The sequence below is a fragment of the Dendropsophus ebraccatus genome, chromosome 1 (assembly GCF_027789765.1).
Source record: "Dendropsophus ebraccatus isolate aDenEbr1 chromosome 1, aDenEbr1.pat, whole genome shotgun sequence".
In the NCBI taxonomy this organism is placed as follows: Eukaryota; Metazoa; Chordata; class Amphibia; order Anura; family Hylidae; genus Dendropsophus; species Dendropsophus ebraccatus.
Genome location: NC_091454.1, coordinates 162,135,772 through 162,257,667, shown reverse-complemented (window position 1 = coordinate 162,257,667; position 121,896 = coordinate 162,135,772). Strand labels below are relative to the sequence as shown.

At 41.9% G+C, this 121,896-nt stretch overlaps 1 protein-coding gene across 2 annotated transcripts; it reads right to left on the bottom strand.

Annotated features, from left to right (window-relative positions):
- Positions 1-1,296: 1,296 nt before the first annotated feature.
- Positions 1,297-112,595, bottom strand: SLC12A1 (solute carrier family 12 member 1). 2 transcript variants are annotated; one of them, XM_069983067.1, is made up of 27 exons: positions 112,494-112,595; positions 108,838-109,390; positions 87,259-87,381; positions 85,935-86,010; positions 73,806-73,901; positions 68,781-68,920; positions 67,531-67,641; positions 61,383-61,494; positions 60,748-60,875; positions 58,745-58,829; positions 54,429-54,580; positions 53,249-53,356; positions 50,071-50,194; positions 47,651-47,752; positions 39,718-39,873; positions 39,275-39,374; positions 38,541-38,652; positions 37,735-37,875; positions 30,008-30,114; positions 28,954-29,036; positions 19,577-19,720; positions 8,875-9,000; positions 7,622-7,733; positions 7,235-7,321; positions 3,430-3,565; positions 2,630-2,697; positions 1,297-1,906 (listed from the first exon to the last, which is right to left on the bottom strand). In XM_069983067.1, exons 2-27 carry the CDS (start codon positions 109,240-109,242, stop codon positions 1,771-1,773), a joined length of 3,270 nt encoding a protein of 1,089 aa, XP_069839168.1. In that variant the 5' UTR covers positions 109,243-109,390; positions 112,494-112,595; the 3' UTR covers positions 1,297-1,770. The 2 variants fall into 2 exon arrangements, with proteins under 2 accessions (XP_069839168.1, XP_069839178.1); XM_069983077.1 differs by lacking the exon at positions 73,806-73,901 and adding an exon at positions 72,461-72,556.
- Positions 112,596-121,896: the final 9,301 nt, after the last annotated feature.

Genomic DNA, 121,896 nt, shown 5'->3' with positions numbered 1-121,896 from the left:
AGGGTCGTCTGGGCACAGACTTCCAGGGTGTACCGGTACGTCCTAGGTCGTCTAGGAGTTAAGCAAGAGGCTCCACAGAAGCTATGTAGAGGAGCAGGGACTTAATTTTGACAGGATTCCATGTTCCTCTAGAGGCAGCAGTATGCCTCCTGTTCACTATGTACTTTCTATGGCACTCTGACATAGTCCTGTTCAAACTTTCTCTACTGAAGCCTCCCTTAACAGAGCAAAGTGATGCCTGGGCCTCACCAGACTAACCAAGTTGATACTGGTGCCTCACCATCTGTAGACAAAGTCCATGTAAAAATAAAAAGTATTGCTTAGTCTAACCTTCATTTATCGCTTAACTCTGTATAACATTAAAATAAGTACAAAATGAGTAAATAATAAACTAGAGATTGTTGCAGCGAGGGGGCAACTAGGGGACAACTCACAGTTCGAGAAGCACTGCTCTAACCTACTGCAGCACAGAACTGCATAGAGGAGCAGGGACTCCTGTCATTTTATCAGGAGTCCCTGCACCTCTACAGTAAGCAGTAATGCTCCATGCATTGCTGTTTTATTCATACTGTGCATAACCATTTATGCTCTCCACACGCTTCTGCAATCATCTTAGTGAGTATTGATTGAGTAGGAGGCATAGCGTAAATGCCTCCTGTTCAGTACATGTTTCCAAAAAATTACAAAGAGGAGCAGGGACTCCTGTCATTTTGACAAGAGTTCCTGTTCCTTTTAAGCAGGTGGGGGGAATTATTTGTGGAATATAGCCCTGTTATATGCCAACCACTGAAAATTTTGATGGGAGACACTGAAGGTCATTACCACAGTTCCACCAATGGCTGAGAAGAGCCAGTAGGAGCAGATCATGTGACCACCGATTACACAATCAGGAATGCAGAGGAAGTGGCACATGTGTCTGTGTGTCCATAATATTAACCTGTGGCTACTTAATGTAAGTATTCATATTTATTCTAAAATGTCATTGTAGTCAGTGTGAATGATAAGTAAAAATGTCATGTTCAAACGTCAGCCTCACAGACAGTATAATATCGATTTTATTACTAGAATAAACACGCTGATTGTACTTTTTTCTTTATGTTCTGGTAAAAAAGAGCCTGCTATATTTTATATAAATATATGACAGATATCCAATTACATATTTTATTACATTTATTGATTTGTTCAAAAGAAATCTAACTCAGACCATTATGAAGCATTTTATCAAAATATAGTAAACCAAAGCAGTGTGAACAAAGAAAACTTGAGAGAACATAGAAGATTACATAAACTTTAAAATAAGTTATTTGTATAGATTTATTCATCTTTACATACATTCAGATGTCTCGAGTTTAATCATTTTGACTGATAAAATAATAGAGAACATTTCTATCTTTGCATAAAAATATATAATATGTAGTTCATACTGTAGGTGGTCAAAACCCAGTAATACAGTTGCCAAAAATGACTTCCATTGCTGCAATTGGTCTGGGATACTCTATTGAGTTCAATAAAATAGAACAAAAAACTGATTATACAGATGTTAGGCTATAATATACAATTATATATTGTTTGTGACAAATAACACCCTTATGTTATCTAAGTCTTATCAATCAGTATCTCGCATTTGAATTGCATTAGTCTTTTATATAAGATACAGATCTTCAATTTTCACCCATTTTTTTCCCGTTTTTGTTTTTTCCCCCCTTAGCATATCACTTTTGATGTTTTAGGCAAGTAAATACAGGTGCAAGGGAATAGAAGCTTTTAGCGTTAAGAGTAGAAAGTCAGAACATTTTTGTGATTTCCTCTAACCAGCAGCACGGGTGGAAGGTTTTTGGAGAGGATTTCCACCCATGCCATGTACAGGTGATCAGAAACTGTTCCTTTTCTTGCAACAGGGAGGCTCCTATCAATCAGATAAGAGAGAGAATATCAAATTAAGCAACATATTTAAATAACTTGTACCCTCATACATGCAGTATAGGTTCTGTGCACTTTTGAAATTTTAGTTTTTCTAGTATATCTAAACGTTAAGCGGGACATTTATTTAAATAATAAAGTCTTAAATAAAGCCCTGCCCCTACTTTTATGACCAAAACGTGTCTCGGGAAATCCATCAGGAACTGTGCCTTGCTGTACAGTGAATGCACAAATCTACACCTGTTTGGGAGCAGGTGGAGGAGGAGGCCACACTTCATCCCTGCTTTGCCACCCACCCACTGTCCAAGCCCTGGTTCCCACTCCTCTGCTCTGCAGGTGCTGATGTACTATGATATTTTCTGCTTATGCTGATGAAAGATTTTTATGCAGTATTTTCTGTATCATCCACCTTGTGTCAATAAGTCCAAGTACTATGGACGCACATCTCAATATGGTAAGAATATGCACTTGATACCCATATTTGAAGCTCCAGGAATGGTGCAAACACATTGCAACATCTCATTGTAATGCGCTGACTTGCATTGCATAAAGTGCAACCCTGTACGTTACTTAATTGTAATCTTGTTTAAATATTAATAATCTTTACATTTGGAGCAGCTGCATCATGTTGTCTTTATCAACAACAATATCCAAACAGCTATATTAAACTAAAACTTTTTATTTCACCTAAAATATATATCATACTTACAGAACAATGAGGTTAGCAGAACGAGAATTTTCTTGTAGAAGTTCATTTAGACGGACTTGGCGATAGCTCTGTGAATATATACATACATGTTTTAAGTATACTGACTGTACAAAAGTATAATACATCTAGAGTAATCCTTAGAGGAGAATATGTACAAATACACAGTATACCTAACATTAATATATATTGGCACAGACTGCATTAGAGAGCTATTGATTTACATTAAGCATGTTAAAGTGTACCTATTAGAAGGCTAGCTGCCATGATTAGTGGTAAAATCCACAGAAGTTTGAGTTTCTATGGAAACGGAACACGCCGAGGTGGTAATGCATCAGACCCTGATTGGATTACAATGGGGGTCGCGCATATTAACAACTCAGCGTGTTCTGTCTTCATAGAATTATATTACTGATTGCAGGGGCTGGCTTCCTGACAGGTACACTTTAAGTGTAATAGTGATTTGACTCAAAAAGGACCTGCGGCTCTATTCATTCCTATGGAGTCGCCAGAGAAAGCAGAGTACAGAACTCAGCTGTTTTCGGCAGGGGGCCGATCTAGAGATCAGCGGAGGGTACTGGAGGTTGGACCCCCCGCCATCTCTTACTTGTCCCCTATCCTGTGGATAGTTTTAGATCCTAAGTCCTTCTAATCTGCAAAGCAGCAGAACAGCAGCCGGCTCATTGAGACACAGACTTTTCTTAAGGTGTTATGTACCAAGCCGTTTAGTGCAGACTGAACAGTACTGTACATTGCACTTATGTAAGGTTTCAATTATGTTATCACAATCAGGAGCCATATACCTTTTCTCTGAACATCTCAAGTTCTGAATCGGTTATTTTCCAGGGGTTTTCTCTCCTTATTTTCTCTGCAGTGGGTACATCACTGGCACTTTCATGGAGCCTATAGGGTTCGATCATCTCTTCGAAAAACTTCCAGCTATTAAAACAAGAATAATATTGTCAGTGAGTTTTACTGTGAGGAAGCTAGAAGGTGTGAACATAGCCTTGTGTTCTGTGGGATCCTGGCCGGAGCGTATACACAACTGGGCCACAAAGAACTAACATGCCAGTTTTCTTCGGCTGCAATTCAGCGAATTGTGGCCACAGAAAGACTTGTCAGTTCACACAATGAAGCGAGTGGCTCCGGCTGCTTGCTTCATTGTGTGCTGTGGGAGGTTCTGATGCGGGCGCGCTCTGATGCACCCGCATCAGAAGTCTGCGGCCAAAAGATCATCTGTCCGGTCCGGCCGGGATGATCCATGCAGAGACCGGCAGTTCCGTGACCCGGCCAGTCTCTTCACGTTGTGTGAACATAGCCTAAGGCTGTGTTCGCATCAGAACTTCCCACAGCACCTTATGGAGCATGCCACCGGAGCCGCTCGCTCCATAGTGTGCAGTGACAGGGTTTTCTGCGGCCGTTATTCACTGAATAGTGGTCGCAGAAAAGTGACAGGATCCCGGCCAGAGTGTATACTATGTGAATACACTCCGGCCGAGATCCCTTCAGCTTGCAGCACTACGTAAGTTCTGAGGAAATCATGGCCGTTGAAACAACGGCCGTGATTTCCACCAAACTTAGGTAGTGTGAAAATAGCCTGACACTGAATCCAACAATCAAAATAAATCTCTAGATCATTGACTCTAGGACACCAAGTCTGTCACAATACAGTACACGTATGTGTATGTACTCTGAGATGTAGAAAGAACATGGTGCTTGTGTTGTGTAAATGTGTCAGGTTTATGGACAGTAAAGATGATCCACTACTACCGAAGTCTTAAAGATTAATTATTCTATCCTCAGTGAGATCATATGAAATAAATAATACTAGAAAAAACTGTCTACTTTTTTTTTTACAAATAAGTTCATTCATGTGTGGCAGCACCACTGTTGTCCACAGGTTGGGTGTGGCTTTGCAATTAAGCTCCATTCATTTCTACGGAACTGAGTTGCAAAACCACACCCAAACTAGAGACAAGAGTGGTGCTGTTTCTCGAAAAAAGCAGGGCATGTTTTTTAAAGGCCCTATTACACAGACTGATTATCACTTAAAAATTTGCTATAGTGATAGAGAATTAGGACTTCTCTGGCTGAGTAATAACACCCAATGATCAAACAACAAATGAAAAGTCGTTAGTCATTGTCTTTCAACATGTCAAAAAAATCATTGTTGGTAGTTTGCCGATTGTTCGCATATCTGTTTGTCTAATAAGTTGCTCGCAGATAAAACATGCTGTGTAAGTTGTCTTGAGGAACGATTAGCAACCATATATTGACGCAAAAATGATCGTTCATAACAGCAATTGGTGAATATAATAACCTCAGAATCGTTTGCTACTAAATCGCTAGTTATCATTACAGATCAATTGTTCTAGCCAATCTCCTCACATTAATCACTACTTGTAATAAGGCCTTAAGCCTGTACATCCCCTTTAAGGGTGCGTTCACACGTACAGGATCTGAGACACCAGCCGTTCTGTGACCTGGCCGGTGTTAGTGAAGTTCATCCCTGGACATATCCCTGTGGATGAACTTCATTTGTGCTGAATTAGGATGCGGGTGCATCTGGTGTGCCCACATCCCAATTCACCATAGCACACAATGGAGGGTGTGGACGGAGCCCCACTTTCCATTGGGTGAGCTGTCAGTGTTGTGTGGCCGCTATTAAATAAATAGCGGCCACACTAAGCTGACATGTCAGTTTTCGCTGCGGCCGGTGTATATACTTTGGGGGAGATTTATGAAAGGGTGTAAATATACACCTGGTGTAAACTGCCCACAGCAGCCAATCACAGCTCAGCTTTCAGCTCTGGTAAATTATAAAAGCTAAGCTGTGATTGGTTGCTGTGGGCAGTTTACACCAGGTGTATATTTACATCCTCTTACAACATAACTTTTCTATTAATCACGGCCCTTGTTGCAAATCTTCAACAACGGCCACGATTAATAAAAAATTTGTTATGTGAACGTAGCCTAAGGCTGGGTTCACACTACGTATATTTCAGTCAGTATTGTGGGCCTCATATTGCAACCAAAACCAGGAGTGGATTGAAAACACAGAAAGGCTATGATCACACAATGTTGAAATTGAGTGGATGGCCGCCATATAATGGCAAATATTTGCTGTTATTTTAAAACAACGGCTGTTATATTGAAATAATGGCAGTTATTTACTGTTATATGGCGGCCATCCACTCAATTTCATCATTGTGTGGACAGATCCTTTCTGTGTTTTTAATCCACTCCTGGTTTTGGTTGCTATATGAGGACCACAATACTGACTGAAATATACGTAGTGTGAACCCAGCCTAAGACAATTGGTTCCACACCCCAAAAATAATTTTTTATTCTGAATAAGAGGTAAAACAAATGAAACAAACATTTAGAAAGCTGGATATGTCATATTATAAATTACTGTACAGTATAGCAGTCAGTATGTGGAGTATAATGTATAGTAAGTGCATAAACCTGAAAAAACTGCCGCAGTCTGTAGTTACAGGATGGAACTGCAGATCCCCATAATACAGTAGCATATTACAAAAGGTTAGAATACAGCCGAAGGGCTGCTGTCTGAGGTCTGTGTGGTCACATGACAGCAATGAGAAAGGGGTGTGTGTTCAGCATGGACCAATCAGGAAGTGAGAATCACAGAGCTGTGCAGGAGGACAGTGGCAGAGACTTTTCTATACAGCAGTGTGTATAGCTGAGTGTGAGTGCAGGCACATTATAGCAGCAGTGTGTACAGCTGAGTGTAAGTGCAGGCACATTATAGCAGGAATGGAGAGGATGGGAAACACAAGGACTGACAGAGACTGCAGGAAGAAATGAGCAGGTTATAGGGTGAGCACAGTATAGCAACACTCTCTGTCCAGGGAGTGAGGGGTTACAGCTATGAAGAGATTACCTCCACAGTCCTGTCCCCTGATGCAAGCCCCAGCCTGAAGTGGATCTGCTATGATTTTAAAGGTGAGGGAGACTTCCTGGGTCAGAGTACAGGGCTGTAGACCACGCTTTGCAGACCATACCCCTCCTCCACTCCCCCTCCCACCCAGTACAGGGAGCTCTTAAACCAAAGCAATGCTCTTAAACCAAGTCACATTTTTTAAAAACTGTGAGCTCTTCTTGCAAAACGCTCTCAATCCAATTTAGTCTTAAACCGAGGCACCACTGTATATATCTTTAATCCCTACTCAACTATTTTAAGTAAAACTTCATCTGTTTTTTATTATGTGGCAGAAAGCACAATAAGGATTTATGTGCTATAAAGTGAATTCATTTAACAAATTGGGGGGGGGGATGCTAAATTCTGTGGACTTTTACACAGATGTATTGAATATATTGTAAAACAATGTTAAAAATAATACAGTGTGGTAATAATGGTGATAGTATAAAACTAATGACTACATAGTTAATAAACACTACAGTTTTACAGTAAATGTGCTGTTATACTATTCTAAATGTACTGGATCCATGGGGTTCCTGTAGTGCTGCATTGGTAGATGAGTTTTATGTTACCCTTGCTTACTGAGATTTCTCTATCCATAAAACAGGTAATAAAAGTTTTGGAGTTTGATGCAGAAAATCTGACAATATGCCACTGTTACATACCTTTCTTTGCTCGGCTTATTGTTAATGTCTGTAACAATATATACATCGGCAAATTTAATGCGGAACTTACTGAGAAGGGAGGCCATCCTGTGAAGATAAAGAATAAAATATGAATGTATTGTGCCTGTGGTTCCTAACTAATTTCCATCCAAATGAAAAGCTACAGAAATAAATTCTACTTCAGGTAGGATATATCTCCCTTCTACTCTGAGATGTTTACTGGAAGGAAAGTATGCCTGGGCCCTGGGGAAATAAATATATATATTTGATGAACATTTAATTAGAGTCTTTAAAGAGAATAATGAGGATGTGTTGCCTTTCCATGAGATTACTTCCAGGCTTTGAAGTTTATAAAATAAAGCTGGACAAAATGATATTCATAATTACACCAATTTTTCATCCTCAATACGGTTCACTTTTCCGCCTATAAAGATTCGCAGTTTACAATCCTTCCATTTCTTTTTCAGGGTGAGAATATGTGGGATAAGTAACGTCAAACCTGAAAAAAAATAAAATAAATAAGACAATGGATTCAAGATAAGTACAACCAGCCTGCAAATTCATGAGTTCAGTTCCCCTGAATAATAAACTATGCTCTACTTCCCTAGTTATACTGCCCTCCTCCCTAGTTATACTTCCCAGCATGGTATCATGGTAAGTGACATTAGAAGCCATGGCCCACTACCTGTAGTTTATTCACTTTATATGTTATGTTACAATATGGTAAGATCATGTTTTACCTGTTATACCTAGATATTTCCTCAATATATTTTCAACATCATAATACAGTTATGGAGAACAGAATTGAGCTAACGTCATGCACGCTCAGGTTCGAAAAAAACAGCCTAAGGCTGTACCCATGTGTCGCGGGACTCCCTCGGGCTGCATTCAACATGTTCAGGTTTGGATGAACCCGAACGTGTTTGAAGTTTGTTCAACTCTACTTGTAATGCTACCATCATGCACAAAACTACTTCTGCAAAATACTAGCCCTTGAACCATACTAGCAGAGCCACTCTAGTAGGTACAATATCTTTGTGATCTTCACCATATCCACCATCTTAGAGTTCCATCATCTTGGGCTATGTCGAGTGGGCTATGTCTAGGAGGAACAGGATAACTGCTCTAATGAATAATGGGGTCCCAGCATCGGTTCCTCTATTGATCAGATGCTCATCACTCATCATTGGATAAATCCCTCTTTGTAAAGATTGAGGGTTCTGAGTTTAATCTTGACTTCCTGGTCCCATCTCTACATATACAGGAAATGGCACACTCACCAATCACTGGCCACAGCAGGGATCTTCTTTAGCTAGTGCCTGGCAGAGCGGGCATTATCTTGTGTCATGAAAGGCACCAGGAAGTACAGATCATTGGGGATCTGGAGACCAATGGAATGGCAGTAGTGGGGGACTGGTGAGTACTGTTTGTTTAATTTTTTAAACCATTCTGACCCTTTTAATTGGATCCCATCAGACAGCACCTAAGTTAGTTGCAACAGTATTGATATTTTGGGCCTTTAATGTATTAAATGATGAATATTGTACAGATTTTTTAGAACTGATCATCCACCCTATTTTCTTTTAGTCGTATTGTAATTCAGTGAATAATTTCTTACAGTTCCTTGTACTATATCTTACCTCCATCATCAAACAGCCACCAAACATCAATAGTGCCCTTCCCTTGCTTCTTCTTAAATTGTTCACTAGCTTCTACAATTCTCTGGTTATACTCTCCCATGTGCATTGGTGGAGCTGTACTGACGTCTGAAATGTGAAGAAAAATATCGTCAGTACCAGACACCAGCGATTTCACAGTAGATGTCAGCATAGAGCCATTAAAAATGTATCTTTATATCCTGAGTTAGGGACAGAATTTGATTATAAAATCTCATATATTTAATGTCATGGTAAAAAAAATGGAAATTTCAGCTGCCTAGAACAAAGGAAATGGATTTGTCAAATTAAGCAGAAGGCTGAAATGAGAACAATGCAAACAGTTTAGGAAATGTCAGCTTAAATTATTTAGTAGATGTAAGATCATAGTCCACATTATTTAAAAGTATCAATCTTGACTTTCCTAATGTTTTTTTCCTTGCAGATGCTTAGTCCGTCTGTCACATTCCATCCTTCACTGGAAGGTTGTTTAACATATTTTGCTAACAAAATTACAACAAAATGTACAAAATGTTCATTTTTTCTGACTCACTATGATATAAGATGAATTATTAATGAGGAATAACTTTAAAGGGGCTTCATAATTTAAAGGATAACTCTGGCGCTGATAGAAAAAAACTGAACTGAAGCTCCAGTTGGTGTATTCATTTTTTGTCTTCACTTCCTGTTTTGGATTTTCCCATGATGCACTTTGTCTCCTGTGATGTCTAACTGACTCTGTAGAACTGTTAGATGGCTTACAGCTTGGTCAGGCAATCAGAGCTGAGCAACCTGAGTCATCTGACAAAGGGAGGCTGGCCTATAAGGGCTTAGACCAGTTTCCCTCTAGATGATGTCATTGTCACAAAATGACTGCCACAGAGCAGCCTGGGGTCAGCAGTCATTAGGTAACAATGAGTTTACTTCACTTCCTGGAGGGGGATTGAGGAGAAAAAAGAGAGGGAAGGGGGCAGATAGGTGATTGAAGCATATTATGGTGGGTTTACACGAAACGATAATTGGCCCGATCGTACGATAAACGATGTCGGAGTAACGATTTTTTTTTTCATAACCATCAGCGTTTAGACAGTACGATATATCGTACGGAAAAATTGTTTTGCGATCGCGCGCCCGCAGCCTGCCCCCCCTGCTCGCAGCCCGGCCCCACGGTCAACCGCAGCCCCCTGCGCCTCCCGGATCGCCACCCCCGCCCCCCCGATCGGCACCCCCGCCGCCTCCGCCGCTCTGATCGCCCCCCACCCCCGCCGTTCTGATTGCCACCCCCCTGCCGCCGCCGCTCCAATCGCCCCGGCCGCGAGCATACGTTACCTGCTCCACGTAGCAGGTCTTCGAAATCCCCGACTCCCCTCTTCAGTGAATTGATTGGCTGAAGGGGTGAGCCGGGAATTTCAAACGGCTCCTCTTCAGCCAATCAGTGCTCCTCTTCAGCACTGAGTGGCTGAAGAGGAGCCGTTTAAAATTGCCGGCTCCTCTCTTCAGCCAATCAATGCAAGGCAGCACTGATTGGCTGAAGAGGGGAACCGGGAATTTCAAACGGCTCCTCTTCGGCCAATCGGTGCTGCCGTGCTTTGATTGGCTGAAGAGGGTCACTGATTGGCTGAAGAGGAGCCGTTTTAAATTGCCGGCTCCCCTCTTCAGCCAATCAATGCAAGGCAGCACTGATTGGCTGAAGAGGGGAGCCGGGAATTTCAAACGGCTCCTCTTCAGCCAATCAGTGCTGCCGCGCTTTGATTGGCTGAAGAGGAGCACTGATTGCCTGAAGAGGAGCCGTTTAAAATTCCCGGCTCCCCTCTTCAGCCAATCAATGCACTGAAGAGGGGAGCCGGGGATTTCGAAGACCTGCTACGCGGAGCAGGCAACGTATGCTCGCAGCCAGGGCGGCGGGGGTGATCAAAGCGGCGGCGGGGGGGTGATCGGAGCGGCGGCGGGGGTGGCGATCGGGGCGGTGGGGGTGGCGATCAGATTGGCGGTGGGGGTGGCGATCGAGCCGGCGCAGGGGGCTGCGGATGAGCGGGGGGGTGGGCTGCGGATGAGCGGGGGGCCGGGCGGCGGGCGGGGCTGCGAGCGGGGGGCCGGGCGGGGCTGCGGGAGGCAGGCGGCCGGACTTTTGTGCGACGACTGTTTAGACAGAACGATCAGCGATTTTTTTGCGAACGACGATTTGATAACATGTTTAAAGATCAAAATGAACGATTTCTCGTTCGTCGTTTGATCGTTCGTTGCGTTTACACATACGATTATTGTTAGAATTCGATCGTTATCGCGCAAATTCGCACGATAATCGTTACGTGTAAACGCACCTTAACAAAGTTAGATAATTTTGCAATGTGTTTCAATTACTGGGAAAAAGCTTTTTACTGGAGTTGGCCTTTAAAGGGATTCTGTTGGATGCTCCCTAAGTTTATATGTAAAGAATTAAGTTCCATTGAAAAGAGTATGTAAGACATATGTAAAAGTATACCACATGTATTGACAAGTGACTATGGACAAGTGAAGTAGAAGTCTATGGAGTAAGCGACTTCTGCTTGTGAGCAGAGCAATTTGTGTTTTTTCATATATGCAAATGAACAGCAAATGCTGAAGGGACACTATGTGAAACCATCCAACAGAATTCTTCTAGTAAAGATGGTCCCACTTACATTTCTGTAGTATAAGCACTATTAACCCCTTAAGGACTGGGCCAATTTTGTTTTTTGCGTTTTCATTTTTTCCTCCTTGTGTTTAAAAGGCCATAGCACTTGCAATTTTCCACCTAGAAACCCACATGAGCCCTTATTTTTTGCGTCCCTAATTGTACTTCGCATTGACAGGCTGATTTTTTTCATAAAGTACACTTGAAAAGCAGGAAAAAATTAAAAGTGTGGTGAAATTGAAAAAAAAAAAAAACCATTTTGTTTATTTGGGGGGTATTTGTTTTTTACACAATTCACCCTGGGGTAAAACTGACTTGTTATATATGTTCCTCAAGTCGTTATGATAACACTATATAACCTGTATAACTTTACTTGTATGTGATGGCTTGTAAAAAATTCAAACCATTGTTAACAAAAATATGTTCCTTAAAATCACTCCATTCCCAGGTTTATAGCGCTTTTATCCTTTGGTCTATGGGGCTGTGTCAGGTGTCATTTTTTGCGCCATGATGTGATCTTTCTATCGGTACCTTGACTGCGCATATGCAACTTTTTGATCGCTTTTTATTACAATTTTTCTGGATTTAATGCGACCGAAAATGCGCAACTTTGCACTTTGGGATTTTTTTGCGCTTACGCCGTTTACTATGCGAGATCAGGAATGTGATGAACTAATAGTTCAGCCGATTACACACGCGGCGATAGCAAACATGTTTATTTATTTATTTTTATTTATAACATGGGAAAAGAGGGGTGATTCAAACTTTTATTAGGGAAGGAGGCTTTTTATTAATACTTATACTTATACACTCATACTAGAAGCCCCCCTGGGGGACTTCTAGTATAAGCACACTGATCTCTCATTGAGATCTATGATGCATAGATATACAGAATAGATCAATGAGATAGGCACGCGATTGCTTCCGGCTGCTGCAGCTGGAAGCGACCGGGTGCCGAGCCGGGATCAGCGCGCCATTACTGCGCAGACCCCGGCCGGGTGAAGACACAGTGATCACTCCTCCGGGGTGGGGGGGGGCGATCTCCGCCACTAGACACCAGGGAACGAATGCATCAGGTAATCGGATGCAGCTGTCATCTTTGACAGCTGCATTCGATTACCTTATTAGCGGGCATGGCGATCGTACCGTGCCCGCTAATAGCCGCGGTCCCGGGCTACACGCGGCACCTAGGACCGCTGCGGTTCAGAGCGGGGTCGCCTTGCGGCCCCGCTCTGAACTCCCTTAACGACGTTAAGGGGTTAAAATGCAGCCCAGTTGCTTATTCCATTGACTTCAATTTTATTTGTATCACTTCTCCATAGATGTCGTACACCTCAACAGGGATCTCTTACAGTTTTAAAATGGGGCCTCCATGGAAGTGGAGCCCCACAGACACTTGATCAGTGTGAGATTTTACATTGAGATTAAGAAGAATTTAGAGGTTAACATATGGAACTTGTCATGTTGTTCAAATCATTCCTTTACTCCTCTGTGGGATGAGACAAGACAGGCTAGCCTTTGCTCCTTAAAGTATCACTGTCATTTAATTTTTTTTTGCAGAAATCAATAGTACAGATTTTAAGAAACTTTGTAATTTGGTTTATTAGCTGAAAAATGCAATTATAAAAAAGCAGTAGTTTGAAGCTCTCCCCCTGTCTTCATAGTTCTCTTATGTTCTCTTATAGAGAGGGAAGGGGTTGAGGCACCAAAACAGGACAACAAAGAGTTATTTAACAGCTACATCACCGGGCTATCTCCTCCGAAGTCAGCACTGACCTCTCTGACCTCTGAATACAGGCTTTCACACAGGTCCCACTGTGTAATCCTTTGTTCTCTGCTGGCGACTAATCTCTCCCCCCCCCCATAGGTTACACAGGGCTCGACTGATGTAAAAGAGTCGAGATTACCTGATAATGAGCAGTGAATTAGAGAGAGAAGGGGGGGGGACTGGGGGAAGTCTTTTTGAATGCAGATGATGGCATATTTGCCTAATAAACCCAATTACAACGTTTCTTAAAATCACCTGTACTATTGATTTCTGCAAAAAAAAAAAAAAAAAAGACAGTGACAGTAAGCAACTTTAGAAGCCTTGGGCATCCATGTCCCTGTCATCAGTTCACCTGATGTCCTTCCTTGGAATACCTTTGACAGGCGCTAAACACTACATACCGCAAAATCCCAATAAGATCTGTTGCTTTGGAGATGCGGTGACCCAGTCATGTGTTTTTCACAACTTTGTCCTTAGTCCAGATTGTTCAAATCTTTATGCTTGTCCATTCTGACAGACTCCAACATATCACCTTCAGGAAGAGACTGTTCACATGCTGCCTAATATATCCCACCCCCTGACAGGTGCCATTGTCCATTCAATAGCATGCAATTTCACCTGTCAATAGCTTTAATGTTATGATTGAGCAGTGTGTACAAAGTTGTATTGATTCCTTTACTATCAGTCATTTCAGGCTGGGAAAATGCTGACTACAGCATCTTTAATAGGATTACCTGGAAGAAAAACTAACAGCTATGAAATGAGTATTTCACTGTGAACTTACAGTTAATTGAAGAGTTTCCACCTTGATATACTTCTTGCATATTACTTCAAATAAGTGAAAAGTGGAAAAATGCCTTAATATAATATTGGTAGGATATGGAACTTTTCATTTTGCTGCGTCAGTTCTCTGAGAGCTGGTAGCTTGGAGAGCAATTACAGTGATAGATAGCCTGTCATGTGGGCACTAAGAGTGGCGATTAGTAGCTCTTGACATGTTCAGTATTGCACAACATAGCGTAATGGGAGAGGTGATAACACCATCAAGCATCTGAAGTGCATCTTTCCACAAATTGTTATCTTCTCAGAATACTGTCAGAAACAATTTACTGATACTTTTATATTTACAATATTCTGTTAAAACAAAAGCTACAATATGTTTAGGAGCAATTTCCATATTTAATTGAGATATTTTCTTTACTTTTGTGCATAAAATTACTGTTATTCTTTATGTTTCTAAAATTATCTAATTTAGAAACTGGAGAGTTTTTCTATTATTTTTTCATAAAACATGTTTGTCATGATGTAATGCAGGAAAATAAATTGGTGCATTGTAGAAATTATGATATTTAGAGGCCATGGTATCAGAGGACATTACTACCACCAACCCGATGATGTATATTAGAGATGAGCCAAGAGTGAAATATTCAACTGCTCGAAATTCGATTCGAGCAGACCGCAATGTCCGACTATTTGATCAAATATCGAACCCCATTAAAGTCTAGAGGAGAAAAATGCTTGTTTCTTGGTGACCTCCAAGTGGTCAAATTTAGGTTTCCAAGTCAGCAATCAGAAATTGATGCACACACCTCTGGAATGCAACTGGGACAGCAGGGAAAGCATGCCTGGGTGCTACGTTATTCGTAGTATTACACCACTATCACAGGCTTTCAACAAAACACTCCAAACTCAATATATGGCAACAGTTGCCAGGTGTTTTACTGCTTTCAATAAGGTGTAGAGCTCAAATAAGAAACTGTGACACTTTATTATTTTTTTGGTTCAACTATGCCTACAGAGGCGTATATACTATATCTCAACATTTACGTGTGCCAACAGGCGACAGGTGCCAGGTGTTTTACCTTTTTTCAATGGGACGCAGAGGGCAATCAACTACTACAACAATTACTAGCTAGAAAAAAATAGTCCACAAGTCTATGCAAGATATTTAAAAGCTGTGTGACTGCCTGTTTGTGTCACTATCTGATATGCACCTGCAGCTAACATCTAACTGCTGGCATTTTAGGAAATAAAAAAAAAGCCATAGCATTTTTATTGGTGTTTTTTAGGGATGGTCCGAACCCGCCGAGGTTCGGGTTCGGATGAACCCGAACGCTCGGCATCGGATTCCCGCTGTCTGCCCGCTCCGTGCAGCGGGCGGATACAGCGGGAGGACTGCCTGGAAAACTGGGATACAGCCTATGGCATGTGCATGCATCAGATGCATGTGTAACTACGCCAATTGTGCATGTTACTTGATGAATCAGAACTGAGAGCAGGATGATTGCCTATCTAACATTCATTATGTTATGCTTCACAAACAATGGTATGATAGAACTAGGGATGCATTTAGAGACCCCTATCTGGGACACAAGAGAGCTTATCCATCCCACATAGAAACAATCTTGTAAAAGTACTGCACTCATGGACTATTTATATAATAATGAATGATAATGTGGAATGCATTATATCTATCATGATGGAATAATGAAGGAAAATTGGACAAAACAAGTATGGTAAAGTGTAGTGCAGATAAAAAGTTTCTTGAGCATCAGACGTCCATACTTGTGGACACTTTCTCATTTGTGTTTGTCTGGTCTTTTTTATTTTTCAGAGTATAAATAGCTCCTGACAAGTTTATTCTAATGTTGTTATCATACAGACCGTGCAAGCGTATCTATCTCACTGACCCTGTCAACACCCGCAATCACAAATTCAATGCATATATTTGTATATAAAATCATCTTAGCTGGGAATAAAATTACATTAAAATACAATGTGTGATCAGTTTGCAGAGAACATGACATGGTTTTGAATCTGAAAAGTTGATAATATATTTAAATTGACTTGATTTTTGTGAAATATTCTTTTTTTAGTTCAAGTTCATTTCCTCAGGAGGGTAATTCATATTCATAAATATATTGTGGGTTTTGTGTGCTGCCATATTATCTGCCCAACTGTCTTGCCCAATTTGGAAGTTCACGTATCAAGTTTCCACCCTTATAAAAAATGCTTTGAAACATACACAAACCCAAAGTCTTTGCATTACTAAAAGTAACAGGTAACTATAATCCTTCCATGTTAACTTGAGATCCTTCTGTTCTTGCAGTTCGCTTCTCCTATAAAAGTACAGTTGGCTGCTAGCACCTAAAGGCCCTATTCCACGGAATGATTATTGGCTGTATTAGGCTGTATTCGGCCCTTACGGCCAATAATCGTCCCGTGGGATAGTGGGCAACAATCGGACCACATAGTTCATGCCGGCTGTTAGTTGCGTCGCTTGTTTTTCAAACATGTTGAAAAACAAGCCACTGTGATAGCAGCGATCTGCTGCCGTCGCTCTGTGGAACAGGAACGGCGGCAGCAGACCATCACTATCCTCTATCGGCTGCCCAGACGATCTAGCAATCACCCAGGCAGCCTCCCCGCAGCTCCCCATGGCCTCTTCCACACTCACCCGCTCGCTGCTGACACATGGAATAGCGGTGGCAGCGAGCAGGGAACGAGGAGCAAACGAGCACTAACAGCGCTCGTTTGCTCCTCTGCATCGCCCCGTGGAATAGGGGCTTAACTTTGCCATCAATTGCCATTACATTAAAGGGGTTATCTGGCATTAGGAATTTTTAAAATATTATGCTGCCCTGCTGGAAAACATAATAAACATGTTATTCTTACCTCTCCGTGCTCCCCTGGTGTCCTCCTGTGATGTCTCCAGTGTTCCCCGCTGACTGCAGCTGCCGCCACTTCAGAGATGTGCCCATCTTGGAAATGACAGCCCTCTGTCACAGACTAAGACGGGACAGCGCTGTGGTGGTTGTCCGAGGGGGCTGTCATTACTAGTTAGTCTAGTAGACTAGTTAGTCTCAGAAGTGCGACAGCTGCAGTCAGTGTGGGACAGCAGAGACGTCGCAACAGGACATAAGGGCAAAGGTAAGAATAACATGTCTATTATGTTCTCCAGCAGGGAAGCATTATATTTAAAAAATTCCTAACGCTAGATAACCCCCTTTTAACACGCACATTGACACAAAATTGAGCTAATATGTAAGACAAGCTTAAGCTCTATAGTTATCTCCTGAGCTCCCTGAGCTCTGAATATAACATAATACATGAATGGAGGAGAATACATGAATTAACTATAGATATATCAAGGTACAGCAATCATTACTCAAAATATTACATAGCATGGCTGAAAAAAAGTTCAACCAAGGACAGGATGTAGAAATTGATGAGGGGATAGGCATGAGTATCTTTAAAAATTTGTTTCCCCCTACTGGTCATTCTGGTGTTTTTTATTGTATGTTCTTGGGGCTGGGTTAAAATAGAAAAAAAACTATACTTATCTATTTCTGTTCTCATGCAGCTCCCATTTGCCTCAGTTCAGTCCCCTGATCTTCTGCCTTCCTCCTGCTTCTGAGATGAGTGCTCAATGCAGGACCTGCTGGCTCAGCCAATCACTGGCCAAGATGGGACACTGCTGCCGCCAGTGATTGGCCGACCTAGAAGGCCCCACAGCAAGCACTTGTTATGGAAGTAGAAAATAGACAGAAGGTTGGTGGACCAGATGGAGCCTTATAGGAGCTGCAGGAGTTTGGGCTAGATAAGTATAGGACTTTTTTTCAATTTTAACCCGATTCATATACAACATATACATACAACATTTTTTACCCCACTAAGTAAGAAATCCTTAATGCATAAACCAATCTGCCCTAAAAAGTAAACCTTTCCCTTCTTATCCTGAGAGGTGATCAGAACAAGAATTCTATACACTTACATGAGTATTAATGTTAGTTTGTTCTAAGTATCGTCTAAAGTCTCTATTCCACGGTCTATTACACATGGCGGCAGCGAGCGGGTGAGTGTGGGAGGGGCCGCTGGGAGCTGCGGGGGGGCTGCCTGGGTGATCGCTAGATCGCCCGGGCAGCCCATAGGGGTTAGTGGCGGTCTGTTGCTGCCGCTCCTATTCCATGGACTACTATCACAGTCACTTGTTTTTCAGCATGTTTGAAAAACAAACGACTGCAACAATCAGCCGACATGAACGATGTCGACTGATCGTTGCCTTCTATTCCACGGGACGATTATCGGCTGTAACGGCCAATATCGGCCAAATACGTCCGATAATCGTTCCGTGGAATAGGGCCTTAAGCCTCCTTTAAAGACCTAAGCTGTTATAGCAGTGGCCAGACCAGAACCTTACATAGTTTATATTACTGTTTCACGGTTTGTATATTAAAGAATACTTGAGCCTTTTGTTCTTCAGTCACAAGTGTCCCCATTTCTTTTGAGCGTAGTTTACATGAAGCAGATTTCTCTCATAATTTTAGACATATAATTATAAAAGTTAAGTACATGTCCTCCCTTAGGGTATGTTCACACTGATTAATTCAGGCAGAATGTCACTGTCAGGCGGCTGCTGAGAAGTGCGCGATCCCACATAGATGAGCTATGACACACTGAGACAGGCGGGTTTTCCGCCACAAATTTCCGCCTGAATTACTCAGTGTGAATATACCCTTAGACAGCTCTTCTCCAGAATAAATAAAAATATTTTTTACTCTTTCTTCGTGACTAAGATAATCCATAAATTTAGTTGCTCTTGTACATTTTTCATCTTCGGGACATACTTTTCCACAACTAAACTGCATATAACGGAAGAGGCTGCACTAATACTTTATAAAGGGAACATCTGTGTAATGGAACTTCACAAACTTCAAAAAACATAAACAGCTAAGTGACGAACTCAAGTATTGCTGTCAGTAGCGAAAAATGAGTCAATAGCTTCTAATACTGGAGGCCGACGTACAATAGAATTTACTATATCACATCTAATTTATGTATTTTCCTGCAATCATTTTATTTGTGAATACATAAGCAGGAAATCGGGCTGCTTACCATGCAATATGTGTGAACCCCCTTCAAGCTAAATGCAAATGTCGCTATAGCTAAAGTACGCTATTATTTAGTGGAAGCTATTTTGACAGCTGAATATAACATAAATAGTTATAAGTAGAAATACTTGTAATGTATATAAATGACACGACCATTCCTTCAGGCTCTAATTTTAATTTAGATGAAGTCATATATTTTCCTTCCGGGAACCATTTTGCAAATTATTCAGAAAATGGAATAACACACATAACACAATGGAAACTTTTTTTTTAACCTCATAAGGATAAAGTTAGTTATAATACTCTCACACTCACAATTCTACACATATAATATATATCCTAAAGAAAGCTGTGGAAATTCTTCTCTAATGTTACCTTTCTTAGATGCTTTGCTGGAAATATTCAACTTGGTGGATTTAGAGAAGAACCTGCGAATTCTACTGTTTCCATCTTGAAATTCACTGTCTTTAATGGTTGCTTCAAGTGCCTGTCTCTCTAGTTCCAGTCTCTGAATTTCCTCTAGAAAAATATGAAGAAAGAAATCATTATGAGAAGAGTATGTAGAGTTCGGAAACTTAAAGGGGTTGTTTGAGGGGCAGGAAAGGCTAAGTGTTCCTCATCCTTAGCAATGATGACAGCCCATTGGTCAGATACTCAGGCTTACCTTCTTTCTCTTTCTTGGAAGTAAATATGAGATGAGAGATGGGTGGGTGCATGCTGCGAGCATACGATGTCTAATGACTACCTAATGCTGTGACATGCACCCGTTCCCCTCTTATCTCACAATGTATACTGCCAAGATGGACAGAGAGGGGAAGTGATCACTGGGCAGCAGAACAGGTAAGACCTCCTCTGCTCACCAGAAAATCCCTTTAGGGTGCGTTCACACCTACAGGATCTGCAGCAGATTTGATGCTGTGTTCAGTTATTTAAATGAAATCTGCTGCAGAAAATCAGCTGCAGATCCTGTAGGTGTGAACGCACCATTAAAGAGTTTTTTTCATAACAATCCACAACCTTTATTTATTTTTATAACCTGTCATTTTAACAGGTTGTAAAAGTTAAAGATCATGCCTGAAGATATGACCTCTGAGGCTGAGAATGAGAAAAACTTAACTCTTGTTCTCGACTTAAAGAGGACACATAGTCGACCCACAAATAATGAGATGTAACCATCATTAAAGAGCTTAGGGTGCACTGATTATACTTTTTTTTTTCAATTTTTGATACCTTCTTCTGTTTCCAAGATGAGTTTATAGTTTGCCTGACAATTCAGTTAAAGAGGACCTGTCACCCCCCGTGCTGGTGTGACAGGCTCCCGACCCCAGTTAGATCCCCTTATACGTACCTCATCCTGCTGAGTCCCGGGACGCAGATATCCCGGTCAGAAGCCGGCGCGCTCAGGAGATAGGTCCGGCGTCCATAGAGAATGAATAGAGCCGGACTTATCTCTGCAGTGCGCGCACGGCTCCATTCATTCTCTATGGACGCCAGACCTCTCTCCACAGCGCGCATGCCGGCTTCTGACCGGGATATCTCCATCCCGGGACCTGCTCCTGCGGCGGGGTGAGGTAAGTATAAGGTGATCTGGGGAGACTGTCACCCCGGCACGGGGGGTAACAGGTCTCCTTTAAGAGTCAGGTGAGCGTGAAATAGTAAAATCTCATTTTGGGGGAGAGGGTATGATTCATACTATTTAAGAGTGAGATAAGCATGTTTCTCCTTCACCACAGAGTTGAATGGGGTAATTAAAAACTATTTTAGAATGACCCAGTTATTGTTTCGGTGCCCAACACAATGGGCAAGTCTTAGAGAAGATACACAGTCCTGTTGTTGAAGAGGTGGCATAAGTATTCCTTCATAATTCAGTCCATTATTGGTAAACGCACAAATAACATATATTGCCTATTTATAAAAAAAATAACCCTCCAATTACAACAACTCTACCCAATGCTAGCTATGGCATGAAGCGGGCTGTGATTTGCTTCACTGTGTGCATATGTGTGTTTATGTTTGTATACATATGTGTATTACATCTTTGCCCAATGAAGAAAACAAGCCTTACTACAGCTCTTTACATTAAAGGACTTTCTAAGGCAGCCACATTGCCTGCCCTATGTGTAAGTTCTTATAGTCCTAGATTTAGATGTATGCAGGCTTACAGTTCTCTTGTCTTAATATTTTCAGAAATTCAAATGCAAAAATGTACACGGCATCACAAAAAGATTGGATAATGTAATGGCCAATTTATATCCCAAATGGCACATATTTCCATCAGAGGAAGGGGCATCATTCAGGATTAGGCATAAAGAGGTTTGTTATCCATTAATATGATAGGAGCACTAGACTGTGATAAAGGTTCCTCACTGGGAAAGTTACCTTTTATTGTACAAGAATGAAGTACAGAGCTAATCTTCCTTGTCTGGCAAATGGCGTATAAAAATGGTTTCTGCACAGTGCATAGTCAACTGATACCAGCTTCAATTACCCATCCGGCACTTAGGATCGCTAATACTTCTTCTTTAATTAGGCTGCGCTATAATAACATGATGAATGTAGCTAATAGGATCCAACGTTAATCATGCATATGATCCCGTCAGAAAGGTTATCACTTCTTTTTCTTTCCATCAAAAATCTTTTCATGCACGGTTTTCACAAAACAGCTTTCTTACATAACTGCCTCACATGTTTCATAGGGAAGTTAGAGAGGTAGATTTCTATTTAATCTATAAAACCAAGACAAATGCTTGGTACAGGACCTGAGGGCTCAGCCATTCACTGCCTAAGATGGGACCCCCACCACCCAAAAAAAAAAAAAAATTACACAATTTCACCATACAAAATAATTTTAACATAAAAATTTAAAATATACACATATTTGGTATCGCCACATCCAGAATGAACTGAACTATATAATTCGCTCATTATTTATTCCACATGGTGAACGTTATAAAAATTTTAAAGGATACATCAGAATTACCGTAGGTATGTTGGCAAAAAATAAAAAAGACTTAGAGGCACATTTATCAATGTGTGCTTTTTTTAGGCACTGCTAGTTTTAAATTTCCCTGCTTTCTGATGATGGATTTATGAACAGGCGCACACCTCTTGATAAATCCAGGAGAGTGTAGACTGCTGCAAAACAAGCAAAAAATATTTATACCAGTTGGGAGCTGGCTTAGATTTTTAGCCTGTTTTTGGCTAATCAGGGGAGCAAATATTGATACATTTTGCGCACAGGGAGGATACGCCTCTAGACATAAAATGCCATGCCTGTCTCTCCCCCCTCTCTGCCCATATGGCATACAAACTGCAAACTTGAGGAAAAATCACACAGTTTTTGCACAAAAATTTGCACTTTTTAAAGTTTGCACTAGGCGCAGACTTTAATAAATGTGCTCCTTATAGTATTTGGAATACAAAAAAACTAAGAAGATTTATTGGTCATGAAGGGGTTAATTATTTTATATATATATATATATATATATATATATATATATATATATATATATAAAAAATCTGGTTCCATTGACTGAACAAGTTCAAAATGATGGGTCTTGGTGCAAAAAAGGTGATTGATGGATTGTGCTGCCATTTATAGTGGGTTAGCTAAAATATTTATTCCCCCTTGGTGTATAGCACCACCCTGGTATTTCCCTATTTATGTTCCAATACTCGCAACCGAGTGGTGATTTCTGCAAAAAAAAACAAACAATATGACAGTGACACTTTAAAAACCCAGAAATGCTATGTTCACACACTGTTTTTAACAACACATTGTTTTAAAATAATGGAAATTATTTGTCATTAAATGGCGGCCATCCACTCAATTTCAACACTGTGTGAACATAGGCTTTCTGTGTTTTTAATCCACTCCTGGTTTTGGTTAAAAAATGCAGAGGAAAACACTGAGCAAAAATACTGTTTTTGAACAAAGCCTAAAGCTTGGAAGTCCTAAGGCCTTGTTCACATGTTGCAGATTGCAACACCGGCCGCTATCTATTGAAAGGGTGATTTCACATTGGTTTCTATAGAATCCCGTCGGGAGTGTATACACTCCGGCCGGGATTTCATGTGGCCGCACAGAAAACTGACATGTCAATCTTGTGCAGCCGCTATTCATTGAATAGTGGCTGCACAAAATTGTGCAGACAATGTAAAGTCCAGCTTCGGCCACACTCTCCATTGTCTGCTATGGTTAATTGGAACACAGGCTCACCCGAATATGCCCATATTCCAATTCAAAAGAATTGATGTTCACCCGCCAGTACTGGAGTACCGTCCAGGGTTAATTTCACAGACAGCGTCCGTCCTGTGACACGGCCTTGTCACAGAACGGCCGCTGTCTTACAGAGTCTAAACGTGGCCTAAAAGTACACATTCATTTCCAATTAACTAAATAGTTTATCTATTTCAATAGGCATTTTATTTTTGGACTAATGCATCTATCTTAGTAAACATCTGATGCTGTGTAACATTGTACCATTCTCCATGGACTTTTTGTTTCTGTGTGTGCAGGCCCGCTTCTGCCATGAGGCGGAATGAGCCTTCCGCCTCAGGCGGCAGATTTTGCGGTCCGGCAGGGGGCGGCATTATATCCCCCCTGCTGTCATTTTTGTTAAGTATCACTTAACAAAAATGACAGCGGCCGCTCACCTGTCCCGTCGCCTGCGCTCTCCACATCCCGTCAGGTCCCGCGATGTCACCCTGCAGCTGTCACGGACCTCCAGGCTGTGGTGAGTGCCCGGGGCCGGTGGGGGACGTGCTGGGGTGATCGGGTCGCACGGGGCCGCCCTGCGCGACCCGATCACCCCACTCACTCACCACAGCCTGGAGGTCCGTGACAGCTGCAGGGTGACATCGCGGGACCTGACGGGATGTGGAGACAGCGGAGAGCGCGGGCCGGCTGTGGCGTGGGACAGGTGAGCGGCTGGCTGCGGGGGAGGGGGGGGCGGGGTTGCGGGGGGGATGCCGGCCATTACTCGGGGCGGCCGCCTGAGGTTTTGCCTCAGGCGGCAGAAACCCCAGAATCGGCCCTGTGTGTGTGATATTTTCAGTATCATATTGTCATCTGCATGTATTTACCAGAACACTATTATCCACTGATGCTCACAGTCTTTTTATGCGTCTTTCCCTTAGTTACAGTAATCAATATAAAGTAATGAAGAATAAATTGCATTGGGGAAAAGTTTTGTAATTGGAGGGTTATTTTTTATATACAGCCAATATAAAGGCAAATTTATGTTGAGGTCCCTATGTTCAGTAGTGGCTGCTAGGTTGATTTTATATGGCTTTCTTACTCATTGTCCAAGCACAAAAACATCATGACTAGAGATGAGCGAACCTTCAGCATGTTTGGGTGTGTCAGGACCCGAATGCTCTGTATTTGATTACCGGTGGCTGAAGACGTTGGATGCAGCCCTAAGGCTACCTGGAAAACTGCTTTACAATCTCAATAACTATTGAGTCAGAGTATGTACAAATAATACAAGACATACCATACCACATTCATATAGCAAGGCATACCACTTTCATACAGTACAGGAAATTGACATCAGCGACTTTGTTTTTCTCTATGTTATAGATTACATTGTCCAGCAGATGGCAGTAGATACATTCTTGGCAAACCTGTATTAAAATGAAACGTCTGAGGATTTTACAGTCTAACTATCCTGCTGTCTGTGCTATACGACTCACAAAAACCTAGGGTCTGTTACATTGCTGTTAACAGAAAAAAAAGAACATAAATATATCACCACAAACTCAAGGACTGTAAAATTAAACTTTGAAGCAACTTGAATTTTAGGAAGTTTAATTATGAACAATTCCTTACAATATACTAATTATTCTGTAATTGCCTATGGAAGTGATTGGGATCCAGGTATGGGTCTCCATATACGAAAACAAAGATAGATCTGTCAGTCAGGACCAGTACACCTCTCTGATGACGGAGCTGTGTTTCCAACCAAAGTTACGTCTATGATTGTTGTAAGAAACCTCAGCCATTCAGAGTGATAGATCATCGTGATATTATGGGAGTCTGTCAGTATCTCAGGCTGCCTGTGGTTCATGCAGCTTGGGACTAGTAACAGATTCCCTTCTGGTGCTTAAAATTTTTTATATGTTGCTATCCAGTTATAAAACATAACAGACACCTTATGCTTGCCTCTCCACCCTCCCCCGGTATCCTCCTGCGGTGTTGCTGGTGTTCCCTGCTGCCCGCACCCACCGCCACTTCCAAAATCAGCCAATCACTGGCACCTGCACTGTCCTGTCTCAGTCAGTGATTGGCTGAGCGAGCTGTCACTGCCGAGACAAGTTCCTCTCGGAAGTGGTGGCAGCTGTGATCAGCGAGGAACACCGGAGATGCCACAGGAGGAGGCGGGGAGCACAGAGAGGTAAACATAAGATGTTGGTTATGTTTTATAATAGGACAGCAAGATAGAAAAAAAAATTAAGCGCCTGAGTACCCCTTTAAAAATTGGTCTGATCTAAGGTCTGCAATAAGAAAAAAAGGGGGCGGGGGCAGAGTAAATACTTCCTTGAATAACCTCAGGGTGCAATTGCCTGAATGGAAAGCCAAATGTACTTGTTTTTTTGTTTTTTTTTGGTCTTTCATTACAGTAGATAATTCAGTCAACACAACCAATAATGAACATTTATACCAATAGAACAAGTATCTATGACAGCAAAATGATCATTCCTATTGGAAACAAACTAACTTGAGCCAAAATTATATTTGTACAGAATGAAGCAAAACAATAGAATTCCCTATGGCAACCAATAATAGCTAAAACAGAACAATGTTATTTTAGATGCAGGGTTTGCAAAATGACAGCACATGCAGATTGGGAACAATTACTAATGTCAATCAATAAAATTTTCACTAATGTCTAGTGACTTGTTCATTTTCCCAATGTATTTAAATTATACCTATTGTTTCTTTCTTTTTCTTTAATCTAGATAGGTACAACACTCTGTGCTCACTAATAATATACTTGTTCTTTTTCCTTCACACAGGCTAAAAGATATGTGATAATATTCTGTCTGTAGCCAGAGCTTACATTGACTGGATTTATCAGTTTGTCCTCGGTAAGCAGGCAGTCACAATTGCATTATTTAAAGGGGTAGTTCTAAAAAAAAATTATTTCATATCAAATGGTGCCAGAAAGTGCCAGAGATTTGTAACTTCTATTAAAAAATCTCAAGTCTTCTAGTACTTATCAGCTGCTGTATGTCCTGCAGGAAGTGGGGTATTCTTTCCAGTCTGGAGAGCAGGAGAAGACTGGAGATTTTTTTAATAGAAGTAAATTACAAATCTCTGGCACTTTCTGGCACCAGTTAATTAGAAAGAAAAATTTTGGGGGGTGAACAACCCCTTTAAAGGTAATCTGTTAGCTGCAACTTACAGTCTAAACTGCTGATACTGTTAGATAGGTGTTAGGGCCAGGAGACACATTGTACCTTTCACATATCTGTCTTTATTATATAGTACAAAGCATCGAAGAAGCTTTCCCAGGCTCCTTAAGCAAGCTGTAGCACCTCCTTACTCCATCCTCCCATACCCTCCGTTACTTTTTTTGTACAAGAAAACCATTTTTCTACATTCTGGAAGCACAGACAGATATTTTAAAGGTACAGCTGTCTAGCAGTTTCCCTTTAAAGGCCTTTTACACAAGATGTTTATGGGTTGAACAGGCCCAATATTGCCCCAATGTAAAACACCCAGCCATCAGCCAAAAAATGAACAATCTCTCCTTCATCAACAGATGGCTGGGATTGTGTGGCCCTAAACGTCCTTGCTCCCTGTGTAATTAGCCATTTTTAGTGGATAGCCCTATAGGCCCATGTGTCACACCACCTTAACACCAATGACTGGCCATAAATTCTGGCATTTAACAAACCAATTTACAATTAGAAAAAAAATGTCTGATGACTACATTGGTCTTTCCATACCTAGATGTTTTTTTTTTTTTTTACATTGCTTATATTTTGTCTGTAGGAGATGATGGAATGGGAATTACAAGTGACAAAGTATAAATCATGCATGTTATCATCATAACTGAATGTGTCACTGTGTGCTACAAACCATTACTATACTGGTTCAGTCCACCAGTTCCAGGACATTTATTACTATCATAATTGATGTCACTTTCATTGAATGTAACATTTTCCTTTACACCCTGTTCTCCACTATCATAAAATGAGTTATGGCAACGCAAGGTGAACAAGAGAATGCGTATTTCATTGCTTTCCAATAAACAGATTACAGGAAATTCACAGCTCAAATCTGAATTAATTATAGCCTTCCATAAAACCGGTAATTTGTAAGCATCAATCCCTGAAAAGGAATAAAACAAAACTATAATTCAATATTTTTATCCCCTATAATTTCATCTGGTAGTGCCAGAAAGCTGGGATTATGGAGTCGGATGCTGTTATTAGTTCCTAGTCGGTGGCAGAGATTTAATTTATAAAGGTCAATGACCTTGTCAGACTTCGTGATGACCAAGTCAACTAACATGACTATGTAACATTTGTAGCTTTTCATTAAACCTGTATATTTGTTTCATGCAGAATAACCTAATAAACTGGAGCCAAAGGAAAGAAACAGAATAGCAAGTAGGAGCACACTGATGGAGTTAGAGTCATGGTTTATCCCCAGGATCAGCAGTAAATGTTAGATTGGCCAGGGTTGAGCTACCAGCATCTCTGCCGATCAGATGTTTTAAGAGGCTGTGGAAATCATGTGAGCGACATATAGTGCATATCAGCCCTTGTACCTGCAATGCTATACTATTAGTAGTGGCAGATCAAGGTACTTCGTTGTTGTCCCAGTCGAGTGAACATGATCGGCAGGGAAACACTGGGTACACATCAAGTTTTTCCAATCCGTTTTTTTTTTTCCATCCATTTTATGGATGATAAATGGATGAAAAAACAGATGCCTTTGTGTGCATCTGTTTTGATCTGTTTTTCCATTGACTCTTATAAAAAATGCATCAAAACACATCCGCTTTTTTAGCATACACAGAAATGTATTTGTGTATGCTAAGAAAAAAAACGGATGTGTTTTGATCTGTTTTTTTATCTTTTTTTAAATGGAAGCCAATGGTAAAATAGATCAAAACGGATGCACAGAAATGCATGTTTTTTGTCTTTTTTTTTTTTTTTCAAGATTAAACTGATGAAGAAAAAAAAACGGTTTGCAAAAACTCAATGTAAGCCCAGCCTAACTCCTTTAAATGGAGTCAGCTGCAATTCATATTCTAAACTGCTGACACTGTTAGATAGCTGTTATGACAAGGAGACACATGGTACCTTTCATATATCCAACTGTGCTTCCATAATGTAGATTTATTATTATTATAATTTTTATTTTATTTTATTATCTAGTGCAAAGAGTCAAAGATGTATTTTCAGGCCCCTGTAAGTGCTGAGGCCTGGACTATCTCCTGACTTCTCTTCCCATCCCTATGCCTGCTTTATTCACTGTCAGCCGGAAGTCAAGTCCTATTTGTAAATTTTACACCCCTGCACAATTCAGATGCACAGTAACAGCTGATGCTAAACCTATATACCTTGTGTAATAGTCTAATACTGTATCTATAAGGTGGACAAAGAAGAGCTGCATGTGACATTTCCTGATCAAGGGGACATTCCACAACATGAGATGCTTTGGAGTCGGCTGTGTCTTCAGGTCAAACATATATGAAGAAACAACTGAAATATTGGGCATTTCACTTTCTTACCTTGAGCCTGAAGAACTGCAGAGATGTCAAATCCTTGACTATTTCTTACAATTACGACTCCATATTCAAAGTCAAATGCATCACTGTTAAAATATACAAAATATAACAAATATGAAATGTGAAATATATAAATTCAGAATTGATATACTGTAGAAAGTATGTATTGGCTTACGATATCACTTATTGTATTTTTGGAATAAGGAATGTAGCCTGAGGCTTTTTTCTCTGATAAGATATATTACAAAACTTTCTTACATTTTCTTGTATTATTGATTTATGCAAAGTTTGGTGAAACAACAGTGACCATTAAGGTTTTTTGTTTTGTTTCTATAGTCATTCAATTCTTCAATCTCATCCCCGCCATGTTTAAGTAAGAAGCTTGGCAGCAAGGTACATAGTCAGTGTTCAAGTAGTTTGTGGGTTAAAGGTTTAGAAATGTCTCCCTCTGCCACTTCCCCCTCTCTTATTAAATATAACAACTTTATCCTTCTGAGCCTCTAATTACAAACTTCAACAAAATATCTATTATTTGAGCTAAAATACAAAACTGGACTTTTCTGTCAGATGAACTAGAGTTACACAGCATGTGACTTTTTTCCTCCAGACTTGTCATTATCACTGTAACAGTTGGGACACCTTTTCTACAGACAATCAGAGATTTCAACTAGTCCAATCTAGTGATGATTGAGAGCCTAGACCAAAGGAAATGCATTATGCATTGTAAATATAATTATGGTCAGAGTGTTTGGTCTGTCATTTTATGTTGGCACTTTTGTATTTTTGGCAACACTTTATCCCTTTGAGAGCAGGTGTTGGCATCACCTCGACTCAGTGAGCAAGTGGAACAGTTGGCAGCCAGATGCATCCTCATTGTAAATATTGATTTCTTTAAAAAAAAAAAAAGCCTTGGTGTATGAGTGATAGTTAATGTAGATCTGCACTGAATATGAAAATATATGAATGTAACACATATGTCTACACTTGTTTTATAAATGGAAACAAACAACATTAGTGAGGAAAGCTGGCCCCAAAAGGCTGAGATGAGAGAACTTACTGCAGTATGCCCACGTAGTTTGCCAAGTCCACTGTGCTGGCCTGTCTCCAATCTTTCTTGAAGCCCATCACCAGGGTATTTGGCTTCATTCTTCCCAAACCAGCAGCCTGCAGGATAATATATAATTACTGAACAACATTTTAATATGATTATAATGATACCCCTACTAATTCTGCAATAATCTGTTACTAATTCTTGGGAAGAACACTAAAGGGAGATAAATTAATTGGTAAAAGGTTCTAAGCCCAGGCTTAGAACTATGGGCTTAGACATTTGACTACTTTTGCCTTACTATTAAAGGAGTATTCCGCTCAAAAATAACTTTTTATAGGAATACTTGTAGTGTGAACAAATCCGGCTTTATTTGGCAGACAGAGGAGCAGGGAAAAGGGAACAGGTTTCTGTCTCCTCTTCCTCATTCCTCTGTCTGCCAAATAAAGCCGGATTTGTTCACACGGCAAGGGTGAGTGCCGTCCTCCGTTTCTTCTATGACTATTGGATTTAGACTTTGTTTCACGGACTGAGTACCAATTAGGTCATCCCGGACTGGGCTATGTTGGCCCTCTTCATGTGTGTATAGCCAGGCAGTGCCATCTGCTTTATTGGATAACTTTTTTATATGTTGCTGTCCATGGTGAGACTAACAATCCATTCCATACTTGTAATTATCTATTCAGTCTCCTTTCCCTAGTTCTGAGCTGCTGCTTTCTGCTGAAGACACAAAAATCTGTATGTGAGCTTTTCTTTCTGTCTCATTTCTCTCCAAGATGGCTGATGTTAACAAGTTCCTATTTGCAACTTTATAATGCTGGGAGGATTAATCACAGGGAGTTCATCAGCAGCTTGACCTCAGAATAGCCATCCTAGCATTACAAAGAAGCTATAAAGTTGCAGATAAGTTGCAGCGAGTCAGGGACTTGTGTACATCAGTCATCTCAGAAAGAAGGGGGAAAAGGGAAGAGAAACTTATCAGCAGAAAACAAGAGAACTGGGGGAAGGAGAATGAATAGATAATTATGAGTATGTAAATAATTGTTAGTCTCACCATGGGGAGCAACATATGAAAAGTTATGCATGAGTGGAATACCCCTTTAACTGTAAATCCTGATCATTTTAAAAGAATGCATAGTATAAATTAAGCTACATGGTTGGGCAGTATTGTGGCACTGGGTGTAATGCAGAAACGGGTCCCAGGTCTGAATCCAGCCATGAGCAACGTCTACATAGAGATTGTATGTTTTTTCCATGGCTGCATAAGTTTCCTCCCACAATGCAGAAGTCTATGAAATTCACTCCAGTGCATGTCATCTGAGATGGACAGGGACTTATGTATAATGACAGTCTGTACAGTACTGCTAAACATGTTGGCGTCAACATGCAAACTCAAAGACTATATTCTAGTAGCTGGTTACAGCATGAAAAACATCTGTATCTGAGTTACTGATCCCATTTCACACTGTACAAGTGCAGCAGACAGCATTACAAATTGTCCACCACTGTCCTTTTTGTTTGTCTGTGGAAGGGGAAGTTTTGCTTTCATTCGTAAACGACTTTAGATGAACGGAAATGATTTCCTTGCAATTAAAAGGATTTGGATTTCAGCTGTCAAGCTGTCATTTCAATAGATGTGTAACTTACTATCTGCAGAGCACATGTTGTTTTCCAGGGGTTTTATTGTCACAGAAATGACAAGTTTGTTCCTGGATGACTTTATGAGTGTGCAGCTGTGATGTTCACCACAATCATATGTTTAGTTTTATTGATTTTTGTCATTCAGAGATTAAAAAGGCCATAATGATTTTGTGGGAGTCTTCAGGAACAAGTGCAATCTGCTTATTTTACATTCTGCTTTTCAGATGAAAAATTCATCTGCCGGCAGAAGTTTGCACTAGAACGCTTGACTTAAAAGAATCATGTTTCAAAGAGAACATTTAGCACAAACCTGTCATGTATAGACAGTAGAAATAGCCATTGTAGCCATACAATGTATAAAGCGTGAATAGGTAGTAAATGCACTTTAAAGAGAACCAGTCACATTAAAGAGGATTTCCACCCAACCCCTAAAAATGGCTATATCAGTAAATAAGAAGTTAAAGCAGAAGCCAAAGTTTGAACTGCAGCCATATTGAATGTTGTGAGCTATAGCTTTGGAAATATTAACTTTGGGTGGCTTTGTATAAGAGGTGCTCAGTCAGCCTAACGTTTCATTCTTCGTGTGTATATTCACTCTTTATCCTATCTATATGTTATTTTTTGGAACTGTTTAAGTGTCATTGTCGTTTCAAAAAATGTTTGACATGTTAGAGAGACATAAAAAAAGTTTGGATTGGTCCAGGTATGAGCATTCATACCCATGCCGATCATGAGAATGAGCGGGGAGAGGACAGCGCTGCAGTGTGGTCCGTTCACTGTCTGTGTCAGTGAAAGAGTTGGGCTCCATGGATCTAAATTAGTAGCCCAACTCATCACGAGACAGGTGGTAGAGGACCATGCTTAGCACAGTCTTCTTCCGGCTCCTTCTTACAATTGGTATGGTTTTTAGACCTGGACTGATCAAAACTTTTGACATGTCTCTGTGACATGTCAAAGGTTTTTCAAAAACAACAGTGACACTTTAACACTAAATATATGCAAAACTCCCAAAAAAAATTCAGCTCCAATTTGGTACAATTAGAAGTCAGATTAGTTGTGTATGACAGTGTAAGGTCTCCTATATTTTAGGTTTCTTATTTTTATTTGTGTATTTTAGGGTTCCCAGCAGCTGCAGTACAGTATGAAACATGATAGAGAAGGTAGGAACTGTGGGACTGTGTAGGGCTAATAGCATCAGTAGCAGCAGCATAGTATGGAAAATGATGGACAATTCAGGAGATGTGTTTCTGTGTCAGGCTAGTAGTTGTGATTGCCATTTTGAAAAATTACTCCAACAATAATTGTAACGCAAACCTGTCACTGGGTTTTAGGTGGTAAAACTGAGTGCATGGTTGTAAAGAGATTGAACCCTCCAGTGCCAAGATAGCGGTCTTTTTTATTTATATGGAAATGAGCTCCAAAAGCCCAGGGGGTGTTCCCACCGGATGCAAGAGCCCAGCTATGTACATCCCACTGCTTGCTTGCTGTGGTCACTTCTATCATCCTCCATCCTTACCTACTGAGAACTGAGCTTCTCCCAGAAGCCTCAATGACTGGTCTGTGATTGGGCTTTGACAACTCAGGCAGCCAGGAGAAGCCCAGAGAACCATGCATGGTTTGAGCATAGTTTGTAGATCACTCACACAGGATTTCATCTCGGGAGGCGTAGCTGAAAGTAAAGCCTAATTGATGTCGATAATGCAGCTGGAGGTGGAAAGAAGTGAGGACACAGGTGGTGCACTGGGATTTACATAGCTGAATTTTTCCATCCAGAGGGAGCACCCGTTGGATTTTTACGTTTCCATAATCATAAAAAGACTTCTATCTCAGTGCTGGAGGGCTCAATTTGTAAAAGCAAAATATGCATTAAATCAGACAAAGAAGTCCTATACAACCATGGACTTAGTTTTGCCACCTAAAAACCTATGACATGTCTGCTTTTAACATTTTGGATTAGCAGAATCATCATTTTTGGGAAATTCAGAAAAAATGCAATTAGTGCTCAATCGACTTGCGCATCTGAAGCATTACTGTGATTTAAAGGAGAAGTCCCCTTTAAAGTACTGTATTGCCCCCCAAAAGTTATAAAAATCACCAATATACACTTATTACGGGAAATGCTTATAAAGTGCTTTTTTCCCTGCACTTACTACTGCATCAAGGCTTCACTTCCTGGATGAACTGGTGATGTCACAACCCGACTCCCAGAGCTGTGCGGGCTGTGGCTGCTTGAGAGGATGAAGTGTAAGGAAAAAGCACTTTATAAGCATTTCCTATAATAACTGTATATTGGTGATTTGTATAACTTTTGGGCTGCAATACAATACTTAAAAAAAAACTCCTTAAAAAAAACAACCTTTGTGTGTGTCACTTGTGGTTTAAGTACAGACAAAAAAACTGAAGGTGCAACAGCAACCCACAGGTGCAAGGGCTTACCATATATACTCCTCCCAGCGTACACACGGTAAACACCTGCTCTGTAGATATTACAAAGTAAGAATCTTAGCAATCTATGTGACCAAACAGAGTGTACCATGTCGCCACGTTAAGGCGTCCTCGAGACATGGACCCTACTCTAGCATATTCACACTAATTTTTCCTTTTTTTCTGTTGAATGCGGGGGTGGGGGGGGGGTGGCTACCTCCTGTTGGCTTGCACTCCACCCATGTCCCAAGGGTGCTATAAAAAGAGATCATTTGGCTCCTATCTGCCCAGTTATATGCTTATTCAGCCCAGGAGAGGCCATTGCTAGTGTGAATATGCTAGAGTAGGGACCATGTCTCAAGGATGCTTTAACGTGGCGACAAGGTACACTCTGTTTGATTAAATAGTTTTTGTAATGTATACAGAGCAGGTGTTTACTAGAGATGAGCGAACTTGCCGGATTTGTGGTTACTATGAACCAGAAATCTCGCCGTCTGATTCCCGCTGTCTGCTCGCTCCGTGCAGCGGGTGGATACAGTCTAAGGAATGCCTAGAAAACTGGGATACAACCAATGCCAATGGCTGTATCCCAGTTTTCCAGGCGTTCCTTACGCTGTATCCACCCGCTGCACGGAGCGAGCAGACAGCGGGAATCAGATGCCGAGATTTCTGGTTCATACGAACCAGAAATTTGGCAAGTTTGCTCATCTCTAGTGTTTATCGTGTGTACGCTGGGAGGAGTATATATGGTGAGCCCCTGCACCTGTGGGTTGCTGTTGCACCTTCTGTTTTTTTGTGTCACACATACATACAAAAGTTTTTATTGGTCAGGGCCTCAGTGCTTACACTCCCATCAATCTCTAAATATAGCTGGGGGAAGAGCAGGGCAGCACACTGCATTCCCTGACTCGATAGTCAATCAATCTCATTGCAGGAGCTCTATAGATTTATAATGGAGCCCATCTGTTGCAATGAGTTGGAGTAAGCTGTCAGCCATGGAAGTATGTGAAGTGAAGAGTGCTGCTACACGCTTCTCCCAGCTGCATCTTTACATGACATGTAAAAAGGTTTCAGTTTCAGTATCCATGTTTTCCAGACAACCTTAGAGCTTTATCCAAGTTCAGCAGCCCCAGCTAATCAAATGCCGATCGTTCGGGTTTGGATGGACTCTAACTCGAACCTGGTTCGCTCATCTCTAATCAAAAACACACACATTTGTGTCCCTGAACATGATCAAAAACATACTTTTGTATTAGACACTTGTTCCTTAACATGTCAACTTATGTTGTGAAGTCCATACTTTCCAGCCCTGTAAAGTTACAAGTTGCAAAGTTTACAAATAGCTTAACATGCTGGGAAATAACAAAAGGGATAGTACACTGACACTCTAGTGCAGCAGCAATAACTGGCCACAGGGGGGACTTCAGTGGTGTTGACATGTTACTGCTACAACCAGTGACAATTTTTCATCTTTGACCCTGGTAAACAGAGGCCAATGGGGATCGGGGAAGGGAAGAGGCACCAGGGCATTGTTATAAACTGTTTATTTGAAAATATGGGTCTGTAAAAGCTGTAAGCATTCTTTGAATAGTAGGTTATATGACTAAAAAGTAGAATCCCCCCCCCCCAAATGTATTGATTTCTGTTTGTGAAAGGTTTCTCTGTGAAGCAGGAAAAAAACTGCTCCATGAGTTGCTACCTCCATATAAGAGCAGATTCATTAAAAGTGACCCTCAGCTTTTTTATAATCAGGCAAAAAGTTTCTGTCTATAAAAACTCCCAAGTGTATTTGGCCATCATTAAAAATGTAATATAGTATAAAACAGTCAGGAAATATGTCAGCCCTGGAGCTGTCTGGAGTTAGTAGCTAGCACTAGTACACATTGTTAGATTTTTAATGATAGCAGAAAACGTTCTGAAGTTTTTATGTTGCAAGGACTTTTTCTTCATTACTAGAAGCCGTGGATCACTTACCGTGACATGTTTATGTCATATGCAAGGTTTAGAACTCTCAGTATCTTACCTGCTAGAGTTAGTTAGAAGCTACGTTCCTCTAAGCAGGAATTAGATTTTTATTGCTGCCTGCAGATGCTCGAGCAAACAGAAAAGAACTTTTGGGGTCTTGGGAAAAGGATGCAGTTGGTCTTTAATGAACTGTTTGGGACATGGAATGATTTATGTCCAGGTGGTGATGTAAGCAATAAAGCTATAAGCTGTTCATTTGTTATGTCATTGTGGTGTAGCGCTGTATAATATACAGTTGTTTAACGTAGGCTATATTCACATCCTGTTTTTTAACATATGGTATGTGTGCCAGGAATACTCCTGGCCCATATGCCAAATGTATTCATGGGCCCCCATTTGACCAAACGAGGTTAAAAGCGTGTCTTTTTGGCCTCTGTTGAGCTGGTATGCATTAGCAAACATTTGTCTCGGTATAACAATGCCCATTAGATGGTGCTTTTCTATACAGTGGCCATGTGCAAAAAAAGTACTCACCTCCAATAAACAAAGCTTCAAACGTGCCCTCAAAACACATCTGTTCAAACAGGTTTACCAGGTTCCCTAAATTGCCCCCCCCCCCCCCCCCCTCCCCCAAATACATACGCCAGGCATTCAAGCACTTAGACCAGGCACAGACATTGGTTGGTTACCCCCCTTTAATTGCACTGGCTTATTTATAAAGATGGCCGGACCATGCAAAAAAGGAAGGACTTTGCCCCTCTGCCATTTTGTCTCGCACCCCCTCCTAATAGTCTGTAAGCTCATGCATGCGAGCAGGGCCCTCACTCCTCATGTATGGATAACTCTGTATATCTCTGTAATGTCTGATTTTTGTCTATGTATGTAACCCCAGAATTGTAAAGTGCTGCGGAATCTGTTGGCGCTATATAAATAAAAATTATTATTATTATTATTTACTGTAAAAGTAACGTTTTTATAACATTGAGGCCTATGGGCCATGTATAACAATGTATGGCTATACAATGGTTGTGTCAGAGCCTTCTTTTGGTGGTATATGTTGGGGGATGTTTTTGATAAAACAGAGCCTTCAAAACAATGCAAGTACACAGTTAAAAGGTTGGTACCTGATTATTGGAAGAATCAGAATGCAGTCAGACTTGGTATTTCTTTACCTTTTTTAAGACTGGCCATTACTCTAACCCCAAGGTGGAAAGTGGAACCCTCAGTAGTTTGGTAGAACTGCAACATCTTGTCTTATGATAACATTGTTGAAACTGATTAGCAAAAATGACATCTGCCATCTATGCCCTGATGGTAAACAACTATTGAGGAGTAAATATTTAGCAAATAATGTGGACTTTTAGTGCCCAGCCTCTCAGTGAGTTCCTTTGGCTAATCGAAGGACCATGTAAAACTTCTGCGGGCAGAAGATGACTAAAGATTTGCTGCCTCAACCCTATGGATGGGCCAATAGGGTAGACATTACTTTTGGGCATAATGCGATGTCACTCAATCACTAAACCAAGGTGCCCCATGCACTTTGTAGTGCTGTGCACCTTCATCATTGTTCATGTAACCAATGAAAACCCAATAAGTAAGCAAGTATCCATTTGACAATATAGACAGATGCAAATTACTCTCTATTTTAGATACAGCTACTTATGAAAATGCAACATTGCAACAATTTTTTTGTGCCCTAAGCTCACCTGAATGAGAGTTCTTGCACCTTCTCGGAAGTTTTCAGCAGCAACGGCAGCGTAAAAGGCCTTATTCTTGTTTTTATTTAACCAGGTCTGCTTTTTGAGAATTCCAGCATTCATTTCTTTTACAGCCTGTTTGCGTGGCCCCTGTATAACACAATAAAGATTTAGCAGAATGAAACATTATCAAATGAAAATGGACCATTACAGCTCAACCCAATCTCTGGAAAATGTTTTTGAGCTATAACATGAAAATAAAACACTTACATTTTTTTACTACCCACAATGAAGATCACAGATGTATGAGATTGCATATTATTACCCAGTGATGGGTAAATGATAAAACATAAGTGTAACAGAACTAATACATCAGACTGGAAGCCATACTGATCTATTAACTAGCTAACTGCCATCAATATACTTAGCCTCTGTTTGCTAGAAGCTGTCGTCATTGAACTGCGGTGAAACTAATATTGAAGTTTTAGAAGTCTGAAGGTCTTATCTATAAGAAAATCTATTCTCAGTGGAGGTTAAACCAAGACATGTTTTACTATGATTTAATGGCTTGTGCTGAAATCCTTAAAGAAATCTAATTTATTTCTTGTTTGTACAGACATCACTCAATTGTATTATACGCTACACATTCCAGAGTCTGCCTGAATGCTTGTAACAGTGAGAAAAATTGGAAAGAGAGAAGACTGAACAACAATAAGGGCATGTTATAGCCTCTCCCCTGGCAATACATTGCTTATATGATTTTCTTTGTATCTGAGAAATATACATAGCATATGTAATTAGTTTTGTCTACTTACAGCAAACACCTCACAGCAGATACAGAGCCCCAGGTTCTTTGTGAAAGAATGGGTAATATCCAAAAGGGCTGGTCTTGCCATTGGTGCACCAGTTAAAACCAAGCACTGCGGTCTGCAAAATAAAGAGAAAAAGATGTTTTTTTAAAGGTCACGTCCTTTTTGCAACCAACTTTACATAACTTTTATTAAACAAACAAACAAAACAGAATCTTTTGCAAATAGCCTTGCTGAAAAATAGTCTGCTTATGTGTCTCCATGGTCACAGACTACAGACAAGCCATGTATAGTCTGATCCCACAATCATCCTGCTCTCTGTCTGACCCCAACTACTTCTTATTTCTAATTTGTAACCATGTAGACCCATAGGAGCTAGAGAGAAAAATTGGTATGAAGTTTTTTTTTAATGAGACAGCTTTCTAGATGTTTAAAATCCCACGCATTGTTAGATGGGCGCTTCACTCTTTGGTTGCTTGCCTTTTCCATCTCATTGCAGGAGACTATCTCTATTGTAAGTCTACAGAGACCATTTCCTTCAGCAAGATAGAGATTGCATGGGGCCGGGGATTGAAGCACTTAGGTAAGAGCTTCTCCAGCCTCTAACAATTAGTGAGGGTCTCAGCACTCAGACCCCAACCAATACAAAACTTTTGAGAGACATGCATTAAGACATGGATTGAGGGCAATAGAACAGGTTTGAAAGTGGTTCACAGTTTAGAAAATCAGATAGAGAGTACCTGAAGTTTTTCACATGCTCGTCGATAATGTTCAAGTCCAAAGCACTGTTTAGGGCTTTTGTGTACTGAAGAGCCTGGGTTGAAGACCCCCAGTTGACATCTGTTCAGTAAACAATACATTGGTTAGTCATAACAGTATACAAATGTACAAATCTATAGAGGCTCTGATAAATAGAGGAGTCTCCATAATATACTACTCTACACAATTAACTCACACTTCTCTAAATGAGGATTTGGATATCAGGGTATATGGATGAGGGGAGAACCCTAGTTCAAAACCAGAATGGACAGCCATGCAAAAAGTGTGTCCAGCTATTGCAACCATAATTTCAGATCAAAACTAAAGTGATGCTAAAATGAAGCTTGTGACTAAATAAAAGGGGGCAGCATGTCAGGTAAAGAGTTATAGCTGCCATATATACATATATATGCATCTATCATACCTGGCTTCTTGTATGTCACATAGATGTACAGAAAGAGTTCTATCCCATAAGTGATGACAGCAGCCCACCAGTTGATGACGAACATCACACCACAGCACAACATAGCTCCAAACAGAGACACCCACATGTTGTAATACTTGAATGCAGGTCTCCATCCTGTTTATACAAAATTAATGCATCCTGTTACTTGTATCTTTTATTGCAGACTCTATATACAAATAAGTATTTGTAAAAGAAACAGTGATAAAAGTACAGAGTTACTTTACATAAACTATTAGGGAATTGCATAAACAGACACGTCTAAACATATTGTTGGCTTGAGCGGTGGGAGTAATGCAGAAACAGATCATCATCTGACTTTCTTTTTTTTTTTTAATTGTAATTTTTTAAAAATATTTTCTGAATTTTCCAAACAAAGTTTAGAAGCACATTTCACAGTACAGTACAAGTTAAGTATAAGCAAGTTTAATACTGTCCATATAGACCAGAATATCGAGGCACTCACCACAGCTTCTTGACAAATTGGCTTGCTTTATTTACAAAAACACAGATACATGGATGCAGACAGGTGAACGGGCAACGTAGCCCGTTCACCTGTCTGCATCGATGTATCTGTGTTTTTGTAAAAAAAAGCAAGCCAATTTGTCAAGAAGCTGTGGTGAGTGCCTCGATATTCTGGTCGATATGGACAGTACTATGTGAAGATTGTTTGGATCGATTGAGCACCACCAGCTGTATCGGGACCAAGAACGTGTCCACACAGTGAGGTTTTTCCCTCCCTCCAGTAGTGCCGTATGACTATATTGCTTTGATAAGCAAGTTTAAACACAGTATTTCTTGACAATCTAAGAGACCGTGGAACAAAACAGTCAAGTTAGACCTTGACTCAAAGAATATTAAGACTAGACCCAAAAGGAAAAACACATAGAAAAGGGAAGGAAAGAAGGGATGGGGAAGGGAAAGGGTGAAGTCAGGTACCTAACAAGTGAATCCTTGCGATGTAGCATAGGCATCCTAAGGAGCCCACACCTTCCCAAATGACTCTAGTCTATTGTTCAGCGAAGCCATAAGGTACTCCAACATTCATATCTCTTTAAGTCTTACAACTAAGTCTATGATACGATACGACTCTTGTCTCCAGTTCAGGTGCCGTTTACAATTAAGCTCCATTCACTTCAATGGAACTAAGCAGCAAAACCCCACCCAAGCTGGAGACAAGAGTGGTGGTGTCTATGGAAGAAAGTGGCTATGTTTTTGTAGCGCTGGATAACCCCTTTAAGCACACCAGATGATTACATGGGACAGGATTTTGCCGAACCAACAAAAAGACATGACAAAAAGTAGTCCAGTAACTTTTAATGACCAATCATATGAGTTTCTATCACTTGCTTTACATCTGTAGCATTCTACTTATATACCACACATTGCACTAAAAACAGTTCCTAGCCTGCTGCTAGGTTAGCTATACTGTCCATGTTGTGTTTTCAGAGAGAACATTATAGTCAAACGGGTTGTCTGAGATAAGAGAAAAAATAATCATCTGTGGGGGGGTTTCTCCCACAAACAGCGCCATTCCATCTGTAGGCCATGCCATGTTTTGAAGATTAGCAGCACTTACTTAAGAGGGGTTGAGCTTGATACCAAACCCAACTCATGGACCAGATGTCACGGACGAGCAGATGTCATGGACGTACTTTGGGCCGCGGTCACCCCCGCTCTCCCCTCTCTCTGTCTCTTGCGGATGCCACATCCCTTACGCCTCTTACCTTGTCCCGCTCCTGCTTGCTCTCCTCATTGAAATTGAAAGGGGCGGTGCTCCCTTAATTGGCTACGTTGCACCAAGCACTCCCTATAAATGTCTCCCTCTGCCCTGGCCCTGTGTTGTTGCCTCTGCATGCTTCCCATAAATGTGTGGTCCCAGATCTCCCGTGATTCCTGCCCATGATTCCTGCCATACCTGGTTCCAGCTATCTGTGGTTCCTGCCTGTTCCTGCCTGGTTCCAGCCGTGTGTTCAGCTGTGTTTCTGCCTGCCTACTAAGTCTCCAGCTGCACCTTGCCCGCCACAACCAAGCCAAGCCAGGGGTAGCTACCTGAGGGCCACAGCAAATCCACCCCACTTTGCGGTGGGCTCTGGTGGCCCCTTAGATTCCACTCCCTGGTGCAGCTTATGCCATCACTAGCAGCGGTACAGCAGATCCACGACTCCAGTTGTTATACAAGCTTGTCGCTGCTTGAACCCTAGACAATACGTATAACCACGTGTCCCCTATAATACATGTAAGACTAGTTTCCTAAAAACTACGGTAGTAACACAAGAGTGATAGTAAACAAGAGTGATATTTTTGTACAACAATATCTTTTTCCTTAGACTATGAAGTCAAGGCTGTCGAAAGGGTTATTTAACATTGCAGAATAACATCTTTTTTAATTCCCTTTATCCCCAATGTGCCTGTTTCCTGCCAATATTGCCATTAAATATGACATTAGTATTACTGGTTTAGTTAATGTTGTGTCATATTTTTAAATGCATAATCAATATGGCGCTACAGTGATGCAGAAATGTGTGTTTTAAAGATATGGTCTGGAAGAAGGATATTGACATTCCTGTCGCTCCTTATTCTACAAGCTTTCAAGAACAAAGGAATGTGGTGATGTTGGCTCCCCAGATAACGCCCGGCACAGCTCTGATTATTATTTATTGCAGGCAGAGGGGTTGTGACCAGCTGTGTTCATTACTAAAGAATTTGTCATTCACAAGCTTTAATGTAAGATATTGTACAGTTCAGATATAGAATTTGTCACACAACATGCAGTCATTAAATAGAGTTTCATATAATGTAAGATGCAGCAATCTTTACAGACGGCATGCTATGCTATTGGCGCGGTGTAACATTCTAACACTTACAAAGGCTGAATACTTGTATTGAAAATCTAACATTTAAAGTAATAAATGAAGTACTAACTATAAATAAATATCCTTACAGCTTAAGTGGGGTACATGATGGATAAAGGATTGGGCACAGTATAGTCCATTTCAACTTTCCTATGGGAACTTCTACGAACCAAAACCTAGGTTTGTTCTAGGGTGCTCTTTCTTTTATCTCCATGATTTCACGTATACATCAAATTAATATGTTTATTATATTCTATGATTTTACGCAGATGCTATAAGGGAGAGGAAAGTCTCCCATTATCGTTTTATTGTGATCCAAGTAAATGGGTCAATGTAATGTGTAGTTACAATAAATACTCACCTCAACATTGAAATTGCAACACTAAGGCCTCATTCACACGATCCGTGCTGCAGTCGGTGCCGCAATGACCGGAAGAGAATTGCACCACGAATCCCCTAGCAGTGCACCCCCCCTCCCCCCGACGACCATCAGCAGAGATGACAGGAGCGCAGCGCAGCGTAGTCCAGACCACTTCTGGTGACTAAAAAACAGACACTTTGGAAACATGGCCGTACCACTGGTTCAATGACCAATTCAATGTAACCCCGAGCTGTTAATGCTCCCAAAATGACGATTATAGGGTCTGGTTACTGTACACTATGCCACCCCTCACCATAATCACAGGAGTAGGATCTTTGCAACATTCCCTCATAAAGGTCTCTTAATGACATTTCCCACATAGTTCTTCTTATCTTCTAATCTGATGATCCCTTTGCATAGAGGTTTTTTCTCTGTGCACCTGTTACTGTCATTCTAATTTGTCGGACCCACAATGTTGAACAGTGCTAATATCTCGGCCTACATGTTTAGTGATCTAATGAATCTCAGTTTAAGGATTCTTCCCTTCTCAGTTTGCGACAAGTGGCGATAACTGGCATATCAACAAACAGGAAGCACTGCATACTGTACTGACTCAGATTTCTAAGATGTCATATGGATAAAAAAATGTGTCTTCAATCCACGCCTCGATAAGGCTTCATACCTTTGAAGCCTCTTCCTAATACCACAGATTGGAGCTAGGTGCCTGAAAATCTGATAGTTTTTAAATCTTAGCTACTTTCCTGATTCGCATAACTTTATGGATTGTGTGTCTTGGTGTTGCAATTTCAATGTTGTGGAGTGTATTATACAACATATACATTGGACAGGATACTCTAATGACATCTATGGCCATAAAAGGCTCTAGAGTTGGAGGACACATGTGTCACGGCCGCGGCGGCTTCCCGCGTTCCGGGTTGCCGCCGCGACCGCCTCCTGTCCCGTGCAGCCGCCGGGGTCCTTGTGTAGGGACCCGGCGCTGCTGCTGCTTCGGCCCCTGGGGCGCCTCACCTCTCCTCCATGCATGTCGCGGTCTGTGCCGGCCGGCGCGCGCGTCCCCGCCTCCTAGGGCGCGCGCGCGCCGGCTGTCTCAGATTTAAAGGGGCAGTGCGCTCCTAATTGGTTAGTGTCACCAATCACTCCCCTATAAATCCCAGCATGCCCTGTCCTTAGTGTTGGAGCCTCTACATGCTTCCCATAGCGTTTGGCCCAGCTCCCTGTTGTTCCTGTGCCCTGTCCGTTACCTGGTCCCAAGTCCCTGTTCCTGAGTCCTGTCCGTTACCTGGTCCCAAGTCCCCGTTCCTGGTTCCTGTTCCCCTGTCACTCCACCTGTTCCCGTGTCCAGCCTGTCACGTGCTCTCTCATCTGCAGACTATTGCCTGTGCCATCTCCTGCCACGCCTCGCCTGCCGGCACCAGCAACCAAGCCAGGGGTAGCGACCTGGGGGTCGCCTGCCGCAGCAAGTCCATCCCGCCTTGCGGCGGGCTCTGGTGAAAACCAGAGGCCCCTTAGACTCCGCTCCCTGGTGAGGTTTGTGCCATCGCTGGTGCCGGTTCAGTGGATCCACTACTCCGGGCGTTACAGTAGGCTCCAACCATGGATCCCGGCGAGGTGCCAGATCTCCGTGACGTCGCCAGAGTGGTCGCGCAACAGGCTCAACAAATCCAGAAACAGTCACAGCAGATCCAGCAACTCACTGCCGCCTTACAGCAGCAGACTACTGCCCAGCGCACACCATCTCCTGACGCTGCCTCTTCACTCCGACTGGCCCTCCCAAGCAAGTACTCTGGGGACTCTAAGTTGTGCAGAGGATTCCTGACTCAGTGCACCATGCACATTGAACTTTTGAGTAGTCAGTTTTCCACCGAGCGCTCTAAAGTGGCTTTCATCATAAGCCTATTAGAAGGTAGAGCCCTGGCCTGGGCCACGCCACTGTGGGACCGTGATGATCCTGTTGCTGCCAATCTCCGGGCCTTCCTATTCGAGTTTCGCTCCGTCTTTGAGGAACCTGCCCGTGCTTCTTCAGCCGAGACTGCTCTCCTCAACCTCTCTCAAGGCAGCTCCTCTGTTGGTGACTACGCCATCCAGTTCCGCACCCTGGCAGCTGAATTGAACTGGAACGAGGCCGCCCTATTGGCCACCTTCAAGAAGGGCCTGTCTAGTCGAGTGAGAGACGTGCTCGCTGCCCGAGACCTGCCTACCTCCCTGAACGAACTCATTCTACTGGCCACCCGAGTTGATACTCGTTTTTCGGAGAGGGAGGAGGAGGTTCGGCATGAACATTTACTAACCCATTCCCGTCGCCATCCCCAGCTGGCGCCGGTTTTCCAGAATCCTGACCTTTCGATGTCCCAACCCTCTCCTGAGATTCCTATGCAGGTGGAACGGGCTCACCTGACGCCTGATGAAAGAATCCGGCGCCTGGAGCAGAATCTCTGTCTCTATTGCGGTGGTTCCGATCACTTCCGGCTGGGATGTCCCCTACGTCCCCAAACATCCGGAGGATGCTCGCACCTGGGTCCGGTGGGACAGGTGTCCCTAGGTGCGAATGCCACCATTCCAAGTCTGTCTATGCCAGTTTCCATCCGGACTCCCTCAGGACAAAATCATCAGACTACTGCCTTCCTCGATTCTGGCTCAGCAGGCAGTTTTATTGCGGCAACATTGGTCCAAAGATGGCGGCTACCCGTGACCCGACTAGCCAGGCCCCTGACTATCTCCTCGGTCACGGGCGAAATTCTTACCGACCGTGTGTACTACCAGACCGCATCTTTAGTCCTCCAGGTGGGTCCTTTACATCAAGAAGAGATATCCTTCTACGTCCTGCCCCATTCTTCTCCCGCGGTCCTCCTGGGACTCCCGTGGCTACAAGAACATGCCCCTCAGCTGGACTGGAGAACCGGGGAGATTCTCAGTTGGGGTCAGGACTGTTCCCACCAGTGTCTCAAGTCACCTCAGACCAAGTGTATTATGTCATTTCCTGTCCCGGCCAAGCCTCTATCCGGCCTACCGGCAGAAGACCAAGACTCGGCGGATGCCTTCTCTGACGAGGTGTACCCTCTCCCCGTACCCAAGACTAAGGTCGTGTCCTCTCACCACCGGAAGAACTTACAGAAGGTCCTCGTCCACAGACCCACAGTCCCTTGCCACGTTATACCGCCTGATCGCCTAGTACCAGTCGTCACCTCCACTCTTCAGAGAGTACCCCCCGGAAAGACTCATGTTCACCCTGCGCTTCGAAGAGGTATTTTGAAGTGGGGACATTCCTCGTTGGAGGCCGGGCACCCTGGAGTCCGTAAGACCGGCCAACGGATCTCTCGCCACTACTGGTGGCCCAGCCTATCCCAAGATGTCAAAGACTTTGTGGCTTCCTGTGCCATTTGCAGGCAAGAAAGAGGGGGAGGCCAAAGGGGGGGGGTACTGTCACGGCCGCGGCGGCTTCCCGCGTTCCGGGTTGCCGCCGCGACCGCCTCCTGTCCCGTGCAGCCGCCGGGGTCCTTGTGTAGGGACCCGGCGCTGCTGCTGCTTCGGCCCCTGGGGCGCCTCACCTCTCCTCCGAGCATGTCGCGGTCTGTGCCGGCCGGCGCGCGCGTCCCCGCCTCCTAGGGCGCGCGCGCGCCGGCTGTCTCAGATTTAAAGGGGCAGTGCGCTCCTAATTGGTTAGTGTCACCAATCACTCCCCTATAAATCCCAGCATGCCCTGTCCTTAGTGTTGGAGCCTCTACATGCTTCCCATAGCGTTTGGCCCAGCTCCCTGTTGTTCCTGTGCCCTGTCCGTTACCTGGTCCCAAGTCCCTGTTCCTGAGTCCTGTCCGTTACCTGGTCCCAAGTCCCCATTCCTGGTTCCTGTTCCCCTGTCACTCCACCTGTTCCCGTGTCCAGCCTGTCACGTGCTCTCTCATCTGCAGACTATTGCCTGTGCCATCTCCTGCCACGCCTCGCCTGCCGGCACCAGCAACCAAGCCAGGGGTAGCGACCTGGGGGTCGCCTGCCGCAGCAAGTCCATCCCGCCTTGCGGCGGGCTCTGGTGAAAACCAGCGGCCCCTTAGACTCCGCTCCCTGGTGAGGTTTGTGCCATCGCTGGTGCCGGTTCAGTGGATCCACTACTCCGGGCGTTACAACATGTCAGCCAATAGGTACTGCAGAGAAAGACTCCATAGAGCAGTAGCATATATGGTAAAAATCTTTGATATCAAAGGAGAACAGGGGCAGGGGAACATAATAAACAATCAATACTTACCTCTCCCCGTGTCTTTAGAGCATTGGCTTGCTGCTCCTGAACCCACACCGGGCTCTGGGATCTCCTTCATCTGGAACATCATGACCCAGTTGATAGACTGCTGCTCATCCAGTCAGTAAATGGGGCTGCACACCGCTGCAGTCACTGATTGGCTGATGGGATAATCCATCAGCCGGGTCGGGTATTTTCCCCTGAGCTGTGACAACATTAGAACATGGAAGGGGGAAGATGCCTTTCGGCTGAAGTCCCAAAGCCTATGATGTGTTACTTTGCGAGCACAGGGAGAGGTAAGTAGTGTTTGTTTAATATGTTCTTATGGCTGACATATTTTAAAAATCGCTGAGGGGGTATAGATTTGCCCCAGTGCTGCCACAAAATACCAAAACTTACAAACAAGGTAACTGTGTTCATCTTACTTACCTGGTGATTTTGCATATGAAGCATGGAAGCAAGAAAAGTTGATCAGAGCATAAGAAGCCAGAAAGAAGTTGGAGATGATGGGTGCAATGGTATTCAATTCAGCTGTATGAGGAAGAAAAAATGTTATAAAACGGTGGCTAAATGTTCAGCTTCTTTCATTTTACTTTTTACTTTACTTTATATTGAACCAATTTATTAAACTTGTGTATGTTATAATGTATTTTATTTTTACTCATAGATGTTGTAAAAGCTGCACAACTGATTTCCAAAAACACTACTCCTAAAGCTAAACTATGCAAACCCTATAAAGGCATTGCTTCTCTAATATACCGGTCATATTTTAATCATGGAGCACTAGCTCTATGGTGATCCCTACATACTTTTTCAGTTTCCTTGGAGAATGCAGTAAACAAATATGGAACTCTCTAATGAACATAGAGAGGCATTTTCCAAGAGCGTTGTGTCTATTTTTTTTGTCAATATATGGTTTTTGCACCCATTTAAAAAAATAAGTTCTATTTAGATTCCATTTTTTTTAATCTGCCTGTTTTGAGTATTCGCCCAAAAATTTGCATAATCCAGAAATCAGCCATAATATTTGCATAAGTGAATCAGCCAGCTTCAACTCAGGAAACCACTGATATTATTAGATAGCAGTTATGTCAAGGGGACACATGGTACTTAATATTTCTGTTTGTGCCTCTATAACATGGGTCTCCAAACTGCGGCCCTCCAGCTGTTGTGAAACTACAACTCCCATCATGCCTGGACAGCTAAACCTTTGGATTTGGCTGTCCAGGCATGATGGGAAATGTAGTTTTGCAACAGCTGGAGGGCCGCAGTTTGGAGACCCATGCTCTATAACATAGAAAAATGCTTTTAAATCTCTGGTACAAAGTGTGAAAGAGGCTTTCCAAGCACCTGAAGTGCTGAGGACTGTAATGCCTTCTCACTCCACCTCTCATCCCTGTTCCTGCTTGATTCTCAAAAAGCTGGAAGTAAAGCCCTGAGTGTTGCTCAAGCAGAGACAAGGATGAGAGGGGAAGCAAGGAAGTGTTACAGCCCTCAGTACTAAAAGGGTTGTTTAAAATGATAATTTGTTAAAGTGAATCTTTAGGCAACTTCAACCCCACCCCCAAACCACTGGTACCGTTGCATTGCCTCAGTAAATCCATGTCTAGTCTTGAGGTCCAAACATCTCCTGCTGTCCTTTCTATAAAAAAGCTCTTTTAATCCGGCGGGTGGTGGGGGTGGGGCTAAGAGGATCCGTGCCCTGGGTCTGCAGTGTCTCTCTACACCCCCAGGGACATAGCTAATACCAATAAGACAGGGTCTTATATATTTTTTGGAGTATTGCTTATAATTCAAGCCTATTCCAAAAACCCCGCAAAAGCAAGCTAGGGCTTATTTCCGGGGTAGGGCTTTGGGAAAAAAAGGGTTAGAAGAAGGCAGGCAGCAAGAAGAGAGATGCGCTGCAGGCCTATGGCACGGATTAGGGGCACAATTAGAAATGGCTGGGCCCCGTAGCAAACTTTTGAATGGGCCCCCCACCCCTCTGAATGTCGGACTCTTTAGGGAACATTTATCAAAATGCGCCCCAAGAGTATGCCATGGAAAAGGAGCAGATTCACCAACTGCATCCCCCACTCGCCTCATGGGCAGCCAGAGGGGGCGCGGCAAGGTGGGGAGAAGGCATGGTGTAAATAATGGCAGAAAGACTTGTACGCCAGTCTTGATAAATGTCCCCTTTTCTGTCCAGAGTCTAATGAAGTGAATGAGTGGGAATTTATTGACAGCTGGATAAAGAAGCATGCTGCCATGCTTTCCCCCCACCCCCTGGGCTATATTTTGGGATAGCATTGGATCTCAGCTGTGAGACGATTAGAGCAATCGCTACACACTCCTGCCCTGACACACACACCACTGACACAGACTCTGAAACAGACTCCACTGACACAGACACCACTGACACAGACACTCACACCCATAGATAAATACATATACTCACTGACATGCAGCAGTTACAGCTCAGGCTTCCCCTCAGGCCGATCTCCACCCAGTAAGCTTGAGGACCTGCCAATCACATGACCCAGAGGTCTCTCTCTCCTTCTCTCTGTGTGTAGCCCCAGCTCAGTGCTTGATAAAGTTTGGAAAGGCCCATTGAGGATGAATGGATTGATGGCCCGCTCTGTATATTTAAGGGATACCTTGCCCGAGTGGGAATACACCCTTACATTTAACACTGTCAGATGTGTTCAGACTTGGATCCTAAACAGTTTAACCAAAGTACAGTATAACCAAAAACTTTTTTTTACTTGAATCCATTCTTGGACTTACATACAAAAAAATGTGCAAACAGAGGCTTATAGACAAGGCTGAGAAGTCTACTGTGGATTGCATTAAAGGTGATATTCACTTACCAATCAGAATAAAGCCCAGTGCGATGACGAATGTAAGAACGTATCCTCTGATTGGTTCGTTGTTTTTTCCATGTCCTTTAGCGAAAAAGTGAAGTGCTTTGTAAATGTTATCCTTGCAGAGAGCCTGTAGGGAAATCAATACACACGCACTTAACTTATTTCTTTGCAATAAAAATGTTCTAAGCCACTATATGACCCTTCATCACTGAGATGATTCACTGTCTTGAACGGATTACAAAAAAGCTGTCATCATAGGTTGCATTAAAGTTTATGGGTACGACCATATAATATTTAACCAGATAATCATTGAGACCGAACCTTTTGAGCACACGGTATAAAATTGTTAACATCTTGTGTAATTTGAAAGGACTTTAGTGGTGTTGATTGTGCTACAAGTGGCTCTCTCCAGCTTTAGAACTAATATAACATGCTATTAACCCATCACCTGAACGCTCCTTTCCTGGGCATTAAGGTCAGTCTGTTCTGTGTCTACATGGAAGCCGGTTAATGCTTGCATTGGTGCAGATGCTAATTACTGACCGACAGATTGTCTTTAATGACTGCATGAAATGAAATAATAATGTACAAATCCTATAGAGGAAATGAAATCTATTCTCGCAATGACCTCCAGTTGTACTTTTCTTTATGTTTCCCAGCTGAGACATACATATATAATGTGTTTTATAGATTATATCTGGCCCGCAAAGGAGTGCAAACACTTGCAGTAAAGAAATGTAAATAAGTAAACCAGTGATAACATTTGAAAGTGTTATATATACTGTAGGCTCTGATATAGAACTGCAAAAAATTTGTAATCTGGCAAGACCAGAACCTGAAGACATAGCCAATGATAGTGGATAGAAGTATATTTTATGTTAACATTTTATTACAGCTATCTTTGTGTGTGTATGGTTTATGTTGTTTTATATGACCTTCCAACAAACTAGAATATTGGGGAAGATTTAGTCATACTGCTATTTTAAATGAATAATAAATTGACAACTTGTACAAAGCAATGGAGCTACGGCACTATCTTCCCACACACTTGCAGCCCTCAGGGCTCAGACGAATCGCGAATAAGCGTGAAATGATCGTTGCCTTGTTGCCGCAGATTCTTTTGAATGCATAATAAATTGGGCTCATCTTGGGTTGCCTTAGAGTGTTTTCACACAGTCAGGTTTTTAATTGTAATTATTGATGTCAAAGTCAGCAACAGATTATAAATGGAGGACAGGTCATAAGGGAAAGACTGAGATTTTTCTACTTTTCAAATCCATTCCTGGCTTTCTTTTCATTAATGCAATTAAGAACCTGAATGTGTGAACATACTATTATAGGGGATGAGCCAGTAGATTTATGCTACCTGAATTACATGTAGCAGCTCACCATAACAGGTTTCTTTGTTACTGCCAACTAAGCTGTAAATTCAGCTGTGGCACCAGAGAAGTGTCCAATAGGCAGTCTCCCCATCTTCCCCACTGCCTGGTTCGGCTTGATTGGAAGGTCTTCCCCAGCTTTGTATATAGGAAGAAACCTGTAAATTAGGATGAGCTGGGCAAGGGGATCCTTGGGTATGGCTTCCTTGACACTGAAGTTTAAAATGCTGTAAGGTGTTAGGGCCCTATTCCACCGGACGATTATCGTTCAGATTATCGTTAAATCGTTCAAATCTAAACGATAATCGTTCGGTTGAAATGTAGTTAACGATTAACGACCAAGCGAGAAATCGTTGATCGCTTTGTAAAAACTGGACCTATTTTTATCGTTGCTCGTTCGCAAAACGTTCGCAAATCGTTCGCATTGAATAAGACATCATTCGGCCGTTTGCAATAGATACGAACGCAATAGCGAATAAATAGCGAAGAAAAACGATCGCAATTACGATCATAAGTAACGATTATCGTTCCATGGAAATGAGTGAACGTTTTCAGGTCTTTCGCAATAGCGGTCATTTGAGATCGTTAATCGTTAACGATTTTGCAAACGGTAATCGTCCGGTGGAATAGGGCCCTTAGAGTAACAACTTAGTTGTCAGTGGTAAGGAAGCCTTTGTGGATGCTGCTCATGGTTCAGCGGGATAAAACTGACAGACTAATGGTAGGGCCACACTGCGCTTCTGCAGTCTAAGATATCCATATAATGGAAAAATCAAATGCAAAAACTTATGCAGTTGTGTTTTTCCATGATAAAACTTAAAACTTATGCAGTTATGGAGTTCCATGATAAAAAACGGCTGTTTTTTTTTTTTTTTTTAATTTAGTTTACACAAAAAAAATGATCCGTTGAACAGACTGCAAAAACAGTGTGAACTTACCCTAACTGTAATTCCAGAGAATTTAAACTTAAAGGGGTACTCCAGAGAATTTTTTTTTTTTCAATCAACTGGTGGCAGAAAGTTCTAAATTCTCTACAATTTTCAAATACTACAATTTAAAATTAAATACATTAGCTGCTGTATGTCCTGCAGGAGGTGGAGTTTTCTTTTTAGTCTGACACAGTGCTCTCTGCTGCCACCTGTCAGGAACTGTCCAGAGCAGGAGAGATTTTCTATTAGCATCTCAAATTCTCCAGAGTACCCCTTTAACACATTAGTTGGACCAAAAGTTGTCTTCCATTAAATCCCAACTATTTTCTCATTACTTTTCAAACGTCAAGTGAGTAGTTGGAAATGATACTGCAGATATGGCATTTGCCATAATGTCTGACATTTCAATGGCACAAATTAAAATAATAAATTCCTCCAAATGTTTTAATCATTACTGGCTATAAATAAAAAAAGAAAAAGCCTACTATTTGGATTTAATCCAGTTTTCCAAGAAAAAATGCACCAAAACTGCATCAAAACTGGACTGTGGGAACAAAGTCTGTATAGACTGCCATCCATAGAAGAAAATGAGTGTATTGCATGCCGCCTTGTTTCTTAGTGCAGCTTTACACACACCAATAACACTGCATGTCTAGTCTAAAAGTATTGTTAACGCTATCAGCATGTGGATGAGAATCTCATTCACTGCTCATCTGTTCGGGAATAGGATCGGAAGCTACGTTGCTTGTGGCCCTTTTTGTCAAGACAAGATATAAGTGTGTACAAGAACAAGAACATTTGCCTGTCTGCAATGTATTAAAACAGATAATCGAACATGTACAATGTAATCAACTGGTGGCATATCTGCTGTACCTGAAATACTTTGGGTGCACTGACAAGTGATGCCAGAGCTGAGGACAGGGTGGCGGAGAAAATCCCGGCAATGATCAGAGGGCCAAATCCTGACACCATACTCATCACCTACAAGAAAAGCAAAGACAACACTGCAAGCTGTGCGGGATGTTGTGACAGGCTGATGTCAATACAGAAAGGAACGTTGGAGCACAGAGTATAAAAGCTCTACCTGAAAAAGAAACCTGATGTTTTTGTTCATGTTTCTATTTACAGTATAAAGTGTCTATATGTATTTTATGGAAGTTTCACCTGGGTCCAAATATACAGTAAAACATTTGCCAAAGGTGGCATGGCTTTCCATCTGTTTCATAGGGTAGTCTAAAAATTGTATCTGACCTCAGCAGTTTATGTGCATATACAGACATGGGCCCCATTGACTTAAAATACTTGTACGTAGTCACCTTCCTGTCACTTTTCAAGCTTTAGGATATGTTCCCACAACTTCTAAATTTGGCTCTTTATCAGCTGTCTTTTTAGAAGGCTGTCATCTTCCTGATGAAATTTGGGCGTATTATGCAAATTACAGTCATATTTTGCATAATACGACCAGTTTTGTGCCAGGAACTTGACAGCCATCCAAAAAGAAGACAATTAAATGGCTAAAATTAGACATTGTGGGAACATATCTACGCCAAATCCCTCCTGCTATGTCTTTGAATAGGAGGGCTCGCGCCTCCGCTCTCCACGCCTCTCTGCTTAAAGAATTGACATGTGAATTCTTTAAGCTTAGAGCGAAGGCGCACAAACCCTCCTATTGAAATACATAGCAGGAGGGATTCAGCGTGGAGTCAGTGGATGGAGGTTCCCGGCGGAATCTCCAAGCTGAATCTCTAGTGTGAACGGGCCCTTATAGTAAGACCACAATGCAGGAATATGTTCATTATTTACCATGAAATACTTATTCTGTATGCTATGTGCTAATGTTTATGGCGAGGAAGAAGTTAACATCAGAATAAAGAAGTGTTGGTTATTGAAGGAATTAATGTATACTGTTTTGCCATTATGAATTATATTGACCGTTCAGAAACTAAATAGAAAGTTATTGGCAATAACGAAAATAGGCTATAAAACGCCCCATTATCTTTTATGCCTAATACAATGTGAACTGCTGCTTCAGAAGCCAATGATCAATACTCACTTGAAAGTTATTCATCAGCCCATAGTTACATTTTTGATATGCACATACGGAGAAATCATAACCAAGACCGCAGGCAGCCGATCCGTTGCAGTTTATGGCAGAAGTGATTGTATCATTGAGGTTTCCTGTGGCATCACGTACTACAGATGCAGCTGTGGTGTAAAACAAACTCAGGTTTATTGCTTTTCTAATACAAGTGTAATGTCATTGTCCTTCATAGAAGACACAGGAAGATAAGCAAGAGAGCAAAAATATAGTAGATACGTGACAAGTCTCATGTTTGCAGGTATGAACATGAGCTATTTCCACATGAAGCTTGTGGTGCTTCCTTTCAATTTCCAGGCCAACAATTTAGAGCGATATGGGGATGGCGGACATGTTCATTCTTCAGCGCGGACAGGGCAGGAGCGCGCGCCTCCCATATACTCCCATTATGAGAGGGAGGCTAACAGCATTCCGCGGCGGACAATTTCGCAGCAGAATTCCGCTAGTTTTGCTCAGTGGGAACGAAGCCTTAAACAGAGAACAGGTCATAAAGGAAAGTCTGGGATTTCTCCTCTTTTCAAATCCATTCCTGGCTTTGGCTTCAAAAATCTGTCAGATTAATCTCTCTGCGTAAACACACCATTAGAAGTTGCAGTTAGCTCTCTATATATATGGTCTTAGGTAATATTCATTTATGGATGCAATAGGCAGTGTTTCCATAAACTATTAGATTGGTAAGAGATGTGCTGTGAGGCATAGGCAGTAGGGGGTAAGCTTTTGGTGATGCTGCCTACATTGCTGACTGTAAATATAAATATACTGTACGCGCACACACGCCAGCACAACAATACAGGAGGATCGGTGCTGACCTGTGGGTATTTACACTATGTTCCCACTAAAGGACATTAAGGACATCATTTAGTGGGGAAAGGTGACAGACTATTGATAATGGCGGTGGCAAATAATTATTATGATCATTATTTGCGTCCGTCATTATCAACAGACGGCCATCTTTCCTCGCTAAATTACGGCACGCTCCTGTAGTGGGAATATAGCCTCATGGTCATGTAATTTTGTATCTGTGGGTATATATTAGAGATGAGCGAACCGGGTTCGGGTTCGAGTTGATCCGAACCCGAACGTTCGGCATTTGATTAGCGGTGGCTGCTGAACTTGGATAAAGCTCTAAGGTTGTCTGGAAAACATGGAAACAGCCAATGACTATATCCATGTTTTTCACATAGCCTTAGGGCTTTATCCAAGTTCAGCAGCCACCGCTAATCAAATGCCGAAAGTTCGGGTTCGGATCGATTCGAGCATGCTCCAGGTTCGCTCCTCTCTAGTATATATGTTTAGTATAGGGATTTGCTTAGGTGTTTGTAATATACCTTGTATATAATAAATAATAACTACACCATATAAACAGTGGGCTTACCTAGGCAAGTGCCAAGGCCCACAGCCCCTTTAGGGGCCCAGAGAGGGAGAGTGTTTTGATGTTCAGCAGGGGAGTGTAGTGTAGTGCAGGGTGAGCACTGAACATAAGAAGACAGAGAAAGAGCAAGACCTGTGAGTGTCCTGCAGAGAGAGAGGGATGAAGGACCTGATCACATGACCCGCAGGTCCTCAAACCTACATTGTGGAGATTGGCCCAACAGAGAGGAAGAGAGAGAGGACTGAGCTGTAAGAACTGTGTGTATGTCAGTCAGTATTGTGTGTGTGTGTATGTGAGTAATGTGTGTCATTTAGAAATGTGTGTGTGTCAGTCAGTAATGTGTGTTTCAATCAGTAATGCATGTGTATCAGTCAGTAGTATATGTGTTAGTATTGTGTGTCAGTAACGTGTGTTACATACGTAACGTGTGTTACATACGTAACTTAAAGTGCTGATTCCGCTTATAATCCACAATTGTGCTCAGCAAGAGAATACAAGTATACAAGCATTTTTAGGCTTTTTGGTTCATTGGCTTGAACTGCCCCAATATCTTGCAGCAGAATACCATACTCTTGGTCCATGCCCCACTCCTTTTACCGAGATCGTAGTGGAAAAAGTGTCTAAACACATCTAGACCTCTGTTACTCTGCATAAGTGCTTTGTGAGAGCGGATTAAGTCGCCCTTGGTTTGCTTACTTCATGTTTTATCACACATTTTAGAAGCAATGCAGACAAAATATATTGTATTTGTTCTTATAATTCTCTGCCGACCAGATGTAAAATGTATAGTTCTAGTGTGCATAAATTCTTGTTATGCCTTGTCTGCGAGGAACCAAATACACTCATAACGCTCACTTTTCTTTCAAGAATACAATTAGATGTCTCTATGATCTCTTATGGGCTTTTCTTATGCTGTACACACTCTATGAGATTTGCTGCCTCGGATTCAGTCCTGTGAATATTATCTTGCATTTTACTATTGTCTTGTCTCTACTGTTTAACAAAAGTTTTAATAATTCTAATTAAGATTAATTATTCCATTAAATGAGGTGAAAACAGAGAGCAGCATTGTGGCAGAGAATGATTGCTTCCACATGGCAGCGATTCATTCGGATTTTACCGTCTATCTAATGGATGTAATACCAAGACCTCCAGCTTAGGATGCTATTGTAAGCTCATTCCTCTCTAGTAGAACAATGTAGGGTCTGAGTATTATGGCGTAGTGTAATAAGTAATATTCTTGTGAATAAGTTATTTGCTTGAAGTTTATTTCAGGGTAATATATGCTGCTGTGTTCACCTTGAAATTATTATTTGCCAGTGCAAAACCTATACTACCTGACAGCTAGTGATAGCCTTCTGTATAGGCTCTACATACACTCTAAGGCTATGTTCCCACTCTGTAAGACACCGGCCGTTCCGTGACCCGGCCGGGTCACGGAACGGCCCTAGTCAGAAAGGATCATCCCACCCGGTATTGCTGATCTTGATGATCTTTGGATGATCTTTACTGCCGCTGAATTTGGATGCGGGTGCATCTGTGCGCGCCCGCATCTTAATTCCCCGCTGCACACAATGGAGTATGCAGCCTGAGCCGCACGCTGCATTGTGTGCACTGACAGGTTTTCTGCCGCCACTATTCAGTAAATAGCGGCCACAGAAAACTGACATGTCAGTTTCTTGCAGCGCCGCTAGGGATCCCAGCCGGAGTGTATACTATGTGTATACACACTGGCTGGGATTCCTTAGAAGGCAGCACAGTGTAAGTTCCATAGTAAAAACAATGGCCGTGATTATTATGATACTTTCGCAGTGGAAACATGGCCTAAGTGTATGTTCACACTAAGTAAATCAGGCGGAATTCCGTGGCGGAACTCTCCGCTGCGGAATCCAGCCTGCCTCAGTGTGCCTTAGCCTGTCTATTGGAAAGCACGTGCTCCTCCGCTGCCGCCGCTCTCCGCTCTGCAAAGGGACATGTTACTTTCAAGAGTGGAGAGTGGCGGCAGCGGAGGAGTGCACGCTCTCCCATAGACAGACTATGGCACACTGAGACAGGCAGGATTCTGCGACTGGACTTTCTGCCTGATTTACTCAGTGTGAACATACCCTAAAATGGTGTAATAGATACTATTACTGAGTGGTAATAGTTTGCTATTGCTATAATTTTTTACTGCATACTTATTGATAGCACTACAAGACCTTCTTGTACAATACTTTAGATTGTAAGAGATTAGATTTTTAACAGTAATAAATGATAAAACTATTCAGCAAAAGTAATATCTCTGTGTAAGTTCTAGGGGATGGACAGCAAAGAAGCACACATACACCAGCAATAATGTAGCAATAGGTATAAAGGATATTATAAAATGTACAGAACCAGCTGAATACTGTGATACAGCAAGCACAGCTGTAATCCTGTCCGTAGCTGCAACGGTCAACACCTACGGGGCAAAGCTATGGATGTGGTCTCAGACACCTTTCAGGCAGCTGCCTGTCATTACCTCCGGCACTGGGGACACTAATGTATGCAGGGCCGATAGCATTGAAACGGCATCACACACATTACAACCCCTTCACAGTCAAGAAAGTTTAGATACGTTCCTGCTGCAGGGTGCATCGGCAGCAGGAACGTATATAGCTGTGTGGCTGATGTGAAGGGGTTAATATAGAACTTTAGGGTACAAACCCACACACCGTATACACAGCAGATACGCAACAAATACGCAACAGATTTGTTGTTACAGATTTGATGCTGTGTTCAGTTATTTAGATCTAATCTGCTGCGTATTTGCTGCGTGTTTGCTGCGTATTTGCTGCGTATCGCAGCAGTAAATACGCTGCGTATACTGTGTGTGGGTTTATACCCTTAAAAAGCATAAGAAATGGATATTGTCACTCACCTGCACAAATAGCCACTGCTAAATAGGCAACAGTAGTGATAAAGATGGCCAGCATGGTTCCCTTTGGAATAGCATCTTGTGGATCCTGATAAATAAATACATTGATTTATAATTTATTTTTGTGATGGATTTAAAGGAAGTATCTAATACATTTTTGTGGTTTTGCCTATTTTATTTGTTTTTATTAACTCCTTTTTTCTTGAGGGCTTGTATTTTGGTTGCAGACTTTATTACAGGCATGATTTAAGGGGCACTTTGAGGTTATGTTCGCACACAGTACTTTAAAAAATATTTGCCCATCTAAAACTAGTTCATAAATAGACTAAAAATAAGCCCTTGATAAATGTCTCCCTAGAGCCATGTTCACACACTGTATTTTTCCGTAAAACAACGTCTGTAGTTGCAGGGTGCAATAACAGCATTTGTTTAACCCATTCAAGACAGCTCTTTGATGGACAAAAGTCCAGGTCAGATTAATGCAATGTTCCTCCCTGCCTTCTAAGAGCCATAGCGCTTTTATTTTTCCACCTACAGGGCTTTCATTTTTTGCGCCATAATCTCTAGTTTTTCTTAATGTCATATTGGTGTAGCAGAAAGATTTTGATTGCTTTTATTAATTTTTTTGTGATATATAGTTTAATAAAATCACCGTGCTGATAGCGCCGCGATGCGGGACCCGCTGCTGGAACCGGGGATTTGAGTGGACGTCTTTTCACTCGACCACCTCGTACCCGGTCCCAGCGCAAAGGTGCCCCCACGCTGGAGTATCCCTTTAATAAGACATATGCATGGGTTGTTTTCATATGATAAATTTTTTTATGGTAAATGTGCTTGTATTTTATTGCTTTTCATTCATTGCTTTTCAAAGATATTAGCAGGAAATATAAATTGTGAGCTCAAGACTAAGATAGAGAGTAATGAAAGGAGATAAAGTCTGAAGTACACTGGCATAACTTTAATAGAATAGACTTTCTCAAAAATGTATTCACAAACATGCTTTACATAGTCACACATACAGATACAGCTGATGGAAAACATCTGGTGTTATGTTTGTAATGGTACTTTGAATGCTGTTTCTAAATTAGTAAAGATTTAAACAGTTCTGGAGCTCCCGGCATCATCATTATGAATGATGATGCTGGAAACTCCGAAGTCCATACCATTGCACATTGCCCATAATAGAAACATGAAAACGTGACAGAAAACGTGTGAATGCCCCCTAAGGCTATGTTCAGACTGCGTAAGAGACCGGCCGTTCTGTGACCCGGCTGAGTCACAGAACATCCGGTCTCTGAAAAGATCATCTTGATGATGATCTTTAGGGCCGCAGAGTCCTGATGCGGGTGCATACGTGCGCGCCCGCATCAGAACTATCCACCGCACGCTCCATAGTCTGCACTGATAGGGTTTTCTGTGGCCACTATTCAATGAATAGCAGCTGCAGAAAACTAACACTCCGGGACGAAGTGTATACCATGGGGGAGAATTGTCAAACATGGTGTAAAGTTAGACTGGCTCAGTTGCCCCTAGCAACCAATCCTCATAGACTCTTTGGAAAATGAAAGGTGAAATCTGATTGGTCGCTAGGGGCAACTGAGCCAGTTTCACTTTACACCATGTTTGTTAAATCTCCCCCAATGTGTATACACTCCGGCCAGGATTCCATAGGCAGCACCAGCACGTATATTTTTTTGTATTAATGTTGTAGCAATCGGCAACAACGGCCGTAGATATATGAAAATATACGTTGTGTGAACATAGCCTAAGGCTAGGAACACACATTGCTGATATGTTTTAGTAAATTATCCGGAGGTAGAAGTGGATCTAGCTGGAAGGGGGAAGTATAACACTTTGTACACAGAAAAACTGCAGCGTAACTGCAACATGTTTTCCTAGGCAATTCCGACAGCCTGAAAAATATACATTGCCTCTGTATTACCTATGTACTTCTGACTCTCATAGCTATATATTGTTTTACTTGGACAAATTTGAGAAAAATGTACCTCCAAATCTCCCGAGATGTTTGCCCCTGCAAGAATTCCCGTAGCTGCTGGGAAGAAAATAGCAAAGACAGAGAAAAAGCCTTCTCCGCCCCTGAAGTCTGGACCAAAGTTTTCAGCAAATATTGAGGCTAAAATAAAAAAAAGAGTTGATGTTTATTAACCTGCAATGTCGGAGCATAAAGATAGTGATCAGTAGACTACAGGTAGGAGAGGGAGCTAAGTAACCCATAAACTGGATTTAGTCATATCTGTTATAAACCTACGTATTTCAGTCCATGTATTACTCTCTATGGCTGCTTCTTCGCTGACTATACGTTCTATCCACTTGCTGCCATAAATGTATTTATGGTGATAATCCATATTGAGCCCTGTTGATTCCATGAGCCCTTGAGATTTGAAACCATAAAAACAGCCATAATGTTATGTTTTGAGGTTTCTATTGACCACAGTCCGCATAGCCTGGATGAGGCGTAAAACTATAAGAACAATTCTAGCTTTAAGTATCAGAATTTTTCAATGGCTTGTCCATCATAGTATCTCACCGCTGCCCAATTATGGGGAGGTTAGTGTCATGATAACTTGTACACCCCTATAGCTGCATCAGTGTATATGTCAGAAGCATGAACTCATTTCACCTTGATAGTTAAAGAATCCTTTTGCTCTTTTCTCCTCTGTGGTTGAAATAACAGTTCCGATAAAGAAGTTGGCAATGGCGATAAGCAGTATAACCAGCAGTGCAATCTGAGCCTTGAGGAAAAAATGCATAATTGTATAAGATTTCATCATAACATTTCAATAACGGCAATGTAATCTGTGTAATGTGTCGTGTCTGTGACAAATGGCTTATTACACAAAATGCTCGGCAACAATAGATGACTTATGTTACTTCAAGTTGTATTGCCATATTTACATTGTAAGGGATAACTATGTGATAATGAAGGGTCTGACTGCTTGAGCCCCTTGCAATCTCAAGAACGGGGACCCAAGTCTTTTCTTAGAATGGAGCAGTGGGTCATGCATGTGTTCTATCAATCTTCTTTGCCCTGAGAATGCCCAGTAGAAAAAAAATGGATCTGATAAACTGATGGTTTAGAATCAGCGTGCAGGATACAATCATACTGGGTGAGTTCTGTGCACAAGCCCCATTCGATTTAATAGGGCTCTTAAACGGAACTCAAGTGGTGTGTTCATATCCATAGTTGCTTGACACACTAGTGGCAGGAGCGACTGCATGCTGATCGGGTAAAGCTGCCTTATGATAGGTACGCTTTAAAGACATTACAAAAAAAATTAAGTATCTTTCCAGCAAACTTATTTTAGCTAAGATGCTGCTGCCTTTGTTATACTGTTCAGAAAAATTACAGAAACCTAATGGAACAGTCATAAACTGAATACAATAGGATATTTTAACAAATCAATTGTTTCCTGTTTTTTTTACTAAAACAATAGAATAAAAAACAAAAAGCTTGACGCTTGATGCAGGTGTGAACAAGCCCTTAAAAGGGGTTGGCCACTTTATAGTAAAATTGCTCAGTGTACAGTATTAGTAACTGTACTCACTGTATATACTGACAGCAGCTCCCTGTGTACCTCATAGAGCTAATATCCGACGCCTGTCCTCCAGGCTGTGCTGCCCTGCTCTGTGGTGTTTCTGTCCATAAGATGGCCGACATGAAGGAGCATGTGACCATGCCCCCCCCCATGTCCTCCATAGGCATATACAGGCTCAGTGGTGGACATTGGGGGGGAGGGGCATGGTCACATGCTCCTCCATGTCGGCCATCTTATGGACAGAGTCACCACAGAGTAGGACAGCACAGCCTGGACGAGGGAAGCCTGATATTGGCTCTATGGGGTACACAGGAAGCTGCTGTCAGTATATGAAGTGAGTACAGTCACTAATCACTGGTGGGCAACCCCTTTAATGATGCTACAAAGATACTACTTGTTATGTAGCTTTCCTTTTCTATTGGAAAGAGAGGTTCTTCAGCAGCTGCAGTAAGTATTCCACAGTACAGTTACTGTACATGGAAGCTTCTGGAGAGCTTCTTTTTGTGTATAGTATTAGTAAGTGCACTCCCTTTATATACTGACAGCAGCTGCCTGTGTACCTCATAGAGCTAATATCAGGCTTCCCTCTTCCAGGCTGTGCTTCCCTGCTCTGTGGGGAATCTGTCCCTTAGATGGCCAACATGAAGGAGCATGTGACCATGCCCCCCCCCCATGTCCTCCTTAGGCATATACAGGCTCAGTGGTGGACATTAAGGGGGAGGGGCATAGTCACATGCTCCTCCATGTCGGCCATCTTATGGACAGAGTCACCACAGAGTAGGACAGCACAGCCTGGAGAAGGGAAGCCTGATATTAGCTCTATGGGGTACACAGGAAGCTGCTGTCAGTATATACAGTGAGTACAGTCACTAATCACTGGTGGCCAACCCTTTAATGATACTACAAAGATACTACTTGTTATGTAGCTTTCCTTTTCTATTGGAAAAAGAGGTTCTTCAGCAGCTGCAGTGAGTATTCTACAGTACAGTTACTGTACATGGAAGCTGCTGGAGAACTTCTTTACAAAAGTAATTCAATAAATGGTCATATAAGCCTTCATACTCTTCAAAAGGGGACTTGTGTGTAATATCTGGAATAATTTACCTCCTTTTCCCTATTTTGGGAAGATGTCACCTCAAGATTTTGTGAGCTGTATAAATGCACCCACATTTGTTGCCTAAGGATTTGATATAGTTGTAGAACTCTTTGGTTACTAATCTAAAAGGTATATCATTTATAGTAGAGGTTTATTATCCCATATAATACACAGCAGATATATCACAGCATTGAACAAATTTACCCAACAAATGTTTCTAGGGACAAATGATGTGAAACCTAGGATTTCTCTGGCAATTGGAGTAAACTATATGATGAATAGTCAATAGAGACAATTTGATACATTGCAATAATAAAAATACAGAAAAGTGTCAACTGTTGATGTATTTTTATGAATTCTTTTATCCAATTGTCTATATATTTATCACTTTGCATTATACAGTTTGTGTGCCCTAAAGGTAGGACATATCTCAATGGCAGCATAGAATCCGGTGATTGTGCTATACTTCATATACTTCAATTGGAATTTTTAAAGATGAGTCGATTAACAATAAAAAAGATAAAAAATGATCTTCAGTAGGTTTGTACCCGATGATGTTTTCTAATAAAGCATTTGAATAACAAAAAAAAAAAATGATCTTCAGGGGTTGAATCTCTCAAAGTAGCAATTCAGTTTGCAAACATTTTTATTTATTTTTTTCAAATTATATGATGTCTCACGTCTCATGCTAGAATGTTGTGGTTCACTTACATGTAGAGATATGTGAAGCTGGAGCTTAAAGATGTTGCATGCAATCCTAGGGAGTCCTGGAAAACATGGATACAACAGCCATTTTGTGACCGGGCCGGGTCACAGAACGGCCGGTTTTACTGAAGATCATTCCGGCCAATACTGCAGTATCTGCCAGATGATCTTCACTTCTGGCAAATTCAGATGTGGGCGCACCTGTGTGCGCACGCATCCCAATTCACTGCTGCACACAATGGAGCGTGCGGCCGGAGCCGCCCACTTCATTGTGTGAACTGACAGGTTATCTGAGGCGCCAGAAAACTGGCATATCAGTTTTTTGTGTGGCCGGATGGAATCCCGTCCAGAGCGTATAATATGTGTACGTTATACTATGTGTAAAACATACATGCGTGAACATGGCCTATGCCTGTATCTATGTTTTTCAGGCAGCCTAAGGGATGCATCCAACTTTTTCAGAAATCAAATGCCGCATGGTCAGGTTCGGACAAGGTTAGGAACTCCCAAGTAGTAAATTTTAGCAAAAAAGTTTATTCCATCAGCAGTGATACAACACAGCATGTCATCTGTCTGTCTAGAAATTGGCCAAAACATCCAATAGAACATAGCATGTCTATTGTGTAGGGTCCATTCCCTTTTGAGATCACCGTACTGTGGTAGGATGGTGCACACTATGTGATCTAATGGTATGCTAAGAACCTAATTTTATATGGCACTATTGTAGTTTAAGGCTATATTTACACACCATCAAAATGACGTCTGTTTTTATTAGATGACGGTCATTTAACAGCAAATAGCAACCGTTATTTTAAAACAATGGCCTTTATTATATGAGTTACGAATGTTATTTGCCGTCATTTTGATAGTGTGTGAACATAGCCTAAAAGTATTCATATTAAGTGTATATAATAGCATTTGCAGTGTGCTTCTGTACTTTTTATGTTTTATTCTATCTATCTCCTATCTATCTATCTATTATCTATCTATCTATCTATCTATCTATCTATCTATTATCTATCTATCTATCTATCTATCTATCTATCTATCTATCTCCTATCTATCTATCTATCTATCCATCTCCTATCTATCTATCTAGCATCAATAATATGATATATGTAAGGCACGCATATATTATATTGTGCTGCTCTTATTATTGTAAAATAAAACATTTATATAAATACTGTAAGTAAAATAGAGGACAAAAGAGTCATATGTTGTTGGTCTATTCTACAATAAGTAGTCAAGGTAAGCAACTACAGTAGTAAAGTCAGAGTTTAATGACCCATTAGTAGTTATTCCTACGTTAAACAATCTTGATGCAAAGTTCACATTATAAGATGTCTCCTGAGATGACTTTCGATAGTAAACTTCAATGATTTATAAACAAACCTTAACCACATGTCCCTTTGGATTTTATGATGTGGCTATCATTCCATAGTAGCCTAGAGAGTTACAAGCTGATAAAGAGGACATTATTGTCATTCATTGCTTAAATTTATATAGTATAATTTCAAGTGTAGGACATCTCAATGAGAAACAGTTACTTAAAGTGTAACTGTCATTTCAAATTTTCCAGAAATCAATAGTACAAGTGAATATAGGAAAGGCTGTAATAGATCTTATTAGACAAAACAGCTTCCTTCTGTACTCACAAGGCTGTTCTCCCTCTTTCACCTCACTTCTTACCTGTTCATCACTATGAAAGGCAGTCTATAGCAGAGTGAAAATGGGCTTACACTCTCTATACAAGTCAATGGAGGGAGGTGGGGGATGAGGGAGCAAGAAGTAATCAGAAGCAGAGTATGCAGTTTCTAGCCAGTAAAATGGCTACAATGCCAGGTTTAACTACTCAGTGCTTGTCTGGGAACTTCTAAAGGTTTGCTACAGTGAGGTAGGATTGTAGGATCCTGTTTGTTTTTCATGTATATAGTGTACATCCACACTGCAGCTGGGCATAGAAAAAGTTAAATTTACCATATACTAGTGACACTATGTCCAGAAATAGTGCTGCTCCTCACATGCATACAGTACAACTTAGGCTGGGTTCACACTGCGTTTTTTTCAATCCGTTTTTTTCATCCGTTTTTTGCAAAAAACGGATTAAAAAAGGCTGCATTTTCCATTGACTTCCATTGTAAAAAAAACACAAAAACGTAGCTGACACTATTTTTGTGTCCGTTAAAAAATCCGGATCGATTTTTATCCATTTTTTTTTTTTTTACAATGGAAGTCAATGGAAAAACGCATCAAAACGGATCCACACAAATGCCTCCGTTTTTTTGCAAAAAACGGATGAAAAAAATGGATTGCAAAAACGCAGTGTGAACACCTAGCCTTATCCTGAAAAGGTACCGGAAGTGACAGTTATACTTCATAGTTTATGTTCAGATATGTTTATATAGGCTATGTTTACACAACGTATAACACCACCCGTTGCATAGCAACAGACAGTGTCATACTGCCGGCTGACGTTCAGCACCTTCCTGCAGCGATATTGGCTCAGGAACATTATTTTTTTAGGCTATGTTCACACTACATAAGTTTCCGGCCGTAGCGCGCTCCGTGAATAAGCGGCCGGAGATTTACGTAGTTTGCGTACAATGGAAAGTATACGATGTACGGCTGCACAGTTCACACTACGTACGAACTTACGCCCGGATCGTATGCGGCGCCGTAAAAAATGAACCAGACCATTGTTTCGGGACGGAAATGCTGTAACTTACGCCCGTAGCGTAACATGCGGTCCCGTACGGAGTGGTGATTTTTTTTTTCCACTTTGATTTGCCGATCCAAAAAGTTCTGTGGGGTGTCCGGGGCTAGCCGAAGATATCCAAGTAAAATACCGATGTCAGATTGCTACGTACGCCGCTCGGGAAGTTCGAGGACCGTACGTAGCCGGCCGCAACTTGCGTAAATCCCGGACGGAGTTTTACACATATATGTCCGGCCGCGAAAAATATGCGGGCGGACGTATACGTACAGTAGTGTGAACATAGCCTTACAATTGAATTGTGGGCACCATTGGGTGAACCCGCAAATCAATTAACCATTTACTACAATGTAAAGTACGGCTGCCGGCGGTACTTTACATTGTGTGAACAGCTGTTTCCGGACGTTCTTAGGCGAACAGCATCCAGAAATAATAGGCATGTTCATTATTTTAATGCCCGTTCTAAATAACGATGTCAGAACACAGCAGCCGACATTGCATTGAATTTAATGCAATGCCGCCCCCTGCAAAAAAGAACGGACAGCGATTACATTTTAATCAAAACGCTGTGGGAACATAGCCATTAGGTGTAAATGTTATAACATATTAGGACAATTTATACCCAGTATTAACATTGTTTTCTCTGAGTCTGGCTTTATTGGCGATAATATTCCTATAAAGTTCTACGTATTCTCAGTGTGGTAATTGATCTCCTTACCTTTGCCTCCCATTCCATGCCAGCTACGGAAATGCCAAGCAGCAAGATAACTGTAATTGTGCCCACAATCCTAATATCATTCATTTCATCCACCATTATTGCATCATTGTCCTGTTGTGAAAGAAGTGAACTTTTTACCAAGCTTTTACTAAATCCTGGCACATAAGTTATGTCAATCATCCCTAGAGCTGACCCGTACTTTATAGACTCTCTCTCTCTGCAGACTTTCCATCTCTTGCTACAAACAAGCATTGGCCCCTTTACTGCTAAAACCAACTACTCATAATAATTTGCTGTCTAGAGCAGTCATGTCAAACTCTGGCCCGCAGTGCTATGAGCTTTTCCATTGCTGTATTAAATCTGTCCCTCCTGACATTGAAGCAGATTATAATATGGGCGGTCCAGACAGCCGCTTGGACTGGCTACTATATAAGAGACTATTGGGAGGGCTGGCTACTATATAAGACACTATTGGGGAGGGCTGGCTTCTACATAAGAGACTATTGGGAGATCTGGCTACTTTCTAAGACTATTGGAGAGAGCTGGCTATTATATAAAACTATGGGGGAGGAGTGGTATTGTATAAGAGACTATTTTAGGGACTGGCTTCTATATAAGAAACTATTAGGGAGGCCTGGCTACTATATAAGAGACTATTTTAGAGACGGACTATTATATAAGACACTATTGGGGAGGGCTGGCTACTATATAAGACACTATTGGGAGGAATGGCTACTATGTGGGGCTCTAATAATAGGCCTGGCTAGTATGTGGGGCACTATGGGGGGGGGGAGCTACTACATGGGGCACAATTATGGGATTACCTACTGCTTGAGGGATATAATAGGTAACTACCATGTGGGGACATTTACTTTAGGATAGGCAGTGCCAGGTTTTTCACTTGAGCATCTGGTGTGCCATATATATAATATATTTTTTTGTCCAGGCAAGAAGAGGCATTCTTTGTCAAAGTTTTTATGGTTACATAGAATACAAACACGAATAGGGCACAAGTCCAATGGTTTATATATCGCCCTAAACAGCAGCAGTCTATTATTGTCTATAAAGTAAGTCAAGAAGGGCAAGAAGGTAGAACATCTATTGGCAGAAGCTGGAAGCAAGTGATCGAAAGTACCATAATAAAGCAATACCTTCTAATTGTTTATAACCACCCAGAATCATTAACTAGGTAGTAATTCTAGCTAAGCCGAAATATTTAAATCACATTTTCCAAGGGTCATAGTATTCACCTTCAGAAGGTCCACAACAGTTTCTGAGAAACCAACCACATACATAGCAACAGCAACAGCATTGGCAAAAGCAAAGATAAGTCCAATAGAGCCACCAAATTCTGGTCCCAGGCTTCTGGAAATAAGATAGTATGCTCCACCTAGAAGAGAAAATAACTGAGTTTAGCACTTGAATGCATATGAGATTGTTACTTGGTGTCACTCAAATTGTCAATTTTCATGAACAGACCTCAAAGTATTCAGAGACTAGGATGGGGATTTCTGGCTCAACAGCCACCCTCCGCTCAAAGAATTGACATGTCTGACACACTGAGGCAGGCAGAATTCCACCACATTTACTCAGTGTGAACATAGCCTTATAGTGATTTGGGCAATCCCTATTTGTTGGAAGGCTTGCTTCTCAATAATGAGGACAAATTGCCCCATTGCCAAATACTCTTAGATGAGCTGTAACCTGTGATGAAATCTAATAGTTTTCAGTTTCCTACAGCACCCCCACAGGAGAAACAGAGCATTACACAGTGCCTATACAAATCAATGGGTTATGTGTGTAACGCAGGTCAGAACAGGTCCTCCAGACTGAAAAGGACTCTTTGTATCTGCTCCTTACTCTTTACAAGAAATAATCCTAAGCATAGGTTCAATGGAACTCAGAATTACCTAATAGGGGTCTATGAAAAGGAGTTTTCTAAACAACCCCCATCTCACAACTTGCACCTATTATCGGATCTACAAAAGCTTATGAGCAGTCCTTCTGTTTTCTCCTTCACATTCTTTCTCTATGTCACTGATGGAACATGGCAGGAAATGACTAATCTATGCTTAGACAGGAATTGCTTTAAAAAGTTAAGCATTAAAGCTGTTCTCGATAAGTTTTTATTTTTTTATTCTGTCAAACATTTAACTGTGAAGCAGTTTCAAATGAACTTGATATTGCGCGTAGATGACCAAAGAATCCAGTCTGTTCATGAAACTTGAGAATTAAAGAAACCAATAAAATCAGAGCTTGCATCAAGCTACGATGTGTTAACACTGTGTTCTTGCTGCAATTGTCAATATTCTTGTTCTTGTGTCTTTTGGCAATGTTGCCAATAGACATTGATTATTAGTAGAGTAGCTGAGATTATGTGATTACATTGAGATCACATTAAGGGAATTTGTCCACATATTATGGTAGTAATGTATAGACTTACCTGCTTACATTATCCATATTTTATTGGTTATTGTGGAACATGTGAAGGAATTATTCCCTGGTTAAAAATCTGGTAATTGTTATGATAATTAAGTAATAATAATAATAATAATAATAATCATCATCATTATTTTGTTTACAGGATGGTAACATGATTTACTTAGTATCATAAAAGAATACGTACAATGAGGCTCATGTATGAAATACGAATTGGGGTGTTACCCACAGCAACCAGTCTGGCCATCGCAATACCTCAAGTTTTTGTCTTTATACATAAGGCTCAGTGCAGTTTGTTTGGGAACAATTCTTTAACATGCCTGGCATCTTATAAAGTGATGGGATATTAACGTCGCCTTATCACTGGTAGGGGTCTGACCTCTGAGAGTCCCATCAATCCAGAGTGTGCAACACTGGTACACTGTCCCAAATGGATAACTTAAAATCCAAGTGAACTCCAAGGTAGTGTTTTTATTTGTTAATGGGGTACTCATGGTCATGGTCAGATCATAAAGAGAATATGCCATCACTTGATAAGATAAAAAAAAACAACTTTAATGAAAGGAGAAAACATAAATTGAATGTAAATGGACACTTACCTTGTGCTATAAGTACAACATAAACCCTCCACACAGCCAACCAACCAACCAGTCAGTCAACCAGCCATTCAACCATCAAACATAACCGGGTTACATGTGCACCACCCATTTGTTTCTATTAAACTTACGGTCAGGTTATCTTGGAGGCCAGTTGGGCAGATACGCCTTTAGGGTACAAACCCACTTGATGTGTTCGCTGCGTGAATCAGTCTTAAAAATAAGCAGGCAAAACGCAGGTTGGCTTTATACGATTGTTCTGCGTTAAAATACGCAATTGCATATTTTTGAAGCGTGAAGCTTGTTGTTAGCAAAGCATCAGTTGTTAACAACCTGTGCGAAAAACGCATGTAGCTTCACGCTTCAAAAATACGCAATTGCGTATTTTAACGCAGAACAATTGTATAAAGCCAACCTGCGTTTTGCCTGCTTATTTTTAAGACTGATTCACGCAGCAAATACGTCAAGTGGGTTTGTATCCTTACAGTAAATAGTCTCACTATGCTAAGGCATCTTAAAGGATGCTTGTGCTTACTTACTTACTTACTTACCTACTTACCTCTGCTACTATTGATCCTAATCGCCTCTCTCCCCTTGTCAAAGCAATAAAAATGGTAATGTCTATAATATTGGCAATTCTGGGCTCTTATAACGGGAAGGGAATTATGTTTCTTATATTTTAAAGACTTAAGCACCACCTAATAGGGGGTTTTATTTTACCATGAAGTTACATTCTCTATAAAGGAACTTAATGTCTTTATGATCAGCCATATTGTTCACTAGTTATATTATGAAACATTTACTGTATGCTCATATACTTTATAATGTTATATCCAATTATGTATTCTTTCTCTCTTTTTATATATTTAAACATTTAAAATTTATAATATTTGTATTGTATGATTATATTACTTAGATTGTTACTAGCTTCCTGCTGGAGTTACTAATGAAAAGCGGATAGACTGGAAAAATTGTTCACAAATAAAATTCTACCTCAGATAGTGTGTAAGATGTTTCAAGGTAATGAGAGTTACAGCAACATTATGGGATTTTTTTTAACTCCCAGCCAGCAACACAATACAATTAAACAGTCATGGTAACGCTTCTCTTTCCAGATGTGGTGCCGTTCTAGTCCTTCTGCTAACCTACCGTATGTGACTGGTGTCTTGACTGTCTAAATCCCACAGTTGTGTGGACTCAAAGTCACTTTTACTATGCACCTGTATGGGGCTCGCATTGAGTGTTTCATTGAGATGCATTGTGAACGTGACAGTCATTGTAGGAGTCATAGTGCCGGTCATGCAGGTAAGCAGTTGGTCTGGAACCCCATTGTGTTATCAGTCTGATGATGCGCACTTATGGATCTATATGGAAGTGAGCACCCCATCTTATCTATGTGAAACTCCACGAACAATGGTTATATGCTCTGTTCCATAAAGTATATATCTTCAGTAGTGCCGGCTGGTTTTCCTCTTTGTATGGATAAATGTATTTGTATTATCTTTTTATAATGTTTTTATGGGAATTTTTTTAAACGTATGCCTATAATACCGTTTTGGCAGCATTTTTCAGAATCTGCAGCCAAATGCTGCTTAAAGGGAAACTGTCACCTAGAAAACCCGTATGAAACTGCTGACTTGGTACCTGTAGTTAGCTTGTCCATGGTTGCAATAATGTAAAATATGCTTTTCTTTGTTGGTCTGAGGGGTCAAAAAGGCGTGGCCGGCGGAATGAAGCGCCAGAGACTGCAACACCTCTTCCTGCTCCCTTACCTACCTAATAGCTGCCAATCAGACATAAGCAAATCTACTTTTTGGATACATTTAGCTTCACATTCTATGCCAGAGTGTCCATAATCATAAGCAATGGCAACTTACAATGAAAAAGTTACTTACCTCCTCTGACAACGCCATTGGTGCATATAGCCGACATAGAAAGACCTGTCAATGTGGTTACCACCACACTGAGGGCAATGACAACCACTCCAAGACCTGAAAACAGCAAAATACTGACATTTACCTGCATCCTAGACAAGCATTAAATAGTGCAGTTCCCTGGAGTTCACGCACAGAAAAAACCTGGTGCTCCTGAAATGCACTGGAAGTACAGTCACTTACCTTACCGGTGCCCAGCTGGGGTAAATTTACTAAAGTAACCAAGTGCAGCAGCTTTGCCAGTTTAAGGTTTAGGGTTCATAGTGATTTATGTCTTAGGCCACCTGTACATGTAACGGTAGTGTGCCACAGGCCCGATAGGTAGCACATTGATACCATGTGCTTTACACGTAAAAGTGGGTGGAAAAAAACCCACAACAAAACAGCTTGTAAGGTATGACAATTTGTTTTGAAAGTAATCTTGGTGCATCATGTTACCAATACATGTACAATCACTCTTACTAAACATATGGTCAATTCTACAAAGTAAAAGTGACCATGTAACCCAAGATTTTGGGAATACAATTTGAAGAACACACTGATTTTGGAAGAGTTTCTGTCCCTTAAAAAAACTTTTGACATGTGTGACATGTGAAAAGTTTTTTTTTTTTTTTTAAGTGACAGTAATGAATTAGTTATATTAAGAGACACTAGGGCAGAGAGACACCGGATTTGTTTATTGCAAATAAAAAAAAATTCTTATGACCTGTTGACTTTAAAATGCAAAGAAATTATAAAAGTACTGCTATACATGTCATCTCCATGTGTTTCTTGAGTACCCCTAGTAGAGCTTTGTTACCCTCATTACTGTAATGATCATATAATACAACACTGTTTTATTTCTTTGCATTTTGTAGCACAGAAATATAAAAGGTCTGATACATACCATGAAAACAAGACTGATCACAATGCAGACCAATTGATCACTTTTCATTGAATGGACGCCACCTGAAATGTTCTTAGTAATACCTTCCATTTTTTCTGTAACTCACCTCATTGTAATAGGAATATATATGAAGGCAACTGACCAAATTGACCAATGATCTTGTAAGTCCAAAGCCAACTTTCTATCTATCATTTGTTTAGAATGTACCCTTGTACCCAACCATCCCTTCTCATGATGGATTAGTTGAATGGTTTTTTAAAGTGTGCCTCCTCCTAGATGACATTACCTTACAATTTCTTGACCTTTGTTCTCCATATCCAAAGGACCCAAGAAGACTTTCCAGAACTAAGAACAGATTGGAAATAATCTCCTACCTAATCATGCAATGACTCGGTATCTTAAGTATCCTTAACTCTTTACCTCCACGGACAAAACCGTTGGTTGCTATCGCAGAGGTTGACAACCCAGTAATTGTGGTTACCATGGTGGCAAGTAAAATTATGACAACTCCCAGACCTGTCAGTGGTAAAAGAAAGTAAAATATTTTATATATGCATCTTGTCTTCTTATATAACATTACACTGGGAACGTTGACGCCTGGAATTTATGAGCCTAGGAGAAAAGTACTGAGTTCTTGAAAATGTCTGTATAGGAGAGAATGACTGAATACCAACTTGTGATGAGCAGAACGGTCCTTTTCACGCAAATCCTGAAATGAAGAACCTAGGAGAAAGGCTTAGCTATCCATTGTAGGGAGTGTTCAGCTGCGCTCAAAATCCTGAAATGAATTCATTTCCTTGTCTCGTTTTTGCTCTACTCTCCGGTCGCCGCTTAAAAAAAAGCCTCCAGCAAGTCAAGTATGTGATTACCTTAAAATAATGAGATTCTGAACTGGCATAGACCTTTAGAACGTTCATGGCTCATATTTTATTACCTCCTTTGACATATCCATTTGTGGCAATTGCCGAGGTGGACAGGCCAGTTATAGTAGTTACTGTCACAGCTAACCCGATGATAATGACACCAAGACCTCAGTGGAAAAAGAAAAATACAGTCTGTTAACTATTAAAACATACTTCCACTTGTGCCTTGTCTGGTGTATCCCCTACAATAAGCCCTTGGCTTTTACTATCAGAAATTCTCTGCCTGATAATACTTTTCTAACATACAAGGTACACAGGGGCTCTATAAGACTGTGGTTTCCAGAATGGGAGTGATAGCAGCCGCACAAATCTCTCTCCCGCTCTCTTTTTTTCTTTCTTTCTTTTTTTTTTCCCTTATACAATGAATCAATATAAAGTCCAGGCTGTTTGGCTCACAAGTGGATTATAATATGGGTGGCCTGGGCAGCCATCATTAAATCTGGCACTGTACTTTGTAGCAGTATGACTATGTATCTTATAAACTCAGTCCAGTTATCTGTATGTACAATACAGGCCGGGAACAGCAGGCTGATAAATAAGTGTCCACGCAATTGTTACCGTCAGAGCATGGCTGGAGTGTGGATGGGTGGTAATCTACTGGGTGGAATATATGAAGAATTTACCTCAACTCGGCTCTAGACCACCAGGGATGTTAACCCCTTCATGCCTTATGATGCACTTGAATGTCATGGCTGCATTAAGGATATATGGAATGGGCTTAGGAGCCCTCTTCCTACACTGTAGCTGTTGGCTGCTTTCAGCAGCTGACAGCCTTGGTAAGTCCCTTTCAATGGAGGTAGTTTAAATAGTGGTTATTTAGTCATCTAGATGCTACAATCAATGGTGACAATGGCATCTAGGCCATTACCAACCATGTCACGATACTTTCCAAGGACATAATCATTGGGAAGCCAATAGGCTGTGTTCACGCTCCAAGGCCTTTTGACGGACTGCATGGTTGCAGTGTCAGACCTACTTTTACTGGCTGCCAATTAAAGTTCACTGCCATACCTACATATGGCAGTGAACTGTACAAGCAATTGCATATTATAATCTCATGGGGGGGGGGGGGGGTAAAAAGTAATAAATGTTTTTGACAACATAAAAATAACATTTTAAACATTTACATCTTATTGCTACAGCTTTAACTAAAAAAAAAAGAAAATAAAAATATTATTTATCTTGCAGTAAACTCTATAAATGGAAATAAAAGTGTCAGTATTGCAGATTTTTTGTCTTATCAGATCCAAGAAAAATAGGATAAAAAGCAATGAATCCAAGTCCAATCTATGAAAAAACATCTGTTAAATGGGTTGTTTGGGGAGTAGAAGACAGCCTTCTGCTCCCAGGTGCCTACTTCCTGTTATTCCACATCATCAGGGACATTGTGCAGCTATTGGACATAACATGTGGGTGTGGTCTCACCTCCATGCGATGTTCGGGATATGCACCCACCCCCTCCACTTCTTAAAAGGCTTACCTGCCAGACATGGAATGACAGGAAGGAAACCCCCTTTAATGCATACATTGTAATAAAAAAAGGCCGAAATTCCATAGTTTCTGATGATAATAATAGTTTCAATAATAATGGTTACAGCTATGTCCTAAAGAGTCATGGTCTGGGGGTTCATGTCCCTACTAATTGTTAAAGCCGTTTTCTATTATCACACAGACAGCAAGTGAGGAACAGAGGGAGGGGTCGCGGGAGGGGCTGCCTGGGTAATCCTTAGATCGTCTGAGCTGCCCATATAAGTCAGCGGTCTACTGCTGTCGCTCCTATTGCATGGAGCAACAAGTGGCACAGCATTGATGACATGATCCTGATTTTTCAGCATGTTGAAAGACCACGACCAGCCAACATTGTGCATGTCGGCTGATCGTGGTCATTTAACAGGCGCTCTTACACCAAACAATTATCATCCGGAGCGGCCATTAATCGGCCAAGTACAGATGATCATTTGGTAAAATAGTGACTTTAGAGTCAGCAGATCTCCATCTCACTGCAGGAGATGACCTCTATAGACTTACAAAGAGGCCCATCTCCTGCAGGGAGATGGAAAAGGTGGGGACGTGGGGAGTGAAGCACTTAGTTGATCGTTTCTCCCAGGCTTATCTAAAAATCAGTGGGAGTCTGAACACCCAGACCCCAACTGGGTGTCTAGGACATTTCAACAAGTGACAGTGTCCATTTAAAGGTCTATGGCATTAGGATATATGTGATTGACAGCCCTACTCTGTTGCTACTATTCCCCAGTCCTGTGGTAGAAGATCACTTCAGCCTGTCTTTGTTAAAATCTGTAAATGTCTGCGAAAATCCCTTTTTTTTTTTTACTGTGCTGCCAACAGTGTGCTGTACAACACGCTCTGTAACTACCTGTGAAGATGACATTTTACAGTGCCATTTACAGCAATCTGCCAGCAGTAGAATAGACACAGATAGCAGCAGCTTGCCAGCTACTATGGCTTATAGCTAATGAGGTTTAAAGTTGAGAGAAGGGATTTATAAGTGTTGGAGATATTTTCCTTAGTCCATTAAGGTCAATCAAAAGAGGGAAGAAGATGTCAATGATCCTAGCTGTCCATGGTTATTTCTATATTTGTTTAATTTTTACAAATATCCTTTTTTTCATGTTTCTATTATTATTATTATTATTATTATTATTTTTTATTATTATTATTATTATTATTATTATTATTATTATTATTATTATTATTATTATTATTAACAATAATAATAATAATAATAATAATAATAATAATAATAAAAAGGATATTTTCTGTAGTATAATATAAGTCTAAACTGGGTTCTGTCTAGCAGAGAACTATAATATTACTTATCATACTGCCTCGGCCATGTAAACATAATATTAAGCAATTCTATCAGCAATGTATACATGTTAAAGATTCAAAGCGCTTTTACAAAAAATAAACTTTCCCACAACTCCACAAGGGGAGAAGCTGCCAACACAGTCAAGTTGATATAAGATTGAAAATGCTAAAATTAAATTAAGGACCTTATGAGATGTTTACTACAAATCTAAGCTGATCTGAAGTGAAATCTAACAACTCCATCACAACATAGAAGATAAATAACTTCTGAGAGGAATATCCTTCTGGCTTTTCTCACACCTGGGAGCAAAGTAATACTTCTTAATGACCCAAATAAGTTACCAAACTGCCCTTAGAAAACTAATTGTGCATGAAAGCCCTAAGCAAAGAATTGGCAGGTTTCGAAACGCTCCCTTTTTATAGCAGGACAGAGACGTGGCTGTACCCCCGTGGCTATAAGGTTTCATTTGATATGCATCATAAAATCACCGAGCACTTATTTGTCAGGCACAACATATGCTAAAGTGCAGGCCAGAGAAAATGAGAATTTTTCAATTGGTAATATTTGTCTTTGGTAAGAAACAATCTTTCTATACATCCCAAATGACCCAATTCTATTTTACAGCTCCGGCATAAGCTGTTCTCATTAAGTGAATGATGAGCGCACAATTAAAAAGTGCCAGTGGGTAAGACTGTCCTTATGCCACAATCGGTGCACACTGGGCAATTAGCAGGATGTATGGGCAGGATCCTGCTTCTCATGATTAAGGTCACAACCCAGGTTTTTACATCACAGATTGAAAAATTAATTCCTTTTTTTATGGACAGAAGGCTCTTTGATTGAATTTCTCATGTGGCATTATGAACTTTTTTCATACTTTAACACAGGCTTGGCATACCCTGAATCTTTATCATTTTTAGGCTATACAGTACTGGCTGGTAGAGAGTTAGTGCCAAACAAATGACAATTATTCATTAAATGTCCAAAATCTAGTCCAAACATGCCATTAAATGCCATTAAAGTGACACTGTCACCCCCTCTTTGCATTCTGACTTCTCTACACAGGTGTAATGGGTAAATTTAGCAGTTTTTATATCTTATTTTATATCATACGTCATGGTGTTTGTTCCAGTAAAAAGTGATCTTTTATCATCTGCGGATTGGGATACCTGGGCGGGGCTTCACAGGCAAAGCGCCACTCAGCCCCGCTCCCAGCGCCACTTAGCACCACCCCCAGAGCAACTTAGCCCCACCCCCTTCGTCATTTCATCAGCACATAGGCCCCGCCCCGCATTGGCCATTGGAAGGGTCGGCTTAAAGGTCTAGGCCCCACCCCGACTAGATTGGCCTATGCCAATGGCCGCTGAGAGGCGGGGCCTATGTGCCGATGACGTGGCAGAGGGGGCTAAGTGGCACTGGGGGTGGGGCTTAGTGGCTCTTCGGTCGTGATGCCCTGCCCGGGTATCACGATCGGCAAATGATAAAAGATCACTTTTTACTGGAACAAGCACCATGACGTATGATATAAAATAAGTATGAAAACTGCAAAATTTACCCTTTACACCTGTGTAGAGATGTCATAATGCAAGAAGGGGGTGACAGTGTCACTTTAAGCTATTGGGACAAGGAGACACATGGTACCTATCATAAATCCCTCTGTGCTTTCAGGATGTAGAAAAGTGCTTTTATTCCATAGTATATAGAGGCTTTCCTGAGCTCTTGAAGTGTCACACGCTGTAACATCTCCTTACTCCCCCTCCCATACATGAACCTGCTAGTTGTCAATCATGGAAGGGGAAGAGAGGAGGCATTACAGCTTGCAGCTATTCAGGTGCTTGGAAAAGCCTCTTTGACTCATTGTAGCAGGGAATAAACTCATTTTCTATGTTCTGGAAACACAGCTGGATATATGAAAGGCGCCATGTGTCTCCTTGTCCTAACAGCTATCTAACAGTGTCAGCAGTTTGGAACATGAATTAAAGCTGACAGATTCTTTTTAGGTTCTTCCATGGCACAATGTGACCTGCCCAGGTTCAAGACAAATCGAAAGGGAATCTGCAAGCACAGTGGCAAATATGGCTGCAGCTTTAGGCTATGTCCACACGCTCTACAAACAATGGCCGTACTGCCATGAATGGCTGTTGTTTAACGCTACCTACAGCCAGAATTTATGAACATTAATTCTGACTGTAGGTAGCAATAAACAATGGCCATTCACGGTGGAACGGACGATATCTGTACAACGTGTGAACATAGCCTTACAAAGGCGAGATATTTGCATACAAATGGCACAAAAAATGTCTGAAATTTAAAGCTCAGCACGACGGCCTCTTTTATTAAGCAGGAAATCCCAGGTGCCACACAATTTCTTAAAGGGGTTTTCTAGGCAAAACATACTGATGAGATATCCACAGTCACTGATCGGCGGGGGTCACCCTGCACCCCGAGTGATTGGCCGAGTGGCCTGTCAATGCACAGACATAGTTCAGGAGCTTCAACTGCAATGTATTAACTGGGATTTTTGGTGATTTTTTTGTACATTTTTTCCTCGACATTTATTGATTCTATACTTTTTCCTCTATTTGATGAAGAAAAACATTTGACATTAATTAAAAGACTTTTGTTTGATTTATTTGAGGGATGTATCGTGAAGGCAGAGTGTTCGGCTGGTAGGTAAACATTTAGTGATTTATGTGTTTGCCATAAAGTAAAATTGTTGGGTCAACATCCTATAATAGTGAAGATTGCATAACTTTTGCCAAGTGTTCAATTTTGTAAGTCATAGTAGTTAATGAAAGTAGTTAGGTTGCTGGTCCCAATAGCAGTCAGTGCGGGCTATCCATTCAGATGTACCAGACCAGGGCCGTTTCTAGGACCGGGCGGGCTGAGCCACCGCACGGGGCGCTGACAGCTAAGGGGGCGCCCGACACCGCCCAGCTCCTGCCCTGACCAAGTAATTGGCGCCCCCTCCGCCTCCCCTACAGACCTCACTGATGATGTCCTGCAAGCTACCGGCGCCAGCCGCCTCTCCCCCTGCGCGGATCTCACTGCATCTCTGTGAGACAGATCCTCCAGCAGGCCAGTGATGACGTCATCGGGCCTGCTAGAGGATCCATGCGGCAGCTGACAGGCTGGAGAGCAGAGAGGAGAGGAGAGAAGGCAGGAAGACCGGGGCCAGGATTAGGTGAGTATATTGGATTGGTTTGTTTTGTTTTCTTGTGTTGAAGCAGTGCAGGAGGTCTCTTACTATGGGGCTAATGCAGGGTGTCCCCAATACTGTGCTCCTGTCCCCATATTCTATACTATACCCAGAGAGATATCACTGTGTTATCTGTGGTGTTACATAGGGCTGCAGGCCACATCTATTACATTATCTGTACTCAGAGGGATATCATTGTGTTATCTGTGGTGTTACATAGGACTGCAGGTGACAGCTACTACATTATCTGTACTCAGAGATATCACTGTGTTATCTGTGGTGTTACATAGGACTGCAGGTGACATCTACATTATCTGTACTCAGAGATATCACTGTGTTATCTGTGGTGTTACATAGGACTGCATGTGACATCTACTTTATTATCTGTACTCAGAGATATCACTGTGTTATCTGTGGTGTTACATAGGACTGCAGGCCACATCTACTACATTATCTGTACTCAAAGAGATATCACTGTGTTATCTGTGGTGTTACATGGGACTGCAGGTGACAGCTACTACATTATCTGTACTCAGAGATATCACTGTGTTATCTGTGGTGTTACATAGGACTGCAGGTGACATCTGCTACATTATCTGTACCCAGAGATATCACTGTGTTATCTGTGGTGTTACATATGACTGCAGGTCTCAGGGAGTTGAGCTCTGCTACATCTGCCACCCTGTAGTATATCTCTATCTCCTGATACTGTGGAGCGGCTTTGCACAGACGTGACCCAGGGCCGGGCTTTTGGGGGTAGTGTGTCTGTTGGAATGGTGGCCAAGTGGGGTAGTGTGTGTGTGTGTGTGGCTGGTCAGGTGGGATAGTGTGTGTAGGGGGGGTCAGGTGGGATAGTGTGTGTAGGGGAGATCAGGTGGGATAGTGTGTGTAGGGGGGGTCAGGTGGGATAGTGTGTGTAGGGGGGATCAGGTGAGATAGTAGGTGTAGGGGGGGGTCAGGTGGGATAGTGTTTGTAGGGGGTGGTTCAGGTGGGATAGTGTGTGTAGGGGGGTCAGGTGGGATAGTGTGTGTGTAGGGGGGTCAGGTGGTATAGTGTGTGTAGGGGGGTCAGGTGGGATAGTGTGTGAAGGGGGGTCAGGTGGGATAGTGTGTGTAGGGGGGGTCAGGTGGGATAGTGTGTGTAGGGGGGTCAGGTGGGATAGTATGTGTAGGGGGGGGTCAGGTGGGATAGTGTGTGTAGGGGGGGGGGGGTCAGGTGGGATAGTGTGTGTAGGGGGGTCAGGTGGGATAGTGTGTGTAGGGGGGTCAGGTGGGATAGTATGTGTAGGGGGGGGTCAGGTGGGATAGTGTGTGTAGGGGGGGGGGGTCAGGTGGGATAGTGTGTGTAGGGGGGGTCAAGTGGGATAGTGTGTGTAGGGGGGTCAGGTGGGATAGTGTGTGTAGGGGGGGTCAGGTGGGATAGTGTGTGTAGGGGGGGTCAGGTGGGATAGTGTGTGTAGGGGGGGTCAGGTGGGATAGTGTGTGTAGGGGGGTCAGGTGGGATAGTGTGTGTAGGGGCGGTCGGGTGGGATAGTGTGTGTAGGGGGGGTCGGGTGGGATAGTGTGTGTAGGGGGGGGTCGGGTGGGATAGTGTGTGTAGGGGGGGGTCGGGTGGGATAGTGTGTGTAGGGGGGGTCGGGTGGGATAGTGTGTGTAGGGGGGTCGGGTGGGATAGTGTGTGTAGGGGGGTCAGGTGGGATAGTGTGTGTAGGGGGGGTCAGGTGGGATAGTGTGTGTAGGGGGGGGTCAGGTGGGATAGTGTGTGTAGGGGGGGTCAGGTGGGATAGTGTGTGTAGGGGGGGTCGGGTGGGATAGTGTGTGTAGGGGGGGTCGGGTGGGATAGTGTGTGTAGAGGGGTCAGGTGGGATAGTGTGTGTAGGGGGGGTCAGGTGGGATAGTGTGTGTGTAGGGGGGGTCAGGTGGGATAGTGTGTGTAGGGGGGTCAGGTGGGATAGTGTGTGTAGGGGGGGTCGGGTGGGATAGTGTGTGTAGGCGGGGTCGGGTGTGATAGTGTGTGTAGGGGGGGGGGGGTCGGGTGGGATAGTGAGTGTAGGGGGGGGTCGGGTGGGATAGTGTGTGTAGGGGGGGGTCGGGGGGTATAGTGTGTGTAGGGGGGGTCGGGTGGGATAGTGTGTGTAGGGGGGGTCGGGTGGGATAGTGTGTGTAGGGGGGGTCGGGTGGGATAGTGTGTGTAGGGGGGGTCGGGTGGGATAGTGTGTGTAGGGGGGGTCGGGAGGGATAGTGTGTGTAGGGGAGTCAGGTGGGATAGTGTGTGTAGAGGGGTCAGATGGGATAGTGTGTGTAGGGGGGGTCAGGTTGGATAGTGTGTATAGGGGGGGTTAGGTGGGGGTAGTGTGCGCGTGTGGGGGGTAGGTTTATTGCAGGCAGAGGGGGGAACTTTATTAATATGGTGGGTACAGCAGGCACATTATTACTATATAGGCACAGGGCACAGCAGTGGAGGCATTGACCGAGGGGGGGGCTGCTTTTATCAATATTGCCCTGTTGTCAAAATGACCTAGAAACTGTCCTGTACCAGACTAAAAGGCCATCCCCATGTGTTAACCATAGAAGTGAAAATTTCACACTGCGCAGCACACGCTCAAATCTGAACTGATTATTTTCACCATGAAACATACATTATCCTATGTACACTCCCCTGTATAGTCCCAAAATAAACATCAATTTGAATATTTTTATATTTAATTTCTGCATTTGTTCTTTAACCCTCTGTGTTCTGTGATAGGTATGCTTAAAGGGCAAATACCTCAAAATGATGGCCTTTTTTTTAAATTACATTATTTATTGATTGAGCTATGTTTATGTTCACACACTTTGGAGGTTCATTGAACATTGCAGTACTGCAGTACTTCACAAATATGATGCAGTGCTACAATTAACCCCTTAAGGATGGAGCCTAAAATGACCTTAATGACTGCGACAATTTTCAGTTTAGCATTTTTGTTTTTTTCCTCCTCCCCTTCTGAGAGCCATAACTCTTTTATTGTTCAATCTGCAGGGCCATGTAAGGGCTTGCTTTTTTCAGGAAAAAGAGTACCTTGTAATGTCTTCTTTCAATCTACCATAACATATAGGATGGAACGCCCAAAATATTATTTATGAGGTGAACATTGGACAGTTACGCACGCTATGATATATAATATGTTTATTTATTTTATTATTTTTATGTGTTTTATTTATAAAATGGGAAAGGGGAGTGATTTTAACTTTTATTGGGGGAGGGGCAATATCATGTTTTTAAACACTATTTTTTATTTGACACTTTTTAAGTCTCCCTAGGGACTTTTTTATTTTACATTACTGTCACTGATCAATGCTATGCCATATTGATCAGTGTTATTCTCTTTCATGGACAACATAATGCTTGCATGTGTGACGTTATTATATTTTCTTTTGCAATAGTATTATGTGGCAGTGTACATGGTTATTTTTGTTATTTACACTAGTAGTGTCACACCATAGTATTGCAAAAAAAAAAAAGTATAATGATGTCACAGTAAAACCTTCCTATGGCAGATATATGCTATAGTGGTGCCCATTTAGCATAATGTTTTACATCAGGCCTTCATCTCCTTAGCTGTGTTAAGCTACAGTCTTAGGCTGGTTCACACGCTGTAAAAACAGCTGCCGCTGTCTGTGATGTTCACCTGGCCGATACTACAGTACCCATGTGCCTGCGCTTCAATTAACTATGAAACACAATGTAAAGTGCGGCCGGGAGCCGTACTTTACACTGTGAGCACAGGCTATTTGGTGCCGCCGCTGTTCACTGCCACCGCACAAAATAGATGTGAGTTTTTTGTGTGGCCGCATAGAACAACGATCTTAGTGTATACAGTGTGTATACACTGCGACCATTGTTCCATAAAAAGTAATGTTATTTCACATTACAATAAATTGGTCCGTTGTTGCAATCTGCAACAGCAGTCATTATTTATTGAAAATATAAAGTGTGAACAGGGCCTTATGGTGCGTTTACATAGAGAGATTTATCTGACAGATTATTGAAGCCAAAGCCAGGAACAGGCTATAAAAAGAGAACAGGGTAATAAAGGGAAGATTGAGATTTCTCCTCTTTTCAAATCCATTCCTGGCTTTAGCTTCAGAAATCTGTCAGATAAATCTCTCTGTGTAAATGACCCATTAGGCTATGTTCACACAATTTTTTTTTTAACGGCCGTTTATTAGCTTACTTTGGCAGCCATTGGTTCATTACTCAGGTTCAGGTTTAATGCTTGCTGCTTTTAACACCCTTCTGGATGTGGTAACTGAAAAGGTACATTGAATGTAGGTAAAAAAGGTTGAAGGATGGCCAGAAAATAAATCAATGTATGAACAACTTAAAATAATGTCCGCAAATTAATGTCATGAACATTAATTTGATGGCCGCTGCGAACAACGGCCGTTATTGTGTACATTGTGTGAACAGACACCCGCTGTTTGCATTGACTTCAGTGGGAATCGTAGAAAACAATGGCCGTTATTGTATACGTTGTGTGAACAAACGCCCTCTGTTTGCATTGACTTCAATGGGAATCATAAAAAATGACGGACGTTATTTTAAATAAAATTGACGGTCATTATTTTAGCAGAACAGACAGTGTGTAATCTAAGCAAAGGTGTTTAAAATACAACAGAAATGTTTCAATATGGTAAATGTTATTAGACCACTGTATTCACAGCTAATAGGTATTCTAGTGTAAAGAATTGTAGCTAGGTAGGGGTCCAACCACTGGTATTCTCAGCGTATAGGGAAATGAGGAACTGACGTCCCCCCTTTAGGTGATTAGTAGGGGAGATCATCACCACATTCTTTAGACCAGAATACCTCATAAGGCTATGTGCACACTACGTATAGAGACCAGCCGGGTCACGGAACGGCCGATCTCTGCCCGGATCATCCCGCCCGCATCAGAGTTTCCCCCTGCACACAGTAAAGCAAGCGGCCGGAGCCGCTCGCTTCACTGTGTGAACTGACAGGGTTTCCTACGGCCGTAATTCATTGAATTGCGGCCGCAGAAAACTGACATGTCAGTTATTTGCAGCCCCGTGTAGGAAATAAGACTATGTTCCCCTCCGCACAAAGTACGGCCGTTGTTGCAATCGGCAACAATGGCTGTACTTTTACGTAGTGTGAACATAGCCTAAGGGTGCGTTCACACGTACAGGATCTGCAGCAGATCTGCAGCAGATTTGATGGCGCAGATTTGAAGTTGCAGATTCAATGCAAGGTAATGGTGCGTTTACACAGGGAGATTTATCTGACAGATTTCTGAAGCCAAAGCCAGGAACAGACTATAAACAGGGGGCAGGTCATAAAGGAAAGACTGAGATTCCCTGTCTTTTTAAGTCCATTCCTGACTTTGGCTTCCAAAATTGGTCAGATAAATCTGCCTGTGTAAACGCACCATAACTCTGGGCCATCAAATCTGCTGTGGATCTGCTGCAGATTCAAATCTGTTCCATCAGATCTGCTGCAGATCCTGTATGTGTGAACACACACTTAAGTACACAATTTATCATCCTTTTAACATAAGAAGTAAGCCTCATCTCAGGTGGGAAATCTACACACTTACCGATTCCTGCTTGACCAACAATCCATGAAAGACGAATGAAAAGCATAACACCCCATATATTTAACATGCATCTGACCTATTGAAAAATGTAAGAGAATATTAGATAAATGTTAGGAAAATTGGTAAATCAATTACATTCACTCACTAATAGTTCACAGTTTTTAACCCCTTCATGACTAAAGATCATTGATGCCCTGATGTCCAGGTCACAATGAAACAGTATTCTCCTCCTCGCCATCTAAGAACCATAGCACTTTTATTTTTCCACCTACAGGGCTGGTTGGGGTGTCATTTTTTGCGCCATGATCTCTGGTTTCATATTGGTGTAAAAGAACATTTTTAAATGCTTTTTATTCATTTTTTTCTGATTTTTCTCTTTTCCTTTACACTGTTCACCGAGCGGGAATAACATTGTTATATTTTAATAGATCGGACAATTCCGCACACTACAATATATAACATTTGTATAATGGACAAATCACCGACTTGTGATAGTGACCGCTGGGTTGCATACTATTATAGGTTACAGATCCTGATCCATCCAGGAATGACCCTATGTGTATAATGGGAAAGGAGGTAATTTAATGCTCGGATTGCATATACTGATGAATTATTTGTCATAGAATGGCATTGACCAGTACTATCTGCGATCTGTGCATAGAGTCTGCCTGAGAACAGACTATGCACAGATCACTGATACGACAAGACAGAGGTAAGTGTTTTACCCCCACCTGTTGGTACAAGTGATCAGAACCCCCTCAGCCATGCTTATCCTGTCACTGACTTCCTTAAAAGACGTGATCGCTATGCATTGCAATGTTTAAGGGTTAATGACAGGAAGCTGCATGAACACGGCTGTCTATCATTATCTCCGGCTCCATTAAAATGGCCCTGCACACATTACAACCCCTTCACAGTCAGGAATGTTTATGTACGTTCCTGCTGCGAGGGGCATCGGCAGCAGGAACGTATATAGTCATATGACTGACGTGATTTTATCGTGAAAAGGCATAAAACATGGTGATGTCTGTGACATCTCCAACCCCACTCTCCGGCCACTGCTGTCTCTTTAGGCTGCAAATCATTCTAGAAGGCGGCATTGCCCTGATGATACATCGGTCGAAGAGCAAGGTGGGAGCTGACAGTGTCACAGACCTGCCAATGTGACACTGTCAGCCCAGAATAAAGAACGTTTTTTAACAATACACTGGATCACACAGCAGCACTGAATGTGTGTATGCACTGTGTGATGGGCAACAGGAAACTGGCTGTTCAGATACATAAATATATATGCTGTCAGTTTCCCTTTAAGCTGACAACTCACCAGAACGCCTTTAATCCATCCAAATTTTACGAATCCTCCCTTTTGTGGTTCTTCTTCATTTTGATCTTCTTCCCCGAAAGCACCTTCTCCATTGGAAACTGAGCCAGGGCTCACTGCAACATCCTATTCAATTAAGACAAAAAATCATTTTGGTAAGCATGCCGCATTAAATAATACTATCATTCTATTGTAGTCCCAACTAGTAAAAGTTATAGTTAGGCCGCATTCACACGTTCCGGACAGTACAGAAAGTCACGGCTTAATGTGTCCATTAATTACATGAATGCCTTCTCTCTAGAAGCGCTCAGGTGGCCTGGGATACACAGGACTTCCTGTTTTTGAGAAAAAGAGTTAGAAAACAGGAAGTGCCGTGTTCTCCATGATAACTAAAAAGAAAAAATAATGAATGAATGAATTGCAAACTTGCTGTATATCTACTTTGGGTTTATATTTTGAAAGTTATAATGACCGATACACTTTAAAGTGACTGCCTACCCAAACCGCTTGTACCGTCAGATAGCTGCTTTTAATCCAAGATCTGTCCTGGGGTCCATTCGGCAGGTGATGCAGTTATTGTCCTAAAAACAACTTTTAAACTTGCAGCCCTGTGCCAAACTGGCGTGGCCTAGAGTGACTATGCATTAGGCTGGCATAACCTCTCTGTCCCTCCTCCCCGCCCTCTTCATCATTAGTAATGCTTCAGGCAGATTGTCTCCTAATCCTCATCTGTGTGAACACAGCACATGGGCTGGATCGTTAAGGCATCTGTGCTGTGTTCTCTGCAGAGGAATAGGAAAAATCCTGCCAGTGGCATTCCTAATGATGAAGAGGGTGGGGAAGAGGGATGGAGGGGTGGTGCAAGGTTAGGGCACAGATACTCTAGGCCAGGGTTTCTCAACCTGCGGTACGCGTACCCCAGGGGGTACGCGCCGCAGGTTGAGGGGGTACGCGGGAAAGGGGGGGAAAATAAACTTTTTGATTTATTGCCGGGACACTGCTATCACCCAGCAGTGTCCCGGCACCTATCCCCACAGCCGCTCTGACCTTCCTCCTTCCAGCAGCAGCAGCAGCTCACCCGCGGTACCGGCATACTGTGTGTGTGGGTGACGCTGCTGGGGGAAGGAGAGAGGTCAAGGCCGTTCCTATGATTCGGTGACCAGCGCTGCCAGTGACACCCCCGGACCCCGCTCAGACACGATAGTACCCTGACTTCCCTTTCCTCTCGACCCGCACTCTGATGATAGCGGCAGCCCGCCCTCCCCCTGGCTCAGCATCGATTGATCCAGGGATGGAGAGCGCGGGTGCTATGCGCCCTCAGTGTCAGGGGCTCAAGCACCGCAAAGCACCTCCATCTCTCTCTATCCCGGGACCCGATGCTGAGCCAGGGGGAGGACGGGCTGCCGCTATCATCAGAGTGCGGGCCGGGAGGGAAGGGAAGTCAGGGTACTATCGTGTCTGAGCGCCTCCAACACAAAATTTAACCCCCTCTCTGTTCCTCCTCTCTGCCCCCTTCTCCTCCTCTCTCCCCCCTTCTCCTCTTCTCTCCCCCCTTCACCTCCTCTTTCCCCCTCTCTCTCACCCCTTCTCCTCCTCTCTCCCACCATCATCTCCTCTTTCCCCCTTTCACCTCCTCTTTCCCCCTCTCTCTCACCCCTTCTCCTCCTCTCTCCCACCATCACCTCTTTTCTCCACCTCTCTCACACCATCACCTCCTCTCTCCGCCTTTCACCTCCTCTCTTCCCCTTCACCTCCTCTCTCCCTCTTCTCCTCCTCTCTATCCCCCCTACACCTCCTCTCCCCCCCTTCTCCTCCTCCTCTCTCCCCCCTTCAGCTCCTCTCTCCTCCCTTCACCTCCACTCTCCTTCAGACCTCACTCTGCAGTGCCTTGGCTCACTCTGATTCTCCTGGCTCTGGGGTTGAAGAAGAGAGAGTTTTAGGATTAGGTGAGCATAAAGTTTGTTTTGTTTGTTTTGGGGCATGGGGGGGGGGGCATTATTATGTGACAGGGCAGGGGACATTTACTATGGGGCAGTAGGGAGGGCTGGCATTATTACTATGAGGGCAGGGGGCATTATTACTATAGGGGCACACCAAGGCATTATTACTATATGGAGGGCACAGGAGAGGGGCATAAATACTATGTGGGCACAGCAGGGAGGTATTATATTATTATATGGAGGAACAGCAGGGGACATTATTACTATATGGAGGGCACAGCAGGAGACATTATTACTATATTGGGGTACAGCAGGGGAACCTAGTATACAGGGGCAACCCACATATCTATTCACTTTACTACACATGACACCATGACTACTGTATAGGATCCTATAGGTGGGAAAATGGAAGGAAGTTGCTGGAAATGTGCGAAGCCTAAGATGTTTGTCTGGCAGGTTGTGAAGAACTGTAGCTGCAAGAAATCATCATGGGGGCCATGGCTGGGCGGAGAGGAAAAGTGACACCTCAGATCAAAAAAGATGTCACCTGTGAGTCACTGAATGATGTTTTTTTTTCTTTTTTTTTTTGTATTTCGTAGAACATTATTTGGTAGCAGTGCTCCGAGACAAATTTTTTTTCCAAGGGGTGACCCCTCACAGACCTCTCTCAGTGCAGCCTTAATAGATAGCAACATTAAATCAACCATCAAAACAACTGGCTACATGGGGAGGTATCTGGCTACATGGAGAAGAGGTTGCTGACTACATGGGGGGAGGTATCTGACTGACTACATGGGGGGAGGTATCTGACTACATGGGGGGAGGTATCTGACTACATGGGGGGAGGTATCTGACTACATGGAGAAGAGGTATCTGGCTACATGAGGAGGTATCTGACTACATGGAGAAGAGGTTGCTGACTACATGGGGGGAGGTATCTGACTGACTACATGGGGGGAGGTATCTGACTACATGGGGGGAGGTATCTGACTACATGGGGGGAGGTATCTGGCTACATGGGGAGGTATCTGACTACATGGAGAAGAGGTATCTGGCTACATGAGGAGGTATCTGACTACATGGAGAAGAGGTATCTGACTACATGGGGGAGGTATCTGACTACATGGGGGGAGGTATCTGGCTACATGGGGAGGTATCTGACTACATGAAGAAGAGGTATCTGACTACATGGGGGGAGGTATCTGACTACATGGGGGGAGGTATCTGACTACATGGGGGGAGGTATCTGACTACATGGGGGGAGGTGTCTGACTACATGGAGGAAGGTATCTGACTACATGGAGGGAGGTATCTGACTACATGGGGGAAGGTATCTGACTACATGGGGGGAGGTATCTGACTACATGAAGAGGTATCTGACTACATGGAAGGAGGTATCTGACTACATGAAGAAGAGGTATCTGACTACATGGAGGGAGGTATCTGACTACATGGGGGAGGTATCTGGCTACATGGGGGAGGTATCTGGCTACATGGGGGAGGTATCTGGCTACATGGGGGGAGGTATCTGGCTACATGGGGGGAGGTATCTGGCTACATGGAGGGAGGTATCTGACTACATGGGGGGAGGTATCTGACTACATGGGGGAGGTATCTGACTACATGGGGGAGGTATCTGACTACATGGGGGAGGTATCTGACTACATGGGGGAGGTAGCTGACTACATGGGGGAGGTATCTGGCTACATGGGGGAGGTATCTGGCTACATGGGGGAGGTATCTGGCTACATGGAGGGAGGTATCTGACTACATGGGGGGAGGTATCTGACTACATGAGGCAAGGTATCTGACTACATGGAGGGAGGTAGCTGACTACATGGGGGGAGGTAGCTGACTACATGGAGGTAGGTATCTGACTACATGGGGGGAGGTATCTGACTACATGGAGGGAGGTATCTGACTACATGGGGGGAGGTATCTGACTACATGGGGGGAGGTAGCTGACTACATGGGGGGAGGTATCTGACTACATGGGGGGAGGTATCTGGCTACATGGGGGAGGTATCTGGCTACATGGGGGGAGGTATCTGACTACATGGGGGAGGTATCTGACTACATGGGGGAGGTATCTGGCTACATGGGGGAGGTATCTGGCTACATGGGGGAGGTATCTGGCTACATGGGGGAGGTATCTGGCTACATGGGGGAGGTATCTGGCTACATGGGGAGGTATCTGACTACATGGGGGGAGGTATCTGGCTACATGGGGAAGGTATCTGGCTACATGGGGGAGGTATCTGGCTACATGGAGGAGGTATCTGGCTACATGGGGGAGGTAGCTGACTACATGGGGGAGGTATCTGGCTACATGGGGGAGGTATCTGGCTACATTGGGAAGGTATCTGGCTATATGGGGGAGGTAGCTGACTACATGGGGGAGGTATCTGGCTACATGGGGGGAGGAATCTGGCTACATAGATGGAGGTGTCTTGATAACATAGGGAGGTATCTGGCTGCAAGGGGGAGGGTATCTTGCTACATGGAGGAAGGTATCTGGCTTTGCTGGGGTTGTTATTTGGCTGCAGGGGGACATATCCAGCTCCATGGGACACATATGGCTAGGGGCACATCTGGTTCCATGGGACATACTGGGCTACAAGAGGGATACCTAGCAAAAAGGGGCATATCTGGCTCCAGGGGCAGGCATACCTAGCTGAAAGGGGCATATCATTACCTGTCCAAGCTTCTAACTGCTTCCCTGGCTCCTGACTCACTGACTGCCCACTGCAGCCACCGATTGACTAGGTGGGCTGTCAGTGACCTGCGACACTGAGAAGCAGATGGGAGCGTTGACAGGTAAGTATGATCTGTAAGGCCAGGCAGCTAATAAGTTAAATAGGCACTGGCTATATTCAGGTAGCGATAACAGTACAGAGTATCGCAGCGGATTTTGCTGCAAAACATACGCATGAATCTACCCTAGGGCAAAGATTATAATCCATCGTATCTCTGGGGGTACTTGGCTGGAGCACCCTGTCACATGGGAGTACTTGGCTTGAAAAGGTTGTGAAACACTGCTCTAGGCCACGGCAGCTTGACACAGGGCTGCAGTTTTAAAAGTTGTTTTTTAGGACAATAACTGCATCACCTGCCGAACGGACCCCAGGACAGATCTTGGATTAAAAGCAGCTATGCGAAGGAACAAGCCATTTGGAGGGGAAAGGTTGTGGGTACAGAGTCACTTTAAGCCTGGACAGCCCCTTTAAAACAAAACCGCTTTGGTAGACACATTTTGACACAATTTTCCCCTTTAGTTACATTATTCTTCAGTTTCTCTATTATTGTGATTGGTTATGCCCTATTATGTTGATGTCAGTATTATTATTATTATTATTATTATTAGTAGTAGTAGTAGTAGTAGTAGTAGTAGTAGTAGTAGTAGTAGTAGTAGTAGTAGTAGTAATCTAAGAATATCTTTGTGGAAAATTTCAAACTCTTTGTTGCACTGCAAATCCATTAGCAGGGTTTCTGTAATTCAGAATACTAATATTCCTTTCTATGGAACTATTATAGAATACTATTGATTTTTATGAAGCTCTTTCACATGATCCAACTATAATTAAGTGTATGAATGGTGCACCACAAGATACTCTTTTATTCACTCACTTTATATGAGGTGTGTTCGGCATCTGTATAGGAAATAACATTTGCTATGTATTTATCATGTCATCTGTTGCTATCTTATTTCGATTATTGCTCTTGTTTCATGTGACGATTCAAGTGATTTTATAATTCAGAGAACTGCTTTGCCTGGAGTTCAATTCTCTTTACCACATTAAGGCGATAATATGAAATCTATTTAGGTCAATGCCTTTTTGGCCACATACATTTAGAAAAAAACACCACTCTCTCTTCTATCTATCTATCTATCTATCTATTTATCTATCTATCTATCTATCTATCTATCTATCTATCTATCTATCATTCTCTATGCCGGGGGGGTCAGAGAGCACTTCATGCATTGGATCGTCAGCTGTATATGGGCCCTATATAAAAGTCACACTTACCAATAGAAGTTGTGTTAAAGGAGAAGTCCGGCGAAAATTATTTTTTTAAATGTTATTACTGATGGAAAGTTATACAATTTTCTAATGTACATTAATTATGGGAAATGCTCCTATACTGCTATTTCCCTTAATTTAGTGTACCAGGAAGTGTTAGAATTCTCTCAGAAGCAGTGACGTCACGACGAAAGGTGTAATTCCTATGGAGTGTCCAGCAGGGGGCGCACTATATATAGAAGTCAATGAGTACCATTGACTTCTATATATAGTGCGCCCCTGCTGGACACTCCATTGGAATTACAATGGATGTGTATGTAATGTAATATACAGTGTTTTTGATTGAATACATTTATGAAATACATTGGGGTGCAAGTGTCCTTGCTCCCCAAAGTATTCCATGAATGTAAGCAATCAGTACATCACAGTAAGCCCGCCGCCCGCCGCTACCGCCGCTGTGGACTACTCTCAACTACTACTCTCCCCACCTGCTCATAGCATGTGCAGGTGATGGGAGAGTAGTAGCCGGGTTATATGGCTGAGATCGCCGCCGCGATGCCGCGCAGGGGGAGCCGCTCATCACTGCAGCTATCATCCCCCTCCGCTCCCCCCTCCTGCTGCTTCCTTACTCTATGTGATAGCTGACTCCCCGCCTGGCCGCCGCTCTCCGTTCACACGTGCCGGCGGCCGGGCAGGAAGTCAGCTATCACATAGAGTAAGGAAGCAGCAGGATGGGGGAGCGGAGGGGGATGATAGCTGCAGTGATGAGCGGCTCCCCTGTGCGGCATCGCGGCGGCGATCTCAGCCATATAACCCGGCTACTACTCTCCCATCACCTGCACATGCTATGAGCAGGTGGGGAGAGTAGTAGTTGAGAGTAGTCCACAGCGGCGGCAGGAGCGGTAGCGGCGGGCGGCGGGCTTACTGTGATGTACTGATTGCTTACATTCATGGAACACTTTGGGGAGCAAGGACACTTGCTCCCCAAAGTATTTCATAAATGTATTCAATCAAAAACACTGTATATTACATTACATACACATCCATTGTAATTCCAATGGAGTGTCCAGCAGGGGTGCACTATATATAGAAGTCAATGGTACTCATTGACTTCTATATATAGTGCGCCCCCTGCTGGACACTCCATAGGAATTACACCTTTCGTCGTGACGTCACTGCTTCTGAGAGAATTCTAACACTTCCTGGTACACTAAATTAAGGGAAATAGCAGTATAGGAGCATTTCCCATAATTAATGTACATTAGAAAATTGTATAACTTTCCATCAGTAATAACATATAAAAAAATAATTTTCGCCGGACTTCTCCTTTAAGGTCACAATTCCCCTAAAGGCATATAATGTGACAGGTAGCTGCCTTGCTATCCATCCAGTTCATCCATAACTGGAAACTGGTAAATAGGATAAAGGAAAAAAAAGCGAAAGGCGGGAGGCGGCGCCTCGTGTGATACCGTAGGTACCAGTGGGTAAATGGAAAGGTAGATGGAGGCTCACCTTAAAGCCCCTTGGGCTTGTTGCATATCACCCCTTTGTGGGGTACTGTGTCCTGTTTTAACTTGGCATCTGCGTTCAGGGCTGCAGCTAGCTGGGAGAGACAGACCGGGATGCTCCCAAAGGGGCCCGTAGAAGTGCAGGCAAATTGCGGAAAAAAGCGTCAAACTCCTAGATGCCAGCGCTGCCTCAGAGGAATCACAGGAACGATGATGGTAATATTTAATAGGTTTATTTAGAATACGCACACACTCTGTGCGTATTCTAAATAAACCTTTTAAATGTTACCATCATTGTTCCTGTGATTCCTCTGAGGCAGCGCTGGCATCTAGGAGTTTGATGCTTTTTTCCGCTATCTGCCTGGGAACTGGTAAGAGATGGATCATTCAATGAAAGAATAATAGAATAGAATTGATTAATTATTGAGAAAGAGTTTGGTATGGACTTGAAAGGCATTGTTTTAATGCTTCTATTAGGGTTTGCATTGTTTGAGTACATATTGTTCACCCATATGAGGGTACAGCGCCAATACACAGTAGTACAACTTTTCCTGATGTTGATGTAGCTATTATTTTAATTAGCCTACAGTAAATAATTTTAAATACTATGGGATGTACAGCATTCCTAAATATAGATGAAGCAAACTTTAACTTGACCTTTTTCTAATGTGTAACATTTCTCTCCGTGTCCTGGCATATGTGCTATCTTAGTAAGCCACCATATCCGCACATACTATCCAAGCAATACTTCTAGTACCGAATAGATTCGCATGGGCCACAATTAAGATGCATTAGTGTTACTTACAATCTTTAATCTATCTGGAGCCGGAGGAAGCCTTCTCTCACACAGCACTATTGTTGTATGTCTCCGCTATATGTTGGCAACCCATCAACATAGGATGCAGCACACAGCAGCAGGTCCATTCACTCTAATGGCCTGAACATAGTCAGCTATTGACTATACTTGGGCCACTTGCAGTTGGTATACATTTATCTTTCTCTACTCCACAGCGTGGAGTACAGCAAAATAATGTAATTTTTTGATAGAACGCCAATAAATAGCTGTATAGCCATGATGCATTGTGTACTGAGACTAATATGTTATATGAATGGACGTGTCTCATTTTTCCTACAGATTGAATGAGAAAATAACTCTGTATTTCTTAGTAAAAAACTGGAGACTCAGAGAGGCACAGTATATGAGGCTATAGGATAGTAACAAAGTTGCTCTCTCTATATAATGTATAACATGGGTGCCTATAGTATACATTACTAATATACTATTGTTGATTTACTAATATTATACTACATAAATTATATATCAAACTATTTATTACATATGGTGCAACCATCACTGTGGATAGCAATGTTATTTTGCAGTGGCGCGGTTCTGGGTTCAATTCCCACCAAGAACAATATCTGCATAAAGATTGTATGTTCTCTTCATGTTTATATGGGTTTCTTATGGGTACTCCTTTCCTCCCACACTCCAAAAACATACTTACTGGCCATAGTATGTGGGATTGAGATGTGGTATTCAGATTGTGAGCCCTACTGAGAACTGGGACTGTGAATGACAATCTCTGTACAACACTCTAGAATATGTTGGTGCTACATAGGCAACATGAGTAAATAATAATGTTGCACAATAAGGTACAAAAAAGATAAGTATTAACACAAGTCCAGGACTGTTGGTGAAGCTGCTGCAATAACAGCAGCAAGCTACAGCAGGAAAGAACATGCCAATATGAGCGTACAATATGAAGGGTTATATATTATATAGGATAGGATGGACCCAGGTTACTCTAATAAAATGTAGAAGAGATGGAAAAAGGGATTGAAGTGAATTATTCCCACACAGAGCTATGAAATACTTGATAGAGTATACACTGTTTTGATAGCATTATGCTTCATTTCACCGAGAAGATAAAAACAGCAAAAAAAAAATCTTTTCTCTGCAGAATATAAACTAAGTTGGAATAAATGAAAAGACACAACATCAGCAAAACAGAAGGTAGAAGCAATTCTGCAAAGGGGCAAAAGATTATCTCTCTATTTGGAATTTTGATGCAGATCATATGAAGTCACAGGTTTATGAATAGCATATATGTAACTATATGTAAATTATATATATATATATATATATATATATGATCTCATCAAGGTTGGTGGAGAATCCAAAGCAAAAGGTGGTGGGGGCTATTCCCTAGTTGTGGTGTCTAAATCTATAAGCATTAACTAAGCAGTCTAGGAATGTACCAGTGACTCTGTTTGACAGTTTTGTGCATCTTGACTGTCTAGTCTAAGTTTAGGCTATTTATACGATGGCTTAACCTGTGCCAGATTGTTAAGGCGAACTTTAAAGCAAATATGTATCTCTGGACACCGCCCAAAACCTCTGGTACTGTTAATTAGCTTTTCTCAATCCAGGCCTGGTTCCAAGCTTGTCTTGTCTTCTGGTGCTGTAAAACGTATTTTATTTCAGCGGCATGGTGACAATGGGGCAGGGCCTAGAGCATCTGTAACCTAGGCAGGCAGTGCCCCTCTTCCCACCTTTCTTATTTGTCGGCATGCCCCTGGGCTGGATATTGATCTTCGAATGGCCTAAGCACAGATGCACCGCCGGAAGGCACCAGGAGACAAGGGAATGCCCAGGACCAGGTATGGTTTGAGAAAAGCTAGGCTTGGGAACTGTGTCCAGCGATACAGATTCAAATTAACCTTTTGTAATATGGAAATCAGGATGTTTGATGCACTAGGGGCAGTCAAGGTTCTTTGGAGTAACCAGGGCAATTGCCCTCCAAATTAACCACTCTGTGTATACATTATTAGCCGTAACAATAAAAGATAAGACTGATCATTGATGGTCTCGTGACATTGGCATCTGTCAAATAGAGGGCTATATTTCTGTAAGAAGGAAAAATGGCCAAGTGTAAGGATCTGAGCAACTTTGACAAGGGCCAAACAGAGATAGTTAGACAAGTCAAAACATCAAAACAACATAGTGCCATTTACCGTTTACCTTTGTGAGATCAGGAATGCCATCATTTAAGAATTTGGGCGATTCCACACGCAGCGATAGCAAATATGTTTTTTTTAATTATTATTTATTTTTATTTATAAAATGGGAAAAAGGGGGTGTTTTAAATTTTTATTATGGGATGGGATTCTTTTTATTAATATGAAAAGCCATGACAGTGGCATTTAAATGGCTCATCAGCCGGGCAGCGATCGGCCGTGGTGGCTAATAGCCAGTCACACAGTTTAGAACGGGGTCACAGCCTGACCCCTCTCTGAACGCCCCTAGCCGCACCATGACGTACCATATATATTTATGTATAACATAACTAATAACATAACTAATATTTCATTTCATTCTCTGGCTTTCTCAGGAGGACGGGTGTATTTTAATGATCTACCACAGAAATGGAAATTATTCAGGTAAGCCTAAGGCTGCATTTCCATGTACGTGGAATGCATGTACTGGAGCCCCCCCGCGCCCGGACAGCATCTGTAATTAGATGCTGGGAGCGGGGGAGACTGTATTCATAAGCGCCGCGCTGTACTGAATCAGTGCGCGGTGATGTTACTACAGCGCAGCGCTTATGAATACAGTCTCCCCCGCTCCAAGCATCTAATTACAGATGCTGTCCGGGCGCGGGGGGGGGGCTCCAGTACATGCATTCTACGTCCGTGATCCGTCAGGATCACGGAACGTGGGAATGCAGCCTTATGTATCCTTTACTATAGCTGTGCAATGCTATGTTGTTTATATTGTTAGGGAAGTGGTTAACAGAAAGTTTTTCTACAGCTATAAATATCAATGTGTGGAAAGCATCCCAAGCAATGAATATGCATATTTCTATTTGTAGCAGAAGTACAGAGCCAATTTTTTTAACCGGTAAAGAAAAACCTCCAATTATCGCCACCTGAAACCAGTTGATTCCTACATGATCAGAATTAATGCAGACTTCACAGCCCATTACCATAAATAACGCTTCTTAATGTTCCATTAATGTGCTCTGAATTCCTGTTCCTTGCAGCTACAATTACTCATTTACCAGCAGAGCCACCCCAAGAAACCTATATAAGTGATAAGCACGTAACCCTATGGATTCATCACCTAAGCGGCAAGAGGCAACTCTACTACTTTTGCACAAAGGTGTAGTCTAAAATCTAAACAGACACAAATAAATATATACAGAACTAGAGCGCAAACAGTTACTACAACTTACTGAAAGGAAAATAACTTTCTACTTTTGGTATTACAATAATTTTGCTAACATTTTCTTTTTCATTCTCTTGCTGCTACAAAAACACTGTATCCAAAATGTTAACTGAAAGGAAAATATTGACCCTTTAACCCTTTGAAGACCAGGCCAATTAAATTTTTTTTGCTTTCGTTTTTTCCTCCTTGTGCTTAAAAAGCCATAGCGCTTGCATTTTTTCACTTAGAGACCCACATGAGCCCTTATTTTTTGCACCCCAAATTGTCCTTAATTGGGGCTTAATTGTTGCATAAAGTATGGCGCGAAAAAAATAATGTGTGGTGAAATTAGAAATAAACGCTTTCTTTTATTTGGGGGTTTTGTGTTTAAGCCGTTCGCGTTAGGGTAAAATTAACTTGTTATACATGTTCCTCAAGTTAGTACGATTACATTATGTAACTTTTGTAACTTTTATTTTATTTGATGGCTTTTAAAAAATTTTAATCTTTAAAAAAAATAAATGCTCAAAATTGTTCTACTCCCATGCTTATATCGCTTTTATTTTTGCCTATGGGGCGGTGTAAGATGTCATGATCTGTACTTTCTATCAGTACCTTGATTGCATATATGTGACTTTTTGATAACTTTTTATTACAATTTTTCTGGATTTTGCACTTTGGAATTTTTTGGCACTTATGCCATTTATAATGTAAGATAAGGAATGTCATAATTTAATAGATTGGGCTGATATACAATAAAGTAAAACGCTCTATGAAACTGTTGTGTGTAAACTAGTTGAACAAAATTTATATTGGAGAATAGAGATGAGCGAACCTGGAGCATGCTTGAGTCGATCTGAACCCGAACTTTCGCCATTTGATAAGCGGTGGCTGCTGAAGTTGGATAAAGCCCTAAGGCTATGTGGAAATCATGGATATAGTCATTGGCTGTATCCATGTTTTCCAGACAACCTTAGAGCTTTATCCAAGTTCCCCAGCCCCAGCTAATCAAATACCGAACGTTCAGGTTCGGATCGACTCAAACCCTAACCAGGTTCACTCATCTCTATTGGAGAAGGATTGTGACTAGAGAAGTGCTTTGTTATCTAAGAAATCCGCTGATCAGGCTGCTTTCATTTAACTCACTGCTGCTCCATGCTGCTCCTCCCCGTGTGCTGGGAAAAGCTGGATCCAGTTCTGGGAAACTGCTTCCAGCTTCTCCCAGCTCCAGTGGAGAGGCGTCAGTCAGTTAAATGAAAGCAGAATCATATGCGTATTTCAGAGATAAGAAAGTGATTATTGTAAATTTGCTCATCTCCAATTGTGACATATTCACAAACAAATTTATTGTATCAATTACTAACACTGTTTACTAAGTAAAAAAGGATGGCAAAAATGTCATAGGGTTGCCTCTGCTACTCCTCGAATGGTATCAAATGGATTGGGGATTACAAGCTCAGATGGGAATGCCCCTTTAACTGACATGACATATGGTCTTAGAGGAGAACTCTGGCCTCGGGGGTGACCTTGAGTGGTGGTGCTGCACTGCAGGGGCCCAGGGACGGGTAAGTATAACTGCTTCACTATGTTCACACCAACTCCCGCTCTCCCTGTTTTTTCACATTTAGGCTGGGTTCACACTATGTATATTTGAGGCTGTATTTGGTCCTCATGTCAGGTCCTCATAGCAACCAAAACCAGGAGTGGATTGAAAACACAGAAAGGCTCTGTCCACACAATGTTGAAATTGAGTGGATGGCCGCCATATAACTTCCATTATCTCAATACAACAGCCGTTGTTTTAAAATAACAGCACATATTTGCCATTAAATGACGGCCATCCACTCAATTACAACATTATGTGAACAAAGCCTTTCTGTGTTTTCAATCCACTCCTTGTTTTGGTTGCTATACAGCCTCAAACATACGTAGTGTGAACATAGCCTCGGCCAGTATTCTCCTTTAAACCTAGTACCAAGTTCTAGCAATGCTGTAACATCTCTCATGCAACTAGTGCACCATGACATGCAGCTGTCAAACACCTGGGGAGCCACATATTAAGGCTTGAGAGCCACATAATCAATGTGGCTTATTGGAGCTTTAAGATATAGCAAATTAAGAAAATTAGAAACTGTAACTGTGAGGGAAAGAGCAGATGGAAGGATAGGGGTGGCCCATGGTTCATAAATATTCTATGCACTAAGGTAAATGCTCTACTACAACTATCTTGGTTGTCAGCTTGGGATCGTGCATAGCTAAGCTTGGATCATGCTACACAATGCAGCTGTATATACTCTTAGCTTAGGAGGGATGGAGTGATTCCAGAAGATAATCTCTAACATCAAATAGAGGAAACAAGCTGCAGAGCTTTCAGAGATAACCGGCATCCTATTAAAAATAAAAGGTTTGGCATTGGTTCTTGAAAGACTAAATCATCTGGGTATGCTGTATATACCAAGCAGTAGATACGATTCATTCCTGTTCATAAATGTCCCTTTAGAATCTAGTGTGCAAAATGTGTCAAGTTTATGTGGCCATTTGGCACAGTTAGTGTGTAATTTGCTCGGCCTTGGTGCAAAAACTACTGGAAGCGGACTATAAGCATAAATCAGTAGCTTCAGGCTGGGACTGGGATCGCTACTGGGTCAGTTGTTTGTGAATAATGTGGAATTTAAGCAGAATAACCTTTTATCCTTGAGCAGGGATAGCCAGAAGTTTACACCGAATTTAAAAGCCACTGCACACAAAATAAAGGAATGAGATTTCATTCGTCAGACAGGGTCTATGATATTGAATGTCATTATTTATTAACACGAGTAAATATACTGATACCAGCTGACATATCTCTGTCCCCGCATCTCAGTATATGAAATAAGCCTCGGACAACATTCAATTTTGAAAAGATTTATTCACATAAACTAATCAACATTTGGGTGTTGTCAATCCAACTTCATCAGAACATGTCATCTTGGTGATGATGGATTGACGCATTGACTGGTTCATTTCGGCATGTACTATTATGCAAATGAACTTCCTCTATATTTACAGGTGCTGCCAACCTGATTTTATTTATGGAAATTCATACAGCAATGGGCTCAATGTTCTCCTGTATGCACACAAGATTATACCATTCGCCCCTTAATGTATGCCTAGAAATTTTTCCTAATAAATGTCCTACGCCTTCAGTATATTTAGAGATTTTTTGTTTTTTCATATATTTTTTTTATCTGGTTCCACCTGAAAGTTTTCAGACATGGACTTCCCACAATGCAGAAGAGGAAATGTTATTTTACACATTGCGAGTTAAGCCAGTGACAAGAATGCCTGGTAAATGCATTGCAGTCTTTTGTGGTGTATAGCAAAACAGCAAACTCTAGTCAACTTACCATACAGACATACTATAACTCTTCCAGCTTCTTAATGTATATATTGTTAACTATTATGGAAATTATGTATTGGTTTAACTAATGTTTTATTAGTAGAATCCTCTAAAGTATTTTAGTTGGTTGCAGATGGTTAAAGTGACATGCAGTTTCAGTTGTATGAACCAGTACGACATAGAGTCAGATGGAGTGGGGGAAGAATTAGGGCAATACCCGGTGGGTCATGTCAATGCCTTCTATACAATCTATACAAAGCATTCTGGACCATAGAACTTTTAGTTTCGAGCTGACATGACTAAAAGGGCTTTTGTTTTTCAGTCATGTCATAGTGTCTATGTCTACCATCTTTTTTATGTACGTAAGTTTCATGTTAGGGTACAAAACAAACACATTAGGGGAGATTTATCAAACTGGTCTAAAGTAGAATTGTCTTAGTTGCCCCTAGCAACCAATCAGATTCCACCTTTCATTTTTCAAAGAGTCTGTGAGGAATGAAAAGTGAAATCTGATTGGTTGCTAGGGGCAACTGAGCCAGTTCTACTTTACACCATGTTTGATAAATCTCCCCCATTGTCACTGTGTTCATCAGTGACCTAAGTGAAGTACACGCATTTAACCCCTTCCCCCGGAACACATTCTGGCCCTTAATGCCCAAGTAATTTTTTTGTTTTTCCATGGTCGCCTCACAAGCAGTGTAACCTTTCTATTTTTCCATCAACGTGAAAAAATTTACTTTTTATTGGTGGCATTTTGGAATACTTTGGAATACCATGGAGGCTTCAGAAGGCCTCTGGCTTTCATGGCAACTGATTAACAGGACATGCATCTGTTGCGGGGTGCTGATCAGAGCCCTCACAGGACAGACAATATCCACCTACATCACAATTGACCATGTTATTTAACCCTTTCCCACACGAGGACGTAACTGTACGTCCTCGCTCGGGTGCGGGCGTTCAGAGTGGGGCCAGTATTAGCGGGCACAGTCCGATCGCCGTGCCCGCTAATACAGTAATCAGATGCAGCTGTCAAACATGACAGCTGCATCCGATTACCGGATACAGCATTTCCCTGGTGTCTAGTGGCGGAGATCAACATCCCGGAGGAGCGATCTCCCTGTCTGATGCCGGCCGGGGACTCGTCCAAGATGGCGCCGTCCCCGGCTCGGCACTCGTTTGTTATCGCCTGCAGCAGCCGAACGCAAACGAGTGCCGATCTCATTGATCTTTGCTGTATATGTATACAGCAAAGATCTCAATGAGAGATCAAAGTATATATACTAGAAGTCCCCTAGGGGGGCTTCTAGTATATGTGTAAAAAAAAAAGTGTTGTCATTAGTAAAAAGCCCCCTCCCCCAATAAAAGTCTGAATCACCCCCCTTTTCCCAGGTTATAAATAAAAGTAAATAAATAAACAAACATGTGCGTAATCGCCCGAACTATTAATTAATCACATTCCTGATCTCGCACGGTAAGGCTAGGTTCACACTGCGTTTTCAGCATCCGTTTAACGGATCTGTTTTTTTTAACGTCCAGAAAAATAGGCTCAGCAACGTTTTTTGGTCCGTTTTGGTCCGTCAAAAAAAACGGATCCGTTTTTTTTTTATAATGGAAGTCAATGGAAAAACGGATGCACACAAATGAATCCGTTTTTTGCAATCCGTTTTTCATGCGTTTTTTTGCAAAAAACGCATGCGTTAAACGGATGCTGAAAACGCAGTGTGAACCTAGCCTAAACTGCTTTAGCGGAAAAAAATCCCAAAGTGCAAAATTGTGCATTTTTGGTTGCATCAAATCCAGAAAAAATGTAATAAAAAGCAATCAAAAAGTCGTATATGCGTAATCAAGGTATCGATAGAAAGTAAACATCATGGCGCAAAAAATGACACCTCATACAGCCCCATAGACCGAAGGATAAAAGCGCTGTAAGCCTGGGAATGGAGCGATTTTAAGGAACGTATATTTGTTAACAATGGTTTGAATTTTTTACAGGCCATCAGATACAATATAAGTTATACATGTTATATATCGTTTTAATCATAACGACTTGAGGAACATATATAACAAGTCAGTTTTACCCCAGGGCGAATGGCGTAAAAACACATTCCCCCGAAATAAAAGGAATGCATTTTTTTTTTTCAATTTCACCACACTTTGAATTTTTTTCTGGTTTCGTAGTATACTTTATGCAAAAATTCAGCCTGTCATTGCAAAGTTCAATTAGTGATGCAAAAAATAAGGGCTCATGTGGGTCTGTAGGTGTAAAAATGCAAGTGCTATGGCCTTTTAAGCACAAGGAGGAAAAAACGAAAACGCAAAAACGAAAATTAGCCTGGTCCCGAAGGGGTTAAGGGATTTAGGGGATTAAATCACAACATGGGCTCAGTTCCAAAGCCTACTCTCCAAAATTTCATTAATACATTTTATTTAGAAAATATAGTTTGGGTGTATGAGATATATATATATATATATATATCCCTTTCTTTGCTAAATTGCATGGATAGAGATAGAAGGGCAGAAGCATCTTACTCTGAAATATATTTTTAGTTTAGAACGACATGTAAATTGTTGTTCTCCATAAATTTCCCCAATTAGGTTATCCCAACAGAGCTAGTAGTTGACTCCAGGGCTCCTATAAGTGCTTCACCCCATGGTCACTCTCTCTTAATAACAAAGATGACCACATAAGCTTCTAGATAAGTGTGAAATAAGTCAAGCGTCCACATGTAAATGGAAAAAATAAATAAATGAGTCTTCTGAATATAGTACATCTAACCTCCAGGCAGGTCTAATGGATGAAAATGTAATGTCACCAGCTTATTAGCACATTTCAGGACAAGTTATAGATACACTAAATACATTTCAGGCAGATCTATTTCTTGAATGGTCAGGCTGTGTGAATTAAAGAATCACTTGATATTATTGCCCGAGGACAACCTTCACATAATGAAAATGGCAATAATTTTAACTAAAATGAGTAAACAAAATCTTAGTTTAACTAGGGTGAAAATAAATGTCAAAATAATTGTTTCTCATGCATTAATTTTTCTTTAACAAAGATGAAAGAATGAGAAAACATATTGTGTGTACAACTGGTCTTTCTCCATGGTTGTCTTAAAACTTATTGCTGTGCTATAAAGCGGTTTCAGTGTCAGACTGGCCCACCAGAGCACCGGAGATAGCAGAGAGCCGACAAGAAGAGACATGTCTCTTTGCATTGCATTAAATTGGTGTCTTTAAAACACCAAAACACCAATACAATGCAATAGCAGAAGACTGGCTGGAGTAAGGAAATCTCCTTCCCTTCCCGGTCACCCACAGTTTTTTCTGTGATGTAGACAGCGCGATCAGCACTGCATGCAACACACTGCTTTGGCCAGACCTGATTAGACAAGCCCAGAGCAGGAGAACAGCAATGGTTCTGGGGCTGGTGAGTATACCAAAGGGGAGGAGAAGGGACCAGTGTTCAATGGGACTCCAATTGCTGCAAAACTACAACCCCAATCACGCCCTGCTGACAGGATATGGGAGTTGCCACTGGTTGGGAAACAATACTTACAATACTTTTCTAGGGTGGTTAGTGACCCAGATTATTGGGGGGCCGTGGTATACTTTATTTGGGAGCACAGCTCATAAGAGCTCAAAGAGGGGCCTAACTAAAAGTGGGGGGCATAAAGGGGGCCTAACTACAGATAGGGGTACAAAGAGGGGACCAAACTACAGATGGGTGCACAAACAGGGAAATTAACTACACATATGGTCACAAAGAGGGGGCCTAACTACAGATGGGATCTCAACTACAGATTAGGGCTATGTTCACACTACGTATATGTCCGGCCGCATATTTTTCGCGGCCGGACATATACGTGTAAAACTCCGGCCGGGATTTGCGCAAGTTGCGTCCGGCTACGTACGGTCCGCGAACTTACGCCCGTAAGCTACGTACGCTTCCCGAGCGGCATACGTAGCGATCTGACTGCGGTATTTTACTGGGATATCTTCGGCTAGCCCCGGACACCCCACAAAACCTTTTGGATTGGCAAATCAAAGTGGAAAAAAGAAGAAATCACCACTCCATACGGGACCGCATGTTACGCTACGGGCGTAAGTTACAGCATTTCCGTCCCGAAACAATGGTCTGGTTAATTTTTTACAGCGCTGCATATGATCCGGGTGTAAGTTCGTACGTAGTGTGAACTGTGCAGCCGTAGATCGTATACTTTCCATTGTACGCAAACTACGTAAATCTCCGGCCGCTTATTCACGGAGCGCGCTACGGCCGGAAACTTACGTAGTGTGAACATAGCCTAAGGCATAAAGAAGGGGCATACCTATAGATAGGGGCACAAAGAGGATCTGGTTATCCTTTGGGGGCACTATGATGGAAGTTTGTATAGAGGAGGAGAAGGTGCTGAAAAAAGTAAGGTGCCTAAGATGTTTGTCTGGCAGATCCTGTGGAGTTGTGGCTGGTCAACATCTTCATAATAGAGAAGGAAAGGAAATGTGACCAGCTCTGATCAGAGAAGATGTCACCTGGAGTGGAGGTGCCTACACTGTTACTTATATGGTATACAGAGCTTGTATACAGCTAATATTTACCAATACTACTGTATGGGGAAATATTGGTCTGTATATAATAATAATAATAATAATAATAATAATAATGATAATATTTATTTCTATAGGGCCAACAGATTCCACACCGCTTATCTGTATGTTATTTAGTAACAATATAGGATTTATGACTGGTGGAATTATTTGGTAACTGTATATTATTGAGTTACTATGTGGTGGTAATATGTGGTAATGGTGTAGCGGTTTTATTTACCCCTTGTATACTGGTATACTGGTCTCGATTAACTGGGTTTTCTAAGGTTTACTGGTTTCAGTAAGGGCCCTATTACACTATCCTGTGAACAATCGTTATATCGTTCAAATTTAAACGATAATCGTTCAGTTTCAGGCAAGTATTGAAAAATTGTGTGTAGTTGATCGTTGATTTAGATCTGAACCTAAAATCATTGTTAATTGTTCGCTGTAATTCCACATTCGTTCGCTCAAGTTCCGCATTTGCCTACGAATCGTTCAGTGTAATTGCACCCTGACCATTGTTTTGGTGGGATCAGATGGAGTAGACGATCGTAATAACGATCGCAGTAACGATCATAGTAACGATCGTAACTAACAACTTTAGTTCTGTGTAATATGGTGAACGATTTCAGGTTAACGATAAACTATCTTGTGTGCAATCATTTATTGTTAGTCGTTCATCGTTAAAAATTACTTTGTCTAATAGGACCCTTACAGTACGCTGGTAATATGCATGGTCATAATATTTCCTTCTTGTTACTGGTATTGGTAATATTGGTCTTGGTATACAAGATTTGGTCAGTAACAGCATGATGGTAATATTATCTGTCCATTGTATACTAATATCATTTGTTAACTGTGTAACTGTAGTAGTCAGAAGTATTTAATATCAGACATAGAAAATTGTCCTATATCTATGTGAGATAGATATATATATATATATATATATATATATATATATATATTCAAAAAATGATTTCCTCTGGTGGAATACTCTGGCTCTACTCCGGTCCGACACTGATTAGAAGTGATTGCATCTTGCTGGGATATTCCTGATTGGTGGCGGTCAAACTGTCAGGTCCCCTACAGATGCTCAGTATAATGGAGGCACTGTGCTAGTGTAAGGGGTATTCTGATTATAAGCAATTTTAACCTATCCACAGGACCACTGTGACCTGCATTTGTCAAAACAGGGGGATATTGATTCTCCATTCCAGTTATCTAACAAATATATTTACATAATTCATATAAATACATTGCGGGAGTTTACTATTGATTGCAGAGTCAGGCTATGTTCACACATCTGTTAAACAGCCGGCCGCCGGGCTGCACTTAGCCCGTTCCTGCAGCCAATACCTCCGTATCAGCTGCAGGAACATTCTTTTTTCACAATTGATTTGCGGGCACCGTTGGGCGTGCCTGCAAATCAATTAGCCATTCATTTCAATGCAAGGTGCGGCCGCCGCTGCACATTGTGTTGTGTGAACAGCTGATGTTTCCGGACGCTGTTCAGTGAACAGCATCCAGAAATAATTGACAGGCACATTATTCTAATGCCCGTTCTAAAGATCAGGCGTTAGAATAACGATGTATGAACACAGCGGGCGGCATTGCATTGACTTCAATTACTAAGCAATTTACTTAGTAAATTCTTTGGAACTCTATACAAATCTTAAGCCATGTCCACTTTTTGAGAAAATAAAAAATTCTGTACAGGTCACATAAATGACAATAATCTGCTGTGTAGAACTTTGTTGCTCGAGAAAAGGAAATATGGAGACTAAGGAATAACGAAGGAATAGCATAAAATTGATGTACTAATACATGAAACTATTTAACATATCCCTGGTGTATTCATTTCATGCTGTTTAGATACCGTCTGACTTATTTTACAAAAAAAAGACACAAAGCACGGAGCACTTACTACTTGACTTACCTTTGACAGCTGCTCATGGATTTCTGCCAGGCTTGGCCGTATTTTCTTGGCTCCGGAGACACTGCCAGTGTTTCTATAATAATCAATCTTAGGAACAGCGTCCATGGTGTTGTGACCAAATGTTTTCATGTAATATGTGTGACTGTGAGTGTCATAAGGATGGAAACTTCCTTCTGTCTTAATAGTGTCTCCATTGTGTAGGATGTTGTTGAACATCTCTCTATTCCCAGGGCCATAATTCATTCTAAGCCTGTCTTCACTACCAAACGATGTCTCTTCATATTGTGGAGGGTCCTTATCTCCTTCACAGGTGGGATTATCATAGCCCTCACTAACAGCATTGACCTGAAAACGTGTTGGGCTGAGGGGTGTTGTGTCTGGAAATGAATGTGTGGAATTATTCATTGTTAGTGGTACTGTGACACTGCAGTATACTACAGTATAATAACTAGGGAAGTCACTGTCTACAGAACCTTTACTCTGATGTTATAAGTTCATTATTTTAGTGCACAATATGTATTGGCTTTGGGTCCTTCTCCAGCCTTTTTTAAGTCTAGAAAAAGAAAAAAAAACACAATTAAGGACATATTCCTAATTTTTGGTCAACTTTTATGTAGTACAGTGGTCCCTTAACTTACAATGGCCTCAAGATACAAAGTTTTCAACATACAATGGTCCTTTCTGGACAATCGTAGCTTGAGGCCAGACTCAACATACAAGCATACTGCTGCGGAACATGTAAAAAACTAGCTGATCGACCAATGAAAGTGGCCATTTTACTGGGGTGCATGCAGTGACCGGCTGTTTGGTATCTCCTCCCTACAGTACAGTGTGATACTACATGTCCTGTACTGCTGTGTGTGTATATAGTATCTCCTCTCTACAGTACAGTGTGATACTACATGCACTGTACTGCTGTGTCTAGTATCTCCTCTCTACAGTACAGTATGATACTACATGTCCTGTACTGCTGTGTGTGTCTAGTATCTCCTCCCTACAGTACAGTGTGATACTACATGTCCTGCCTGTACTGCTGTGTGTGTCTAGTATCTCCTCCCTACAGTACAGTGTGATACTACATGTCCTGTACTGCTGTGTGTGTCTAGTATCTCCTCTCTACAGTACAGTGTGATACTACATGTCATGTACTGCTGTGTGTGTCTAGTATCTCCTCTCTACAGTACAGTGTGATACTACATGTCCTGTACTGCCATGTGTCTAGTATCTCCTTTCTACAGTACAGTGTGATACTACATGTCCTGTACTGCTGTGTGTCTAGTATCTCCTCTCTACAGTATAGTGTGATACTACATGCCCTGTACTGCTGTGTGTCTAGTATCTCCTCCCTACAGTACAGTGTGATACTACACGTCCTGTACTGCTGTGTGTGTCTTGTATCTCCTCTCTACAGTACAGTGTGATACTATATGTCCTGTACTGCTGTGTGTGTCTAGTATCTCCTCTCTCCAGTACAGTGTGACACTACATGTCCTGTACTGCTCCTTACTAGGGATGAGCGAACCGTCAGACTTTTGGTCCGACGGCATCTTCGCTCAATTAGTATGCCTGCAATGCCTGCGATCCTGGGTGCATAGTTGCACTCCCGGGAATCTGCGGGCAGGATCTTCCAGGGAATTCAAGACACATTCCCTGGATTTCCAGGGAATGTATCTTGAATTCCCTGGAAGATCCCGACCGCAGATTCCCGGGAGTGCAACTATGCACCCGGGATCGCAGGCATTGCACTGGAGTGAGTGGCTTTCGGACCGAAAGTCCGAAAGTTCAGCTCATCTCTACTCCTTACCTGGGCCAGGATGAGTTGCTCCTTTAGGGCGGGTTCACACTATGGAATTCTCGCAGACAATGTCCGCGGAATTCCGTCAGCTGTCCGCCCGCACGGGCACGCGCTTTTCCGCCAGCTCCATAGACACCATTCTATGGGCCGGCGTATTCCGCGATCCGCTAAAAGAAGTGACATGACACTTCTTTCAGCATATAGCGGAATACGCTGGCCCATAGAATGGTGTCTATGGGGCCGGCGGGAAGGCGCCCAGATGTGTGGGCCGACAGCTGACGGAATTCCGCGGACATTGTCCGCGAGAATTCCGTAGTGTGAACCCGCCCTTAGGCACCAAGTGAGGGCGTCTTCATTATATTTTTCTGGGATTCTGTGTGATCTGTACAAGACCCTGAAATGCTCCAGTCATCTACATAGAAAGTAATGTACAGTCTCCAGTACTTGTATTTAAGAATTTATTTTATCCATATTAGTTATCTGCTTATTTTTCTTTATATCTTTAAATAAATGTTGAGGGATCACTGCAGATCACTGCAGATTACTATAAGAACCTTAAAGGGGTATTTCTATCACATTTGGCTATGATCCAGAGAAGGTGAATTGAGCCTTAATGCACAACCAGGTGACTGGGAGCATTCCTAGAAATACAGTAAAGACTGGGTAAGTAGGTAGGTATACAACCTATGACGTGAAGATGGTTCAAGCTTTTTAAACTAACAATACTATTGTAGGTTGTTTTCTCCTGTGGCGATTTTGTTTTATGTATTATAATTTTCCCTGGCATATAAACTAGGGGATGGCAATGAACAACTACTCTGAACAAATTCTTGGCTCAAATCCATTCAGTCACTGACCTGGCATACTTGGATGAACAGCACTAGACACAATAATAGTCCATGGTCCTTTGATTAAAAATATCTGAACCTGGGTGAATATGGAGGTTGCCAGGCATTATGAGCAATTACATAATATACCCTATTTACCAGTTTCTTTTGCTCTAAACAAGACTGACAAGAGAAAGTGCATATTTGTAAAGACATCCCTTTTCAATGGTCATCCTTACAACTGTTGACTTTCTCGATGTCCCTAAGCTTAATACACCCTATTGAATAAATTACATCCTATACCTATTAAAAGCATGGTAAGAGCCCAGTATATGTACTCCCTAGAGACATAGCAAACATCTGGGGTGTACATAGCACAGGGTGAGTGCCTAGGATTTATGCTGACTATTGGGAAAATATACATAGATATTGCCTATGAAGTACAAGCCACACAGGATCATACAGACTGTAGCCTGGTCATAGAAGTTAGTTTGCCCTTTTGCCCCTTTTTTCATTTTTTGTGTAATATACACAAAGTTATATATAACCCTATTTTCTTATATAGTAGTTCTCAAACTAGAAGTATACTTACATATAAAACAAATTAGCTAATTTTACATGCGGTAGCCAAAAACAAGGTGCGGAGAAAGAGGGTGGCATCAGCAATTTAGTAAAAATCTTAGGAAACATAAAGTAGCTTGTGTCTACTGATAAATGATGTATGCCATTCATAATCCCAGCATCTTCCTCCACTCTTATCAAGTCACTTCTGCTTTACAATTGCGAACATCCTATATTAAGCATATATAAGGGTATTGCCATTTATGAAATTTCTTGATATCGTCCTACATTTGGGATTTGGAATCCAGGAAGCTGATATAATCCTCAAAGGAGAATCTACTCGCCCTTTTTATCAGTATAAGACATACATTGACACTGTGTTACAGAACCAACATTTAGACGCTCTATAAGAGTTTATAAACTAAAAAGGCATAGCTATTAAAATACAGAGGACCTCTATGGATACTACTAACCTTCCAATCTGTAGAATGTTGGGTACAACTTCTCTGCACCAGAAATGCTTTAGAAAATAAAACATGAGCTTTTATATCATCCCCACTTGACACCACCCTGCCCTTCATTATTCATTGGTTCAACACAATAGAAAAGCACAGGGCATCTCTACCAGTCACAAGCCCAGTAGCACCATTTGGAAGGGAGATCATTAATGGCTTACTCACACAATCCAGCTGTTAAACATCAACTTACAGACAAATAAACTAATTCCAGTGTACTTGGAAGAAAACTAGAAGGACACTTGTACATTCTAGAAAAATATTACACTATCCTCAATCTATATAGAAATGTAACTGGATTTACAACCCGTGTAAAATGACATAATAGCATGCAATGGCGTTTATAACCATAACACTATTTATAAATATACTGGCACGTTGGCAGGGAAAGTTATCAAGGTTATAGGAAAATAGGGTTGAAATGAGCATATAATGGTATTCAATGATGTGTGATTTCCTTTCAACAGAATAAAACTGAGTGAAGCTAAAACCATATCTATTAGGCTAAATTCACATATTCATTCGCATATTCGCATTTTGATGCTTATTTTTGATAAGCCAGAAGTTGTTAAGGAAGAAAAGGTATAAATTAAAGAATGTTACTGCTCCTCTGTATGTTCTATGTACTGCTGTGGGTAGCTCAGAAAGTCATAAGGCCAGTTCACACTGAGCAATCAGCGCTGAATCATCGAGGAAACTGTTCCGGGCAGAAAGTGTTCTCACGGAATTCCACATGGAATCCAATGGAAAGTATTCAGCCCAGAATCACCTCTGGCAGAATTCTGTGCAAATTCATTTTTCATTTAATCAAATTAATTCACTTTTCCCAATTCCGTGTGGATTCAGCGCTGAAAAATTTCAGAGCAGAAACTCACTGCTCATTTCATTTCAATGGGATTCCGCCAGCGGAATCCACCAGAAGAATTGACATGTCAATTTTGGCGTAAAGCAGATCCACCGCTGTTGAAAATTCAGCGCTATATTTTCAGGCAGAATTTTCAGTGAAATTCAGCGCTGATTCCTCAGTGTGAACTGGCCCTTATAGTAGCAACTTTATCTAACGACTCATTAAACATTGGCCAATATAATTTACACTGCTGATAACTTAAGCTGTTATATTGTACGCTTACCCAATTGGCGGGAAATCCATTCTGTGCCGAAAGGTCAGATATCCATGGATACGACCAAACCGGGACTCTGAGCCCTGTTCTGAACCAATAGGGCTCATGCACAGAACCGACCCTGCGTGGTCGTATGCATGGATACCTGAACTTCCAATGCCAGAATGGATTCCATGCCAATCAGGTCAGTGTACATCATGGCAGGTGCGCTTTAAGGAGTAACCTCAGATACGACTTTTTTGCCAATGTAAGAGATAAGAGGAATCTGCACAGAAAGCATACTGTGGATTCCGCTGTTCGCCCCCGTGAGCTCCTGCTTGACTATCAGCCCGTGCCATAGATTCCATTCTATGATTGGGCAGATTCCGCTGTCCGCCCAAAGTATTGACATGTCAGTATAGTGCATCTCCATGTCATTTTTTGGATTTACCATTGTGGTACTTATACTGCCCACCACGGCTACGACCTGTAGGAAGACTGGTGCTGCACTGGTGGAAAACCGGAGGTGTGGTAAACACTTTGATGATTATGTGCTTTTGGGTGTCGTGACTCTGGATACCACAAGCTCGAAAGGGGAGCTATATCACTGTTTCCTATTTTCATTTTTAGGCCATTGTTTAGCATGTTCCTATGGCTGATAATGCAATATCAGCCATAGGCACATTATTTTAGCTCAGTATTGACCACTGTCCTGTTTGGGTGTGTCCTGTAATAAAATTCTATTGACTTTAATGCAAAGGACATGTGAACAACTAAAAACAACAGTTATTGTTTGTGAAACAATGTCCGGAAAAATTGTTCATTATTTTCACGACTCCTTCTAACAACGGCCGTTGTTAGCTACATTGTGTGAACAACGGGCGTTGTTTGCATTGACTTCAATGCAAATCATTTCATTATGAAAAGAATGTCCACTCTATAAATTGAAAGCAACGGACGTTCTTTTCATAAAAAGTATGTTCTTTGAACATATCCTTAACCCCTTAAGGTCAAACCAATTTTAGTTTTTTTTTTTGCTTTTTGCTTTTCCACTTTATGTCTATTTTAAAAGTCCATTGCATTTTTTTTCACCTAGAGACCCATATAAGCCCTTATTTTTTGCGACACCAATTGTACTTTGCAATGACAGGCTTTATTTTCTCATAAAATATGCTGCGAAACTGGAAAAAAATCAATTGCCCTGTCAAATTGAGAAAAAAAAGGAATTTGTTTTAATTCCAGGGAGTTTCGTGTTTACGCTGTTCGCCCTATGGTAAAACTGACGTTATCTATGTTCCTCACTTCATTATGATTACAACAATATGTAACTTGCATAACTTTTATTTTATTTGATGGCTTTTGAAAAATTTAAACCTTTTAAAAAAACTAAATGTGTTTAAAATTGCTCTATTCCCATCATTATAACGCTTTTATTTTTTGGTCTATGGGGCTATGTGGGGTGTAATTTTTTTGCACCATGATCTGTTCTTTCTATCAGTACCTTGATTGTGCATATGCGACTTTTTGATCACTTTTAATAAAAAATTTTCTGGATTTAATGCGACCAAAAATGTGCAATTATGCACTTTGGAATTTTTTGCGCTTTACCGCTTTACCGTGCGAGATCAGGAATGTGATAATTTAATAGTTCGGGTGATTATGCACGTGGCGATACCAAATATGTTTATTTATTTGTTTATTAATTTATTTTTATAAAATGGGAAAAGGGGGATGATTTGGACTTTTATTAGGGGAGAGGATTTTTTATTAATAAAAAAACATTTTTACTTTTTTTTTTCTTTTTTACTTTAACTAGAAGTCCCTCTGGGGGTATATACACAGCAATGATCCATGAGATCAGTGATATATTGCTATGGCCTGCTGCAGACCAGAGCAGTATATTTCCGAGCCGAGATCTGCGTCAGTGCGATGCTGAGGCCCGGCCAGAAGAACGGATCTCCGGGGGGGAGGGGGGAATACGTCCCACTAGACACCAGGGAAGTGCGGGGCACAGCATCTAAATGCAGCTGTCAGGTTTGACAGCTGCATTTAGATGCTTGATTAGCCGGCACGGCAACGGGGCCCGCGCCGGCTAATAGAGGCGCTCCCCGGCTGCAGATAACAGCCCGGCGGGAACCCTCTCCGAACTCCCCCTGCGCTATGGGGTTAAAATACTGGGCGTTAGTACTCTATGAGGAGCTCTGCCTTTGTTTTTTGTAAGCTTTAATTTAATTCACTGCAGTTTAACATCAGAGCGCTGCAGCAAATAATTACTGGAAAGGTGAAAATGCAAAAACAGCAGTAGGCGTAAAAGTGCCACTAGAATAAATAAATACAATTATGTTAACAGGCAATAGGCTAGATTTTAGACTGCTTGTAAACTGTCATTTTACCAGTGCTGGACTGGTACACCAAACAAATCCTCTAGTAACAGGTGCTTTTTCACTTTTTTCAGTTTTGCTGCACGACCAGGAAGGGGTCAAAAACACAGAAAAAGCTGCAAATCTTTCCACTATAGTTTTTCTCTGTGTCAGATGCAGGTTTTTGGCTGAAAATACTGATCAAGGTTACTGACTCAAACATTGACAAAATACTGATCACAATACTATGTGTGAACCCATCCATATACTGTAGCTGGACAATCGATTTTGTCAGCTGGGTACATGATACTTCACTCCAACACCGCTTTTCTTTCTCAGCATATTTGTTTGGAGAGTACGCATTCACAATTGTTATGCATACAAACGTCTAGTACTGCCACTGGTATATGTAGAGGTAAGCAAGTGTTCAGTCTCTTTACCTAGCAGACAGTGCGGCATGTAATGAAAGCAATGCAGTACAAATAACCTACATTTCTCATGGTGCCTTGTACCTTCATGATTGCTGTCAGTTGGAGGCTTTCATAGTCCCCGCTGGCAGCACAAAGTAAGAAAATCTTCAGAGCTTCATATTCTCAAGTAGAAGTTGAAGAGATATTTTTGTTTGGTTCCCTGATGTGCATCGGCATCAACACAAGAGATAAGCACATGTACAGCAATCTGCACTGCATGACGTGTATTTAGGCAAGTACTTATGTGCGCAGAAAAATGGCCTCCTTACAGGGATTCTGGCCTCTAATTAGAGAGAAATATAGAGGTGGGGAGATTTTAGAAACAGGCTGCAATTTACGCTACAGAAGGGGCTCAGCATCTAGAAAAGTTCCAAAAGGTAAGCCAGGTGACAGGAGAGGGCTTCATATTGGAGTCAGAGAATAACAACATTTTGCTTCCTCAATATCAAGTACTATGTATTTATTAGGCCAGGTTCACACTACGTATATACGACCCTGCCGGAGTGTATACTACGTGTATAGGCTCCAGACGGGATTCCCTCTACTTGCAGCACAATGTAAGTTGCAATTGCAAATCGGCAACAACGGCCATGATTAATACTAAACTTACGTTGTGTGAACATAGCCTTACTATGCAAATATAAGGCTGCATTATTTCACATATTAGATGGCAGGTGTGAACAAAGACTGGAGAGGCTTCTTTGCAGGTGTGCAATTGGTGTGTCTCTCGCTTGAGGTGAACATCGAAATGGCGTCCTTATGTGCACCATAGGATGGACCTTGAGGATAAAGGACAGATAGGAAAGAGAAAAAGAATATGTATATTGGCTACAGAATTTTTTAATGCAAGGGTTTAGGATTTATAACAATTCTGATCACATAGGGGGAGATTTATCAAACATGGTGTAAAGTGAAACTGGCTCAGTTGCCCCTAGCAACCAATCAGATTCCACCTTTCATTCCTCACAGACTCTTTGAAAAATGAAAGGTGGAATCTGATTGGTTGGTAGGGCCAACTGAGCCAGTTTCACTTTACACCATGTTTGATAAATCTCTCCCATGACACAATCTGCAGCATATCATTAATCTACAGATACCTACCAACCTTTTTTTCCGGTCTGAAACAGTGCTCTCTACTGCCACCTCTGTCTGTGACAGGAACTGTCCAGAGCAGTAGGGAATCGCCATAGACAACTTCTCCAGCTCTGGACAGTTCCTGTCACAGACAGAGATGGCAGCAGAGAGCACTGTTTCAGACCGGGAAAAATGCACCACTTCTTGTATGGCATACAGCAGCTGATAAGTACTGGCAGGCTTTAATAGAAATAAATTAGAAATCAGTATAACTGACACCAGTAGGTTTAAAACATTTTTTTTTCTCTTGAGCACCCCTTTAAACGCAGCAGCCTGGACTGGAACAGTCTTCTGCATGTAGCTTCTGGCCAGTAGGTGGTGCATTGAGTGTGTAAGAGATAAGTATATACAGGGAAGCACCCATGTGAGGGCTGTCACTAGAATGGAGGGTGTGTAACTTCTTTGTTGTCTGTGATTGTCATTGTTATGGGGGTATACTGATGGCTATAGCTGTCACTGTTATGGGGGTATACTGATGGCTATAGCGGTCACTGTTATGGAGGTATACTGAGGGCTATAGCTGTCACTGTTATGGGGGTATACTGATGGCTATAGCTGTGACTGTTATGAGGGTATACTGATGGCTATACCTGTGACTGTTGTGGTGGTATACTGATGGTTATAGCTGTGACTGTTATGGGGGTATACTGATGGCTATAGCGGTCACTGTTATGGGGGTAGACTGATGGCTATAGCTGTGACTGTTATGGGGGTATACTGGTGGCTATAGCTGTGACTGCTGAGCGGTATACTGATGGCTATAGCTGTCACTGTTATGGAAGTATACTGATGGCTATAGCTGTCACTGTTATGGGGGTATACTGATGGCTATAGCTGTCACTGTTATGGGGGTATACTGACACTACACAGCACGCTGTATTGTCTACCTGTAACACCACACAGCATGCTGCATTCTCTACCTGTAAAACCACACAGCATGCTGTATTCTCTACCTGTAACACCACACAGTATGCTGTATTCTCTACCTGTAACACCACACAGCACACTGTATTCTCTACCTGTAACACCACACAGCACACTGTATTCTCTACCTGTAACACCACACAGTGCACTGTATTCTCTACCTGTAACACCACACAGCACACTGTATTCTCTACCTGTAACACCACATAGCACACTGTATTCTCTACCTATAACACCACACAGCACACTGTATTCTCTACCTGTAACACCACACAGCACACTGTGTTCTCTACCTGTAACACCACACAGCACACTGTATTCTATACCTGTAACACCACACAGCACTGTATTCTCTACCTGTAACACCACACAGCACTGTATTCTCTACCTGTAACACCACACAGCACACTGTGTTCTCTACCTGTAACACCACACAGCACGCTGTATTCTCTACCTGTAACACCACACAGCGCACTGTTACTACCTGTAACACCACACAGCACACTGTATTCTCTACCTGTAACACCACACAGCACACTGTATTCTCTACCTGTAACACCACACAACATGCTGTATTCTCTACCTGTAACAGCACGCTGTATTCTCTGCCTGTAACACCACACAGCACACTGTATTCTCTACCTGTAACACCACACAGCACACTGTGTTCTCTACCTGTATCACCACACAGCACTCTGTATTCTCTACCTGTAACACCACACAGCACACTGTGTTCTCTACCTGTAACACCACACAGCACGCTGTATTCTCTACCTGTAACACCACACAGCAATGTATTCTCTACCTGTAACACCACACAGCACACTGTATTCTCTACCTGTAACACCACACAGCACACTGTATTCTCTACCTGTAACACCACACAGAGCACTGTTACTACCTGTAACGCCACACAGCACACTGTATTCTCTACCTGTAACACCACACAGCACACTGTATTCTCTACCTGTAACACCACACAACATGCTGTATTTTCTACCTGTAACAGCACGCTGTATTCTCTTCCTGTAACACCACACAGCACACTGTATTCTCTACCTGTAACACCAAACAGCACACTGTATTCTCTACCTGTAACACCACACAGCACACTGTATTCTCTACTTGTAACACCACACAGCACACTGTATTCTCTACCTGTAACACCACACAGCACGCTGTATTCCCTACCTGTAACACCACACAGCACACTGTATTCTCTACCTGTAACACCAAACAGCACGCTGTATTCTCTACCTGTAACACCACACAGCAATGTATTCTCTACCTGTAACACCACACAGCACACTGTATTCTCTACCTGTAACACCACACAGCACACTGTGTTCTCTACCTGTATCACCACACAGCACGCTGTATTCTCTACCTGTAACACCACACAGCACGCTGTATTCTCTACCTGTAACACCACACAGCACGCTGTATTCTCTACCTGTAACACCACACAGCATGCTGTATTCTCTACCTGTAACACCACACAGCATGCTGTATTCTCTACCTGTAACACCACACAGCACGCTGTATTCTCTACCTGTTATGCTGATATTGGAATAAAGTAAAGAACTTTTTGAATTTTTTTCTTTTGACTTTCACGCACATATTATGATCAAGCATCTTTTATCTTTGAAGTTGAGCCCCACAATAAGGCTCTAATCCTCTCTGCCATTTAGCATCATTGACATGTGTTACTGCATCATTTTTGTGAATACGCTGCAGTACTGCAATGACACTCCAACATGTGTGAACACAGCCCTAATTTCACTGCACACTTCTGCACAATTAGAGAAATCAGTGCAACACCTGCTTCTGGCTGGTCAAAAATGGTGAATGACTCCGGGGATTGGGGGATCCAGCCAAGCCTCCTGTGACATCACACCCTGCCCCCTGTCTGCATCATCAGCCTGATCTCAGCAAACACACACAATGTGAGACAGAGGCATGGAAGATTTGTCTCCTAAGGGGGGATAGCAGAAAGAGCAGGAGACAATGTGGATTTGCACAGGGGCCATTTTTTTTTCACTTCCTGGATTTCTATCAGCTACCAGTGTGACAGAACTGCACAGATATGGTAATACATTGTATAGACACATATATTGAACTTTTAATGTATTTTTAATAGAAAAGAAGCTTTTCTTATCCGGAGTTCCCCTTCAAACTGACAAATCTCAGGCAGGCAAGAACATAATAATGAAAGTATACTTACCTGTACCTGTGCCCTCGTATTTTTTTGCACTTACGTTGTTTACTGTGCATGATCAGGAATGTGATTGTTTAATAATTCAGGCGAATATGCAAGCGGTGATACCAAATATGTTTATTTATTTATTTGTATTCATAAAATAGGAAAAGGGGGGTGATTTAAAAAAAAGCAAGAATAGGAGGTATTTCAGCATGAATTTTGGGAGTCTATGTAGAACAGATGGTATAAAGTGGCCTTCATCATAACTATATGGGGAAGGTATGGAGGTCATGAAGCAAAAAGAATAAAAACGTGGTGTGAACGAGACCTTAATATGGTGCATTTTTATAATGTCTAGTTTAAGTTTCCACTGTCAAGCTAATTGACTTTTTTTTATTTAATTTAAAGAGATACTCTGGCAAAAACTTTTTTCTTCTCAAACCAACTGGTGTCTGAAAGTTATATAGATTCGTAAATTACTTCTATTCTTGCAGTACTTATCAGCTGCTGTATGTCCTGTAGGAAGTGCTGTGTTCTTTCCAGGCTGACACAGTGCACAGTCTCTGCTGCCACCTCTGTCCATGACAGGAACTCTCCAGAGCAGTAGCAAATCCCCATAGAAAACCTCTTCTACTCTGGACTGTTTGTGTCATGAACAGAGGTGGCAGCAGAGAACACTGAGTCAGACTGGAGAGAATATATCACTTCTTGCAGGACATACAGCAGCTGATAAGTACTGTTTTTTTTTAATAAAAGTTAAATACAAATCTTTATACACCAGTTGATTTGAAAGAAAAAAAGTACCAATTTAATTCTACTGAATTCACTACAAATGTGAACCAAGATTAAGACTGTTGCATATCTTCCTGCTTTTTGGTGTTTTTTCTGGCACTTTTTCTGCCATGTTTTCATTTTAGTGTAAAGTTTAGTTCTAATTTTATCCCCTGTGGGGCTTTTTTGGTACAAATCATGTGATTCTTTATCATGTGATTCCAGGTTTTATGTTGAAGAACTAGAGAAAAAACACTAATTTCCATATAGACCTGACAATATTCCCCCCCTATAGAAGCTTGTGGCAAAACACAAAAAAAAACACCATAGCAGAAAAATGTCCTATGGGTGTTGTGTTTCAATTTTCTCCACTAAGGCTAGGTTCACACTGCGTTTTTGCAA

Excerpts from the sequence above, each read along its gene's own strand:
- SLC12A1 (XM_069983067.1), bottom strand. The coding sequence starts at position 109,242 with ATGAATAATTCCACACATTCATTTCCAGACACAACACCCCTCAGCCCA. Across the intron at positions 73,902-85,934 it reads TGTTGGTCAAGCAGGAATCG|GTCTGGGAGTTGTCATAATT; the intron begins GTAAGTGTGTAG and ends TACCACTGACAG. Across the intron at positions 54,581-58,744 it reads AGCAGTGGCTATTTGTGCAG|CTGCATCTGTAGTACGTGAT; the intron begins GTGAGTGACAAT and ends TTTACACCACAG.